The sequence below is a fragment of the Rhea pennata genome, chromosome 2 (assembly GCF_028389875.1).
Source record: "Rhea pennata isolate bPtePen1 chromosome 2, bPtePen1.pri, whole genome shotgun sequence".
NCBI lineage: Eukaryota > Metazoa > Chordata > Aves > Rheiformes > Rheidae > Rhea > Rhea pennata.
Genome location: NC_084664.1, coordinates 67164992 through 67286887, shown reverse-complemented (window position 1 = coordinate 67286887; position 121896 = coordinate 67164992). Strand labels below are relative to the sequence as shown.

Here is a 121896-nt window from a genome sequence, read left to right as displayed (position 1 = left end):
CAGCTCTACCTTTTAATTTTGTTCAGTGTTCTCAGAAGTAAATTCCAGTCAATATATCTGGATAAGCAACTTGTAACTACAGTGTTGTGTTCTGCATTCTTTATGCTGGTCTCAATTCTGTACACTCTACCTAGCGTCCGTTCAAATACATTGAGAATTTGGTTGAGTAGGAGAACAGAACTGGGGTTTCGTAATCCAGAAGTTATCATCAAACTTGTATTTATGCATTAGCCTTTTCAGAAAAATAACACTGAATGAATACATAATGAAGTCATTGTTACTTACAGTACTATTTTACAACCAATGCATGCCCTAAAATATCGCTTTTGTAACATCTGTTTTATACGAAATGTTGTTGATGTTCAAGTGAGCCTGGTTAGCTATTTGACAGTGACATACACTAATATTTATAAACCTGTTAAAATAAACACCTTTTTAGCCTAAGAAAATATGTCGTATGGCATTTATAAAAGGAAAAAAAATCAGTCTCTGGGAGGCTAAGGAAGTCTCTGCCGCTGTCTTATGTTGTGTTAATAATTCCTTCTTATGCCATGAGGTTGAACTTATTACTCTGAGTAATTCCATTTAAGTCAGTAAAATTGGTCACAATATCAAATTAAAATGCGTGGAGGTCTTTACAGATGTGTGGATCTACATTTTGTTTTCTTGTTTTCACCATGAGAATTACAGTGAAGATGTACATAAATAAAAATATCTGTATTTTTAACAATTAGTTAACTCATAACACGTATTAGAAGGTAGAGGTTCTGTGGTGACCTTTACATGATGGTTTTATAATATATTTGATACAGCTATGATCAGGATACCAAATTTCAAACTTATCTGTCCTTTATCTACCATCACCATTGCTTCATTGTTCAGCAAGGCAGAGCAGCTGCTGAAGCAGTGAGAATGGGCTTCTGCACAGATAAAAGGAAGATGAAATTAAGGATTCTCAGGTTTGAGCAGGACAGAGAAGGGGAAGTGGCACAAGGCACCATAAGATGTATTGCTTTACTTTGTGTCCTGGTTGTTATTTTTCAGTTATCACTAGCCTGCAGTTGCAGACTGCAGTGCAAGAGAGGGTGGGTCCCATGAATTTTCCTTTTTCTGTGCTATCCAAGTGATCATGATCAGTCCAGGGTCTTGCACTCTACTTGTGTTGTTCCATATAGTGCTTGGTGGATTGTCAAAACAAAACCTGCCAAGGCCAAAATATTCTGTTATTCAGATCCTTGTTTGTGCAACTTTCTCTTGCTCTGTGAACACAATTACCACGTGGGCCAACCCTGTCAGGTAGATACCAAGCGCTCTGGATTTGTCGTGTCCACTTGTCCATCCCAGAGCTTTATTGGTGCTGGGTTTTGCACACAGTTTCTCCGAATGAACATCTTTGTGTTGCTGCTACTGCCTGCTGTGTCTTATTACCATGCAATTCATATGCCTTGTTAGCTGAACAAGACTCATAGACTTCTCCATGAATCATTCAGGTACTACACTACCAATAATATCATCTAGTTTAACTGAGACCTCAAACAAGGTTGTTTTCTGGAGTGAGGCCAGTCGCATTGCTCTTGAGATCAGAATGGCACAGTCCGTATGGCTGGCTAGCTCATCTCGAACCAGTCATTGCTACAGTCGCTAAGTATAACGTCTCTGAGCCAGCATTCCTGAGGCCTGGATTTTGTTTTCTTTTTTCCCTACTATTCTGTAAATAATATTTCATTTGGACTCATCTCATCTTAAAAGTTGATCTGATTGATCTGCATTAAAAAAACCATACATTTCAGCCCAAAATATGAAGGTGTATACTGATGACAAAGATACAAAATTTATATTTTACTGATGAACTTAAGCTTCAATATTACAGCACAATTAACAGAAGAAAAAAAATAGTAGTTTACATTGAGTATTTTTTATTCATCCTAGGAGGATATTGCTTTTCCATTAAACTGAGGTGAATTAATGAAGTAGGATGTGGGAGAGGTGTAGTGGTTATTGCACCTGCTTTACACGCTCAAGGTCCGGGATTCAAGCCTTAGTAGAACCAGCACCAGGAAATCTTTGGGAGGTTGGACTAGATGACCTCCAGGGGTCCCTTCCAACCTTACTGATTCCATGATTCTGTTCACAAAAATTCAGTAATACATTTTTTTTTTTTTTTTAAAAAAAAGAAGTCTCTCAAACAGGTCAAAAGGTTTTCCAAACATGCAGGCCACTGCTGACACCTGGTGGCTTTACTACCAAGCTATTTCACAGTTTCATTTGGTTATGTTGGGGATAAACCATGATTAACTTGCTGTGATCAGAGTTGCTTGTGTACTCGGCTTTTTGGCTATCTTAACGGCTAGTATTTTGGTATCAAATTTAAGACAGCCTGGAATTTTCACCTGTGCTGACTGCACATCAAGTGAGTAGGAACTAGAGGTAGCATTTTGGAAAGCTACAAACTTCAGTTCAGCACACAAAATCATGGGTGCCAATGCAATGGCAGACAGGTACGAGCTCATCTCTGTTTTCTTAATATCTCGTTTATGTTTTATACCACACTCTATTTAAGAGGGCACCAAGGATTATCAATACTCATTTTCTCATTGCTATTTAATGCTATACATATATTATAATAAACGAAGACAGACTCTTGTTTTTTGGCATGCTTCCTCCAGTCTGAATGAACTGAAAATATCCAGACAGTAAAGCATGTTTTGTTACCTATTACAGCACCTTGCCAAGAGGCAGTTATATTTGATCAAAGAGCAGTGAGTGAGAGAGTATCATTTTACAGTGCAATACAGCCTCTGATGTGGACAACTGCTTGTAAAGACGCATCGCCGTTGGGGATCAAACAGTCCCTGTAGGTCTATAAATGCCTCTACTGCATGAAATTAAAGTACTTTGTCAAATGTGTGTATGAGCTGTTGAGCAAAGGAAGACAAGGCGCTGCGTGAGCCGAGAGGGGCCTCTCTAAGCATGAATTTTGCCCTAGCAAACCTTGCTCAGTGCAAGTGTACGGACGAAGGCTTTTAGCTCACCCGTCATCTCTGTGCATGGACACAGAGGTCTGACAGCAGACAGAGGAAAACCAGCTCTCCTAAATTATGTACAAAACCTTTTGATGCAACAAAACGTCGCAAGTGTCAAGTCCTAAAAAAAGAAAAACTTTTTCAGTGGGCCTAACTCACAGTAAAAGAAGTGCAGCTGCTTCCCTGTGAAATAATTCGATGCCAGAGCGAGTTCGGGCAAGACAGAATTCCTCTGCTGGTCTAACCAGTCTTGCCATGACAGCGCGACATTTCCGAGCACTTTCTGCCTCCAGAGACCAAAGCGGCGGCGGGAAGGGGCGGGGCCTCCGGGGGGCGGGGCCTCCAGGGGGCGGGGCCTCCGGGGGGCGGGGCGGGGCCTCCGGGGGGCGGGGCCTCCGGGGACGGGGCGAGGCGCGCGGCCGCGGGCTCTCTGCAGGAGAAACCACATTTCCCAGCACCCTCCGCGCCGGGCAGGAGCGCGCCCGCGCCGCGAGCCGCGCGGAGGCACTACAGCCCCCGGCCGCTCCGCCGCCTCTGCGCACCCTCGCCAGCTGTGGCGCCCGCCCCGCGCCTCGCCCCGAGCCGCGGCTGTGCCCGGCGCTGCGCGGGAGGGGGCGGACGCCATGGCTGACAGCGCGGAGCCCGCCGCCGCCCCGGCCCCAGCCCCTTCGAGCTCGCCGGCGCAGAGGCAGCGGCCGGGCGGCGCCCCCAGCACGGCGGAGGAGGGCGCGGCGGCGGCTGTGCCGCGGCTGGCGCTGGGCGGCCCGGCGGGGGTCTCGCTGCCGCGGCTGGAGAAGCCCATCAAGCAGGCCTTCTACAACACCGGGGCGCTGCTGTTCGCGGGGCTGTGCTGCGGCGCCGCCGTCCTGGTCTACTTCATCCTGGAGGCCTTCCTGCGGCCGCTGCTCTGGGCCGTGCTCTGCGGCACCTTCCTGCACCCCTTCAAGAGCTCGCTGACGGCGCTGGGCCGCCGCTGGCTCGGCCGCCTGCACCGCTCCCGCACGCCCGTCCTGCTGGCCGCCCTGCTGCTGCCCATCTGCTTCGCCAACTACGGCGTGGAGGCGCTGGGCGAGCAGGTGCTGCGGCGGCGGCGGCTGCTGCTGCTGCTGGGCGCCGGGGGGCCTCTGCTCTACGGGCTCTACTGCCTGGGCAGCTCCCTGGGCGTGCAGGTGCTGCTGGCCCAGGCCGCCCGCCTCATCTGCCAGGGGCTGGACTACTTCAGCAGCCAGTGGGTGAGTGCCCGCCGCGGGCGGCAAGGGGCGGCCGGCGGGGCCGCGGCACAGCGCGGCGGCGGCGCTGGGCGAGAGCTGCCCCCGCCCTGCTCGCTGGCCTCGGGTGGCGGCCCGGGGCGCCCTGCCTGGCGGGGAGCGGCCGTTACGGGCGGCCGTTACGGCCTGGGCGCCATCTCACTTGTTGCGGCGGGGTTCGCCCCGTCCTGCGGAGCTTTAAAACCGCAGCGCGCGTGTTTGAAATCGCCGTAGTTCCGTTTGTTTGGTTTTCTTTTTCTTTTCTTTTTTTCTTCTTTTTTTCCTTCTCCCTGCTGACGGGCCCGGTGACTGCGGTGAAAGCGTGTGCGTGGGGCGCCCGGTGCTGCTCGGGGAGGAGGCAGCGCCTCGGGGATGCCGGAGCAAAGTGCGTAGTTGCCCACGCTGCCGTGGGGTCGCGGCTGGGTGGAGGAAGCCCAGCTTGCCCCGCCTAAAGTAGCTTTAACAAACTCTTTGAGTTGTAACCGACAGTACAGGGAAGTGTCCTGTGATCAAAGTGCGTGCAGCAGACGCAGATACGTTTTCTTCTCTCTGCCTTTTCATGCCTGTGTTTTAGTCATGCTCAAGTTATGAGATGCTGTTAAGGGTAATTCAGGCGAAGTCTTGGGCAGACGCTGACTCGAGCTGAGAGGCGTGTGCAGTTCAGCTCAGCAAGTGACTTAGGGGAAAGGCATCTTAAGGCTTATTTCTCTGACTTTTTTAAAATAACTTTTTTTTTTTTTTTTTTTTTTAAGCTGGAAACCTTGCAAATTCGATTTCAACAGTTAAAAAGCTGTTTACTTAATTTCTCTATATTACTTCTAATAAAGATTCTGAGAGGTTGGTTCCCTTTGGTAGCTTGTCTAGTTTAAAATCCCTGGCAGAACTCAATACAGCACCTTTTTCGTTTTGTTACTTCTAAATGTTGAATCGTAAATAAGAACAATATTATGTATCTGAAGTAAATGGATACCTGAAAACACAGATCAGTGAAGTTGTACTTAAAAAAAAAATTGGCATGCTCAGATTCCTTAGTGTCAAAGACTTTTGGTTTTTTAGCCAGCTTTTTAAGCTAGGCTGCTCTGGCTTAAAAAAACCCTACTTGACTGAAAAATAATGTATGCAGTTGGGTTAATGGGAATATAAGTGCAGTTTAAAGTAAAGAGCTACTTTAAAAACATTATATGGGCAAACAAACTGTCAAGAAAAGATATACTCTTACAAGCTTATCTTGACTTTTGGTTTTGAAGTTACACATGCTCTTTGAATCCTAGTTTTATTCCTTTTGTGGAGCTAGGTTATACTGATATCTCAAATACTACTTTGAAATTTTGTACCAGAAATGAAAAGGTAATAGTTCTTCTAAAGGTATTGATGAACAATATTTTTAGATGTTTCTAGTATGTCTAGGATGGACTAGACAAACTTTCTACAGAAAGCCCTGAAGGTGAAAACTAGAAGAAATTTTCTTGGCTTTCTACTCTTAAGTCTTGGCATATACTAGAGAATGTCAGGGAAGATGTTTTTCTGGTCTGTTTTGTTCCCAGAAGTATAATCTGGGACCGAGTGACTGAGATGGTCACTTTCTCTCTCTTTTTTTAATGAAGAAGTATGGGGAAAGGTTCTTCCTTTTACCTCCAGCGAAGTGATGAAAGAACAGAAGCATGACTTACTACCCATTGTAAGTTTTGATTAGTTGCCATGCAATTTACCTGATAAGCTTAAGACTTTCCTTCGGATTGACCTAAGTTTTTGCCAGATCAACTGTATTACTACAAAAACCAGCTTGGCTAAGGCCTTTGTTCAAACTTTACTGGTTCAGTTATACTTGTACCTTGTAGATATAAAGGTATTAAAGGAAATTGCACTGTTTTAACCTCACAAATATGTCTGTAATATGCTACCTGATGTTTATGCATGCTTGGTGCAATTTTGTTTAGCAGGGCCCTGATACTTCATTTTGTAGTATTTCTGGTAAAGACTGGGTGTCTATTGGAGATGTTGAACTTGACAAAAGATAGTAAGTTTCCAGATCTCTTCTGACTTGAGTTCTTTGGAAAAAATAAAAAAGTGTTTTTATCAATATAGCTAATCGTAGATTTTGCTTAAGCAAGCTTGTTGCAGTAATCTTCTATCAGGCTGCCTACTGGGCACTATATGAGGAGGAAACTGTGGGGGCTTCTCCTTGTAAATAACCTCCCTCACCCTAGCAACATCTGTAAGTTTTGCAGTGTTTCCCTGTTCCAGGTTTTCTTGAACCTTGCTGTTACTTGATTTGTATTATTTTAGACCTGTTTTTAGGCTGCTTATCCTTAAAGTAGGGTAACTTAATTCTACCTATCCTACTGAGAACCTTTGAATTGTATCAGTTAATAGCATCTGCTTTAACTTCAGTTAAGCATTTTTAAGCCATTTAATTTCCATGTAATATTGCAGGGACTGTGCATGTGTACAGTTTGCTGTTATCATCTGCGCAAGAATTTTGGATGTTACAGATCTGTTTACGTCATTGTACTGTCCTTTCCTGGCATCTGAATTTTCCCCAGTTCCTTCTGAATATATCTTGCATGAAAATAAGAACTATTTTAGCATGTAAGTGCTTTATGTAATAGTGCAAGAAATGAAATTAATGTAACTTTTGCTTGTTTCTTTTAGTAGGCTGTAAGCCAGTCCTAGATTTCTAATTTTGAAATATTTTGATCTAGAATAAATTTACATAAACACAATAAGTAGGTACCTATTGTGTACGGGAAAAGAGTACTTCCTTGCCACAAGTGTGACATGTAAAACATTCATTAAAGACACAAGAAACAAGCGAAGTCTCTTGCAACATGCCTTGTAAAAAGTGTAAGGGCAGCATCTGACTAGCACAGAAGAGTTGTTTATAGTAATTTTGATCCTGTGAACTATGGATGTGAGTGCTTCAGCCACCCACGATTCTCTTAAACTTCAAAGGTTTAAGATGTGTTTGTTTTTACTGGGAACTTGTGAGTTGTTTGGTCTTTGTAATTGTGCCACCTCAATACCACTACTGCTTGCAGAATGAAGGATGGCACACATCTATCTTCTCCCTTTCTGATTACCTCTGCTGCATTAAGGAAGTCAGAGATGGCTAGCTGTTAGAATTTAACTAAGATCCACTACTGTTGCCAGTAGAGCTTTTCGGTACCAGTTTGGTGATGTCTGAAAATGTCTTGATATCATAGCTTCAGTAGATACCATATGAATAGTTCTCAACTTCGGTTCCAGTGTAAGTGTGAACAAAATGTTCTGCAAGTGCAGCAATGGCATATGATGCTGATTTAGAAAACTGCATGGGCATGCTGGTGTCATTGTCCTCGCATCTGGGAAAGCTGTTCGCAGTGCTGATGAGTAGAGGTTCAGACATTGCTACATTCCTCTCTGTGACTTTTAAGTCACACCTGGAATTTGAATTAGGAATCCTAGATACCTTGATGATAAGCCCATTTGAGAGAGAATTGCAAAATCCTACACTGGAAGAGCAAATCCATGTTTTTATGCTAGTCTACAAGCATCCTGTTCCCACCCTCTCCTTCCCTCTTCTCCCCCTCCTCTTCCTGCTTTGCAGTTCTTGCATCTTATTTGAGGAGGCTTGCTCAAGAATCATAGTAGACTGCTGGGCCTTAAAGATAGGAGCTCATTAAAAATTTCTTGCCCTGACTCCAACCTTCCTTATGGGTTGCTCCTCTTCTGTAGAGGAGATGTACTGTATAGGTACAGTAGGGAAGGGAGATGTTTATCTCCTCCTGAAAAAAGGGTATTTGTGCAATAGGAGACTAAAAATGCCCTTTCACATTTATATGCTATAACAATTTTAGTATAGTTACTCTTGCATACCTTCTAAAGACTAATCTATGGATTGCCTTGTCTTCCTAGGTGTTTGAAGTATGCTTATATCCATCTGTGCCTAACATAAAAGAAATTCTTCTGCTTTGCAGCAGCAGTTCAAAGTACTTTGGTCTGACATTTTACAGTTAAAGTAATATACAGGAAATGCCAGCTATTGGCGGTAATTCTTTTGTCAGCAGGGGTCACAGGTTTAGAATTATTTAGAACTTTTTTTTTGTAGATCCCAGCAGATGAAATGAATTAAACAGCTCTTTTATATTGTCTGAAGTTCATCTTATCAGTAAGTTAAATGTGATATGACCATAACTGATAGAACTCTCTACTGTCACCTTGATTATGAAACTGTCAAAACCTTTCTCCAATATAAGAGTATGTCAGAACTTATTGATCATGGTTAGAATTGTGTACGCGTGTGTGTGTGTGTGTCTGTGTAAAAATTCTTCCCCCCCCCCAACTTCTTCCCTCAATGTGGAATTATAGGGTTCTGTGAAACTGTATGCCTGACTGTATCTCTGACTCTACTAGGTGTGACTCATTCTGTTGTAATGGTTAACAAGCAACTAAAGGACTTAATTAATCCTTTCCTCACTAGAATGCCAGAAAAAATTGGGAATACTTTTTGCCATGAGCCTTACATCGAAATATTGTCAAAGCAGATGTTGGATGTCTTCGCAGTCCACTGTCTGCTCTCTTGTCAGGGAAGCTATTGAAGACCTTCAGCTTCTTCAAATACACCAGCAGCAAGAGGAGGACTAGGGAAAATGTGGGCCTCCTACTGAACAGGGCAGGGGCCCTGGTGACAGGGGATACAGAGAAGGCAGAATTACTGAATGCCTTCTTTGCTTCAGTCTTCACTGCTGAGAGCAGCCCTCAAGAATCCTGCAGCCTGGATGTGAGGGAGAAAGTCCAAAGAAGGGAAGACTTTCCTTTGGTTGAGGAGGATAGGAATAGAGATGTTCTGGGCAGGCTAGACATCCACAAATCCATGGGCCCGGATGGGATGCACCCACAGATACTGAGGGAGTTGGCGGATGTTGTTGCCAAGCCGCTCTCTGTCGTCTTGGAAAGGTCCTGGAGAACTGGAGAGGTGCCTGAGGACTGGAAGAAAGCCAATGTCACGCCAGTCTTCAAGAAGGGCAAGGAGAAGGACCCAGACAACTATAGGCCGGTCAGCCTCACCTCCCTTCCTGGAAAGGTGATGGAACAGCTCATTCTGGATGTCATCTCCAAGCATATGGAGGAAAAGAATGTGATCAGGAGTAGCCAGCATGGATTCACCCAGGGGAAATCCTGCTTAACCAATCTGATAGCCTTCTGTGTTGGAATGAGTGGCTGGGTAGATGAGGGGAGAGCAGTGAACGTTGGGTACCTTGACTTCAGCAAGGCCTTTGACACTGTCTCCCATAACATCCTCCTAGGCAAGCTCAGGAAGCGTGGGTTAGATGAGTGGATGGTGAGGTGGATTGAGAACTGGCTGAAAGGCCGAGCTCAGAGGGTCGTCACCAGTGGTGTGGAGTCTAGTTGGAGGCCTGTGGGTAGTGGCATCTCCCAGGGCTCAGTACTGGGTCCCATGGTCTTCAACTTCTTCATCGATGACCTGGACAAAGGGACAGAGTGCCTCCTCAGCAAGTTTGCTGATGATACCAAGCTGGGAGGAGTGGCTGACACACCTGAGGGCTGTGCTGCCTTTCAGAGAGACCTGGCCAGGCTGGAGAGCTGGGCGGAGAGGAACCTCCTGAGCTTCAACAAGGGCAAGTGCACGGTCCTGCACCTAGGGAGAAATAACCCCAGGCACCAGTACAAGCTGGGTGCTGACTTTCTGGAGAGCAGTTCTGCTGAGAAGGACCTGGGAGTGCTGGTGGATGACAGATTGACCATGAGCCAGCGATGTGCCCTTGTGGCCAGGAAGGCCAATGGTCTCCTGGGGTGCCTTAGGAAGAGTGTTGCCAGCAGGTGGAAGGAGGTGATCCTGCCCCTCTACTCTGCCCTGGGGAGGCCTCATCTCGAGGGCTGTGTCCAGTTCTGGTCTCCCCAGTACAAGAGAGACCTGGAGCCACTGGAGAAAGTCCATTTTAGGGGGCTACAAAGATGATCAGAGGGTTGGAGCATCTGCCGTATGAGGAACAGCTGTGAGAGCTGGGCCTGTTTAGCCTGGGGAAGAGAAGACTGAGGGGGGATCTTATCAATGTCTACAAGTATTTGAAGGGAAGGTGTCAGGGGGATGGGTACAAACTCTTTTCAGTTGTCCCGTGTGACAGTGCAAGAGGCAATGGGCAGAAATTGAAGCACAGGAAGTTCTGCCTGACCGTGAGGGGGAATTTCTTCCCTGTGAGAGTGGTGGAGCACTGGACCAGGTTGCCCAGAGAGGTTGTGGAGTCCCCTTCTCTGGAGATCTTCAAAGCCCACCTGGATGCAACCCTGTCTAACATGCTCTAGGTGACCCTGCTGAGTGGGGAGGTTGGACTAGATGATCTCCAGAGGTCCCTTCCAACCTTACTGATTCTATGAATCTATGATTCTGTGACCTTCATGAAGGAAAACTTTGTCCTAGCATTAGATCCAGCAGTTCCTAAAGTAACCCTTGCAGACTGAAAATCTCAGATACTCTTCTCTGAAAATGTATTTTGGATTTCGGGTATTCAGGAAAGCTTGGCTGTCATAGCACTATTGAACTTGTTACCTTTGGAGTCATAAAAAGCATCTACCTTTCGTCAATTCATGTAGAGGGACAAAAGCTGTCCTAGCAAAGGAAAGGATTTAAGTTTGACTATAATGTTAGAGTAACTGTAAAGGAAAAAAATGCAGTTCTGATTGAGTTACATATAATTTCTTTTTACTTTCCAGCATTTCAGATAGCTTTTTCTCCTTGCTCTGTTTTGTAGAGCAGATGTGCAGATTTCTAAGATCTGTCCAGTATAAAACAAAGAAAACTCTATCTCTGCCTTTGCTTTTTTTTTCTTTTTCATCTGACTTGCATCAAAACTCCCTTCTTGATTCTTTTAGCTAGTGTGCATGGACTGTTAGTAGTGCAAGCCTTATTTACCGAATACAGCAGCAATAATTCTCAGAGCAGGATACAGAAGAAGAGTGCACAGGGAGAATTTTAATTGAGGAAATAAGCATAAGAAGGGATTCCTCCCACCCTTCATTTTAACTTAGTCTTTCTGCTGCTTGTAATAATACTTTTAATATGGGTACTATGGCTTACACATCACAGGTACTGTTTACAAACACATCTTTTCAAAACAACAGTCTTTGTTTTATTGTCACAACTTGGTGGAGATCAACTTTATAGAGACTTCATGGAGTCTATTGAAAGAGAGAAAGGGGGATGGGCAGAAGATGACTGGGATATGATCCTGGTGTTTTCTTTCCACCTTTGTTTTTTCCCTTTCACACTTATCCTTGATTTAGAGTGAACCTGCTATTAGGTATGCTTTTTGAAAGGGCAGGTAGGCTTCTTTAGTTTTGAATGCATAAACTGCAGCCTCAGGCACTAAGCTGATGCTTGCCTTTAGCCTAGTGGTATTTACTACATGATGATACTTATTTATTGGCATTTACTTATATTATTTGAAAAAAAAGTTATTTATTTTATCACCACCTCTGAAAAGAATGATCAGTGTGGAACTGTCCGGCAGAATTTTAACTATGCTTCTACATGGAGCTGCTGATGTTAAAGGAGCCACCACTTGTGAAAGTGATATCGTGAAGCTTGTCATGATAGTGATGCTCTGCCTTCAGGGAGAAGATGTAGCAGGTTGATACTCTCTGAAAAATCTCTTTACACAAGTGAATCTTGAAAAGCTTGATTTTTTTTGAACAGTTTTTTATTAATGGAAATTCTCACAAGTAACTTGCATATTAAGGCAGCACAAGTGAACTACAAGAGAAGCATTTTCAATATCCATATCTGCAAGTATCAGGATAATTTACCTAATGGATTATCCTAAATTCACAGCATAGAAAATGTTGCAGTATACATTGAAAATGATTTTAACTGCTCTGTAATAGTGTTTGTTTTGATGGTCAGTTTCGTCACCCCAAGATTATAATCATAAGTTCGTAATTTGGAACTGAATACCAGACTGGATGCCAGGCTTCTATTTTATTTGGTTTAGTAGTTGTAGGTGAACCTGGAACATCTAATTATAAATACCTCTCAACTAGGAGATCTAGAAGGAACCAAACTTGTAGGCTGTTTTATTCCTTTGACAACAAACAGGCCAGTTAGTCAGATGTTCTCCTGCTTTTTGCACTCAGGAAAAAGTTCAGGATGTCATTTACCAGCTTCAGTAAATATCTTTTTAGTGCTGAGTAAGAGGGGTTGTTTAAATTTGCTCAGATATGGGGCACAGCACTATCTGTGTGTGTGTATGGTTTTTTTTTCTCCTTGCATCTGTTTGGTGAGGATTATTTCCATATTAAATGAAAGATAATTACACATTCTTCATTCTGCCTAACCCCACATGCTGTGAGATACTGCCTGTCATGTACTATGGAATATACAGTAAAGCCATATGGAATTAGTTTTGATTCTGGAAAATGAAGTCAAACTGGTGTTTTCATTATTCCTCACTTGCCTTATTATCTTCTTTCTTGTTTTGAAACCCATTTTCAGATGAGCAAGACAGATGAAAAAAATGCTGTGATATTTGTAATGGCAAATGCAGCGTGGCTTTTAGGGACAGATTTAGTATCTTGTGTAGCTTCAGTTTTTAAGTCAAGCACTGCTCTGCTCAGATTTTGCAGCAGGTTCGTTCTTTTGGTAGCCTCGGTTGGCACCGGGGAGGAAGATGCAGAAATAATGATCTACTCTCAGAAGATCTCTTGCAACTTTGATCACTGCAGCAGTGCTTCAAAAATCTGTGAAACAAGTGTGGAGTGAGTGTGGATGAGAGGACTGCTGTATGTGTGGAGTTACTGCCTGGGACTGTGGAATACTAAAATAGTAAAAATCCCTTTTTATAGGGATCTATATGGAGCCTAGGTATTTCTGTACGTGAGACAACGTGCTTGGAAGTGCGCGCATCCTCTGATCTGTAGTCTGATTCTTTTTTTTTTTTTTTGATGCACATTAATTGTTAATTAATTAGCTAGTTGTCCTGTTCTCATCTGTATTGTATGGCAAAGATATTTATTCTTTTTTTTTTAATAGTATTGTTAGTAGAAGAAATGAATTTCTGCAGTAGGAGGCCAAATAGGAGATCTGGGAAAGATGAAGGAACCTTTCCTTTACTTATCCTTTTCTGTTATCTAAAGCTGTTTGATGAAAGCAACAGAGAGGGAATCACAAGATAGGAAACCCAGTTATTAAAGTTCATGTGTCTGTTGTCAGAGTAAGGCCACACAGGAGCAGTGTTACATGAATGATACCTTTGAAAGGTTTTCCTATTAAAAAAAAAAAAATCTACATTTGCAAATGAAAACTTTATTTTAAAATGTTAAAGAGAAGTGGTGAGATAAGTAGGATTTTTTTTGTTTTTTCAGAGCCTTAAGCAAACTGGAAAGTATAAAACCTTTCAAATTGGATCCAGAGTCCAAGAGGACAAGTAACCTAGAAAAAAAGCAACACTAAAATGGCAAAGAGGGAGAGGGTAGAGCTACAACAAGAAAATAAAAGAGGAATTCAGTCATACTCTTTGGTAGGTCTTGGCTTGCTAAAAATTGGAAACTCCTGGACAGCTGGCAGAGTGTGTATTAAAATAAGTGTCTCTTTTTTTTTAATTCCAGTCAGTCTTCACTGCTGTGTTCACCATAAGGTGGTTTATATGCAAAAGAAAGAAATTTGCAAACTGTTGGATGCTGAATTTTGGGAGCGAGGTTTCAAAGATAGATGAGCTGATCTAGCAGCTTTGTTGCCAATGAAGGGGCTGTTCTTATCTTGCTTCTGGTGTATGCTTTGGTTGCCCTGAATTTGTTCAGCTTGAGTTTAAACACCCCCACCTTCCCTTAGGTTGACTTGCTGTTAGGAAAAGAGCGAAGTAGGTGAACTATGTGACTGGAAGAGTTTTAAGTTAAGAGTTCTTAATGTAGATCAATATAAATACTGTCAAGAGTTAGCAGCAAGAGAAAAATCCCTTCTCATTGAAAGGTGATGCCAAAGCTTAGTGTTTCTCAGATTTTAGAATGCTCCCAGATTTTAGTGGAATAGAAAATGATTTTTGAGTAACATCAGAAAAAACGATTATGCTGGCTAAATCCTAGACTTTTCAGCACATAGAACTAGTAATAAACGTGATATTCTAAAGTATAAAAAAAATTCAAAACCCTGAAGCAGGTGCTTGAACTGAATGGTATGATTTTGCCTTCAGTTGGCAAGAGGCAATTTAAAGAGAACTGAAGTCTGTTAAACTTGCATAGACGTCTCCAGATCTGATCTTTGGAATGATCACTGTAACCCAAAAGTGGATGATGAAATCCAGTAAGTTGCACTGCAATGTTACAGCTATTTATTCAGGGGAAAAAGACATTTTCTGTTACTACTTTTATATCTAAAGAAAAACATTTTGTTCGTTAGTGGAGGGGCTACAAAAGTGCAAAGCAGTTTTGAGAAATGAGGTCTTTGCCATTTGGTCAGACAATGAAGATAAGCAAGGAAGGGAAGATTTAAATCATCCAGTTAGGTACCTAAAATTCTGATGTGGGGGGGGTAGTGCATGCCCCTGAAGTTTAAATGAGATAGAGTTATTTAAAAGCCTTAGAGTAGATGGTAAAAATTACGTATATGCAGCTGAGAAATAAGCAGTTATGGTAGCAAATGTGTGTGCTGCAGTGTCTGAAGTATGTGTATTAGTCACCTAGTTAGCTGTATATTGTATATATCAAATTCATTGGCATCTTGCTTTAACATGGCATTTGCCTCCGTTGTAGGCTTAGTGCAGTAATTACAGTATTTTAATGCTAATAAAAGTAGGTAGTATCTTTTATTTCCATTATGTATGTTGCTGAGAAGGTCATGTAATTTCGAGTATAGTAGTATAGATTGTAATGGTTATGACTTGTTTATAGTAAATAGACCGTTCTCACTCACTTGTATCTGAAAGCTTTGGAAACCATTCAGCAAAATAGTGGGAAATGTCATATAGGACATGTTTAAAATAGAGTAGGCTGTTGCCAAGTTAGTATGGGATAAAATCCAAATCCATGTCAGTCTAAGTAATTTGCTTTGTTGGTTTTCAGCTGTGAATTGCTGGAAGCAGGCTACTTGAGTTAGAGAAGTAGTCTAGCTTAGTTCTCATATAGAGTATTTCTTGCAATATAAGGAAGTGCTACTCGAGATGTCATAAGTGCTTGACCATAGCATTAACTGATGATGAATTGACTAATCCACGGTATCATTGAAGTCAAACCTTTTACACCAGTTGATTGAATATGTAGCTTGCTTACAGGGCTTGAGTGTTGTTTTGGTTTGGTTTATGAAACAAGATGACTCACTTATTTTGAAATAAGCTATTTTCTCTCTCTAATCAATAGAAGTAAAGAATGCTTTTACTTCCTGTCCTTTGCTAAGCTTTTAGAAGGGAGAATTGTTGAATTATTGTAACTTGCAACAGAAATAATTATTGAATACTTAAGCCATAGCACTTCAGTACTTAGTTCAACTGAAAAAAACAGTGGAGCATAGTTTATTTTGGCTTTTAAACACAGGTTTATGTTCTATTAACCTCCTACTCTTGGCGTGTTTTTTATCAGGAAGTTTCATTTGCTGAACTCCAGACCTATTAACAGTTTGTTGTTTGTAATTTATCATTAAACTTAAAAGGTGAAGAGAAAAATTGACTTGATGGTGGAATAGGCGTCATACAAAGATGGTGATGGGGAGCAGTGTAGTACCTTTCTTGCTGCTGAATTATCTCTTGCAGTTAAAATTATGCGGTAGTGTGCATTGTGAAGTTGTGCCTGTGCTGCCATGCACTGCAGATCAAAATTATTTTATTTGAGTTTAATCTTGGATGTTAACACTTTAGGTTCAGATGTTTGCATTGAGTTTATATTTGTAAGCATTATGCTGTTGTGTTTATACATAATTAGGGAAGGATAACAGAGAGAAGTTGGATTGATCAGCTTTGATAGAAGAGAGTAGCATGAAAACGGAATAGATTTGTTCCCACCTAGGGGGGTTTTGATTGCCCTCTGTGTATTAGCATTATGATACGGGGTGAAATCCTGATCTCTGAAGTTAACAGGAGTCAGTCAGTGCTTATCTGTTGAATTCAGTACAATTTCCTGTAGAACATTTAGGTAAATGGCAGTAGTGACACAAACTGCTTTTCATTGAGATTCTGCCTCTTCAGTGTGAGTCATAGTACAAAAATAGAGGTGAATGTTCTCTCTGCATGTTCAGCTTTACTGCCTGTTCTTTGTCTCTTTCAGCCTATTCCTATTTTTTACACTGAAGTCTGATTCAGCAAATGCTGTTAATAAAAGTTCCATTTACAGTTCATTAGGATTTATGAATGTACAATAGAAGGTGCCCTAAACTGGTTATGGGTAGGGAATATTTCTTGGATTTGGGCCTGAAGCATCAGATTTTTTTAAAAAATGTAACACTGTCTGTCTGTCTGTCTCTCTCTCTCTCTATATATATATTTTTACGGGTTTTCGTGTCTATCTAATTTCACATCTTTGGCTTGGTAGTGGCTTTTCGCATACTCAAGCTCAAATCTGTTACCTAAAGCTTGCTAATTAGAATTCTTATTGTAAGCTCTCTGATGAGTAGACCTGAAGGAGGCAGTTATAAGTAGCAGTAACAAGATGACCACAGCAAAGCATCATTTACTGGCACAGCAAGTGGTTATCTTTCTACTTAAGTGTTTTCACTTAAGTATTTGGTAAAATCACACATCAGAAGTCACTTAGAACCTGACTTTGCCCCTGTATGGCATGGGGGTGTGTGGTTTTTGTAAGCATGTATGCTTATACATATATATGTATGCACATGCTTGTTTGTATGTGTATTTACCTGTGTGTCTTTTCTTAAAGATATGGACCTTGGTAGTTGGTTACCTGTTGATGGTTTCGTTCAAGTGGAATCTAAGCACCGAACGCTACTTAAAAGCAGTTTCAGTCCCTGTCTGGATTATGTTGCTTTTTCATTTAGGTGAGTAGCAGCCTTAAACGTTCATGAGTAGCAATGCTCATGTGTCTACTGCAATTCTGTCGTCTTGCAAGCAAAGCCATACTCTTGCTCCTTTTCTAAAATAATTTAATGGCATCTCAGTTGAGGTGCAAGCTCTTTTTTTCTGCTCAGTAATTCTGGCTGAATGTGGCCAGCAAGGATTTTTTTTTTTTTTCATTATGCAGAGTTATTTGTTGTTGGTATAGAGCTGGTAAGATGTGAGTGTTGGAGTACAGATTGGGCAGGGCAGCAAGGAGCTGAACAACATTGTCTGCTTTCTACTTCTGTTGCCTAGTTTGCACTTTCTGTAGACTAATTTTATTTGACTCTTGCAGTAACAGACCTCTCACCAGCTGGTTGGCAGGGAAGGGCTGAGGTCACGTGAGAGATTTTTAGGCTTGTGAATATTTTGAACTTTTTTGAGAACCTGCCGCTAACTAAGGCTGAAACTGTAAAATGTATTTCATAGTAGAAGTACAGAAAAAAAAATTATCAGCAGTCAACAAGCATGTCAATATGATGATATCAATAGTATCAAATAGGTTTGCTACTAATCTATATAATTTGTCAGTAGAAATGTAAGATTGTACTAACTTTTAGTATTAAGTTTATCTCACGTATTGGATTTAAGGATTATAGCATACTTAATGATTTATTTTTGCTTTAGCAGCAGGTTGCAAGAATTGTTCTAAACTTATATGGACACTTCTCTGAAGTTTTAGGCTGCCCATAGTGGCTTTACCTTTGCTCACATTTGCTTTAAGTACTAGCTGAAAAGCCAAAAATAAACAAGGCCGTGCTTGATGCCACTCTGTAGAGATCTAACCTTAAACCTAGATTTTTTTTTAAGTGGGTTGATATGCTTCTGATTTCTGATTTTTTTGTGTAGAACCTAATATAATTTTGCATGTTGTTTAAAAACTATCTCTAAGATATGCCAACGTAGTTTAAAGTCACTGAAGTAACAAGATAGTTTATTCATTGAGGAACTTATTTACCTGTTTTTCTGCTTCCTCCTTTCTGTTAATGTAGAAAACTTACTTGCTTTAGCAGTTGTTCCTTGTTAGTTTTTACCTACATGTTTCTTGACTGAAGTGGTGCCTTTCTTAAATTTTGCATCTAGCAAAACTATTAATGGCATAATTTTCATTTGAAAAAAAATGTGTATTTTCAGCTTCTGTGGCTGGTTCCTGGAGAATTCCTGTATTTCTGGTTATAGTTGTTCTGATGACTGTAGGCATGTTGCATGAACAGCAGAGTGGAAATGAGTCTTCTGGTAAGAAATGAGTCATTGTGTTGTTTTTTTTTTTTTTTTAATTATTATGGGAGGCTAAAGTTTCGTAAAGTAAGAAGAAGTCATCCAAACTATATTACTGTAAATTTACTATTATATAGATTGCAAGTATTTGCTATTAGAAGTCTTAGCATATTTATTCCAAAGTGGATTTTGCATGCTGAAATGAATCTTTGGCTTTTTATAGAAGAATCTTTGCAATAAACTGTTTGATCTCCATAGCAAAGTAGTTGGCTCTTGACTACAAAGTTTAGAATGTTTTGATTATATGTTTAAGAGTATGTTTAAGTTTTTAGAGAATCTTATATGTAGTTTCAAGCATGAAGAAAGTCCAAGAATTTAGAATTAGGGTCTGATTTTGAAAGAAATGAGCAGGTAGGCTCTTAAAATGTTGAGTATGAGAAAGAAACTTTGACTACTTCATCTACCCAGCAAGTTTCTTATATCCAATCATTTGTGATTAGAATGTAAGTTTCTTAACATTATGGTTTGTGTTTGGACTTTGAGGAAAAATAGCTTTCTCCTAATGCAAATGGATTTTTTTTTCCCTTTTTGTATAAGAAGAACTGCCAGGGGTTCCTTTCCATTAATAGTTTTATTGCTGCATTGTTTTTTCTGAAAGTTGTCACTGTCTTGGTTAGTAAAACTGATAATCTGTTACAGATATTTTAGATTAGTCAGACTGAGTAACAGAAACAACTTTGTCAGTGACAGTTCACTACTAGCAAGGAAGGTGCTGAGTCACTAACTGTTTTTATGTCCTGACTCTAGCTGTATCGTAATATTAAAATCAGTTGCACTACGGGCAGTTTGATCGTATTGACTAAATAGGATGCATATTAAAAGCTAACAATATCTGTGCCTGTATTTTGTATTGCTTGACAGCTTCAGTGAATATCAAGCAACAAATACAATATTTAAGACTTTAGCTGTTCTTCATATACACGTGCACGTGTTTGTTGTTTTTTTTTTTTTAACAGGGACAGAGCTTCCTGGTCAGATGATTTCCATTGCTGCTTCGACAATTGCCATGGCAATATCAATTACAGAAGATGAATCAAATAACAAACAATCCTCACAACCCTCAGGTGACTGAATACTCTGTAAGAAAACATTTGAAGTTGCTTTAAAGGCAGGAATAAGAGGGAATTAAGAACATATTTCAAAATATTCCGTCTCTTCATCCTTTTCCAAAATAACATTATATTTACATACCTGTTATATTTGCTTTAAAAAATGGCAAGAGAACAGTAATATAGAACCCCTTTCATACAAAAGGCCTGACTACAAGTTTGTGGGTGTATTTTCTTGTGTGTTTTTGTTGTTAGTTTTGGTAATGAGGGCATTTTTCCCTATCTTTATTTTCCCTTCGCTTCCCTTAATTTCTTAGCAGTAAGATATAACTGGGTTGCTTGATGAGGTACGGATGGACTGGTATAATCTTTGTGGATGTCGGTGACAGAAAACTTTACTCTCTGTTTAGCTGTGGCATGTTCATATTCTTTCCTGTAGTGAGTTTCATTGAGAAAGTAATAAAATAAGAAATCCTTAAGAAATGGTTTGAAAGGGCTGCAAGGAGAACATATAGGAGTCCATCTCTGCTCTTGAACCTTGCCATCTGTTGTCCAGGTAGCCCTTTGATGGAATGGGACACTAGTAAAATTAAATGTTGTGAAGATCTCTGGATCTGTTTTCATCCTTTTTCTTTAAGTAAACAAACAGGTTATAGAACTTGACAGGATGTGTGTGTCCAAAACGTGAGCTTCTTAGCATCTAAGAGTAGTCTACTACAAGGCAGTATGTTGTTAAAATTGTCTGTAATGTGTAAATTACCCTCTGTAGGGACTGTGCAAGAGAGAACGCTTTAAGTGCATAGTATTAATAACTTAAGTCTAAAGGCTAGCCTGTGTCGATCTAAAGTTATTCAGCTTTCAGGTGGAACAGTTGACATAGAACAATCTCTTCAACAATTTTTCTATGAATCAGAAAGATACAGAGTTACTCAAATACATATCCTAGTTTTAAGTATCAATGTAAACTATTCAAAAACATACTTGTTTTTAAAATACAGAAAAGGCAGCTTTATATGATATATTCTTTACTTAGTGTTGTGAAATGACGATGACCCCATCAGTCTGACTTGCTAAAGACAAGCATGTCCTGAAATTTGACAGTGGGACATCATGGTAAAAGTTTTTTTCTTGGGTTTTTTTGTTATCGTGCTTTGGAATTCATAATATGATGCACCTATTTTAAGATTTTTGGAAGCTCTCACATCTTCAGTCAGGTAGATAAACTTCAGGGTGAGGTCTTCCTTATACCAACTCTAAATATGTGTCAGTAACTGTCAAGGTTGGTTAATTGTCAATAGCAAGGAAAATGCTTATACTGTATTAAATCGAATACAGAACAATGCTTCATTTGTGTACTGTTCTCCTTGTACTTAAATTTGTTGATCAGGAAAATGGGAGGGGGGAAGCCATATTTATTTATATATATATGTGTGTGTGTGTGTATATATATGTATTAAAATATATATAAAAATTTTTTTGGAAGACTTATTTCCCTTATTTTGTATTCGCATAGTGGTTTTCAGTGTGTGCACTTTTTTATTGATTTCGGTGAAGATTGTCTAACTTGTGATTCTTTCTGGTGTCTCAAGAATTTCCAGAGTATGCAGCAAGTTATAAATGCTCCCATTAAAAAGTAGATACTACTGCAGTATTTTGTTAGCTGCTTCATGGGGAAGATTCAGTTGTCATATTGGGTTTGAGTATGATAGATACTGAAATCCTTAAGTATAGTTGTACTTCATTCCCTCCTCCCTCAATCCAAATTTCTTTATTCTAGGTAAAGAAAGTATACTAGCTTTCTTAGAAGACAAAAAAATCTTTTTCTCTTAGAATTACAAAAAGTTATGGTTTTTCACAAAAGGGGTACCCTTATCCTGGTGTTTTGAAAGACTTTCTTAGTAATATTAATTGCAATAATAAAATTATCCTTTCACGTAACTCTTCAGAGTTTGTTCTCACACCCTTGTCTGTATGCATACATATTGTTTACCTTCCTCTCTATGCTACTGTTTCTTTACTTTTCTCTTAAGGAAAGAGAAAAGAGTAATTCTGAACTCTGACAGCAAGAAATTGACTTGATAGAGAACAGATAGTATAAAGAAGAGAACATGTCTCAATATAGCTGGGAAAAATTGGCTTTTTTTTTATTATATTCAGATTGTTATTCTAGATTCTGATTTTGATATGTTATGAACAGCATCTTAAAAGTATCCCCAAATTCTTTGTCAGGTACTGGGTTAGCTATTCAGGGAAAACTGTCTTACTGTCTCATTTGTTGGAAGGCAAAATGTTTTTTCCAGCTTCATCTGAGACAATATTATGAAGCACACTGAATGGTTTCTTGCAGGACCTGAAGTTACTCTAAATCAAGATTCTGGTAGTCAGTCTTCCCCACGTGTATTGGTGAGGCATCCTGGTATACAGACCTCACCTTGTCAACAAAAAGTGTGTGTGGGAGGGTTTTCTGTATGTATTTAATTTTATTTCTTGAGTTAGTTTTTTGACTGTTGTCTGGTCATCTTAGTGTCAGGTGGTGATGCTAAGGAGTCCCTCTTTGGCATGGGGAGAATATTGGGTCATGGCAGTGCCAGTTTAGTTCGGCTTAAACTGCCGTGGAACAACGTTCTGAAAAACCTTTTCTATTCTTGAGATTCCCTAATACTTCAAGTCTTGGATTTTTTCTTTTTTAAAAAAACTTTTTATTTATTTTTTTCTGAGCTCTTTCCCATTTCTTTTTGTTTTCTGTGAACAGCCTGCTTATATAAATAGGGAAACTGTAAGAAAATAAGTCGGGTTTAATTGGTGCTATTCTTAATTAATTAGCAGTAATATTATTCTTAAGTTTTTCTTCATTGCAGAAATATATCGATCAGATTCTTCATCCTGAAAGGAAGGAATGTGCTTTTCCTTTTGTAATGACTTTGCCAAGACTTTGTGGGCAGAAAGGATCAGATAACTTGCATCATGTGGAATAGGCTTTATTGTGCCAAATTCTTTTTCTTTTTCTTTTTTGACTTTTAGCATTTCCTTTCTTTTGATAAACTTGACACAACCAGCAGAAACTAATATTTATTATCTTTATTTAGGGAAGAAAGTAACAAGAAAGGAGCTGAGTAAGTTGAACTGGGTAGGGGAAGAATTCTCAGCTTCCAGCATGCTGCTTTCAATCTTGTATTTCTTTAGCAAATCTTAAGCTGAATGCCTTTTCCTCTTCCTCCGTGTACTCCTCTGGCTAATTGAAGGCAGACTTTGTTTCTAATGGCAGAGGAAAGCTTTGGTCTATAGGTAACTCCATCTTCCCTCGTGAAAAATAACATGTATCTTTTTCTCCAAAGTACAGTTATGTATGATAGGGTTATCCTTCCCTGCTTTGAGATATGAACAATTTTGTCAAGCAGCACTCCACCTGAAACTTCTTCTGTGTTTAGCTGCTTGATGAGTTCCTTCTTTCAGGTTGCCTCCTGTAATTCTTTTGTAGACATTATGAAGTTCCACCAAAGATGTTACTAGCAGCCAGCTGGCTTAAGATGAGTCTAGTATTGTCCATACTAGTCTGATACTAGGCAGATTTCCAAACTAAAAAATAAATAAATAAAACTGCTCAATTGTCTAAACAGGAATTTTGTATTGAATATAATATTTTTTTGCTTGAAACCACCATTTGCTGAACCCATGATGCCTTTACTTTTAACCCGTAAATTCACAATTTTGAATTGAACTTCATCTTTTCTAAGCTATGAGAGAACAACAGCATTTGTCAACCACTAACTTAACACTTGTTGTTGTTACTGAATTAGGTTAGACAAGCAAGTAATTTAAGATCACAGCATGAATGTTGTGTTTGTAAAGTTGAGTGTTCAGGAAAAGAAAAGGTGCAATAAAAAATTTGTCGTATGAGAGCATCCTCTTTGAACTGTGTTTTGTTTCTTTGCTCACCTGACCTTTGAGCACGTTTAAGAACCCTTAAAGTGAAGAGAAATCAAAGATCTATTTTAACACTTCAGACTTATGTTCTTCCATTGAAGGTGAAATCTGCTCTGTGGTGTGCTGAGTATTATGATTGTTTGATAAAGTCTGTTTAGCTTTTCTAGTTTCCTGGCAGTGGGAGGAGGCCTCTAAGTGGCTGCAACATCTTTCCTTCTTTCCTCTTCCTCCTCCCCCATTAACACTGCCCTGGCATAGCATTGCATGATGTGGGAGAACTTGCGCAGGCCTGTTCTAGTTTTTTCAAAGTCCAAATTAGTGTCAAAGTTATCTCTATCTTTTAGAGAAATTACTATAAAAGTAGGTTAAATTGCCACTAAGGAGCATATTGTCTTCTGCACAAGACATTGATGTGATAATTCCCACTTGTTCCATTGCCATTTATTTTTTTTTTCTTTGTTTATTTTAGAAGCAACAGAAAGTAATCAACCTGCACTTGCTTCAACTTCTTTTTCCTCCTCTTCATCGTCCTCTGGGAGCAGGCAAAGGCCCGAGATTGGAGCTTTTCTTAGAAAAAAGAAAACAAGCGATGTTTACTTTGTTACACTTGTGTGGGCCATCGTCATTGTGCAGATATGGCTAAATTTCTGGATTGTGCAACTATTACCGGTGCCTTTTGCAGGTAATACAATTACTATGTACGTACATTAAATAATGACTTTAGATAGCCTGAGACTTTGTATTAAATAAGCCTACAGTAGAAGTAAGATTTTATGTGAGTTCTTTTAACTTTCTCAAGATTTCTTGTTTTGAAATGTGCAGAGTTAATTAACTTACTGTCACTAGTTAAGTCTTTCTGCATGGTTATAATGTTCTTGAATCTTCCTATTTGGAGATGTAATTGGTCAAGTGCAGCGTCCTGTATCGTGTGGGCCCAGGCCCGCTCGGTCATTTAAAACTGCTTTGTCTATTGACTGTAATTATTATGTGTGTTGCCTGGGCTAATTGAGAGCTGCACCTTCCACTCTGGAATACTTTTGGAGCACTTTGTTTTTCTTCCTCTTGGTGTCTTGTCTTCCATTTCTGGAGCTATAGCTAAGGCATATCTTAGCTGTTATTCAGTTTTGAAATACAGCTCATGCTATGTATTTTAATTTCCATTAAAAATGGGTTGCTAAATTCTGTGAACAATCACAAGATAAATTAGGTTCTAATTCTAGCTCTGAGGTTAATTGGCTTTGTTGCTTCACATGTACATGCATCTGTGTTCTTATCTGTAAAGCAATAATGACATATTTCTAATGGCAATTTGAAGTGGTTATTTTAAAACTGCATGCCACTTATTTCAATAGCTTTTTGCCAGAGGAGAGACAAGGGAAGATAAGAGCTCTGGAAATAGCATGAACTGCTAATGAATCTGAAGCCCTGCTTTATTTTTTCCTTGCTGTAAACAGAGAATGAGTTCCATGGTCTCATTAGACTTCAGCTTTTTTTAAAACTTATTGAACACTTAATGGCTTGGTAAAATGAATAGTAGTTATATTTGACTGTCCAGTTTTGTATTTTGAAAATTGAGAATGTAGGGCCATGCTTACAGGTTTGAGAAACTATTAACATTATTATGAACTCTGAGAAACATGATGGAAGAAACAGCTGCATATTTGGCTGTGGCACTGTAGTAGAGGCTAAAAGGTAATTTGATCATTAGACATATAACTAGCTGAATAATGAAGATGAGGAGAAAGAGGATTTTAATCTGCTTCCTACCAGTGCAGTTACTACTGCAATACTCTGCCTAGTTTTGGTAACTGGGCATCATCAGAGATGATGATGATGATGACAGGTTGGACAAAGCTCCTAAGAAAGCCATAAAAATGATCAAGAAGTTAAAATATGTTTTAGAATTACCAGAAGCAGAGTTTAAATGAATAAAATTATTCAAGGAATGACTGTTTAGAAATACTTTTGTAGGGCGGGAGGCAAAATGGGTGTAGTAGGTATTTCTGCAGTTTGGTAGACAGCAATAGTTTCAAGCTAGAGCCAGACACATCTTGACTGTAAAGCACACATCTGATACTGAAGTGACTTTCCAAAGGCTTCTGTGGATTGTCTGCTGCTGCCAATGCTTAGAAGTGCCTGAACTTAAAACTCAAGCCAAAACAGAAATTAATTTGAGAATATTTGTAACCTTTTACCTCAGTGGTGAGACTGGACTGTTAAGTGCTTGTTCTTGCTGTAAAGCTGATTAATATAAACAAATCACTGCAAAACCCTTATGAAGGGGCAGTATGATTATGAAAGGAGCCAAATTTAGAGCAATGGATCATACTGTATCAGAAAGCAAATGAGGATAACCTGGACTGTTAAAAATGAAATATTAGAAATAACTTAGTTGTGGGCAATAGCCTTATAAAGCAAAGGTTTCCTTGCTGCTTTTTAAGTCTAAGGAGACTGATAAATTTAAGGATGCTAAAGATCTTAATGCTTCTAGAACTAAAAAAAAAAAACAAAAAAACCCACCCTGTCTCCCTCCCCCCCCCCAAAAAAAACATGCTTTTAATTTAAGATTTTTTTTAAATGTTCCTTATGATGGTAAACATGACTATTACATGAAGTAGATAGCATTTAAATACTATCATAAAAATACTAGCATTAATACTTTTCCTTGAATTCATTTCCACTTCAGTAGAATGAAATGCTCTTTAAAAATGGCTAAATGTGGAGAGCAGAAAATAATAATTCCATAAAACAAAAAGGGGCAAAAGTGAACAACTTTTCAACTGTTACATGCTGCTTTTTACTTTAATTCTGTTTTGTCTTTAGTTCATTTTCTGCTTGTGGCAAATGTTTGAATTTTCTTACTACCGTCTTTTTGTTCATGTCTTTCTAACATCTCTCCTTTAGTTTTCACTCATCTATTCTAACCTAACCTAACCTAACTGCAGCTGTATGATTGGGCTTAAAACCTCTTGGTGTCACTTTTGCAGTGATGGTATGCTGAATTATTTCAGAGTAGGTATTTAAATAACTTAAGGTTAGAATGTCATTTCATGTGTATTGTTTGCTTCTTGTAAAATTAGTTTATGCTGTTTTGGTGAGCAGCAGTTTATGCATTTTACTATCAATCACATTCCATCATGCAGTCCTTCAACCTGCAAGTTAAATGCTGATGCTCGCATCATTTTCTTGTTTTCTGTATGCTTGTTAGACAATTGTAATTAGATTATTAGAATATTCTTATTTCTTTAAGAGAATAATTCACACACTTACCACGTGGTGGTGCCAAAGGTAAGTGAAACAAATCTCAGCAAACTGTTAAATGAGTGCTCAGCAGACAAGAACACGAGCTATTACAGAAAGGGTTTACAGATAATAGACTTCTGTTGAACTTTGATAAATGCACTGTGGATACTAAAAGTTGACCTTTTGGGCTATGTGTGACATTTTCTGTATCCCTAGATAGAAGCATGATGTGAATGATGGGGGAATGGAAGGGCTGTTGTGGTGGTACGTGGCAGTAAGTAATGCAACTGCCTTGGAGAATACTCTTATGTAATAAAAAAGCTGTATTAAAAGCATACTTGAGCTTAATAATTAGGCGTTCAGTTATACATACTGCCTTTCCACAAAATTATTTTAATGTGTAAGTAGAATTTTAACACAGTCTGTACTTGTTGATCCACATGTGACAATCACTGTTACAGAACCCTCGTTAAAAAATAACTGAGGGAAGAAATGATCTGAATGCGACTCTCTTGCTAATAGTTTCATTTTGATTTCTTTAGAGTAATTCAGTATCTGGGGATGAGAAGCATAGTGTTTTGTTTAGAGGTTTGTAGAACAGTTGTTCATGTCAGGACTGAGTTGTGAGACCTTCTGGATTTGTTACTGCTAAATATAAATATTAAGGAATATCAACTTAAAAGATCACATAATTATGTTTTCTTATGTGTTATGAAAACATAAAATCCCCATAAAATCAGCTGTAATACAAATCTTTGCTTATAGTGTGAATTATTTGACTTTTCTGTTTTGATGTAATGTTGTAGTCTTAGTGGCTTTGGAAGAGTAACTACTTTTTTTAAGTGCTGAAAGCTAGGTAATTTAAGTGATATAATGTGCTGTTAAAAAGGAATATGGCATACGTCTCATGGCTATTTAATAAAATCAATTAGCTTCAAAGGAAAGCTTTATAGGTTTCATATTGCTTTTTACATAATTTGATGCTTCACAAGTTTTGAATATATACTTAATATGGGAAAGAGTGCTTGCACTATGGAATTATAAACATAAGCCTTATCCAAAAGGCTTTAGACTATAATTCATTGCAGATAAACAGACTTGATCTCTTATTTCTCTAACTGTAATGCTAAACTGTTTGTGTTTTTAAGAGCTCTTTCATTAACTTACAGTGGATGTATTTTAAGAGTATTTAAGAAAAGCTGGTCTTGGTAGCAAAACCTTCCTTTCGGGGAAAAAAAAAAAAAAAAAAAAAAAGAATTTCTTACACTGTCTAGTTTTTCTGAAGCTTTCCCCTGATCATCTTCAAGCTAAGATATAGAGCTGGTGTCAATGCAATTATTTTAGATGCTTAAAACCAAAATAAATCACTACTTGTACTTAGCTGTGAGTTGAAATAAACATTTCTTTATTGTGAATATGATCTACTGTGAGTCCTTAAAAGGATACAGCTTTTGCAGTAGATAAGGTCTAAAACTTAAACTGTGACAGAAAAGCTTGAGTAAGACACTTTTAAGTTCTCCATACGGTATCTGTGTGTGGTCTTTTGGCATGTTATGTGCATAATCATGTAATAAGAGTGCAGTACTGAAATAATGGAATTGCACCTTCTTATCCCAGGCCTTGATGAAGTCAATTAGTTGCATGATCATGCACAGTACAGGCACTTTTCTTCTGGTGCCATTTAAATTTCAAGTGGATAAGCATGTCTCTAAAGTGAATGAGGCAATTAATACTAAAGCCCCTTCAAAATTCTGTAAGTGATTTCTGATGCAAAAGAATCTTTTTTTAATACATTTTCAGACCAGAATAAATATGTGCTATTATACTTCTCTGAAATCTCTAATACTTTCTTTTCTTTATAGCTTGGGCGCTTAAAAAACTTGTGGTCCACTTTGGAGTTTTGAGCTTCATGGCAAACCGTTGCAGCAGTTGGTGGCAACTTGTGGAAGATTTTGTGATGGAGCGTCAGGAAGCTCTTGCTCCACGGCCTATTAGAGGGCTTGGAAGAGTAATGCTAAAACTTGACAGCAAGGTACTTTCCCTTTTTTTCCTTAAGCAACCTGAAAGTTTATTTTTTGTTAACTGTGCACTGAGGTGCTTTTACTCTAAAGTAAGTGTCTATTGCTGATGGACATGTCCCTCATGCAAAAGTATATCTGTCTTACAGTGTATTTCACACCATGTCTCTTCTGTCACTGTTCACACTGAAGTACACATTTAAACTTTGTCACATAATTATATGCAAAGCTTGACAGAATTCACTTTTTAAATTGATTTAGCTTTAGAAGTTTTCTTATCTGTGTGGGCAACTTCCTATAGTTCAGCCTCCTTATCTGATTACAAATATATTGAAATTCGACTTAATCAGCTTGAATATGAAGGATGAAATGTTCCTACTTCTACTGTGTGCAAACTTTAATTTTAAAAAGCAGCTTGTTTCATTCTGTAAGTAGGGCTTAAACTAGTTCAACACATTTGTTTATGTTGCATGGAGGCAGTTGTTGAACATGGTGGCTTGGTGATACAGAAGGTATCTTCTAGCTTCCCTGCCTAAAAGTAGAAAAATGTGGAGTAAGGTATTTGAGAAGTGCTATAAAAAAAAGGCCTTGTTTGCTCTTCCCCTCCACTCCCAATGCTTGCAATGCAGTCGCGCGTATGAACTACAGAGCTGGAAAGTACCATAAAATTTATGAACCCTTGTCAGTTTTTGCTTAATCTGGTAGATTATTTTATTTGTAATAGTTTGCTAGTGTACAAAAGTGTACTATACTTCTGCCATCAAAGTACTCCTTAGTTTCAAAAAAACTGTTACTTCTGAGTTTCTGTAACTTAAAGGCTGAACCTGTAAGTGTGCTTTCAGAGCAGCAGCATTTGGTTAAACCTATTTGCAAGTTACAGTTCTGAATTCCTACAGGAAAGGTAAGAGCTTAAGAAAGATCTTCTAATGGGTAAATGGATGCCAAAAATGCAAACAAAAAAGCATTAAAATGGGAGTAGGAAATAAGTAACAGTTTCACAGAGTTCATCATGGAGGAATATGAAAAAGGAAAAGCTCTTGCGAATATAGCAATGAATAAGTTAAAGGGAGGATCCAAAGATAGTGGGGAAGATTAGCATAGTAGAGAAGTTTACAGCAGACAAAGCTTTTTATTAACAGTTTTTATATTGAGAGTAAGAAGAATCTCTAGATGTAATATTGTAAGAGTTCTTGAGTTGTCAAGTCTAGTCTTCATATCACAGGACTATGTGATATAACATCCTTCCTAAGTCCACTAAGTCTTTTTTCATTAAGGAAATCAGATGTTTTGTCTATTTGCGCACCATTCAGCATTAATGTCTTTGAGGTCATCTTATATTCATGTTCTTGTTCCAAACCTGTTCTTTTGCGTTTCTCCCTCTCTCCTCATTTTTAGATGATAATTATATTCCTTGTGAATCTGTGTTGTGTGCATTAAAACAATCCAACCTCTTCTAGCCTTTATAGAGAAGACACTTGGGGTTTTTTTTTGTGTGTGTGTATGTTTGTTTTTTCCATCATTCTGTTCTCTCTATTCTCAGGTCATATAGCTTTATTGTGGGTGACTGCAGCCTTCCCATCCTTGTCACACTAGTGCTTTTATATTTATGTTCAACTGGATATGCTTATTCTGGTATATTGTAGGGGCATGGATGTATCTTTGAGAAATTGGGAAGCAATGCCAACAGGATTATAGCAGTTGTAGTATATGTGGGGAAGGAGAAAAGGAGTAGTGAAAAATGACCTCCTTGCAAGCCTCTGGGAAGGGAAGGATTAGCTGTATTTGAGCTGGATTACCAAACGTTTGGTATTGGTAAATGCTGTTAAAGACATTAAATGCCTTTGTGGGAAGAGCAGACTAAATGGACACATGGAAATTCTTGAAATAAGTTGTTACAGCTTATCATTTAGGACTCGATCATAAGAAAAGAAATAATTTCTTGTGAAAAACAGAGATTAAGGAATCACTTCCAATGCAATTATGTTAAATTTTTATTAATTTATCTGCAGTTTTCATTCCTGAGAGCCAAAGCTGCTTAGTGATTTGTGTGTGTGTGTGTGTGTGTGTGTGTGTGTGTGTGTGTGTGTGTACTGAGCTGAAGAGGAGGCTGAATCTTTGCATTATGATATATCAGGGCTCTTGGCTAAGCACAGGCTGTTGACAAGGTCTGTTTCACGTGAACACCCAATGGTACTACTTGATCTCTGTGAAGTTGTATGCCTACAGATAAGAAGCAGTTACACTGCTGAAAGCAAGGGTGGTAAGGAAGAGGAAGACGTCTTGGAGTGGCATGTCTCTCCAGAAAGAAGAAGAAGAAGAAAAAATCTAGGACAATAGTGTAGGTAGTCAGGAAAATAAACCATTGAGAGAAACTATGGATTTGAAGCTATGAAACATGCACTTGCTCATGTGTGTAAGTCTTAAAGCTCAAAGGTGTGTGTGTTTGTTTTAATAAAAACAGTAAGAAAAAAGCTGCTATTTGTTTTTCCCCTACTCATCAACCTCTGATTACCTCCTTGGTAATGAGGACAAATATCAACTGTAGAGAAGCTCTGATAAAGAGGAATGATACCAGAGTGTTTCTTATTTTGTTTATAAAAACGATAGATCAGATTTGCCCATATGTGCAGGCCTGATTTAAATATGGACTATAGATATAGGGTGTTGTTACCATATTCTTTCATTCTTGGTTGCACTGTTCCCCCTTGGAGCTGACAGGCAGAACAATACGGAAATGTGAGGTTTCTTGCACAAAGGAGGTGGTTTTTTTTTTTTTTTTTTTTTTTTTTTTTTTTTTTTTTTTAAGGGGGGGGGTCTTTTTTCATCCAACTAGTCACAGTAAAACCTAGTATTGTGTGTATTCTTACCAGCACTCCAGAACTAATAACTTGTTTTACTCTGCATTTTTAAAGGTTTTGTTGTCTTTTAATATGGTGACTCTAGTTTGTCTTTGAGAGTGTACTCAGTAGTTCAACAGCATAGCTAGCAGTATGAATCCATGCACTAGGTTTTATTTAGATTTGTACTTGTTTTCTCAATTTTTGTATTGATAGATGCATGTTTTCTAGTAGATGTGAGTAAATTGTGTAGTTGTTATATGCTCCTAGATACAGCATTCTAGAATTTTATATAAGGAGGACTGGATAGAATCAAAATCCGGTTCTTCTGATGCCAAGTTTAGTGTATAGCTAAAGCATGCACAGAAAATGGGCAGAATCTGTACTGGTGCATGTCTTATCCTAGGAAGTGTTTCCATAGACATGTAAGTTCTTATGTAAGTACTTCCTCAATAAAATACTGGAAAAGTGGCTGTAGTCTTACTAATTTGGGGTGACTCGAACGTTTGAATTAAGCCATAGCCTTATGTAGTGTAGATTGATCATATTCGCAGAATCACCTTAAAAGCCAGCATTGGTAATATAAAAGGCATGTAAGGGTTCCCAGATTCTGTATTTAACATTAATGACTCACTGATTTTTATTTTTCACATACAGTGTTATTTCCTAGTTATTGTGTTCATCACTTAATTCTAAGACTGAAATTACATAACACCATCTTTCATATTCTTAGTAATAGCTCAGACTAGAATTTGAGCTCTAGCTTTTGTTGTGTTAGAGCTACTGGGTAGAAGAATATAGGCATGCGTGCTACTTCATTATTCAAAAGGAACCTAATGTAAAGTGGGTTTTAATACCAGTTTGTGCAAAAATAAGATGAAAGGCAAAGGTATGTTGTTGAATCTGTAAGCAACTTTTCTTTTTTGATGATAATTTATTTCTTAGGACAAGAGGTAAAATAGAAACAAATGCACAGTGTCATTTTGAGGCTTTTGAAACTTTGTAATTGCTTTCCGCTACTGTTCTTTTTTTTCTGTGGCCACACAAGCACACAGAAAAAACTGTGTGAGATGTGTTTTACTTTCAAACTTCCTGATGTTCATGTTTCTTTGTAAACCTGCTTCTTGCTTCTGATACTAACATTTTCGTTACTTTGTAAAATTCTTGGGTCTTGTTCAGTGTGAACTAAAGAGTTCTAGCTGTTGGTGAAAATCCTAGTTGTATTTAAGAGTCTGATGAACTTACCTTGGTTTAAGGAGGAACAAACTTCATTTATTTGATCTTAACCTCTAAAAACAGGTAACTATAACACTGAAAAGCTTTAATATTAATGCTGCTAACTGACTGGCATGACTGAAATTAGAGTATAGCCATACAAAAAAATGGACCTTAAAATGGGTGTAGTTGAGTGGCTTGGGTGAGAATTAGTAAAGGAAAAATAACTGTAGTTTAACAGGGGATATTTTTTTTATTGAGAAGTACACAGAACGAACTGGACAGCTGATACAATTCTGATATGCATAATTTGTGATCTACAATGTGCTGGTGCATATCAGGCCTAATTATATATTTGATACCTTTTCTCATATTGTGTCATTGAATGTGAATGTTCTCATATGAATAGGGTACAAAAAACATTTGTTTAACGATAACTAGTATAATGAGGGTTTGAAATACAAGTAAAGCTGACAGAATAGGAGCATTAGTGCAATAAACAAGTATCTCAAATCTGGGTGTTTCTGTAATGTTTCCTTCTCAAAGTACTTTTATAAATACTGCTCTGAAATGTGAACTATTGTATCTCAGGGCAATTAAACTAGAATTGCCTGAGCTGTGCTGGTATCTCTGTTAATGTTGTTAAGATTGTTGTTTATTATATCCTTCTGTTCCAAAAAGTGCGTGTTAATAGTGAAATTGAGATTCTTGCATTAGAACTTTTTATAATCTTTCCTTCCTAGCAATTTATCTTTGGGTCTGGAACAATTTCATTTTCATTCTGTGGATGACTTTACCTGTGTTTCATTGCTTTTTTTCCCCCTTCTATTACTGCATTCTTCAATAATTTTCCACTGTGTTCTTGTCTTTTTTTTTTTCCTCTTCCATCTTTCCCTGCCACTGACAAGCTGTGGCACTGGCTTAATAAGAAGGTAAATAAATGGATAAATTGTGATTCCAACTAATGGATTCTGTGGGGATTTTTTTGCAGCATGGACACTCCTTAACATGCTTTGCTTCTTAGTTTTCTCTCCCAAACGTCTCTTTTTCCAGCTCTTGTTATAAGCTACTGAAGGTCATATAATTATACCTGAACTGCTGCCTTTTACTAAAATAAATGCACAGAGATGAATGTTCTGTACGGCAGAATACTGCATTAACCTTTCAAGTGTTAGAATTTGTTTTAGTAGCACTTTCTATTTTTAAAAAGGTTGATCTTCACCTGCTCCCTACTTGTAGGCATAACAAAGCCAGTTTTCTGCCTGGCTAGAGAGCTCTTCTCTCCTCAGGGAAAGCCTTAGTTAACTGAATTAATAGAGGAGTGGCAAGGGTCAGGACCTGAAGTGCAGTTGTAAATCTAGGAACTAAGTGCTTCCAAAGAGTGCATTGACTGGTTTCAGTCAATGCTATTAATCTCTTACCTTTGAAGTGCCAAACTGGCTCTCAAACTGGTTTCAGTATAGCGAGAGTGAAGTATGAACACCTATAGTCTCAGAAATGCTGAACGTAAAGACAGTGAAAGGGAAGTAAGGGAAGTGAAGACTATTTAAAAAAAGAAAAAGGATTAAAGCAATTATACCATAAAGCAGGCAGAGTATACTACAAAGCAAATACTTTTAAAAACCACACAAAAGAAAAGTTATGTGATGTATTGTACATGGAGTGTACTCCTCAGTTAACCTGAACAGCTCTTCAGTGCAGTGGTATGTGCAGGACGTGGACAGTGTCGTTGCAGAGAAACGCAGAGCTGGAGAAGGATGCCTGTACAGTATGTACACATCTGCAGGACCTCAACTTTCATTCTCTGCATGCTAACTTCTGTTCACTTGATACACCTTATAAATTAAATGCTTACAGCATAACATGAGTCTTTTATAGCAAACCATTGAGATTGGTGGTTGTGGATTTAGAGTTTAAATATTGAAAATTTAATACATGATGAAGTATGTGGAAAAACAGGAAATTAAGAGGTATAGAACAAATTAAAAACCATATCTGGAAATGGGATATGCTTTCATCAGCAACTTCCATCCTCGCTTACCACTTCAGTACTAGTGGCAGAATTGGAATGGTTACTGCGGTTTTATAACTGACATTAATCTTGTGGTCAACCACCTAACCTTCCTATCCAGTAATAATTAAAACAGAAAATATAGTTCTGCTTTCCATGGTGTAGAAGGTAATCTGTAAGAACGTGGTTCTGAATGATGCTGAACACAGCGAACAGGGTAGTATATGCAGGCCGTGGAGGGCGCTGGCACAACTTTTCAAAAGGTTCTTTTAAGCAGTTAAACTAGGGTGTATAGGTGGTGTCTGCTGTGGATGATGGATGAAGAATAAAGTTGCAAGTGACGTGTAGGCTGAGCAGTTATAACTACTTTTGAAAGTTTGATCCTCACTATTTAATCAGTGAGCTCACAGTATATAGGCAAAAACTCTTTGAACAAGGGAGTGCAGTTGCTTGTTTTCTAATGCAGTTGTAATTGTTCAGTAAAGGGGCAAGTTTAGAAAGTTCTTTTGCCCTTGAATATAATTTGGTGGTTGTAAACTTTGTTTTGATTTCTTGACTTTGAAATGTTTGTGCAATAATATGTGAGTGATTATGATCAATAAATATATGCAACCATAACTCTTCATAAAAATTTTGCTCGTCTGTTAGGGCAGCTTAGGTGAATTGCAGTGTACTATGAGTTGTGTGAGAAAGTTTGGTCTCAGCTACATTTTTTTTTTTTTCTTGACTGAGTTTTTTGTTTGCATGTTTGAAAATTCACTTACGGGTCTTTTTCCTTAATATTGATGTGTTGTAAAAGTAATTGCCCCTTAATCATTTTGAACTCTAAGGTGACTCAGTTTATTTTAGGTTGGAGCTTTGCATTATTTGGCCAAAAGTTGTGAATATAACTTCTTAAAAGACTTTAGTGCCTAGGACCTATTTTTGAAACTATTATTTTACTTAATCTCACAGGAAGAGATCCTAAAAGTTCTATGAAATGTTGTGTGGAATGCAGACTCCTGTGCATGATGAATGAGTAGTAACAACATTACAATCAAGATCAAAAACTAAAGCAAAAAATTACTGTGTAGACTACATCAGGTTCTTGAGGAGGGGTGTGTGTGTGTGTGTATTTATATCAGTCATAATACAAAGGAAGGAGGATATTGTCGTTGAGAACACCAGATGCAATTAGAAGGCTGATGCCTTTTGGTACCTTCTCTTTTTTGCCTTTCTCTGAAGGCAAGTACTTGTGAGAAAACTAGCGTAACTTTGGGGCGATACACTGAGGACCTGAAAATGTATAACACCTAGAGATGATAGAGTTTGAAATGATGGTTGGTTATAGCTGCTACTGTGAGACTTCAGCTTTTATCTTCTTGTTTTAAGAGCTTCACTCAAGGAGCTGCTTTAAACTCTCTAACTTGCTTTAAAAAGAAATATAATCACATATTTAACATGGCTTATATAGGCCAGAGCTTGGAATAGTTCAGCTGGGCTAGCGTGATTTGTTCTTTATGACATTGCCCATGGCAGGAGTCTTTAGAAATAATTCCTAAATGCAGTTGCTGATGGAGGGACACTGGTGTGAGTGGGTCTCAGAGCTCTTAAAGGTAGTCGTCAACTTCTTCTGGTTTAGCTACTCATCTGACTCATTTCAATGTAACCCTAAGATGTGCCTTGATTACAGATTTCCCCTTTTTTGTCAGATGGTATCCTCAAATATTAACAGAAAATGTTAACAGATCTAATGCATTAAAAATAAATAGAAAAAAAAATAGATACTAAAACAGCATTAAAAGCAGTCTTTCATGTAGAATTAGAAATGAAATGGGTATTATGGTGTGTTTTGGGAGGGTAATACAGTAGATAAAACATGTTAGTGTCTGGCTATGCAATGTGAGGAGATGAAAATAGGTGCTCATAGATAACTTATGGTACTGCCTAATATGATGAATCTGTCTAGATTGGATATTTCTCAATAGTTAAGCCTGAGCTGTGGTTTTTATTACAGCTCGTGTTAATACAGTGTCAGAGTATCAACATCTGTAAGTTGAATACAGGAAGTTACTGAGAAGCATTTTAGCAGAGTTCAGCTGGGTTTAAAAATGCTTTCTACCTTAAGCTAAATTTAAGAAATTAAAAATTAGTTGATACCTTCCATTCAAAACCATGATAATAAGATTTTTTTTTTTTTTTTTGGACAATCTTATCACTAATTAGTACCATTTCCATTTGATTTTACAAGTGTGACCTTCTGTAGCTTAGGAGCCTGGCTTGCCTTTGCCATTGCATCATTTGGGATGTTGTGGCAGTGTCAGCTTCTTGCCATTGACTAACAGTTAGATTAGAAGCTTGGATCTGAATTTACAACTTTATGATCTCTGACTGATATGCAGTGTTTAGTTCAGTGTATGTTTGTATTTGTGTGCATGCCCATGATTTGTTAGAATGGTGTAAATGGAGGTCTGGCAGGGTTGGGGTGACAGGTCTGGACCTTATCCAGTGGTAAGTACAAGCGCACAGATTTTGCACTATGCATAGTGACTTAGCACCTGTGCCTTATTTAGCATGAATGTCCCAGAGTGAGTGATCACTAAGGAAGTATGGTGGGCAAATGTAGAGGAAACAATAGGAGTTTTATAGCAAACAAATTGGAGGAGAGGGAGTAAATGTAGCCCTAAATAAACGTTTTGCTTCTGCTTTTACTTCTGTATTACAGAATCCAGATCAGACCTCTTTTTTGTATGTACCAGTTGCATGACTTGGATCTCAGGGCAGCAGTGAGAGATGAGATTACACTCGCTACCTGTAGGCATATGAGAGTTGGCTCTAATCTAGGTTGCTTGGGCTAGCTGCCCAACTTGATAAACACAAGGTGGGCTTACGTGGCTGAGGCCACTGCCTGTGTTGGTGCAACATTACCGCTGCTGTTGCTTAACTAACTAGATGAAAGTTAATTCGGGTTTTACCTGTGCTGCAGCCCCACTTCAGTGGCAGTGTAGCCATACTTTGGCCTATAGTAAGTGTCAAAAGATCCCTGTAGATCACACTCCCGTTCAGTGGTCCTCACAGCAATTCAGAGCTGGTCTTCGTTCCTGACCTTTTGGAGCTTCATCTTTCAGTAATTAGGAGCGTGAATCACCTAGAGCAGTTCGCCTCAGCTGCGCTGAGATGCTGGCTGTTGGACACCCCTTGACACTTAGTGAAGGTAGCGTTTTGGGAAGTCTCTTTGGTAGTACTTAGTTTCTTGGGGTTCAGTGATGCTGTTTAAGGAGCTATATTTAAGACTAATTACCAAGTCTTTTCATCTCTAACATAGAAAGGAAATAGCAGTAGGTGTGGATTTCCTCTGATCTTCTTTAGTTTTCTCTGCACCTCAATCTATAAGGTGCAGCTTTTGTTAACTAAAAATAACTAGAGCAGCTTTATTTTTTTTATATAGCTTCTTTTTGAAGCAAATACCATAAATTTTTCTTTCTCTGTCCATCTACCATTTTTTCAGTGGTGTTTTTTTTTATTATTATTTTTGGCCTTTAAAACAAGGTCTTGTATTTCTTGTTTCTCTTGTTTAATCCTTAAATGTATGTAAAGTTTGGAAGGGCACAGCAAATTGTTTTCAGGGTTATTTTTTTCTTAGGAGGTAACAGCCCTAACTACAGGCTAGTCAGAATATTTCAGAAGGGTACTGCACTGTTAAGAGGTGAGTAATGTTCCTATAGCACTGGCAAGGTATCTCTGATGGCTGAAATATTTTAGCAATAGCAAAAAATGTTTTTTTAAAAAAGTCTAAGATACAAGATTTTGCAGGGTACTGCAGGTTCACTGAAATTCCTTTCTGCAGGTGCTATAGTGCAGATTTTGTTACAGAAACTTGCAGGCTCAGCACTTGCTTCTATTAAAAGATTTTGCTTTTTTCTTCTAGTTCTCTTCATGGTTCTGAATAATGGTCCTAAAATGAGGAATATAATCCTTGTGTTAATTTAAACAAAGACTTGGTTGTAGAATTCAAAATTGAAGGGTGAGAGAAGCTTAGTATGCATTAAATACTCAGATGCTATGGAGATTAGCGCCCCCCCCCCCCCCCCAAAAAAAAAAAATCCTTACTATTTGTTTCAAATAAGAGATGCAAGCTTGGCTTTAAGCAATTTGGTTATTACACAGTAGTTCACAGTATTGGTTCCATGGCTAGTTTCACTTGTAGGGGTAGGGCAAATAAGGAAGAACTAATGTATACCATCAGCAATCAATGCAGCAATTTGATAACACTAACTAAAAAGTTACCAACTGAATCCCTGAATATGTAACTTGCATTCACTTGGAAAAGCTTTATTCTCCTGTGCTTTGTCTTTGACCTTAGCTGTCCCTTAAAGCATAAATTTTACAGTTTTGTCTTTTACTGTTTTTTTTTTTTTTTTTTTCCTGCAGTAATGCTAGTTGGAATAAAAATAGCTTTGGCATTTGAACCATAGAAGCTAAAGTAATGTAGCTGCTCTCTTTGCAAGGGCTTTCACAACTTTTTATGTAAACAAACAATTTGTGTATGAGAAAGCTCAACTTCCTCTGTGCTAGGAGCGCTTTCTGCACAGTCATGTGGCCAAACAGTTTTAACATTTTGAATAGCATCAGCACAATTTCTCTAATCTTAAGCGGCACCACTGTTTGTTTGTGGACAAGTATAGAATGTGCCTTTCCATAAGCCAACAGAGCAGCATGTATGCCCGTTTCTTGTATCAGTAGGTTTAACCGATGCATGTGTAATAATGAGAAGCTTTTCAAGTTTGAAAGTAGATAGAAATATTCAGTGTTGAATAATTGACCTGATGTGTAGTAGTGTAGAAAACAGTCCCTCTTGAGTTGGTAGGTGATGAGCAGCTTTAAAACTGTTATTACTTGCAGAAATACATCATTGGTGATGTAGATGGCTACTCAAGTTTTAAAGTCGTGTTTGTACTTCACAGTACACCTTGATGGTTTCCAGTTCTATGCAGGTAGTATTTGCAAGTTTTAAAGCTGCTTAAGGAAAGGAAACAAATGTCTTGGTGTGTAGTTAAAATGAATGCTAGCCTCTTTAGCTCTTTGAAGTAAATGTTGAATTATTGCTTGCTTTACAGAGAGCTTGCTGTGTCTTGTGGTAGTGTGTAAATGTTGCTTGCAAAATCATATGTCATACCCTGACCTGAATCATGCTAACATCGCTTGTTAATTGTTCATCTCCAAGCTTGGGCATAAATGCTGTTTGATTAGAGTCTGATTTTTGCAGTCTGGTTGTAAATAAAGGTAATAGTACTGTCAAAGAGCACCTAGCATTGCTTTCATTAAAGGTTGATTTATATGCCATGACTACTTCTTTTTTTTTTCTTTTTTTCTGCACAGATGGTCGTATGGTTGGAGAAAATGCTAGATAAAATAATTAGCATTTTCATAATATTTTTGCTAGTCATAGGAACCCTTCTGCTAGCCCTGCTCCTTACTGCAAAGGTACAGTGCCCTAAGAAATGTAATTATAGAACTCATTTAAAAGCTAAATGAAATTTACTGACATTTGTGCAAAATTGTGTGGCTAAAGGGATTTTTGGAACTGGGTAGCAACTAAATGTTCTGTAGTTGAACTTCTTGCCATTCCAAGTGTTTGTTCTCCTTCTCTATATGTGCGTGTGTGTATCTATATGACAAAAAGTGTATAGACATTCAGAAATAGGAAATTTATTCTAGCAATATAGTTGCTAGCTTATATGTTACAGTAATGGATTTGGGGTTTGTGTTATGGTTTTCTTTTCAATGGCAGAACTACTTATTTTTTTTTTCATTTTTAATTTACTTTGCATCAGCAACATATTTGCCATATTTGCAAAATGCTTAAGGTGTTACATGTATGTGTGTTTTGTGTAATTGCCCAAAATAACCTAGTAGTGTCATGTTTTAAGTTTGAATGTTCTTAGATTCATGATCAGATTTTTTTGTTTGTTTGCTGTTGGTTTCTCTTGCTCACCAGAAGAGGTCACTCATGTCATGCTTATTTTATTATAACTGGCCATACTTGAAAGAGCTGATGATGATTGAATATTTTGCTTGAATACAATTACAGAACAAAAATCAGAGGGGTTCTGATATCAGTCTCTTTTCTCCAAATTCTAAGCTTAAAGAATGTTGAGTACTTAAAATTGAAAGCTTTAAAAGCTGTGTAAACATTCCTGCTTAAAGCTTCCCTGTATCTATGAAGGGAATGTTAAGATATTTATCAGTGGTCTTTTATCTCTCTCATTGAATTAATCTGGTAAGGTATTTTGTAGCTCGATCATGTTAGAGCTGAACAATCGTTAATTTTTGCATTTCTCTGATCTGTGGCTCAAAATATGTTTGAAACTGTGCGTAGTATTTTAGGACTTCTCCTGACAGCACAGCTGTGTTAGAATCTTTTCCACAGATGAGATAAGCTATAAATTACCTTTTGTTTTTGCTAGTCACCGTGACAAAAATTGTCAAGAGAGGCTGATGATTATTGTATCAACTGATTTTCTGAGTTGTAAGAGTTATTCTTTAAAGTTTCATAGCCTGCCCCCCACCCCAAAATGGAGTCCTTTCTGAATGTGGAGAATGTTAGAGTTTGCATTACATAACATTTCTCCTCTCTATATTTAATCTAGGTACATCAAGAGAGTGTTCACATGATTCAAGTCACTAGCAGCTTGATCAATGAGACAGTAGCCAGTCACCCAGAATGGGCAAAGTAAGAGTAATCAAACTAAGTGAATATTACAGAGTGAAAGAGCAAGCTTTGGGGGTGCTTTTATGCATAGTTTTTAATTTAAAAAGTCTTATAGGTGAACAGAAATGAGGGTGACTGCAGGCAGATGTAAAAGCTGAACTCTCAGCACCGATGTTTATGGATTACTGTAGAGGAGTGTTATGTGTCTCATCTGAGGACTGCTTGGAATTTCTTTGGGGATGGGGAGGAAGTAATAGGGACATGCCAGAAGATTGTGGGATGATAGAGCTGTTTTTAAAATGTAGAGAACTGGCTGCAGAATGTCTTGGAGGGAACAGAAGTATTTGAAGAAAACCTTGAAGTGGTCTGAAAAAGAGTTCAAGGGTAGAAAGAATGGGAGAGTTTTGTGTGAACCATTTGGGAAACACTGTTCATGTTAAGAGATGTGTTATCGTGTGTGCAATGGGAAGATTGTAGTTACCATGTATATAATGATAAAAGCAAAGAGCAAGGCAAATATTAAGGGATGGAGAAAATCGTGAGAGAAATAAATGAACGTAGAGAACTATTGAAGGCTTACTGGTGGGCAAAGGACTGACTGTGAATAGCAAAGGGGTAATAGGCTGAAGAGTGGTTTTGAAGGAGGGATGTTCAGGTTTGCTTTTCTTCTGCCTCAGCTAAATAGACAGTGAGGTGGGGTGTGTGCACTTACCTGGAAAAAAGATTTAGTCTCTTGGGCGAGAATGGCTGATTGTCAAGGGCACTTTCTAAACAAAAGCAATAATAGTTTAATAGGATTGAAAGAAAGTACGTGTTTTAATATAAGAACAGGGGAAATTTTAAAAAATAGGGCTAAAATGGTATCACTCATAAATGATAAAACAACATACTTTAGCAATACTTAAGTAATCTCAATCAAGAGAAGAGAAAACAATGCATTTGTTTATTCTTTCATGGCATCTCTTCTGTGGTTCAGGCTTTCTATTTTACTGTAAGTTGGAAATAAGTAGAACTAACGGAAATGAAAATTTGACTGTCAGAGAAGCTTATGTGCATAATAAAAATATTGGAATACTATTCAAGTAATTAGCAGAATGTTAGCTAAAGCATTTCCCTTCAAATTAGCAGAATTTTATCTAAGTATTTGCCTTTATATATGAAATGTCCAAAATACTATCTTTTAATTCATTAGAAATAAGTATACCTCTTGTTGAATCCATCAAGCTTTGGCTTAAGCTGCATTTGGAGGCAAGTGACTTGAAATTCTGATGTAAAACACTTTAAGAGTTAAATGATAGAAAAGTGTCCCTTTTAATGTTCAGTCAGGTAAATGATGGCAGCAGTTTTGGTTCCCAGATGCTTTCTTGTTTATGAAGGGCTGCATTGTTCCAGCATGTGTCATTGAAAAAAGATGTAGCAAGTGGAAGCAGAGAACATACACCCTGTATTCACAGGTGCTGAAATGCTGGCAACTCAGTAGGTGTCACTTTCAAGTGACATGAAGGTTCATTCTTCCTTAGCTCTGCAGAAATTTGAGAGCAGATAATTTAGTGGGGACTTCAAAATAAATAGTGCCCAAACTTGCTACTTCATCCTGTTGTTTGTTCAGGGAAATCACATAGAGTTTTGTATTTTGGTTTGTAATTCAGAAGATTGCCTTTGCAACTAAAAAAGTGCTTTGTATAGTATTTAAAAAAAAAAAACTAGAACAGTAGGAAAAGTTTTAATGTGAATAATGCATGTAAACAGATAGATGAGCAAGATCTCTCTTTGGAAAAAGTTGAGTTTAAGATAGTTAAAGATAATTTAAAATGTCAGAAATTTTAGTGAGTTGTTAATGTAACAAAATATCCTAGATTGCATTGTACTCTGATTGTTAAAAAATCTACTCTTTCGCAAGCAGAAGGAAATAATCTAGTTGTAGTATGTTTATATGCACTTAACTGTAACTGCATGTTTGTTTCAAAATTTGGAATGTGTTTCAGGAGTGAAATGGGTAAAAAGTGTTGTAGATAACTTGATTTTCCTTTTCTAAAAAAATTAGCTGGCTTCCGGAAGCCCAGGTTATTCAGAAGGCACTCAATTCAGCGGCTAATAACGTATATCAATATGGCCGAGAATGGATTACACATAAGGTAAGAGCGAAGAAAAAAAATCACATTTTTTTTTTTTTTTTGTTTTAGTGTTTATAGTTTCTCTATTTTATAAAAATAAATAAAATGCAATGTTTTTTGTGGGTAAATGTTTTACTAGAAGATCTGTTCTTTCCAGTCTCTAGTCTATGACAGAAGGAAGGGAAGATTTGGGAATTATTTCAGTAGTCTTTCTGCTGGGATGACTATTGATTTTTAAGAGCCAAAAAATCTGTCGTCATTAAAATGGAGACAACCATGAAAAATAGAGCAAATTAAGATGAGTAGTTAGTTTGTTCATTTTTTTGTTTGTTTGTTTTCACCTGGCTTTAGTTGTTCAATTTTAGGAAATTCAGCATTTTTCCTTCTAACAGTATTCTGTTTTTTTGCTGTGGACCGTATATAGTAGGTTGATCTTGGTTAATATTTTTAGGAGGCTTTCCCAGGATCCTTATTTAAACATTTTGGCATCTAGCACATCTCAAATTAGAAGTGTGTGTTGCATATTGATATGTGGGGTTGTTTTTAATTATTTGATTTTGAACCAGATCTTTAAGGACAATCTTACTCAAAGCCGGATGATTCACGTTCATCTTTGGATACTAGCTTCATTTTGTTCTATATAATAAAAGATTTCTGTGTGTTGTAGCTCCATAAGATTTTGGGAGAAAAAGTGAACAACACTGCTGTGATTGAAAAACAAGTTCTAGAGCTCTGGGACAGGCTTTATCATTCTTGGTTTGTAAAGGTGAGTAACTTAATAGCTATATTAAGTATCATTTTCTAATTTGAGATATTTATGATAAATATACATTTCTGAGAAATGGATTAGCAAAAAGCTTGGAATACATCTTTTTATGTATGCCACTTAATTTATACTTTGTTCACTTTATATTTAATATTATATAACTTAGAGCTTTCTATTGAATTTCTGTGCTCTTGAAATGATAAGAAAAGGAAGCTAGTATTCTGCATGATTTGTGCAACTTTGATACATTAATTTGTAACTGGGCAAAAGAAGTTATCCTTTCACTTTAACAGCTCTTTTGCAAGTAGTACTACCTTTGTTATAATGGATTTAAGACAGTAAAAGTTCATAGGAGTTGAATTGTTTTCACACAGTCAGTGCTGTTTGCCTTTTAAAGAGAAAAGCAAGCAATTCACTAGCTGTGGTGTAGCAACAATATCAAAAGTCAAAATTCATACTCTTGAACTATTTCTCTATACCTAATACACTGTCATTTTGATTTTTTAAAACTTATTTATATGGTCACTTGTAAAGTACTCCTAATGTTCCAAGAAGTTCTTCATGTTAGAAGAAGTAAGTGTTTCAATATAGTGGTCAAAGTAATAGAGGAAAAGAATCAGTTAATTTTTTCTGGCAAGCTAATGTTCGGAAAGAGCATGTGATTTGGAGAGTGCAGTGGCCTCAAGTTGCAAGTTACAGAAACATTGATTCTACTGAATTTTTGTTTTCAACAGTCAAAAAGGTCCTTTCATAAATAAAAGGTGGCAGTGGACTTTGTTACTGAATAAAAGGACAGTGAAAAAGGCAAGTAAATTGTTACAGATAAATGGCAAGACTTTGGGAAGTCAAGGGATACTAAAACAGAAAGCTCAGCCTTGAAATTTGACTCTAATTAAGCCAATATATTGTTTGTATATGGCAGCAAGCAAGCATGAGGAGAGAAAGAGCTAAAGCGATTTTTTTTGAATCACTTCAAAGCTTTGTCATTCTTCAGTAACAAAAAAAAAAAAAAAAAAAAAAAAAAGGAGAAAGGGGAAATCCAAGAGAAGAGTTATTTTACACCATGGGTTGCCAGAGATTAGAGAACTATTAAGGAATATGAGAGTGCTGAGGAGAAATTAAAGTTGGATCTACAGCATGCTTTTCTGGTCTTGAGTACTCAAGACTATTTATTAATGCTTGGTCAAGAAAAGCCCCTACTTTTTGGTAGGTTATACTAATAAACCTGTATTAACATAGTCTGTCTATCAGATATACCATGGCACTGCATTGTGTTAGTAGGACTTTGTGTTGCTCCATATGTGCAAGAATGTTGCTGATGCAGCATATAGCACAGATTATGCTAGTAGCAGTATGGGATTTTGTTTTCCCCTCCCCGCCCCCTTGCAGTTAACATCTGAGGGAATGCTCCAAGGCTTCTGTTCTGTAGGTGCCCTTTTGTTAGAGTAACAGCTTTCCTAGCAATCAAAATGGCAGAGAGAACTGTAGGTACAAACTGATGCTTGTTGTCTCTGGTCTTGCACTCTGTTCCTGGGGCTACTGTTTGCACACTGGGGACCTTGACTTACCATTGACATGCTAGGGTGCAGCTACTCATCTGCTGACTGCAGGTAACTGCTCTAGAGTCCATTTCTAATCTCGTCCCTTCCATCTTCCATACATCTGTTCTGAAATGTCATATGTGAGTACTGGCCACCTGGCTATCTCCTTCTATAGTATTGCCATAACTTTTTGTGGTCTTTCAACGTGTCTGAAAACTAGTAAGGTAGATGTTACTGCAGTGTACAGAACATCTCTACCATGTCTAACTGTGTCTCAGTATGGTTTTCAAGCTTCTATTTTGGTTGTATGAGCATAATAATTAAACTTCATTTTTGAGGCCTGTATAGCGTTGCTGTAGTCTGTGGGTGACTGAAAGCCCCAAGCTCAGTTCATACTCTTCAATGAGAGCTGTAGAACTGAAGCATGAATTGGAGGAATTGCCAACAAAGGATGGATTGTTCCATTAACTGCAGCTGATCTGCAACAGCAGATTGGTAGATAACAAATACGTATTTTGAGAAGTCCTAGAGTTGATGCAAGAGATTAATCACCACTGAGCCTGGTTACGTGTATCCAATGGACTGATTAGAGTAATAACAGAATAATAAATCACATGGAAGATAGTGGCATAACTGTATTCAATACATCTTCTTCATGGAGAAGAATCTTGGAGAACCCTCATTAAGGGTTTTTTGGTTGATTGAGGTTTTTTTAAGATCTGTTGAATTTGCTAAAGGAAAAGCAGTTGACAATTTCCTTGCTTTTCTCATTTAGTTATACTTGATCAACACCTGAAGCCCTAGGTGCTGCAGCAGTGCAGTTGATGAAGGACAAAATTCAAAATAGGAATGAGCAGGGATGTACTAAACATTGTAAATGTCACATTTTCTGGTTATTGGCCGAGGAGCTCTTTGAAGATAAGACAGCTTGAGAAGAATAGAAAATAGGTGCCTGATAAAGTTGACAAATAGAAGGGACCTATGGGAGGAAAATTCCTCACAACTTGCATGTTTCTGATCTAAATAAACTGTTAGCTCAAAAGTACCATATCTGTGCTGCTATGGATTATTAAAGTACTTGTACATCATAAGGTGTAATGATGCATGAGGGGCGAGAATTGGTAATAAGTCTGATAGTCCCATCCTAAACTAGATGGTGATCAGGTATAACCCAGTGGCAATTTTGAACAACAGGCAACTTCATAGTTAGATTAAAGATACTTGAAATAGCTGTTGTGTTTATGGCCATTTCCTCTTACCTTGCTGTAGCTGAGGTTATAAGGCTGTGTTGGCTGTATTGCCTGAAGTAGTCCTTTGTCTCCAGTTTAGCTTTTAGCTTTTGCATGACTGAACTTTGCCAATGGAGAAGTAGACATTAGCTGAGAGAAAACTAGTTGTTTTGACTTACCGCTTGTGTTTTCTGTTGTGGGTAAGAAAAAAGTTAGATGTTGCTAACGGTAGATTATGTAGGCAGTAGCCAAAATGATTTCTTGTGCGTCTTCATAACAAGCAAGATTACTACAGCCGTCTCAGTCAAGCTATAATGTTAATGTTTACCTGAGAGGTATTGGTACAATATGCAAAACTGTATGGAATAACTTTATAATTTTCTGTCAGCTTTTAATTTTTCAAGTGTACAGAAATACTTTCTTACTTCCAGGTATTCTTAAAAATGTGAATAAAAGGAGCTCTAAGTTTTTAAATGAGTGTTGTATATCTTCATTGTTAAGAAAACCTTAGTTTTTGCTTTTCTTGTTTCTGTATATTGCTCAGAAGTTTGGTATCTTTTAAATCTTTGTCTCTTTTTAAGAACATAACGCATTCTGGAAGGCATAAAGGACACAAATGGCATATAAACCGTCAGAACAGTTGGCTTGGTGATATTTTGGACTGGCAAGATGTTGCATCATTTGTTCATGATAACATTGAGACGTTTCTTTCGGTATGTATTGTACATCCTTACTAAGAAAATAGTCTCATTTTAACTGATGCTGATTCTTCCTTTGACTACTAAGCCTATCTTTAAATAATGCTCAAATACATGGAAAATTATGGAAACAGGTACTTAAATTACCTAAGCAATTATTGTAGAATAAATTATTGTAGAATAATCAATTATTTAGAATATCATCGTGCAAGCAAGCGTAATCAATTGTGATGAGGAAGCCCTTCTGATTTCAGCATCTGCATTAATAATAGTTTACCCAACTTCTTCTTCCCTACTGAGACTGTTACAGTAGGATTTTTGTGTGGTCTGCAAGGTGGTTTTAAATATTTCACTTTCTGTAATCCCACTCTTTTATTTCTTGGAGGTTGTTAGTAGGAATTTCTGTTGCTTCACCTATCTTTCTAGAAATTGTGATATTTGCTAAACTTTCTTCAGCCTTGTTTTTGGTAAATTGTCCAGTGCAGTGTTGATGGCATTTATCTAAATAAAAATTAAAAAAATCTACTTGCTGAAGTTATAATTGAAAAAAAAATATTGATCATTAGGAAGAACAATATATATCTCTTTTGTAGTCTTTTTTCCCCTCAAATTATTATTCATTGGGTTGAAAGCAGCTTATTTCTTTTCTTATGAAAGTTCTGTGGAGAATGAAATTAATATTTTATACTGTATGAATCCCTGAATTAATGCTCTGGACCTTTCACCTCATGGGGAGGAGAAACAGATTGAGATCAGTCCAAACTGAAGCAACTGAAGTTATTTAAAAAATGAATGTTAAGTCTAGAATTCTTAACCTACAGTATCTATAATACAGTTTCTCTTTGACTTGAGCTACTGTTGTAAAACGAAGATATCTTCAGGTTAATATTAATCTGTTTTGGAAGAATAATATTTATACCTAACCTGCAACATGATATCGCTGTGGGTGCAATTTAAGCTAGTATTTACCTCAGGGTTGTTAGATATTTTTTTCTTTTTTTTTTTTTTGACTAATGAGCATGTGCTCTCCCTGCAGTGCTGCTTAAATAGTTTTGTATTCTGTCATAAAAGAAATATAGGTCAAGAAGCTGAGACACTAACTCCAGTGAACCTTTTTTCAGTTAATAGTGAAAATCCTGCTTAATCCTTTCTCAAAGTTGACTATCCAAGTGTGAGGCATAGTTATAAAAATATTTAACACATCATTTAAAATCGATATGCAGTTTCCTTCTAGGCAAGAGGGATAGAAGAGAAACTACACGTTAGGTCCTAACTGCGTCACTTACAGCATTGCCACAGGGTGCTCAGAAACCGTGACAGTAAGTGTGCTGTTGTAATCTAAATAGACTAGAATAATGGAGGAAATAATGAAAAAACAATAAATATTTAAGACCTGAAATACAATAATATTAAAACTTTAATCCAGCCAACATACTTCTCAAAAATCTACTTTAGAAGTACAAGAGAAATGCCAGTGATTGACTCACTGATGAACTCATAATTACTCATCAGCTGTGGGAAAACAGATGTCTTCTGCATACACTCATGTCAGATTGGAAACTGTTCAGTATAGTGTAAAACTTAACTCCTGATTTCTTGTGTTTGCTGGGCAGCGTTCACTTTGCTGGCTTGCGTGTACGCAATCCATTGCATAAATATCACTCACACTGATATTTCAGATTAAAATTGATGAAAACTTGATTTGTGTGCGTATCTGAGTTGATAAAACTTGGATGTAATAAGATCAGAATAATTCTAACTGAAATCTAGTGTTTCTAAGCAAGTTGTTTCAACTATCCTGGGATACACTGGAAACCTTCTGGATTTATGTTTTTATCAGAAAATAAAAATCTTACTTGGCATTTTGAAGAGCAGCAGTAAATTATTAGAATTGGTGATACTATGATGGCACTTTAAACTGAGAAGGATCAAAATGGTATTTCAAATGTATGGAGTGTTTTTTTTTTTTTTTTTTTTTTTTTTTAAATGACGTAGTTCAAATTGTATTTTTTTTCCTACATTGGAACACTTAGAATCAATGCTAGCTGTAATATTCTTAAGTATATAGTAATACAAGGTAAATTTACCAGAATTGCGTTAGTATGTTGTTTAAATATAAACCATTAAAGCAAATGGGATATAAAGAAGTGGGATATGAATATGCAGCTACAGTGAGACTTTGTCCACCTCTGGAAAAGAATAAGGTTACATGACTTGTATGGAATGGCTGTGTACAAACAAATAATAGCTAGAGTTTGCCATAGAGAGACTTTTGCTAGCCTCTTGGCTTTCTGGAATATTTCAAAGAAATACAGTGATCTGTATTCTCTGGAAATGCAAATATTTGATGGTGTTATATAGTGATCATTAGCAGATGTGCTATGATTTTCATGAATGAAGAACAGCTTGTGTTCATCCTCTTTAGTAAGAGAAGGAGCATTTGCTGAAAAGAAAACAATAAGAATATGCATTTCACTTTGGGTTTTTCTCATAGTGGAAGAGACTTCCATATTAGAGTTGAAATCATATAATTAAATAATAACTGGTATAGTTATGCAGAGGAATTACTGGCATTAGTTTCATTTGCAACATTATAATCAATAGTTTAACTATGAATATCAGATAAAGCAGACTTCAGAAGACTTCTATACTGTGCTTAAAATGTGCTGTTCGTTAAAGCAGTTGTACTTAGCTCTAGTTTGATGTAGTTAGACCTTAATTATTTTAAAGTAATTCGCTGTATAAACATGTAAATTGCCCAAAGATTTTGTATAAAGATAAGCTTTAGAAAATCATGTTTTCTTTTCCTGAAAGCTTTGTTAGCAGCCTTGCAGCCTTTCAAAATTTTTTCCCTACCACTCAGTAAAAGCAGTAGTATCATAACTTGTGTTTCTTCTTCTTCTTCTTCTTTTTTTTTTTTTTTTTTTTTTTTTTTCTTTTCCCTGGTGACATGTTTCTGAAGTGGGGTTTGTTCCATCCTGTTCAGGATTTGGAGAGGGAGCTAGATGGGATCCTCACTTCTGCCTAAAATTTTGCACCTCATTTTATATCCTAAGGTATTTTTTTTTGGGTGAATGGAATATGTATAAGGTGGACTAAGATTCAATTTCTGAGAAATGAAAAAGCTTCTTCCCTGTTCATCTGCTTTTCAACTCCCTTTTCTTCCACTTCTTGAAGACTTAAAACCTTGAAAAACTGTTGCTGAACACATCTGTGAGTGATCACTCAAAGCTCCCTTGATAGTATGTGAGACATTGCTCATGTCTCCTGAAATTGATCATCCTGCTTCTTTCCCAAGACTATATTTCATTCTACCAGCAGCAAGCATCTCATTCAGAGATTTCCCAGACAGGAAGACAGAAGACCTTCCTTTAAAAGATATGCTGTGAGCTTCAATTCAATTAGGTTTCTCTATCTGTGTCTTTAGCATGACTGATGTGTATGTTTCAAATCAGGTCTGATTTCAGTTTCTCAAATGTTTTGTTGAGTTACCACATATCCAAATGTTTACTCTGGCCCTGAGAATGTTTTCAAGTAATCGCCTAACTTCATAACAAATACATTCTGTTTTTTCAGTAATAACTCAAGTCCTAGGCATCTTTTTCTAATAAGGAAAATACGCAGATTGAATTTAACTTGCCACTGTAAAACTGGTATGCATGATGAAGAGAACATCCAAACTGATACATGTTGTTGGTGTAAAGTTTCTTTTACCTTCAGAAAGCCAGAGGCATGATGCAGGAGCATAGTCCTGTCTTTATTTCTTTTTTTGCCTCTCTCATGTGCAGGTCAAACAAAGTTTGTTTGTTTGTTTTTAGGTTTTATTTCTTCTCCCTCTTGCCACAAATAGGCTTTTGAGCCCCAAAAGTCAGATTAGACGTTTCTTTGTAGACGCTTATTCTGAAGTCAGCTTTTATTTGAAGTAGGAAGCCTTTAATTTTATCCATAATGTATTATTCTTCACACAGTCAGTTACTTGTCCCTTTCTTCAAGGGTTTATTGACTTTTTCTGTTGTTGTTGTCACTTTTGAGTTGTTAGGGTAGTATTTCATCGTTTTTATAAGAAGAAAAGAAAAAATTTACAAAGGACAAGCAAGGATACGTTACTCTTCCTAATACCTTTTTTTGTGTACATTTTCATTCCCTTTAAATCTATTATTTACATAAAGCTTATTGTTGAACAAGGTACATGAACTTACTAGGCTTACAGAAGTTTGCTGACTTGAAGCTCTCAAAAAGTAACCCTTTGGGGGTGGGGGGAGGCCATGCCAAGTGTCTTTTAAACCATTGCTTTTAGATACTGATCACTTTATTTAGTATTTCTTATGTTGTAGTAATAGGACACCTTAGATGCTGAAGAGCACTAAGTGCGGTTTTGGTGGCTTGACTGTTATGATTTGGAAAGATGCAACAAACTGAGACAGACTGTGACACATCAGTGTTCACACAGCCCTGTCCCTGCTTGTTCCACAAGGGAGTCTTAAATTCTATGTAGTCTCATACTGTTTTTACAATACAGGTCTGTTAAGGCTATTTATAAAGCAGTGTTTTGGAGAAGGAGGCATGTTCAGTTATATAAATACTTTAAGACTATTACTGTTGCATAAATATTCACATCAAGTTGTCTTCTGTTGAGCTGGTCTCGGCTGGAGAGATGTGGAAGTCATGTGTACATCATAACTAGCTTTATAGAGTTGGTTGCAGTATGCTTTGGGAATCAAACACTATTGTAAATTCTTAAATGCAGGTGTATTATTTTGATTTTGTGCCTGTTACTGGAGTATTTGAGCTATTTCTGACAATGTATTCAGTAACAGGATTAATGTCTGTTATGTCTACCTTCTTATACTAGTGATGAGAAGTATGTGTCTTAAAATATTAGTCATATGCATAGTGGAAAATCACTCTCCAGTTGGAGACTGGTCCCAAAGGTACACTTGCTTCCATAAGAAAAAGCAGCTGACTAAAAGGCACCAACTGCACTTACTCCACAGTGAATGCTGGTAATAGCTAGCTAGCTCAACACCTCTGATGGATGATTTTCCCTATCAAGGATGTTCATCTAGTAGAACCATTCCCAGTTTGAATGGGCCACCTGAGTGCCAAATTCAGACTACCTGCAGTTTTATGCTCCTGATTGTCAGCTCCTTAGCATAAAACCCATGGGAAATTGTTAAACAAATGTAACTTAGGCTGGAGGAACATACTATCCTGCTTAAGGTGTTTTTCTTTTGTGGGTGAACAGGCCTCTGCTTTAGCTGCAGATTGTCCCCTCAGAAAGTCACTGGCTTCAGTGTTTACAGTTCCAGAGTGTAAGGCATGTCACCTAAGTTACCTGGTGACTGCATGGAGTTAGACCATTGCTGCACCCTTAAAATGAAGCCTCAACCTGTAGAGGAAAGAAGTAAATGGGTACCAGTTAGAGGATGTTTTTCAACGGAATGTCCTCTTCACTTCTAGGCTTGCTTCAGTTCTCAAGGGAGACTAATAAACACGGTTTAAAAGATAAGCCTTAAATAAAATTTGTAATTACTGTTTAATAGGAAGAAGTGCAGACTAAGTAGAGCCTCTTGTTGTACATTACATGTTGTAATTACATGTTGTAATTCTCTGTCAAATTCCTTAGGGGCTATTCCCTCCCAAATTTATAGTTAATAAATTACCTTGTACGTGTCTTGCTCTGTCCAAAGGAGAGGTGATATTGTAACTTTCCTTCATCTACTCTGCAAATACTAACTGCTTTTTTTTTTCCCTCTCAAGTCTAATTGATCAAGATATCTGTTAAACCAAGAGCAACTGCTTTTAGTTTTCAAGCCTTCACTTTCTACTTTGAGCCTGAAAAGGGGCTTTTGTGTCAAAAGCTTTTACATTTTTTTCCCTGTTATACCAGTTAGTCTAATAGAAGGTATGACTTTTTCCTTCTAACCTCCCTCCTTTTAGATTTTGGGATTGTTTTGGCTGATACATTCTGACTGTATCCTTCTGAATGAAATCTATTATGAAACGATTGCATGTTGCTTTTAGGGTGCTTCCTGTGCTCTTCAAGGTGCTGACCTGTTCAGACTGTTGCTTCTGCATCAGTACATAAACTAATTTGGCGATACTGAGTATTCAGTGTTTAAGAGCGTGTCTTAAAACCACCCTAATTAATAAGCAATCAGTGCCCCAAAACACGGCAGAATTTAATAGGTTTTCTAACATTGTTTAATTTATTTTCTGTAACTGCTTGATGTGCTGTTGTATCCCTATGCAAAATCACAACTTGTGTAGTTGTCTGTAGACATTATGAAATTAATCCCATTAACATAAACATATTTTTCAAGCAAGTTTATTAAAAGAATATATTACTTGATTTGAAGCTATCTTCAGATTTATTTCTGCCTTGCGTTGTTACTTCTCGTTATGTGTGACTTAGCATTTCCTTTTTGCAAAAGATGAACTTTCCTCTCCCAAGACAAGATCTGTTTACAATTGATGGTGATCCTAATCACAATAAACAAACATCATTACATCTATAGTTTTTAGAAATTTTACATAATGAAATAATTCTCAGCTTTGGGGGAGAGAACCCCTAACCTTGCAACCATGTAGCTAGAAAATTCTCTTTGGTAAAGCAGATATTTTCGCTTAATATTGCATGCCCTAATTTTGGGATAAGGGAGGGAGACAGTATTTTAAATCTCTTCTTTGTAAGGCTCGACAGGAATTGTTTTGCAAGCAGTTTTCTGTTTTACCTAGTACCTTGCAGCACTTGACTTTTGTCTTCCCTTTCCCTCCCCCTAGATCCTGGAGTCTCTGTGGATAGTGATGAGTCGCAATGTGAGCCTCTTGTTTACCACAGTAACAACATTAGTGACAATTCTCTTCCATAGCGGGACAGCTCTTCTCAATTTTGTGCTCTCAGTGGTAAGTAGCATGGCATGGGTTTACAAACTCCGTTTTACTGATGGAACCTAATTGGGTATGTTCTTAACAGTGAAAGTCAAACCTGATTGAAAACACCCTCTAGTGTGATCTAATATCTAAATTCATTAAGACTGCATAACTTCCAAGTCTGTTGTTTGGAGGCATTATAGGCAAAGGAACAAGATTTGTGCAACTTCCTACATCCAGAGCAGGCAGTCTTTCATCTTTCTACTTGTGGAAAACTCTTGCTCCTGGCCTTGAAGATGTTTAAATCCTGAGCTATAACCATCTTGATGAAGAAAAAGATAATATCATATGTGCGTATTTCACTTCTTCCTTAAGAAGAAAATTTCTTCCTTAATCTAATACTCCACCCATTTGAAATAGTACCTGAGGAGTTAATATACTTAAACATCACTAGTTCACATGCCAATTGCAGATCATCTCAATCTACTAGATCCTCTTTATAATTGATATGTACATACTGCTCAGACACAAGCTTTAAATGCCTAATGCCGTATACAGACTTAATTAGTCCCCCTGCTGCTGAGGGGGACAGTACAGCCTTTTTGTTTGTCAGCAGGACTCTGCCACTTTCTGAGGCACTATGCAGTCAACTTGATTAGTGGAGCTTATTGGGATACTGGTGTCTAGGAATTCTCTTAAAGGTTAGCTGCCCTAAAGGCTGCTCTGTTCTTTCTGTATCTACTGGAGTTAAAACGTGTTACTTTGAAGTGGTCACATAGAGCTTTCCCCACCAGAATACATCAGTCCTATAGTCTTAGTTTCTTGAATTTGTCCATAAGCTTCTATTTTGCACTAATAGTGATCTTATGTACGTAGGGAAAATTTGGTTTAATAGTGGTATTCTGCCAGTATAGATTCTTTTGATAGGTTCCTGATAATGGCAGACTTTGAAAACACAGCAGCAAAGCTGGTAAGTTAGAAATACTTCAGCTTTTAAGAAATAAAACAAAATCATAGAGCAACTCAACATCCTGTTACTGTACTGTAAATTTGTCAGCATAAAAGGTTGTGCTTGCCTCTGTTTATATAGAAAATATCATATATAACAGTAGTGTTTTGAGTTGCCTCTTTTGAAGATACTTGAAGTTTGTGCATCTACCTGAGTAGTATTTATTACAGTGTATGGGAGGATGCTATAAAAGAATTGCTTGCATTACATATTTTCTAGGACTCTTGTCTAGTCAGTGTTGCTGTTTCTCTTATTTATGGAAGTCTTTCACAAGAGATTCTTGTTACAAAAAGAAACATTTTTGTAAAGCACAGAGTTAAATTTATGAAACTTGCTTTAATTGGTGTGTTGTGAAGATTTGTTAATGGCTTATGACAGAAAAAACAAGTTTATGATATACAGTAAATAAGCTGACTAAATAAGGATTAATACAGTCTCTTATTTGGGGCAATAGATAAATGAAATTGTTAGCTGTTGTGAGAATTCAGGAGAGCTAATTAGTCTGACTTTAAAGTACTTTTTACCGTAACTTTAATTGAATCCTGGATATTTTTTTTCTCTGTAACACTGAGTTCCTGCAGAAATAAAATAACTGCTTTCAAGGTTTTGCTTATACTTTTTTTTCCCCTGCTGCAACAGCTTGATATAATAAGAGAAAAACCTAGATGTGATTCTAAGGTAGATCACTGTGGTTTTCTTAACATTTTCAATATGCATCATTAGCAAATCCCACATGGGATTATAAATTTACCTTCTATTCATTTGACTCTAGAAATAAAGGAAAAAGGTCATAAGACATACCTCAATCTTTTGTTGTAGTAAGATTTTTTTTCAGTAACTCGTTTCAAGAGCAGATAATTGTTAACAATTTACTTTTTCTTTAAGATGAGATTTCATCTTAAGCTGTTTCCTACACTCTTCTGTAAAGTTTTGAACAGTTCCCTGTTTCCCAGAAAAAAACATACTAGGCTCTAATGAGGGAAGAAAAAGCTTTTATACAGACTTCATTTTAATGTGAACGTAAATAGTTTCAAAGTTTACAATTGCTGCATCTTTGATTGCTACCTGGCCCAGTATCCTCCCTCTGTTCTACCTTATTTTAATGCAGTTTTGGAACAGAGTTCTTATTTTGAATGGAATGAACTTTAAAGTTAGCTAGGCAGCATTTGGGCATGCTTTTTTTTTTTTTTTCCTTTTTTTTGGTTGTTCTGGTCCAGCAGTGCTAGTTGGAAAAGCTGACTTGCTTGAAAATGCCATGCGTGTGTTTTAACAAAGAAGACTATTACGAGTTGCTGAAGGAATAAAAGGACTATCAAACCAAAGGAATTCTTTTAACTTATCTCAAGTTAGAGTTGGGTTGAAAACAAAACACTACTAGAGCTGTAACTATACTTTTTATTTTTTTGTTTTGCAGAATTCTTAGTTGCTGCAGAAGAGTTATTCTTAGATTGAAGTGGTGCAAAAGAATTCAAATATTTCAACAGAGTAATTGCACAAGTGGTTAGCTTTTGGGTTGATGAAATTTCAATCCAGGTTTTGTCTTTTTGCATAAAAATGAAAACAGTGAATTTTACTTTGACAAGTGGTTTAAAAAATTACATTTTAAAACATGGAATGTAGGATATTTTGTTCAGAACCTTGATTTTTAAAAATGTCTTCTATCAAAATATTTCCGTAGAAAATCATGTGTAGCCCACCTCTTCCACAATCCAGTAAGACTTTTGAAAAAAAGATCCTTAACAGACTCTTGAACACTGATGATTAGTTAAGAGTGCCACTTCTATTTTATTTCTGTTTTGAGTATATGTTTGTATCTGCATCTATGTATATTCAATTTCCAGTGTTTTCCAGTCATCCTTTTCTATGGTAAAAGGAAACTTGAAACTAGAAAGGACTCCTACCCTAAACAGACACACAGTTCTAAACTCAAATACATCTGTTGTTTCCCTGCTTATATAAGGTGAAAGTGAAGGTAGTTGTGCGTTGGTGAACAAGTGTTCTTTGGCCTTGTCATCAGCAGTGCAGGTTCATCCTACTTTGTAACAGAGTATACAAGGTTTATTTGCACAGCTTTTATAGAGGGCAGAACTGAACAAAAATGTGTTCAGCTTGTACTCTGTTAAAGATCAAAAGAGAGAAGCTGCATTTAGCAGAAGGTCATCTCTAGTCCTAAGGAAAAAATTAAAAATATTTTTAAAAAAACTTAAAATAAACAAACCAAAAAAATCCCCAAACCCACGTATACACTACTTGTCAAAAGTGAAGCCTGTAGGTAGAGAACACCTGAGTGTGGAGAGCAGATATAGAAACATTTCCCAAGTCTACTGAACCGAGACACAAGCAATTAAGCTATGTGTTTCTTGATATGTGTATGGAAATGCTGAATTACAATTTTAACGTGGTGTTAGATCTTTCCTTGAATTCAGTCTCTCTTCCCCCTCAAAGCAGAGCATTGAATGTTTCAGGTTTTGGGAGTATAACTTAAATTCTGCAGCAAGAAATAGTAATCCATCAAGTGTTTTAAAAATGCAAAGAGCTTATTTTATAATTTTTGACTCCTCAGAGTCATCCTTGCGATCTTGAATTGCTAGTTAAGAAACAATTTAATGCCTAATATGACTAATGCTAATACGACTTGACTGTATTTTCTGTTAGACTCTGTGAAACAATGCAGCTGTTGTGACTTCTGATGAAACTGATTTTCCTACTTGTGCGAGGAGTATTCAGTCAGGAATGGCAGCTTAAAAATATTGTAAACTTTGTGATGTAGGTGGGGATTTTAGTTTTTGTCATATTCTATTTCTAGTTATATAATGAGTCTTGACAGCTCAGATTTGTTTTTTGGACTTTTTAAAAAATAGTTGCTACTATCTAATAAAGTTTTGATCTGCTAAATATGATGAAAAAATAAAAACAAGCTTACTTGATCTAGACGCAACTTTGTGAAGAACAGGAAAGGTCTGAAACTGTAATGATGTTTAGATATAACTTAAGTCATTTGGGGAGCAGGGTGAAAACTTACTCTTACGGCTGTGTGTTATGGGTGTGTGTGTGTCTAAGTCCAGGCTTGTGGATTAGTGCCTTGTGCTTTTTCTAAAGAAGTTTAATGATCTGGAGGATATCTGCACACTGTAGTTCTGAGGACTATTTAATGCCTCTTAGTTTAAAGCTCTAATTTTTTTTTCAGGTGATTTTCCTGACCACATTATTCTACTTACTGAGTTCCAGTGATGAATACTACAAGCCAGTAAAATGGGTGATTAGCCTGACACCTTTGTCTCAGCCAGGTCCCTGCTCAAACATAGTTGGCCAGTCGGTGGAAGAGGCAATAAGGTATGTTGTTGATTTACTTGCACTTTCTGGAAAATACTGTTTTAAATCTTACGCGTGTATCAGTTCAACTATAAATATACTTTTCAATTGCAATGGCTAATGTTTCAAAGACATGGGTTGCAAATGTGAAAGATTTCTAAGATACTAGGATTTTCTCTCTCCCTTCTCTTCCCTCTTCCCCCCCCTCCCCCCCGCCCCTTTGGCTATTAAAGAGCGATTTCATTGGACTTGGGCACCTAAAGATTCAGAGATCTATCCTGTAGTATATACTAATATTTTAAAGAAACAAACCAGCCTACCCATAATATAGCAAACCTCTGAGCAAACAATGTGTCTGCAGCTATGTTGGCATTAACAGCTAGTGCAGCTCAGCAGGAGTAGATTGATTCAAAACGGTTGACACTGAGTATCTGACATCTATGCTGCTCAGGTCTGAGTTATTTACTTTGGGCTAGTTGTAGTGCAATCTTGTGGACTGAGTACCTGTTTGCCACTGGAATGTATTAGATATGCTTCTGTAGTGCATTTTCCAGTTTAGCTTCATCTGAGAGAAATCTAGTTCATGATCTCTGACCTCTCCACTATATGAACCAAATGATGCCAAAAGGGAAAAACAGGGGAGTGCTCTCCTTATCCAACTTAAAACATTACTGTAAATGTGCCTCCAGAATGCATGCTTCGTGTTTTTTGCTTGGTAACCACTCTTATCTTTTGCCTCTAAACTACTGCAATAAGAGGAGAAGGATTTTTTTTTGTGTGTACATATTCTCTTAAATATGCTTCTCTGAGATTCCTCAATAAAATTATTTTTGGGGTAGTGCAGTAATGTATTTGTGATGAGTGAAGCTTTCACTGGCTAACAGCTTGAAATGCTATTATGTTGATAATGTATAAAATAGATATTAAATCAAGTGCTGAAATCATATTCCTTTTTAAAAAGCAGATGGATGGGGTGAAGTCAATGAGTCACCAGTCCGGATGTTATACAGCCACTATCTCATACACTGCCTTTTTTGTGTCATCTTGCACACATGTATACAGTATGAATGGACTTTTAACCTGCAGTATATTAAACTGCCCCATAACCAGATGTTTGTCATTGTTCCTATGTCTGCCTTATATGAGCATTACTTATTAATGGAATTCAGACATTTCTGGGTAAGTTGTGGCAGTTAGCAAGTTGTATTGTGCTGAGAACTTGAACAGTAAATGGTACTACTGTAGCCATTTGAAATGAAGGGGTGGCGATGAGGAAGGCTAAGACCTGTTTGGAATTAAGTCTGTCAAAGGATGTTAAGGACTACAGAAAGCAGCAAGAGGAGGACTGGGGAAAATGTGGGCCCCTTACTGAATGGGGCAGGGGCCCCAGTGACAAAGGCTACAGAGAAGGCAGAATTACTGAATGCTTTCTTTGCTTCAGTCTTCACTGCTAAGAGCAGCCCTCAAGAATCCTGCAGCCTGGACGTGAGGGAGAAAGTCTGGAGAAAGGCAGACTTTCCTGTGGTTGGGGAGGCTGGGAGTAGAGACCTGGGCAAGCTTGATGCTGACAAATCCATGGGCCCAGATGGGGTGCACCCACGGGTACTGAGGGAGCTGGCAGATGTTGTTGCCAGGCAACATCATCTGTGAAAGGTCCTGGAGAACTGGAGAGGTGCCTGAGGACTGGAAGAAAGCCAATGTCACACCAGTCTTCAAGAAGGGCAAGAAGGAGGACCCAGACAACTATAGGCTGGACAGCCTCACCTCCAATCCCTGGAAGGGTGATGGAACAGCTCATTCTGGATGTCATCTCCAAGCATATGGAGGAAAAGAATGTGATCAGGAGTAGCCAGCATGGATTCACCCAGGGGAAATCCTGCTTAACCAATCTGATAGCCTTCTCTGATGGAATGAGTGGCTGGGTAGAGGAGGGGAGAGCAATGGACGTTGGGTACCTTGACTTCAGCAAGGCCTTTGACACTGTCTCCTGTAACATCCTCCTAGATAAGCTCAGGAAGTGTAGGTTAGATGAGTGGATGGTGAGGTGGATTGAGAACCGGCTGAAAGGCAGAGCTCACAGGGTCGTCACCAGTGGTGCGGAGTCTGGTTGGAGGCCTGTGGGTAGTGGCATCTCCCAGGGCTCAGTGCTGGGTCCCATCCTGTTGAACAGGAGAAGGTCCTTCTCCATCTCCATGATGGTCCTTCTCCATCAATGACCTGGGTGAGGGGATGGAGTGCCTCCTCAGCATGTTTGCCAATGATACCAACCTGGGAGGAGTGGCTGATACACCTTGAGGGCTGTGCTGCCATACAGAGAGACCTGGCCAGGCTGGAGAGCTGGGAGGAGAGGAACCTCCTGAGGTTCAACAAGGGCAAGTGCATGGTACTGCACCTAGGGAGAAATAACCCCAGGCACCAGTACAAGCTGGGTGCTGACCTTCTGGAGAGCAGCTCTGCTGAGAAGGACCTGGGAGAGCTGGTGGATGACAGATTGACCATGAGCCAGCAATGTGCCCTTGTGGCCAGGAAGGCCAGTGGTCTCCTGGGGTGCCTTAGGAAGAGTGTTGCCAGCAGGTGGAAGGAGGTGATCCTGCCCCTCTACTCTGCCCTGGGGAGGCCTCATCTCGAGGGCTGTGTCCAGTTCTGGTCTCCCCAGTACAAGGGAGACCTGGAGCTACTGGAGAGAGTCCAGCGTAGGGCTATGAAGATGATCAGAGGGCTGGAGCATCTGCCGTATGAGGAACAGCTGTGAGAGCTGGGCCTGTTTAGCCTGGGGAAGAGAAGACTGAGGGGGGATCTTATCAATGTGTATAAGCACCTGAAGGGAGGGAGTCAGGGGGACGGGGCTGAACTCTTTTCAGTTGTCCCATGCGACAGGACAGGAGGAAATGGGCAAGAACTGAACGACAGGAAGTTCGCGTGAATGTGGGGAGGAATTTCTTCCCTGTGAGAGTGACAAAGCCCTGGAAGAGGTTGCCCAGAGAGGTTGTGGAGTCTCCTTCTCTGGAGATCTTCAAAGCCCACCTGGATGCAACCCTGTCTAACTTGCTGTAGGTGACCGTGCTTGAGCAGGGGGGTTGGACTAGATGATCTCCAGAGGTCCCTTCCAACCTTACTGATTCTAGGTAGACAGTAGCTAATCTGGAATTTTGCCAGAAAGTTAATAGCCATTCTTTTGAGAAAACTGCTGTTGCCTTTTCATTGATCATAAGTAGTTAATGCCTCCATTATTTCTTCTGAAAGATGTGAGTGGATTTATAAACTGATACTATTAATCTACCAAATTGTACTCATTAGCCCCTGGAACATAAGTGTTGCACTTAAGATATGGCTTCCCTGTTTGTGGATAGTCAGGAAAATAGGTTATATCAAAGAAAATGTTAGTTTATACATCTGTGACACGGATGAATCAAGAAAGAAAAACGTAATGGCAGAGAGAGCAGGAAGCCAGCATACATCAGCAGTGTATAATGCAGTGAGAAAAGCTTGTTTCTGGAGAACGCAGGATGTGAAGCTGCCTGTCATATATAACTGCTATAATATAAGAAGAGCTCACTGTTTTCATTCAAGTAGTCTGAATCCATCTTTAGCGTTCCCTAACTTGCAGTAACTTTATTTAGTATTCTATTTGGATTCTTTGCAATGTTTATTCTCAGTTACTCTGTTTATGACTCTTCCTCAGCTGTATGCAGGGATTGATCATAAGGCATCTAGAGCAGCTTACATATTGCTTAATGCTTAATGTGGTCTTTAATAGTCTTTAATAGGTAAATATGAATAGACGAGTATAGTAACAAGTGGTCTTGTTCATACATGCCAGTCTTGTGCCATTTGAAGAGCAATTGCCACTTCTAGCACAATGTAAATTCTCCCTTTTTCCTTTGGAAAATTGGCCAAGTCAAGTCCCAACTAATTCTGATCCCAAGACGGAGTCTCTGTCTGTCTCTGCTACCTGAAGTCAGCTATGATGTGTTGTGCCCTTGGGAAGGGGGAGCGGGTAAGCTGCAGCAAGTGCAGTGGCACAGTGCTGCTGCAACATTGCTGCAGGTTGGAAGAAGCTGGAGAGCTGCAGGAAGTTGGCTACGGTTGCCCGTGAGGCAAACTGCTGCGTTGCCCTTGGAAAGGCAACATGCTGTTGTTTGGGGTGGGAAGGGAGGTGGAATGTCAGCAGCGGAGAGGAGGTGGTGGGTGGTGGCCGGGGGGGGTTGTTCAAGGACACACGTTGCGGGGCCGCAGCTGGCAGCTGCATGGCCCTGTGGGCCAAGGGGAGAGTCGTGCATGTTGTTGGCAAGGTTAGCAAGGCCCGTGACGGAGTCTCCCGCCACCTCGCAGTAGCCGCTGGGAGAGGTGTGGAGGGGAGAAGCGGGCTGCGAGGCGTGTGGGCCAGTGTCTAGCGAAAGGCAGGAGGAAATGCCCCCGAGGAGCGGGTGCTGAGGGTGTTGCTTGGGGTGAGTGGTGGGGCTATTGCTGATGGCCTGGAGTGGAGGACGTCTACAGGCTGTGGAAGCGTGCTGGCAGAAACCTCGCAGAGTGCAATGGGAGGACATGCATGACCTGGTGCGTGCTGTGGACCAGCGCCTCGCCTCCAAGGGTGCTGGGGCAGGGCTTGCGGAGGAGCAGGTCTGCAGAAAGGGCCCTTGGGAGTCTGGAGTGGCGGCAGCGGGGGTAAGAGGAGTGGCAAGCGCAGCTGGAGATTGCTGGAGGAACAGGCGAGGCTGGGTGGTGTTGGAGGGCAATGTTGGTGGGCAGGTGTGGGGAAATAATAGTTGCCCTTTGGGCGGCCCTTGTTGAGGGGGCAGGTGGAGGGCTGTGTGTGCTTTGGGCTGCCTGGAGAGCGCGAGGCAGGCAGTGCTACGGGGCGGCGAGGGGCAGGCCCGCAGGCTTTGGAGGGGGCTGGAGCCCGGGATGCAGGGAGGAGGCCGGCGGCAGTGCACGTGCCACAGGGGCAGCCTTTGTGTGTGTGCAGCAAGGTGGCGGGCGGGAGGGATGCGAAGGAAAGGGCCCCTCAGCCACCGTCCCAGGAAACGCCCCGGTTCTTGGTGGGGAGGGCATCTTTCAGGCCATAGGGACCTCCCCTCCCCCGCGCTTCCCCTGGCTGTGCTCAGAGCCCTCCTTGGCCGGTGCTTGGGCCCGCCATCACAGTGGCCTGCTGCTGTCACCGGCGACCTCGCCGCCCATTGTCCCCGGCGGCATAAGAACGGTTGCCCGGTAGTGGGGCCCGGCTCCCCAAGCTTCGGGCTCCGGCAGCGCCAAGGAGACTCGGAGCAGGCAGTGTGCAAGGAGGCCAAAGGGAGCTGCTGCCCCTCTTTGGGAGGTGCATAGAAGAAGGGTGGTGTGCGAAAGGAACAGCTCGGTGGGCCTCGGCGGCAAGAGGGCGTCCCGGCAGCGGAAGAAGGCGTGGCACAGACTGAGGCCCGTGGGATTCTCTGCCGGGCCACGGGTGCCATGGAGCCGAGGAAGGTGGACCGTGCGCAAGAAGCTGGGGTGGAGCCCATGGAGGTGGACCCTCCGCAAGAGGCTGAGGAACCCATGGAGGTGGACCCTCCTGAAGACCGTGAGGAGCCCATGGAGGTGGACCCACCGCCAGCAAAGCGGTCACGGCCCAGCAAGGCCCTGTGTGGGATGACCAGGCCAGCGAGGCGTCGCCGTCATCCCAGGAGGGCTAGGGCCTCTCAAGACCCTCCGCCTGGGCCCCGGGGCCCGCGAGTGGTTCCCCCGTGGCCAGCATGCGGCCGCCAGCGGACGAGGAAGGGGGCTGTGCCCAGGTGGGAAAGGAGGCGTTAGCCCAGCCCACCAGCACAGGGTCGCATGACCACAAATAAAAGAGCTGTTGACTTTGCAGTCTTGTGTGAGCCCTCCTTCCGTGCCCCGCAGTGCGTGCATCCCCAGTGGCTGGTGTGTGCAGAGGTGGGATCTGCTGCGGCCTGAGCTGCTTGGGAGAGGGGAGCCGAGGGCCTGTCTTCCTTGGGGCTGTTGTGGCAGGGTGACGGAAGGAGTGCGTGGCGGGTGCTCCTCAGGTCCTAGGGCGTCTTGAGGGTGTTTCTTTTGTTCTGGGGAAGAGGAGGAGAAGGTGAGTGGGGGCTTGCTGCCTCGAGCTTCTTGTCCCTGCGACTGGCTAATGGGTGGCTGAAGATGGAGGGCGAGCCTTCCCGGCCGGGGGGTGCCCAGAGCGTGAAGAAGAGAGGCTCCAAGTAGCAGCAGAGACCTTGGAGAAGCCAGAGCCTTTGCTTGTGGCCGTAATCTCGTCAGGGAGGTGCGTTCTGCTTGCCTCCTTGGGAGCTGTTTTCAGGATGGGGCTGATCTGTGACGAGCGTCCCAAGGCTTTGCTCTGTGCCTGCCACGTGGGAGGCTGCCAGTGGAGCTCCGTGCCCTGTCTGTGCTGCCCAGCTCTGGGTAGCACCTGGGAGAAGAGGCAGCTGCTTCTGCCCGTGCCCGGGACTGGTGCACTCCAGAGCTGCTGTCACTGTGGCCTCTGGGGCGCTCTCCTGCTTTGAAGGTGTGCTGGGCACTGGGGGTTGTGTTTCAGGATGCTGCGCACTGGTGAGGGTGGTCTTGCGGTTGCTGTCCAGCTGGCGTCACCAGCCTCTCTCTCTCTCTCTCTCCCCCGCACCGCCCACCCCAATGGCTCGGGAGAAGTCACCTGTGCAGTCCTGAGCCTTGTTCTTGCTCGTCCATAGGAATGCGGTGAGGTCTCGTGAAAGGGGGGGCGCGTTTCCTGTGTGTGCACAGGTCCTCTAAGGGGAACAGGCTCCTCGGAAGAGGCCTTTTTATTATGTTCTTTTGATCTTTTCTTGTTTTGTTTTGTTTTGCCATACTGCTTCCAGCACAGCCCTCTTTGGTCTTGGGGAGGTTGCGGACCAGTTTCTTCCTGCCGGGGAGCGCTAAAGGGATTGCTGCTAGTTGGCGTTTGCTGTTTGGAGGTGCGAGGAGTGTGTGTTTCTCCTCTGGGAACTGTGCTCAAGGGGGCCAGCCTGGTACAGAGGGCTTGAAACTAGGCAGGAAGGGGGAAGGGGAGAGTCACAGAGAGGGTAGTCAGTAGAACACAACTTGAGTTGGGAGCCTCCAACGGGTCCATGCCGCTGGGGAGGTGCGTGTGGGACATAGCCATGGGGACCCCCTCCCTCCCCCAGCCCTTCCTGGGAAACCTGCAGGCATGACTACCTCTCTGAAATGCCTGTACACCGAAGCACACAGCATGGGGAACAAACAGGAGGAAGTGGAGATTTGAGTGCAGTCGTAGGGCCACGATCTCGTTGCAGTCAGAGAGACATGGTGGGAGAGCTCACGTGACTGGAATGCTCTCATGGATGGCTACGTGCTTTTTAGGAAAGACAGGCCGGGAAGGCGAGGTGGTGGGGTTGGTCTTTATGTGAGAGAGCAGCTGGAATGCATGGAGCTCTGCCTGGTGGGGGGAGGAGGAGGCAGTCGAGAGCTTATGGGTGAAGATCAAAGGGCAGGCTAACATGGGGGACACTGCTGTGGGTGTCTGCTGCAGGCCCCCTCACCAGGAAGAGGAAGTCGATGAGGCCTTCTACCGGCAGCTGGAAGTAGCCTCACGACCACAGGCCCTGGTTCTCATGGGAGACTTCAGCCACCCTGACATCTGCTGGAGGGACTACACAGCAAGGCACAAACAGTCCAGGAGGCTCCTGCAGTGCATCGATGATAACTTCCTGTCACAGGTGGTGGAGGAGCCCACGAGGAAGGGGGTGTCCTGCTGGACCTTGTCCTAACCAACAAAGAGGGACTGGTTGGAGATGTGAAGGTTGCGGGCAGCCTTGGCTGCAGTGACCATGAGATGGGGGAGTTCAGGATCCTGCATGGAGGAAGCAAGGCAGTCAGCAGGATTGCAACCCTGGACTTCAGGAGAGCGGACTTTGTGCTCTTCAGAGACCTGCTTGGAGGAATCTCACGGGTTAAGGCCCCAGAAGGAAGGGGGATCCAGGAGAGCTGGCTAGTATTCAAGCATCACGTCCTACATTGCTCTAGAGCTTGGATCCCGAGGAGGGATATCCCGAGGTTGCTGGAGGAACAGGTGAGGCTGGGTGGTGTTGGAGGGCAATGTTGGTGGGCAGGTGTGGGGAAATGGTAGTTGCCCTTTGGGCGGCCCTTGTTGAGGGGGCAGGTGGAGGGCTGTGTGTGCTTTGGGCTGCCTGGAGAGCGCGAGGCAGGCAGTGCTACGGGGCGGCGAGGGGCAGGCCCGCAGGCTTTGGAGGGGGCTGGAGCCCAGGATGCAGGGAGGAGGCCGGCGGCAGTGCACGTGCCACAGGGGCAGCCTTTGTGTGTGTGCAGCAAGGTGGCGGGCGGGAGGGATGCGAAGGAAAGGGCCCCTCAGCCACCGTCCCAGGAAACGCCCCGGTTCTTGGTGGGGAGGGCATCTTTCAGGCCATAGGGACCTCCCCTCCCCCGCGCTTCCCCTGGCTGTGCTCAGAGCCCTCCTTGGCCGGTGCTTGGGCCCGCCATCACAGTGGCCTGCTGCTGTCACCGGCGACCTCGCCGCCCATTGTCCCCGGCGGCATAAGAACGGTTGCCCGGTAGTGGGGCCCGGCTCCCCAAGCTTCGGGCTCCGGCAGCGCCAAGGAGACTTGGAGCGGGCAGTGTGCAAGGAGGCCAAAGGGAGCTGCTGCCCCTCTTTGGGAGGTGCATAGAAGAAGGGTGGTGTGCGAAAGGAACAGCTCGGTGGGCCTCGGCGGCAAGAGGGCGTCCCGGCAGCGGAAGAAGGCGTGGCACAGACTGAGGTCCGTGGGATTCTCTGCCGGGCCACGGGTGCCATGGAGCCGAGGAAGGTGGACCGTGCGCAAGAAGCTGGGGTGGAGCCCATGGAGGTGGACCCTCCGCAAGAGGCTGAGGAACCCATGGAGGTGGACCCTCCTGAAGACCGTGAGGAGCCCATGGAGGTGGACCCACCGCCAGCAAAGCGGTCACGGCCCAGCAAGGCCCTGTGTGGGATGACCAGGCCAGCGAGGCGTCGCCGTCATCCCAGGAGGGCTAGGGCCTCTCAAGACCCTCCGCCTGGGCCCCGGGCCCCGCGAGTGGTTCCCCCGTGGCCAGCATGCGGCCGCCAGCGGACGAGGAAGGGGGCTGTGCCCAGGTGGGAAAGGAGGCGTTAGCCCAGCCCACCAGCACAGGGTCGCATGACCACAAATAAAAGAGCTGTTGACTTTGCAGTCTTGTGTGAGCCCTCCTCCCGTGCCCCGCAGTGCGTGCATCCCCAGTGGCTGGTGTGTGCAGAGGTGGGATCTGCTGCGGCCTGAGCTGCTTGGGAGAGGGGAGCCGAGGGCTTGTCTTCCTTGGGGCTGTTGTGGCAGGGTGACGGAAGGAGTGCGTGGCGGGTGCTCCTCAGGTCCTAGGGCGTCTTGAGGGTGTTTCTTTTGTTCTGAGGAAGAGGAGGAGAAGGTGAGTGGGGGCTTGCTGCCTCGAGCTTCTTGTCCCTGCGACTGGCTAATGGGTGGCTGAAGATGGAGGGCGAGCCTTCCGGGGTGGGGGATGCCCAGAGCGTGAAGAGGAGAGGCTCCAAGTAGCAGCAGAGACTTTGGAGAAGCCAGAGCCTTTGCTTGTGGCTGTAATCTCGTCAGGGAGGTGCGTTCTGCTTGCCTCCTTGGGAGCTGTTTTCAGGATGGGGCTGATCTGTGACGAGCATCCCAAAGCTTTGCTCTGTGCCTGCCACGTGGGAGGCTGCCAGTGGAGCTCCGCGCCCTGTCTGTGCTGCCCAGCTCTGGGTAGCACCTGGGAGAAGAGGCAGCTGCTTCTGCCCGTGCCCGGGACTGGTGTTCTCCAGAGCTGCTGTCACTTTTGTTTCTGACTTGGGTGCCTGTGTGTTTGTGTGTTTATGTGTGTATGTGTACATGTCTCCACAGGTGGTGCATGGGAGAGTATACGGTTAGCAGGAGTTCTTTTTAGGGTTAGCCTGACTTGTGAAAAGAGTCCCAAGAGCTTGTGTTGGTACTTTTGATGACGAAGCTGGAGTTCAGTCTCTGGTTTGGGCTCACGTATTTAAGGAATATTCTGACATACTGAAGAGGATCCACATGGGTGGTTTCAGAGATGATCTAGTGCTGGTGAACATGGCCTGTGAGGGGTGGCTGTGGAACCTGGTTTTGGTCAATATTAAGAAGGGAAGGCTCCTCTTCAGAAATTTTTTAGTAGCCTTTTATCTCTGTGTTTTTTACTGTGCTACAGATAGAACAAAAAGTTGTAGAAATTGTTTTTATCGATAGTGTGGTTATTTGAAAGCACTGGTTGCTTGGTTGTTGTTTTGTGTGAAGAATCTTAAGTAGCACCAGAACTGCAGCATCCAGAAAGATTTCTAGGTAAAAACTTTTTCCTTCCAGAATTTTCAGTATACAATGTGGAGGGACTAACATAGAAAACATCTTTTTCTGTTTTCTCAGTGGTCCCTCAGTATGGAGTTTTCCAGCCTGGAAGTGTGATTCAGGATTTTTAGATTTCCAGGGCAAAGAGGCAAAGGGAAGCAGTGAACTACCTTCTCGTAGTCCTATCCTAGTATATATTGCTTAGGTTTTGTGTTTGGATGCTTGAAATGACCACGGGCATTTGGCTTTGAGGTGTCACAGAATTCATATGCAAGTTCCTCTAGACGTGAAGGTATTCTTCAGCAGCAGCTGAGAGTGATTTAGTTGTAGAATAAATGTGGTTTTGCATATGGTTCTTAAATTGATCTTCTGTTTACCGTTGCTTTCAGAATAATGTGTTAATATTTGTATGTAGTAAGAGCCTGTGTGTTCTTTGTTTTGTTTCCATTGTTCCCCTTAATAGGTTACTTTTTAAGGAAGACAGTTTTAAATCTGTGAAGAGCGAGAGAGGCAAATACTTGTATAATGATTCCACTAAAAACATAGCACAAAATTTGGAGGAAGAACACTAGCAAAGGCATGTGTTACTACAGGGCCTACTGACTGATGTGTGAAGTACTGGTGCTGTTTTAAATAACACGTCTCATGCCACATGCATTGTTAGAGTGGCATTTGACATTCTCTGCAAATGAAGTATGAAGAATGGAAATATGAGGTAATTGTGAATAATTGTGAATGCTATTAATTCCTCAATAGAAGAATGTCTTTTGTCCTCTGATAGTTTTGATCCTTCACACTATTTATTTTTTTTTAATCTTTTTCTCTTTGACTTTAAAGCAAACTCTGGTCTGTCTTGCTCTCACTTTAAATTTGTTGCTGTGGTCACTTTACTACTACTACTACCATTTCTTGGTAAATGCTCCATTTACCTTTTACCTAGTGGTTTCTTTTTTTGTCCTTTGTTCTGTGTTATTTAATTATGTATTGAAGCAAAAACCTGATGTAAGGTGCATACTATAACTGGTAGCGTGTTTAGCAGTCCATGAATGTAGTAAACACCACTTTATTTTATCAAAGCTCTTCTTACAACTCAACCAGAGGAAACTGGAGGAGGAGGAGTAAGGGGCAAGTAGCTGTGGGAGAAAGGTTGTGCTGGAGTAGGATGAGTTGAAAGATTTTATTTTTTTTTTTTTTAATCAGCACTCTTGCTCAGAATTGAGAAGATGATAGCTTGCCTGATAAAATCTAAGAAACCAGTAAGATTAGTTTACTGGATTTAGATACTTCAGTTCTCAGTACAAGTTAATGTAAATTTATGGTAAAATCTTCTAATAATGTAGCGTTTTGAGAGTTAGGGCAGATAGTTATTTTATCTGGGGCAAGTCAGGGCATGTGTTTTACTTTAATGAGCAAAGTTCTATAAAATAAAATTAGTTCATACTTCACCCAACTCAGTGTGTATATTAGGAAAATTAGGACCTGGAGACTTGCACCCCTGAAACAGGGGAAGTGGTGCTTTTAACTTTTTTCCTGAATCGATGAAGCAGTAGTTCTCAAATTGACAGGTTTCCAAAGTAGCAGCATGCACACCTTTGCCTGAACCATTTTCCTTTCCCTGAGCAGCATGTTGTTCTCTTCCTGAATGCACCATACCCTTCCCTGAAGCTCTCATTCTGCTTGCTCTGGTGGAGATATTGCACATTACTAAGTTGCATGTTGTCACGGCCTCAGTGCAATTTAGTGTGTGCGATACTTTCACATGAGTGCATGCACACGGGTATGGCTGTGGCTTAAAGTTACTACAGCTTTCGATTTTGGTGGGGCTTTATTACTTTGTTAAAAGGTCTTACATCGAGATCATTTTGAGTGAAGTCTTGAAATGTTTGTTAGTGAAAGTTTGTTTCGTAGTACCAGGAAGATGAGTACTGTTTGTTTTCCATTTTAGAAGGGTTATCGTTATTTCCTTCATTTTCTTCATCTGACACGTACACTTCAAATTTGGTCAGCTTCTGGATTGGCTATAGCAAATTGACGTATTGGGTGCTTCAAAAAGGAAAAATTTAAGTGGAAAAGTATGGATATCCTTAACTGCAATTTGCTTCAGATCAAAGAGATTTTATATGAAGAGAACCTATAATACCTTGGTGACTGAAATAGGTTCTTACTGGTTTTCTAACTTTTATTTATTAACGTTTAAAGAGATCTGAAATTACTTTTGCATGATGGCTCATCTCAGCTGTTTAAGTGTCTTGTTTGTTTGCTTTGGCATCCAGGCAGTAATGATGGAGAAAATGAGATGGTGATACAATCCCCACAGAAAACAATTATCTTCCAGCATGTTAAGCTAATGCTCAGAAAAGCCAAAACATGTGATCTTGTTTATTTTATTGCAATGTTAATAATGTTTCTTGGAGTAATTTTTTGAAGCCAACTGTTAACAAGCTCTGTTTTGACTGAATTTTTGCATGCAGTGTATGTTATTTAGTACCAGAACTATCTCTTGCAGAAGTTGTTTTGTTACAAGACTGCACTTAACAGGAACTCTACTGAATTTCTATAAGCTCTATTTGCTGTTTATGTGGGGTATTCATTTGCTTCGGTTTGAGTAGAATGAACATTGAGACAGGAGTAGAACTGAAGATGGTGTTTGCATCTTAATGAAATCATTTCCCAATCTAAAACAGCGAATAACAGCATTAAAATTGTATGGTAGAAAAGCTTCAATTCAGTTACTGAAAATGTGGAGTGTAGTCTATACATCCAAAAGAGATGCAGCAATGGTCCAGACTTTTTCCAGAACCAAACAGACAGTAACTGTAACCTGATTATGCCAGGAGGGTAAATAACAGTATTTAACTGCTTGTAGTTTTAGCAGTAATAACTGCATGACTTGCTCATGCTACAGCTTTAACTAGTCTTGAATATTGTCCTGTGTGCTAGAAAACAAATTTTTGGTCTTTGCCTATGTTTCCCTTCTACATCCAAAATTTATTTTTATTAAATAAAGTTGTCTATGTACTCTCTGAAAGTTTTACCTAATATGATTAAAAAAAAAAAAAAACAGGAAAAATAGACTTGCTCATGCTTAATCTGTAAGTACCCTTTATTCCTCAAATTTATCTAAAACGACAAGAATGTGTTCAGTATTGTACACACACGGTTTGTGTCAAGCAGGTCACAAAGGGTGTGGGAATTTAATGGTGTACTATTCTTAATTCATGAGAGGATATAAGTGCATAATCTATTGGAAAAAGCATTTCTCTTAAACCATGCGGACTGGTATAATGTATTTGCAAACATATTGACTGGTCATGGAAGGGCTTTGTTGTTTCACATCAAGCAGTGCCAATATTCTAACAGTTGCTTCTTTCACATTCCAGGCAATCTATTTAGAATGTTCCTAATAGCAATTTGTTTTTGTGTATTTTTGCACTTTTTAATTCTATGACTGTCCAGTTCAAGTCTGAAGGCACCTTGAAATACAGTGTTATTGTATGTGTGCATGTTTAAGCACATGTGCATGTTTGCACACAATCTTCAAAGAATAATGTAACTGCATAACAAAGGATACTAATTCTTTAATTAACTACATGCGTTAAGTAATACTATTTTTATTATGTAATTAGGTGTATACACAGCTATTGCTACAACAGTAACAATTTTTTTACACTGTTATTTGTATGCTAGAACTTAAAACGTTTTCTGTATGAAAATTTAATTGGTATGTGGCAGAAATTATATCACTAACAATAGTGTAACTTGCTGGAATTTAGTAATCCATCTATGTTACCAGCTCACCTAACAATGTAGTTGTCTTTCTCCTTTCTTCCAAGGCCCCTGCAGCTAATTTGGAGGGACGGAAAGAGAACAGGTGCTGAAAGAATTATTAAATACATAGGGAAAGGGTCTTTATCAGGCATTTCTAAGAATAAAGTGTTACTGCAAGAATTACTTTTTAGTACAGTATACTTCAGGATCCATGCCTACATATCTAATAATTCTTTATATATGTATTTAAGATTGTAGGATATATTGTTATAATGTCTGTTAGGTTTCTGTTGTTTTAAATATAGAGTCGTTATACTGTAAGAAGACAATATCAAGGCTAGTGCAGAACTTCTGCATCTCCTGCCATTTGAAAGATTTAATGTCATATTTTTAATTTTTTTGTTTTGTCATCATCTAAGGTTCAGTTATTCTGTCCACCAGCATGAGAAATCAAAATACACTGTTCCCTCTACTTACAGTTTGTTGTTTTGTAATAGTAATCTGAACAGACTGGGGGAACTTCAGTGTGAGACTGGAAGGAATTTGGGGGTTTAGTGAGTCTAGCCAGCTGCTGGTCTTATTCATGAACTGTTCAAGTTACAGGGAAGATCTAAAAGAATTCAATCCATACAAGTGATGTGGAGAATAATAAAGGATACCTTGTTTAAAGCACTGTGTCAGTGCATGCTGTTTAAAAAAAAAAAAAAAAAAGGCCTTGAGTAATGCTGCAAGAAAACCTGTATAAGCTAGACAGCACAGCAATAGAAGTGACTGACTAAAAATGAGAAGATGCCCTTCTAAAAAACCCTGAAGTTGTAGCTGAATGAAGAAAATGTAAGGGTTAAACTCTGTCAGGTAAAAATAGACAAAAGGTTGAAGAGTTTCATCTACTTGCCCACAAACACCATTAAACATGGTGAAATACCGTGCCAAAAAAAAAAAAAAAAAAAAAAAAAAAAAAAAAAAAAAAAAAAGTCGGGGTTGCAGCAGATTTACAGGGATTTGGTGGAGGGGCTGGGACTGGACAGTACTTGGAAGACACATTGATGGAGGATTATTAAATAGGCAAGCTATATAGGACACAAGAAATCCTGTGAGATGGAAATAGAGATGGAAAAAAATTTGTAGGATAACTGTCAAATGTGCTTGTCCTATTGCTGTTGTTCCCCTGGTGTTTCCTTCTGGCCTCTGCTGGAGATGGGGATATTAACTAGACAGACCCTTGGTCTGGACGAGTATTACTTTACATCCTAGCTGCATTTCAGAATAGCTGCTTTTTGCACTCTGTTTGTATCGTGGTCTTCTCATGATAAAAATTTGGAAATGTTAGAAACAGTTGATTCAGAAATAACTAATACTTTCAAATATGCTTCTTGGAGTTTCAGTGTAAGTTCATGTAGTATGTGTGGGTAAAATAGGCCTGAACAGTCCTTCAGAAACGTTGTCTTTTTTCCTTTAGTATTAAGTACTAAAGAGCTGTGTAGAAATAGATGTAGAATTTATTACGAGTTGGACTACGTGTCAGTATCATTTTGGAGAACGTAGATGTGTTACCCTGTTAGTGAAGAAAGCCTGTTTGCTGCTGTTTCCTTCCTATCAGTTTCAACTGTTTAAGAAGTCTGAAGCTTCGACAGTTCACTGGAGCCCTGCTATACCTTTAGAGTTGTAGTATTTGCATCCATTTTTCTATCTGAGGGACCTATATTTTGTTCAAGACCAAATCCTTTTATCCAGTTAGTGTGAATGCTAGGCTTCATATGCTGAAATTGTTACTACTTTGTTCAGTTATATCATTGCGAAGGAGAAATTTATTTCAACAGCAGACTACTGAAGTCAACTCAGTCATGTCTGCAAATCATTTTCAGATTTATATTGCTCCAGAGATGATCTTACTCTGTCATGAAACACTACCACTCCTGCTTCATTCACGACTAGAGTGTATGTTACTGCCCTATTCTCATGTGTAATTTAGGACTAAAAATATTACTCAATATTATTACTAAAATGTTACTTTAAAAAACCCCTTTAGAAGAGTCAAAGAATAGCTTAAGAGTTAATCACCAAAAAAACCTAAAGCACTTCCTCCAGTCCTGTCATTTGGAATTTATTTTCTGGTCTACAAGACCTTGCTGTCTGTGATCGTTGGACGTTTTGGGGATCATTGTAGAAGAATAATGCTTCAGTCCTTTTTAAGGTAATAGCTGTACTTTGACTGTAGCTATACTGGTAGCTTGGTGGTGTCCAGGGTAAGGGGAGGGCTTATTTCCCTTGGTAACGAAGCTATGGTGAGAGCTGCTACCAGTCTCAGCAAGATGATCATTATTGTTGCACAACGCAGAGCTCCTGCCCTCTTACGCTGCGAGTGTCAGCAGACTTGTTGCCTGATGCGAACACAGCTATTTATGCCAGAGCAGTCTGAGTTGGATGGGGAGTGGAAATCAATTAAAATTAACTGTGAGGAAAAAACAATTTTCAACGTTCCTTGTAAAAACAGATCTGTTTCTTGGTCTTGTTCACATTATAGTGGCAAATAAGTGACTGCAGGCAGATGGGCAGTCTAGGGCAGAAGTGAACTACTGGGGACAGGGGAGTGAGAGGCATCTTTTTTGTGGCAGCCTCATTTGAAACAAGCTGCGAAGCTGTGCTGTAAAGAGTGGAATAAAATGCATTTTCATTTATACCTTATACTTCTGAGCTGTGAACAGACCTTAACAGGCCAGGCTCTGTGGAGAGAATCCAAATTCCTCTATTTGTTTTACTAGATGGATGTACATTTAGTGTAAACTCCCAATAGAAACAAAGGGAAGCTGTAGGCTTCTTAAAGCAAATCAGTTAAAAAACCAACCGACCAACCAACCAAAACCCCTAAGGAATAACCCCCCTCCCCCCCCCCCCAAAAAAAAAAAAAAAAAAAAAAATCCTCAAAACATAAAATGAGAAGGTGGTACTTGGCCTAATAGAATCTATAAGAAAATTTCCTAACTTTTAGAAGAAAAATAGTTTATGCTAGTTATGCACGTATGGCGATTTGTCAGGAGCTTTTTAGTTTTAGGCTACTATTTCACATTATTCAGTTATAACTGAATAATGTGAAATAGTTTTTATGTGCTCTGATTTCCTTTTTTTATTTTTTTTTTTTGAGTTTGTGTGCTTTTTTGAAGCTCGGTAAAATGGAATATGTTTGTCTATGTATACTTTACACCAAATTGCCATGAAGTGCTTAAGAATTACCACATCTGCAGATGTCAGCTCTTGCAGGTGAAATGGCTTACCCGCATGCAGAACCTAAGTGAGAAATGTCTAGCAATTGGAGTTTCTAATTTTTGAAATATGGAATTCCTTTTATGTATAAAAGGAAGCTGTGTGTATGCAAATAGGATATGGAATTTATTTACTGTCATAATCTCACCATATGCCTTTATCAAGGACACAAAGAAGGTAAAGGAGAGAGAGAGAGAGAAAAAAAAAATTAGGTGTATTTAGCCCCATGTCACTTCTGACTTCACCACTATCATCTCACAGGTTCTCAGCACCAGATGATGCTTGCTTTCAGCTTATGGATATTTTTATGCCACATGTGAGATGCTGGAGAGGCAGCGTGATGTTGTGCAGCTGTTGAGAGATGTGCTTCTTGCCAGCTGTCATACTGCACTGCAGGCCAGCCTTGCCATGTGGTGTGGTGAGAAGTGGCTTTCTGCCTCAAGCACAGCAGGCTGCAGCTGCATCTGTTACCTGCTCGTAAAAGCTCAGTGATAGACAACTGACTGATTGTCAGATTTCTATCCTGGGCCACATAGGAAACTCTTTAACTAATGTCTAACCTAAACTCAGCTCACTATAGTTCAGGTGTATTCCTTCTTGTCCAACTCACAGTGAGGAAAGTAATGCTAACTTTGGCTTTACAGCGGTCTTCTGTATCTTCTCCTCAAATTTTCTTCCCTTTCAGAATCTTTTCTGGTGAAATCTTTGGTTCATAGATCATATTTTCTAGACTACTTACCAGTCTTACCACTTTCCACTGCTGATTGCATCTATTTGACCTGCATTTTTCCTAAAGCTTCAGAATGTCAGTCTGGACACAGCCCTGCAGCTAATGTCTTGGCATTGCTAGGAAAAGCTGATTGTTTTTTACTTCTCGTGTCTTGAGACAGTAGTATTGTATATAGAGCATGTGTGATGTTTCCTTTTGATTTTTCTCCTAAACTTGCGTAATATTGACTGACTTGTGATCCGCTGTAACCACCAGCTCTTTATGCAGAGCTACTTGTCATTCCATGTATTCTAGTTGTGCAATTGATTTTTTTTTTTTCCCCTCCCTTCCCCTATTGAAATGCATTACATCTTGTCCATTGTTCAGTTGTGTTTTAGAGGCAACTGCAATAGTTTGTCAGGGTCATATTGATTTGTGATCTGTTCCCTAAAACTATCGCAGCTTTTCCCAACTTTGTAATATCATCCACAGACTTTAAATGTACTGTGTTTCAGCAACTGGTGGATCAGCATCAGACCAGAATGTACGTGTTGACCCATGATTACCTTTTCTGTTATTTTACTAGTAAATCTGTAATGAGCAATGATCTTGCAGCATAAAATTTTCTTACAGGCTGCTTGGCTACATTAGTAAAAGACATGTTTGAACTTGAATGTAAATCTGAATCAAATGCAGCTGAAGATACAATGATGCTTGTCTGAACTGAAATGCAAAAACTGCCTAGATTTGAACCTCTGTTTTGGATGTTTTCTTGTGAATGAAAACCAGATTTGCTGTTATTCCCTAAGAAGGTTAATGCAGCAATTATTTCTGCCCCTTAGAATTATTTTTCTGTTTATTTATACACTTACTGTATGACTGGTTTTCTTTTTATAGTTTCTGTGAGAAAATTTAGAATGATTTCTTACTGAAGAAAGTTAGTCTTTCTAATAGCTGTAGATGAAATATTTTAATTGCAAGTGAAATTGATGCCTCAGACATCTGCCTTAGGCCTGCCTCCTATACACTGAAATGTAGTCTTGAGGCATACTCTTAGAAGTTAAGTCCATGCTACTACTACAGTACAACAAACACATCTATGGATAAAATAAGGAGATACTGTAAGGATATTTCTAAAACATTTTTGATAGCTGAAAATTATTTGTTTCACAGTTTCTGTCCATTTAAAAGGAAAGGGATTTACTTAAAAGCTTAAATTACAAGATGCTGAAACTTGAGTTATCATAAATACTGTTAAATATTTAGACTTTATACCTTCTCCTAACAAATTGTTTTCGGCCTTTTGGAAGGACCTGACAAACTATATTTAAGTTGAAAGCTTTGCCTTACCAGGGAGGGGTTTAATTAGTGGTGAGATGCCCCTGCCTTAATACAAAAGGAAATACTTGAGCGAGTTCTAAGAGGCTGAGGAAATTGGCTTCATAAAAACCGAAGGGTTTGGTAGAAAGAAACGTATCTTTATTGCAACCAGAAGTGGTTTCTTGCTGCACCTTCAAGATCACTACAGCATAGATAACACTTTATCTTGCCAGCTGCCTGGAGGGCTCCCTTGCCAAAACTCCTGTTGTAGTTGTTCATGTTCTGAATTCCTAAATATGAAAATCCAGCCACAGATAACTTGTGATTAAACTGGTATTTAGCACTCTGTTTTTGTAAATATTTTTTTAAAATGTTAATAGGTTGCTTTTTTCTCTTTAATATTAAGCTTATACTTGATGGTTAATGTTCTTTTGGTATCTTCAGAAAGAATTGACAGGAATTAAATGTCATAAAGTACAGAAAAATGTGACTGAGCAGCTGAAATACAAAACCATCTCAAGCTTTTAATTTAAACTTGCATTTAGATTATTGCTTTGACTATGGATTTTGGAGTCTTCTCTCCTCCTTGTTAAATTTGTTCTGGTATAACTAAAATGCAGGTGAGTGTTTCACACTTCTAAAATGCTGTGGATTCTAAGTATCTTGATCTGTGATTTCCTATTATAATATTATGGAAGCTTATAAAAACTGTGAGGCTTTCAGGCGCTTTCCAGTGAGGCTTCTTCAAATTGGAAAATGTTTCTTCTCTTCCTCAAGCACCACATATTTTTTGCCTGTCAAATGCTGAATTTGTTACCTCAGGTCATTCTTTAAAGCTTGTGGGGTTTTGTTTTGTTTTATTTTTTAATTTTTTCCACCTTTTTTCCCTCCATTTTTTCTGAGAAAATGGCTCACAATGCTCCTAGTTAGTTTTTACAAGAATCTCTTACTTTGAAGAATGGTGTTAATGTGTAACATTTGCTATGCACTCATAACTTCTAGTGGATGAGTTTTAAGTAAGATGATGTTGGTACATCAGTCATTTGGGAATCTATGCATGCCTTTAGATGGGAGAGGAGGACAAAAACATGCATACTGTCTTTAGAAATAATGAGAATAGAGCCCAATGAGGCTAAAATTGGGAGCATTTAAATTCTTGCTGATAGCTGAGATGACAAGATTCTGTCTAGTAGTTTAGTAGCAGGGAGGGTTCCCTTTCTTGGTTTTATTAACTCTACACAGGAGAGAAATTGCATTCTTGGAGGCCTTAGTTCCAGAAAGGGTTGTTTTCTGTGCAGACTCCTGTTCATCTTTGAAGTGCCTGAAATCCTCGCAGCGGATCATCTGGCTTCACAACCTCAGTTGTGTGTCTTCTGTCCACTCTGCTCTCTTGCCAGAGTTTCCAATCCATGAAGAGGCAGGCAGTGGAACTAAAGGCATGAAATTATAATGGGTGGTTAACATCAGCAAACTTTGCATTTATCTTTACTAAGAGGGCCAGTGTGCCACTACTTGTGCAATGCTGTAACTGTTCAGATCCTTCTGAGGAGAAGAACTTGTAGTTGCTAAGGATAGTTTGATTACCGACATCCACCGAAATAGTTTTGGGATTCTTGGTGCTTTTCTCAAAGAAGAGTGAACAACTGGCATAATGTGATGGTGAGATATGTCAGTTTTAGAGTGTCAACTGTGTGATTGGTGTCCTAAGGTACAGGTTTTCAGATCTATTTTTAGGATGTCCCGCATGTGTGAGTATGCTAGGGTTATAAAAATGATGGAGAGTCTTTAACTGCTTGTTTACTATCTTCATGAACCTGTGGTCATGCTTAACAGAAAAAAACTTGTTTTGTGACCAGCAAGTTGAAGGTAGATTCAGCAGAACTGCATTAGGTTACTGGATTTTCTATGTGCCTTCTAATAATGTAACCTAGTAAGCAACCTAAAAACTTCAAATAAAAGGTTCTGAGGCTAAAATCCAGTAACAAATGTGAGATACTCAACTATTTTCATCCTGAAAACCATACAAGTATATAGGCAGGTAAGATTTAAAGCAGACTATTTCACGTCATGGACAAGTTGATTAATCTGGTGAAAATGAGCAGGTGTAGAAGTGTAGGTGGATAAAGAAAATGAATGAGCAGTTGAAAACAGAAAAGGGTAAAGAGAAAGTATTTTGTACAGAGAATATAAATCTCATAGATAAAAGATTCATTTTGAGAGAGGATGTGGTGTGATGCCCAAGCAGTTTTATTCAAGGGCTTTATCCCTCGAATGCATTGTACAGTAAAGAACAGTCTGTTTTTAATCTATAAATGCTTTCAATAAACATGATGGATGCCTATCACTTTTCTAGGGAACAAATGCATAAAGGATTCAGTATTACATTTTGAATTGTATGACCCACAGTACTAATAGCTTTGCTGTTTTTTCAAAGCACCTTGTATGTATCTTTACAGTTTCCAGATTCCTATCTCCAATAAAATTAACAGAGTTTCCTTGGTCATTTTAGAGGTGTATTCGATGCTTCTCTCAAAATGGCTGGGTTCTATGGACTCTACACTTGGCTGACTCACACAGTATTTGGGATTAACATAGTCTTCATACCATCTGGTAAGAATTTGAACAATTATCTATTTGTAGATAATACTATGTAATTATTGTACAATGTCAATAGGATTAAATGCTATTGATAGGGTTAGTCTCAATTTTATTTTTAAAGAACATTAAATCAGAAGTTGACAACTCTTAGAGTTGTGAGTGCAACCTTCAGTTGGTTGTCTTGAGCAAGTGTCTTAAGACAGTTCCTAATTACAGAATTAGTTAGTGTTTTTCATCGTGATGCTTGATTCAGTGTGTGGTACAAACTTACTGAGTAGCTGTTCAGAATCTTTTTATTTGCTGTTCGATATGCAGCCTCGTTTTCTATTTACTCCTTATTGTTCAAACCTCACTATGAAAATACTATGACAAGAGCAATACTTTGATGATAAACATAGTGATTCCAAAGAATTTCCTAGCATTAATTGATTTTCTCCAAGTTTATTGTAAGCTACTGTAGCGCTAAGTAGATCTAATTATCCTATGAAGACTTTACAGCTTTTCATAGCTCTTATTTTCAAAATGTTTAGTTCCAGCTGTGAATGTAGGTAGCATTGCTGAAAACCTCCCCCAGGGATGTTTCAAGATATCCTTGGGCAGGGTGGAGAAAAGTCCCTGGTTGCTATCTCTTACCCTTATCTTTTTGTGTTTTCAGAATACATCCCTAGCCAACTAACTGTTTCACTTGCCTGTCTGTTTCTTTTGCTGGTTATTGTTCTCTCGTTCTTGTTTGTCTTGTATTCCATCCAGGTCTTTCCGGGTTTTAACCTCATTCTGCCTGCCTTATCTTTTGTTTCTTCTGCTATTGACAGGTAGTTAGTTTTGCAGGATGCCTAAAGGCAGGAAGATGTGGTATCATGCAAGCACCCAATAGAGACATGCTTCCTATTCTCAGTGCTGTTCCCTGGCTACGTTACCAGTCTCTGATTTTTCTGTTATTATAAATCTGAATTTTGGAAATGGCTTAACATTTTTTTTAACAGAAAAATCTTCTGCTGTCTTTTTCTTTTCTCCCTTTTTCCCTAAAAACAGGGAAAAAAGTGTTGTATGTACTGGGGAATATCATGGGAAGCAGTAAAGCAACAGAGAACAGTATCATATAAAATGACATGGTAGTTCTATAAAGTACAATTTTGTTAAATGTGTTGTTTGTCGTTAGACCTACTTAGAATACAATTGCTCTTTTTTCTTTCATCTACATGGAAAAAATGTTGACATTTTTGCCTTCTGGTTAATGAGGCTAAAAAAGAGCAAAAATGTTTTTATATTGTGCCCATTCATACTGTATGAAATTAGAATGACACAAGTACTGTATCACTTTAAATTACCATGAGTATTTTTATAAGCAGAAGGATATATATGTATGTAGAGACACATGTATGCATACACACAGAAGTATATGAAGTTGAGCTCTATATTTTCCTGATTTCTCATAGTACTGCCTATATTATTATAATTTTTATAATTGTTATAACAATTGACTGTGAGAGATTAGGTAATTTATAATGCTTCATTGAGACTTCTTTTTGCATAGTTTCTTGCATTCATTTTGCTAATTTATAGTTATGGGAAATGAAAACTGGAAATACACATGACTAATATAATTTTTTAATTTTTCCAAAATGTAGCTTGTTTTGGAGGTAGCTTCTTTGTGGCTAGCAGTTGGTGAAACTTTTCCATATGGGGAATATTAATAATATGGAGTCATTTTCTTGGAGATTAGTTATTTTCCTACACCTCAACGATAAAACCTCAAAAGCCTTATCTGTAGTTACTTCAGGTCTCATTTATAACAGTTTATGTAGGTGGAACTACCAGTGTGGCAAAAGTGTCGGAATTTAAATATCTTTGTAATATATATTTCTCTTGTCTTTTTCTGATCCCTGGTTCTTTGTGCTGTAGCATTAGCAGCAATCCTTGGAGCAGTTCCATTTCTGGGGACATATTGGGCAGCTATTCCTGCGGTCCTAGATTTGTGGCTTGTGCAAGGACAAGGATGTAAAGCCATTTTACTCTTGGTTTTTCACCTGTTGCCAACCTATTTTGTAGATACAGCAATTTATTCGGATATATCGGGGTAAGTACACTGAAGACTTTTTAATGTTATTTATTGTAATAAGAATTAATGATCACCAATGAAACATACTTTTCTGAAGCATGCAGAACAGTATCTTCAAGCACAGGAATAGAAGTAGTGATATCATCTGATAGTCAGAAGTCTTATTGGCTCAAGTATCATTATTTTCCCAGGCCTCTCTTCTAGGATGTTTGTCACTTCAGAGGTCTTGAACTGAAGTTATGAAATTGGAGAAATTTATTGCGTTTCTAGTAATACAGTTGAAATTGGAGGTGGGGGCCTACTGAGACTGTTGCTGGTGCTGTTCTGTTGTGAGAGACAGAGGACTTCTGGAAAAATTTTGCTAGGTGTCTGGATGCTTCTGTTGACTTGAACTGCCTCCTGAGTTTAACTTTGACTGTAAACCCAAAGAGAAGCTAACTCCAAATTGAGTTGGGAATTCAACATCTGCAGTTATATCTGGAGAATTAAAAATACTACTGAAATATTAATTGGCACTTCATGCTTCTGAAATGTGTAGTTGAATCCTTTCATGTAATTGCAACTGGAGAATATAGTTGTATAGTTACATACAGAGCTGACAAAGAATTGAACTTCCAAGGTCCATGCATGCAGGAGATGTTGACAGCTATGTACAATATGAATACACAGCCGAACTCTTCTGGTTACTGTATCAGTGTTGGTCCTGAAACAATCCTAGAAAACTGTTTGGATTGAGAACTTGTAATGACTAGGTGTGCCTGCTCTATCAATCTTCATTTTAATTCATGTTGCATACTTAGCTGCATGCTAGAATTGATTTGTGTTATTATAATACAGGTAATGTAGAGTAAAGATAGTAAGTTTTTCTGTTTTGTGGTGTTAGAAGTTTTGATTTTGACCACCAAACGCAATTACATTGAGTAGAGTACACCTGTTGTTAAACAGTCCACATAACGTATTCTGTAACACAATCCACTTTATGATAAAATGTACGATATTAAAGCAGGGTCACAGTCCAGGACTTAAGGAGAGCAGGCTTCTGTGTCTTCAGACACTCTTGGAAAAATCCAATGGGACATGGACCTGGAGGGAAGAAGGGTCCCTGATTGGCTGATAAAGAATACTGGCTGATATTCAAGGATCACTTCTTCCATGTTCAAGAATGGTTTGTTGCACCACGTAGGAAATCAAACATAGGTGGCATAAGGCTGGCATGGATGAACAAGGAGCTCTGACTAAACTCGAACCTAAGAACTAAGTACAGAAGAGGTGAAAGCAGGGACAGGTGTCCAGGAGGAATATAGAGACCCTGTCTAAGCATACAGGGGTGGGGTTAGGAGAGCCAAAGATCATCTGGATTTGAAAGAAAGGCAGCAAAAGGAAGGCTAGGGGAAAATGTGGGCTTAGAACTAAATGGGACAGAGGTGCTGGTGACAAAGGACATGAAAAAGGCTGAGATACTGAATGCCATCTTCACCTCAGTCTTTACTGGTAAGGCTGAACATCAGGAACCCCAGGCCGTTGAGATGAGAGGGTCAGGTTAGAGAACACTTAAGCAAACTGAATATGCTCACATTTCTGGGCCTTGATGGGATATGGCCACGAGTGCTGAGGAAGCTGGCTGTCATTGCAAAGCAACTCTCTACTATCTTTGAAAGGTCATGGTGATCAGGAGAGGTTCCTGAGGCCTAGAAGAGAGCAAATGCCACCCCTATCTTTAAGAAGGACAAGAAGGAGAATACAGGGGACTACCGGCTGGTCACTCACCCCTCCATCCCTTGAAGGTGATGAAGCAACTGATCCTGGATGCTATTTCCAGACATGATAAGGGAGTAGTCAGCACGGATTTATGAAGGGGAAATCATGCTTAGCCAACCTGATACCCTTCTATGATGAGATGACTGGCTTGTTGGAAGAGGAGAGAGCAGTGAATATTGGGTACTCAGTAAGGCTTTTTGGCACCGACTTCCATAACATCCTTATAGACAAGCTGATGAAGTACAGGCTAGGTAAGTGGTCAGTGAGGTGGATTAAAAGCTGCCTGAACTGCTGCTGGGCACAGAGCTGAGCCACAGCTGTGAACAGCATCTCAAGGTCCAGCTGAAGGCCAGTCCCTCGTGGCATCCCCCAGGGGCCAATACTGGAGCCAGTACTGTTTAATATCTTCATTAATGACCTCCTCAATGGGACCAGATGCACTCTTAGCAAGTTTTCTGGTGAACCCATACTGGGAGGAGTGGCTGATACGCCTGAGGGCTGTGCTGCCATTGAGAAGGACCTTGACAGGCTGGAGAGATGGTCAGAGGGGAACCACATGAAGGTGCAGGCAATTGCAGGGTCGTGCACCTAGGGAAAAATAACCCCAGACACCAGTACAGGCTGGGGGCTGACCTTCTCAGGAAGAACTTTGCCAGCAGATGGAGGGAGGTGATTCTGCCCCTCTACTCAGCCCTGGTGAGGTTGTAGCTGGAGTACTGTGCCCAATTCTGGGCTCCCCAGTACAAGAGAGACATGGAGCTACTGGTATGAGTTCTGTGGAGGGCCACAGAAGATGCTGAAGGGACTGAAGCATGTCTCATATGAGGAAAGGCTGTGAGAGCTGGGACTGTTCAGCCTGGAGAAGAGAAGGCTCGGGGGATTTTATCAATACTTAGGAAGGGAGGGTGTCAGGAGGATGGGCCAGATTCTTCTTGGTGGTGCCTAGTGACAGGATGAGAGGCAGCGGGCACAAACTGAAACACAGAAAATACTATCTGAACATCAGAAACTCCCCTCCTACCCACATCTTTTGACTGTGAGGGTGAAGGAACACAGGAACATGTGGCCCAGAGAGGCTGTAGAATGTCCATCCTTTGAGATACTCAAAACCTGACTGGCAGGGTTCTGGGCAACGCGCTCTAGGTGACCCTGCTCAAGCAAGGAGATTGCATCAGTTGATCTCCCAAGGTTCCTTCTGACCTCCACTGTTCTGTAATTCTGTGATTAATAATCTTTCTCATATGCTGTGGCACTAGTTATTTTCCATGAATTAAACTAAACAGATGAAGTATAAGCAAATTAAAATGTCTTTCCTGCAATAAATCGTTGATGAATTTCAGGCCAGTAGCTATGGAACCAGCCAATAATTTTTCCACTTACTAGAATATTTTTTTCAACTGTAGTGGATGAAGGTTCTGTTTATTGTCCAGAAAATATATGTTGCAGGAATAAATTTTCTAAATGTAGAGCAGAATTGTATTCTTTCCATTAAATAGAACAGTAAGCATCTAGCTCTCTTGCAGATTAGATTAAGTCCATCTGAAATTGCTATAATTAGATTATGCAGGGTTTTCCAAATGTATTGAATTGATATTATAGTCCTATCTCATCAGGGGGTCTGTGGTGTGATTTAACAAACTGATCAGAAGAACCTTCAAACTGTTGCAAGTGTTGGAAAAAAAATTAACAGATTTCACAAAGGCTAGGAGTGAATCACATGTCTACTGTTGGAAAAATATAAAACTTTGAAGTCAAGTCTGTCCCCCCCCCCCCCCCCGTTTTTTTTTTTTTTTTTTTTAACAAATCTATCTGGCACTACCAGGGTATTCTGTTCAACTTCTTCATCAGTGACCTGGAGGAGGGGACAGAGTGCCTCCTCAGCATGTTTGCCAATGATACCAAGATGGGAGGAGTGGCTGACACACCTTGAGGGCTGTGCTGCCATACAGAGAGACCTGGCCAGGCTGGAGAGTTGGGTGGAGAGGAACCTCCTGAGGTTCAACAAGGGCAAGTGCACGGTCCTGCACCTAGGGAGGAATAACCCTAGGCACCAGTACAAGCTGGGTGCTGACCTTCTGGAGAGCAGCTCTGCCAAGAAGGACCTGGGAGAGCTGGTAGATGACAGATTGACCATGAGCCAGCAATGTGCCCTTGTGGCCAGGAAGGCCAATGGTCTGCTGGGGTGTCTTAGGAAGAGTGCTGCCAGCAGGTGGAGGGAGGTGATCCTGCCCCTCTACTCTGCCCTGGGGAGGCCTCATCTCGAGGGCTGTGTCCAGTTCTGGTCTCCCCAGTACAAGGGAGACCTGGAGTTACTGCAGAGAGTCCAGCGTAGGGCTATGGAGATGATCAGAGGGCTGGAGCATCTGCCGTATGAGGAACAGCTGTGAGAGCTGGGCCTGTTTAGCCTGGGGAAGAGAAGACTGAGGGGGATCTTATCAATGTCTGTAAGTACCTGAAGGGAGGGTGTCAAGGGGACAGGGACAAACTCTTTTCAGTTGTCCCATGTGACAGGACAGGAGGAAATGGGCAAAAACTGAACGACAGGAAGTTCCGCGTGAATGTGGGGAGGAATTTCTTCCCTGTGAGAGTGGCAGAGCACTGGACCAGGTTGCCCAGAGAGGTTGTGGAGTCTCCTTCTCTGGAGATCTTCAAGGCCCACCTGGATGCAACCCTGTCTAACGTGCTCTAGGTGACCCTGCTGAGCGGGGAGGTTGGACTAGATGATCTCCAGAGGTCCCTTCCAACTTTACTGATTCTATGATTCTTTGATTAAATCTGATCTTGGTAAGAGATGATAATAAGATGCGTAAGACGAAATAGGCCAATATTTCATGATTTTGTTTTGCACACAGTTATGATAAAGGCAAGGGCTGCAAGCCTGAGAGTTGGATAGAAGTCAGGGCAATGGTAGAGAAACAGCTCTAAACTGACTGGCTGGGATTTTCATTCCATTGTGTTCACAGTTTAGAGCAACTTTGCAAAGGTGTCCCCACTTCCTGGGGTGCTAATTTTAAACTGCAAGCTTTTTCATATAATTCCATATTTACCATTATTATGTTGGCTTACAAACTGTAAGCATGAGGAACTTGTTTTGTTTTGTGTAAGCTGTTACAGGATTTGTGTTGTATGTTAGAACTGACACACAAAAAAGGAAAACAGAAGGGCTGACTTGCTGCCATAATAGCCCTTATCAAAAGCCGCATTGGTTCAAATTCATAGCAAATTTTAATAGGTTTATATAAATCTGTTTTTGCTTTATGAGAACATTAAAAGCTAATGGAAACAAACACTCTAGCCAAGAGGTTGTTTTATGACAAAGTGAGAAGGCACGGCTCTTTATTTAAAAGATGAATGCTAACTATTCTTTGGGAGATTTAATATAAGTTGGTATCATTGTGTAAGTTAATGTCTTTGCTCAGGAGCACTCATAATAAATGCTGCTAGCTGTCTTACAATTTAAAAATTTTCTGACTGTAAAGCATGAAGTCTCTGTAGTCAATCATCTTTTCATTGTAAGAATGTTTCAAAATGAACTCCTTCAGAGTTTAATAGTTGCATAGGAAATAGCTAATGAGATGTGGATATTACCAGCATTATATGCTATAAAATAGTTTGAACTATGTGCAAATGTAGTACAGAATACAGCTTATGATATTTGTACAATCACTCAAACAGCAGTTTATGCATATAAGTATCTATAGCTAATTACATAAATTTAGGTACTAAATAAAATGTTATGATTGATCCATATTTGATAATCCATAGTATTCTTGATTGTTTTAATTTTTTCCTACTTGTGACATTATTCCAGAGGTGGTCACCCTTACCTGACTGGTCTTGCAGTAGCTGGTGGGGCATATTACCTGGGACTGGAAGGAGCCATCATAGGGCCAATCCTACTTTGTATACTTGTGGTTGCCTCCAACATATATAGTGCCATGTTGGTGAGTCCAACAAATTCACTGCCCACTCCGTCACAAGCAGCATGGCCATTACAGATTTACCGGTAAGTTATAAATATCTTGTGCGTTGTAAGTGAATCAGTGTATATGCACATATACGCTGTGTATACAGAGTGTATATATGTGTGTGTTTGTATTCATGTGAGTACATGCACACATAAAGGTGTATGGGAGGTTCGGAGAGGATTCATCTATTTTATATTTTAGAAATAAAAATTACTATAAAGTAAACTATTCACTGAGATTTATGAACTTGAAATGTGTGTTTAGTGTCCATCAACTTCTTAAAGCCTTTTATATAAAGGCTATAAGAATAACCTTCTTGAGGGTTACTTTAGCAGACGCACTAGTAATGCCTTTGTATCCTGTAATTCGTATGTTACTCTTATGTTTGGAGATGACTGAACAGCCTTTTATCTGTGCATAAAACTATTATTTATGGAGGTCTAATAATTAATATTCATTGGCCTCTATAACTGACATATCTTGTTGACATAACTGCAAGTATTGTGCCTTATGCTACTATATAGCTGTAGTATTGCTACCTGAAAAATTGGAAAAAAGACTTGAATTTAAAACATGAGATCACTTTAAATACCATTATTCCTTAAAAGTATGGTCTGTCTTAATTTCTTTACTGAAGTTAGAGAATATGGAATTCAGAAATGTGTATTTAAACTGTACAGCTAAACAATGGGATGAGTAAACCTCTAATTGAATACTTAGAGTTGGAAGTCCTATTGTGACACTGTTAATGACAGTAGCCATTGTAATGTCTCTATTGCCTTGTTTAATTACATAAATTAGATCATTACACATATATCTTAGAGAGGATTCTGTGCTTCTAAGAAAGCATCTTGTGCATCATCTTCATCACATGAATAATGTTATCTTCCCTGTGAGTAGCTTACAAGAAAAAACACTGATCAGACCTGTCTGTTGTCCCTGACTTGTGGTTTAAGTCATGTTCAAAGACTTTCCATATACAGTGTACACAGAGCCTCCCACATTACCCACACAAAATCACATGTGTGCTTTTTCCTTCTTCATTTGTGGGAAACTAGACATCTGCAGCTGCTCAACAAATGAATCTTTTCTTTTTTCAGGTCATCGAGGGAGAGTCCTGAAGAGATGAAAACAGCTGCAGAATGATGTAGGTGCTGTGCTGCACCTATTCAACATGAACGAATCACACTGCTGTCCTGAGTCTACTACAGCCATGGCCTTCTGTCCCTGTGCCTAGGGGCAGCTCACAGGGAAGCACAGTTTGGTTTTTAGAAGCCACCACTTGAACATTTGCTGGCCTTACATTATTGTGCACTTTGCCCCTTCAAGGGAGACTGTCTACTTCCCATGGCTTTGCATATTAACACACAGTTCAATTGCCTTTTTGTAGACCTTTTGTCTCCTTAAAAAGGATGATGAAGAGGACAGGTATATCCACTGGAGTCGTCATTGCTATCTGCTGAAATGACTAAGTTGGCTTTTATTTATTTGTTTATTTGTTTTATTAAATTGTAGTAGCTTTAAAGAAATCTTACTCCAAAATATTTATTCTCAGTTAATCTGATGGCTAAAAGATGTAAACCACTAACTGTTAAACAAAAATAGAATACAATTATTTGCTGCTCCTCAGTATTTCTTTAGAGGCTTTGACCATCACATCAATCCATAACACTTAAATATTATTCTCTTAAAAGCACTGAAGTTTAATGTTGTTGGAGACTGGTGTTTCTAATATCTTCCTGAAATTAACAGATTTGCCAATTGTTAAATGTGAGTTTTTTTCATACTGAAATGGGAGGACTCGCGTAAATTCTTTTACACAAAGACAACTAATGGAGTTGTCTTCTCAACTAAATTTAATCAAAGGCCTTAAATGTTTTCAGGCAGTGATAACAAGTTTGTCGCATCTACTTCCAAAAACAGGAAGAAGCTGTTGAAGGGAGCTTTAATATTGTTTTGTAAATGCAGTGGCTGATTTAAGGTTACTTTTCAAAATGATTTAGGCTTGTTACCAAAGGGGGAGGATCCACCCCCCACTCCCATAAGTCTCTGGACAAATAGCTTGAGAGAGAGAAATCTTAAATTCCTGAAATGGGGTGTTGCCTAGGTTGCAGAATCAAAGTACTTCAGTGCTTTTCTTCTATGTGTCATTTTGCTTAAATTTCATTTTTGGTGGTATTCAAGACTTTTTGTATTGGCTGCTGAAATATTTTGACATAACAGACCTTTATACCTTTGAAAATAGGACGGGTTATTTTTTGATGGAAATTTCAGACTTGAACAGCTTTTCCACAAATACAATGAGGCCCTAGGTACAGAGTAGCAGTTGCAAATGCTTTAACCAAAGAAACACCTTTCAGTTTTTAGTAATATATCTTGAATTTATTTCGGATTTTGATTGATACACATTTATACAAAGTACAGACATCTTTTGCATTTATTGCTTGCCATAATGTAACTGTTGATACACGAATCTATTTTAACCTAGAGATAAGGTGATCTAAATAAGGATGGAATTGTATGCAAACACTTCTCAGTAATTTAGATGTATTTATTCAAGATGCAGGGATGTTGATAGATATGGAAGGGTCTCATTGTCATGAGAATACATATATTTTTAGTTGATTTCTAAAAATACATTGCCATACAAAGTGGCCTGTGAAGTAATCTGATATTAACTAAGCAAGAAAGTCCTATTACAGTTTTGCAATACATCTCAAAATAACACAGTCATTTTAACACATCATTATAATTCTTCGGGGTTTTGCTTTCTTAAAGTTTTTCTCTTCCTCCCTTTCACCGACCTATCAGTATCAATCATAGAATCACAGAATCAGTAAGGTTGGAAGGGACCTCTGGAGATCATCTAGTCCAACCTCCCCGCTCAGCAGGGTCACCTAGAGCATGTTAGACAGGGTTGCATCCAGGCGGGCCTTGAATATCAAAGAAGGGCCTGTGCTGTGAAGATGAGTGGTTTTTTCTTTTTTTTCTTTTTTTTTTCAGACACAGGTATGTTCAATAATAGCAAAGCAGTAAATGAGCTTGAGAAGACATGTTTCTGTTTTGAAGTATTTTCTCAATGTGAAGAGAAATCATTCTGTATGGAGAATTCATATTTGATGTAATCTTTGCTTTGAAATGAGTCTTCATATTTGATGCTTCTTGTTTCAAATCCAATTAAGACTTGCCATGAAGAATCTCCTGTAATACAGTGTTTCTCAGTAATGTAGGTTAAGGTTAAGTCTGATTGAAGGATAAACTGTATGATGTGGTGGTGGTACAGCATTGGTATATGGCCAAAAAGGAAAAAGATAAAAAAAAAAAAAGAAATAAAAGAAAATAACCAAAACTTCAGTAACACCTTACAATAGGAAGCAGTCACTAAGTTTTGCTACATTGAAAAAACAAAACAAAACAACTTGTGGAAAAGCATACCTTGATTATTTAGGGTTTGTTTTTAGTAAGTGTTTAATTAGCAGTAGGAATGGAAGAACTTGCTCTTTCATATTTAACAGCTCCACATTCTTTCCTGAAAAGACCCAGCCTCTTTAAGAAACAGGTTAGTCTAAATCAGTCTCATGTAAACTTAAAAATGACAAAACTGGTTGTTGTGACTTCTTGTCATCTTAACATACAGTTCCTGGTTTTACTGCCTTGTCTGCAACAGCAACCAGCAACCACATGAGATTAAGCTTTCAGATAGCTTGTGGGAGTTTCTCTCTGTCTTCCCCCCCCCCCCCCAAAAAAAAAAAAAAAAGTAGGGGGAGGAAGGAATCTCATGCACCCCTTTTTGCAGTTGCATTTAACTGTATAGTTTCCTTAGTAGATGCGATATTTTACAGCATTCTTACAGGAACTAGCACAAGAAACTGATGGTCTTTAGCTTTGTCATTCCAAGAGTAGGTATTTAATTGCATTTGGTACATTTAGTATTCAATTTATAACAAAACAATTTAAAATTCAGAAAGGAATGCTTATAGTAGTAAGGCCAAACAATGTGATCTCATGATATTGCAAAATACAATTATGTTCTATTTTATCATTCTCTTCTAGCAAGTCAGGTTTGTTGCAAGTAAGTTTAATGCCGAAGGGCTAGAGAGAACTGAGTAAAAGTTAGCTTTTTCTGCTTAAATAAGTTGCCTCTGGGCAGGATTTACGACCTAATTTTGGGGCCGTTCAAAGGTGAGCTAATCTGGCTTTACTTTCTTTAGTTTAGCTGAACGTTATTGTACTATAGCAGAGTTAGTAGAAGTAAGTATGTGCAGTTTACAGCTCAGCAAGTTAACTTCAGGCCACTAAGTATTGGTTTAGTTGAATACAAACTGCAGTGGGTGAGAACAACCTTCAGCATAGACACAGCACAACCAGTTGCTTACTGCCAGGGGGCAGTAATGCCTTAATTTGCAACACTGCTTTTTAAAACAGCGTCTTTAATACTACAGTTGTTCATACTGCATTCATTTTTCAGAAACTAAGTTGATACCCATAGCATCAAATTTTGGAGAGAGCAGTCTGTTTTTTCCATGCACAATGGTATGCATTTTCAGCTCATCTAAAAGTACCTTTTAGTATGTCTCATTTCCAAAATACCTGGATTTTAAGACTTTGGGAGGAAGTTGTACTTGTGCATCTTATGTTAGTGATTATTGTATTAGGAAATCCATAACCTGGTTAACCTAACAAGTAGGAAAAAAGAAAAAGCTTTACGTTTGGAAAATTGGACTGATCTCTCTAGCATTAGATATTGTGGTTATCAACATAAGTTCTGGAAAATGTGTGTGGTATGTATGCCTGTTATGTTGAATACTAGCTTTTTAAAAGCCTGAAAATACAAAAATGAGTAAAATTGCACAGCAGTAAAAGGGACAGCAAAATTGCTGTTTTGCTTAATGCCTAGCCCTGGAGGTGAAGTACTTCATAGAATGCTGTCTCTCCTGCACACCTGATGGGAAGGATCTAAGATAGGAAGTGAGGATGGGAAAATAACTTTATTCTACTGGATTGTATAGCTTTACATCAGTGGTAGGAGATGCTCCTACAACTGCCTTTATTCAAGCATTATGTTCATGTTACTGGCTTAATCTATCATTGTAGAGTTCGGTCTCTATAGAAGCTATCTGTAGAAACAGCTACACTTTTCTTCAGAAAATGCTGAAAGCTGTTAGGACTGGAGTTGGTATTGATTGCATTTAATAATGGAGGTGGCATTGTTCTTCCAGAGATGTTGTTTTCCTTGAAGTTTGCAATTGTAAAATTGCAATTCCTAACTGAATAATCATTACTTGAGTCACAGTTGGCATCCGTTAAACACATGGATATATAATCTTTATAAATTTTATATTGGCTTGTATTTCAAAGGTGTTTTTCTTACTATTTCATACTTTTTTTTCAGGAAACATACTTTGGCAAATAATTTCATTCTTATTTCTAGTTCTACAGAATTAGAATTGCCTAGCATCTCTTAACAAAGGTTATAGCAGTTTGATCTTTAACATGTTATTGTTTTTCTCTCCTTTTTAGTAAAATACCTTAATGCTTTATAATTAAGAAAAAAAAAAACTCCAAAAACATTTTATAGTGAAAAAAATTGGAAACTAAAAACACTGCAATTTGGAAAATGAGCCTGGTATTGTGAAACCAGAAATGCCAGAAGTGATGAGCATATTCAAGGATTCTACATTGGGATTGCAAATGTATAGCACTGCATATCATTATATATGTAGAGATGAACAATGTCTGTCTTGTATTCAGATCTTAACTGAAATTGTCTTCTGTTTTTAAGATATCTGAGAACAAAATAGTGCCTATGTATTGGGGGGGGGGGGGGAAGCATTACTTTCTGGAATTGATGTTTACTTGATAAAGGTGGGAGGGGGGGAGAGACAAGCAAATATTGCTAGGGTGACCAGAACTGTTTTGCTGTAGTTGATATAAATTTGGGAAAGGCTCGTCTTCCCTCTAGTAAGTCATGGCTAAGAACTTGCTGTTCTTGGAAGTATTTACACACATCTACCAAAGAGCTGCCAAAATTAAGAGGTCATGTCTTCAGATCCCCGGAGTCTCTTTATTTCTTCCACACCTTGTGTGGTACCTTGTTTTTAATCTGATTGAAGAAGAGATAATAGTTCTTTATGCTGTCTTGAGTTAGATGCCAAGATCTTTCAGGTGTGCTTCAAATGTCTGTACTGAAACAGTATGTCCAGTTCAAGAAAGAACTGCTATTTGGCAAATTCTATTGAAATTAGTATTAAAGGTAAATATATTCTTAGTATGCTCTGCATATGGATGGACTTGGGCAAGTGTAACTCATGTTGTATTGAATTGCATATTATTTTGTGCTCAGTATAGCACTATGTTGGGATACTGAAGCTAGATTTAAGTTAGAAGCAGGGCATGTTTGCTTGCACCAGGATGTATTTATATGCTAATAGAGGCAGCATGAATGTTCTAGCAGTCATGTATATGTCTGAAGGATTTTTCAGCATGAACTTTTAAAACAACTTTGTTTTCCCCACCTCACTTTTTGTCACTTGACTGTTGTATGCAGTTATCCAATGAGGATGTAGAGTGAAAGAAATTTTTCCTGGGTTTGATGTAGTTTAAATGTAAGAGACATCACAAAGCTAAAACACAGCCATGGAGCAGAAGTTCATTAAGCTTAAGAATCCAGGCCATAGGGTTGGAAAATTAAAAGCTGAATTTTTGGCCTCCTTTTTTTTCAGTTTCAGTCCAAAACTGATTTTTTTTCCAAGAAGTATCAGAAGAAGTACTTTCTTGTTTGTAATTTACTGGCTGTGTAGATGGATATCTTCATTTTCCAGTGTTATCACTGATATATTCTGCAAGCATTCAATTTGTTTAGATTGTTACCTGTAAAAACAAACTATGTATTATTCAGTGATTGTTGAAAAGAAATGTTTTTGTACTAATAGGTGATTATATAGGGGTATATGTGTTAACTAACGTTTGAAGCTTTGGTAGGAAGACTAACAAAGCTTCCCCTCTTCCCCCCTCCCACCCAATAAGTGAAGCTTAACCAAATCCAAAGAAACCTCTGACATTGGGTCCTAAGAGTGGCTAGACTCTACAGTTGTTCTAAAGTTTGTATTCCTACAAAGAACATTTGGGGATTTGGAGCAATAACTACTGTTGTCTGTTGACACAAATTTGTCTGTAAATTTACATGTCATACATTCTCAGAATGGAGCTATGTTCAAAACTAATGTTACCATGATTGGTTTTGGTACAGTACCTGTTTCTGCATGTATAATACTGAAAATATAACCTCTGTGTCCATTTTGTGGCAGAATAACATGTGAGTTAAGATTGAGGAGTGTTCTTCTAGACTGCAGAGTTATTTAAACTAATTAATTTTTATTGTATGCACCAGTCCTCTTCCTAATAAAAAGGATTTTTGTAGCAGGTATAAAAAGCTTTTAATCTAATGCTGTATTCACACTGTAGTCCTTTGTAAACACAGAATGTTTAATATATTTTGAAATAAAATGCTGTTAATGTAAAGAAGAACAGAAATTGAATTGAATGATGGAATCTTTGAAACAAGCCACGAAGGCAGCAATTAATCTTATGAAATACTGTTGCGTTTTTTTTTGAGACAAAATGCAAACATATGGCAGTTGATCTGCAATAAATGAGCATAACTTTCACTGAGACTATATTCAGTTTTCACATTTACCATTGGATGAGGACATGCCCATCAACAGTAACGAATGCTCAGCTGACATTTAGGAATTTACTACTCTTGTAGTTATGCAACCATGTGCCTGGACCCTAACACTTACATTCAGCAGCTATAGGTAACTGAAATTAACTGAAATTACCTTCTGTGTAGCTTACTCTGTAAAATAGAAAGGGTTATTTCATTTCTAAGCATAATTTTAGATAATTCTGTGAACCCTAAAAGAAAAGTGATCCAATCTTTTTGCATGACTGCTCTCCTTGCAAAAGAGGTTTGGCTGATGTTCCACTTTTTTAGCCCTAGCACAGTCAGTTTTAGCTAATACTTATTTAGAGAGATATGAATGGTATTTAGTTCTCTGAACAGATCAAGCTTTGTTTCATTTGGTGCTTATGGGCTTTCTTTGGCAATTGATGCTAGTAACATAAAAAATGATTTTCTGAAAATTGGAGCAAGTCTTCCAAGATGCTCAGAATTCCTTTAAAGTTGGAACCAAGATAAACACCTGTGTAATCCAGCAGCCCAAACCATATGTACTTCTGTGAGAACTTCTGCTCTCATTTGTCTCTTTATAGTTTTAATGTACAGATATAGTGTTTGTTTTCGTTAAGAGAAAATAGATAATTCTGTTCAACACCTGTAACAGATAAAGCTTTGTAATGATTTAACACTGGTGAAGCAGCATATTTGTTCAATCTCAACTGTTCCCTCAGTCCTTCAAGAGTTAGATATCCGATATAGTTCATTAATATTTTGGGAGTGGGAGGATAGAAGATATGAAAAGGTTATCAGACAGATCTTTAAGCATATTTTATGCCTATGTAAATAAGTTATCAATCTGTTTGAAGCTTGGCCGGAGAAAATGTAAAATGTAATTGTTTCATTGTGAGTAATCACTACACATTTATGTTTGGAATGTGCATTGGATTGTTAATCTAAGCAAAGAATTTCTGATGAAGTAATTTATATTGAAGTAGATTTTCTTGCAGGTGAATTCAGCTCATATGGATTTTTTTTATGGTCTTTCACTCTCAGAACACAGATTGAACTTTGCCTACTCGTGCTTTCAGTGTTCATAGAAATTACCCTTTCAATTTTTAGGAGGACATGCACTGAATGTATGCTGAGCCTCTGAAGGAAGGCTTCTCCATTGCCTTCTCACTTCTTATTGTTGCAGTTTGGCATTAAAAATCAGTGGGGAGTGAGGGGGAATAAACCACTCTATCAAATGATTTCATTTAGTAGTATTTAACTGAAACAGGTGAGAAAGATCTGTGACAAGTAACTGATTGCTGCACTTTTTTTTTTTGAGAACTAATTTCACTGTTTTGTATACCATTTGCATCTAAGTCTATTTGAGAATCTTAAAAATCTGTAACTATGAGTCAGTAAGCTATGAACCTATGACTGCAAGCATGCAATTGCTTTATTAAACAGCATACAGAATTACTTCCCTTAAAATTGTTATAAATGTCATACATACCAGATTAAAGCTGGACATTTATTGTGCAGTTAAGTACTTAGAACAAATCACAGGTTATAATTGGCTGTAGTTTCATTTTTCCAAGAAAAAAATAACAGATTTTCAAGATTAATCTGTGTTTCTTTGGGATTGGTGAGAATTAAAACTGAAAGAATAGCTTTTACCCTACTTTTTTTTTCCCCACTGCTCTGAAATAAATATATTATTGCATATGTTACAAATTGGAGTAAAATTTTGTTGGAGGTTGGCTACTAATCCATTCTTTTTAAATGTTTTTCAAGACTTTTTAATTAAAACAACATTAAATATAATTGAGGGTGGCTTTTTTTTTTTTTTTTTTTTTTTTTTTTGAGAACATTGAAGTCCCCTGTTCATAAGTTAGTCTTTTGGCTTACAGTGTGTAAAATTACTGATTAGCGGTTTTAAGCAAAAAAAAAAAAAAAAAAAAGGATAATGAAGAAAATAGTATAAAGAATGAAAGCCACTCGGGAAACGGATCAAATTTGATACTGCCATTTAAAATTTTATGTTGCAACTGAAATATGTAATCCTAATAAATGAAAAAAGAATCAAACGTTTTTATCTGTCCCTCCTCCTAAATCAGGAACTACTCTATGTTAATTGCTTTTCCATGTAATTTCATAAAGTTCAAGTTTCATATTTATAGCAAGCAATTCTTATTTCTTTTTCTAATGAGGTAAAATTCTTTGAAATTCTACTAAGGTTGCTATTATTTGTGTTGTGATGGAGTCTGAAGGCTTCCATCAGGTTCCTATTCCGCTTTACTGAAAGTCTCTGAATGTGCATGCTGACAAGCATTTTGATCAAGTTGCTGGACATAAATTGTTTAGAAACACACAAGAAATGCATTTCGCATAGGAGCAGTGGTAAGAAAACACCTACTTCATGGCTCTACTCAGTAAGGAAGGGTACGTGCGTGAAAGCTGCAACCTGTTGCAAACATTGATGTGGTAGCTGCCCATACGGTCCTGGGTGATAGGGGGGTGCCCTGACACATGGGGCTGAAAATGTCTTAAGCAAACAAAACCTGAGCTGTTCAAGGTGCTTCAGCACCCTGCTTTGCTTGTCCTGAGATGTTTCATGGGCTTCTGCCACCCTGGCAGAAAAGCAAAGAGAAGGGATGGAAGCTATGGCACTAAGGATTATAGGTTTATCATACTTGTTTTCTAAAATCAGTCACTGCTTTCTTAGACTGCTTCTTCTGTGGTCTCAGTTTTGCCAAGTGCAAAATTGGACCTGAGCAGAGGTATATAGCTTCTGTATATAACCTTTAATATAGCTAGATTTTAAACACTTTCTCACTTGCAATGCATTCAGGTGAAAGATGTGCTGTCATAGAACAGTGCAAATACTTAACTTGGCTCCCTGGTGGAATCAAAATCCTCTTCACACCTTAAATAAATGAAGCAGCCTATCTGTTTTGATTTTGTCTGTCCTATCAGAATCTAATCTCTTCCATTAATAAAAAATAAAACAGCATTATTTTTGGCAAGTGCCTACTGCTACTTAAGACAACAAAGGAAAAGGCCATTGTGATAAAACATAAAAAACCTTCGGTGCTTTAAAATTTTGCTTATAAGTATCTTCTAGCTGAAGCAAGCTGACAAGTTTGACCCAACTTCAGGCCTTTCAAGATTTTTTTTTTTTTTTAATCCAGGCAAAAACGTTGAATCAAACCTTTGCATGATCCTGTTAGCACATACTTCTTATAGCACTGCTGTTACTGCTGTGATTGATGACTGTTCTAAGAACTGAAGAGGTTAGATTGCAAGTTTTGCATCTTGGTCTCTGTTTCTTAGTTTTCAGAAGTGTGTGTTATTCTCTTGTCAGAGATCAGAATGTAACTGGGCTGCTTCTGGAAAGGCATACTGCAGTAATGTTGGCTTGTCTGAACTTCAGCAGTGTCTTAGGTTTTTCAGCATTATAGTGGTGAGTGAGCATGCTGCTTCCAGTCTCGAATTACGGATTGAAAGATTAAGAGCATTTGATATGGAGACTTGGAAAGTAATGAGTAGCTAATGGTACAAGCAGGTTAATGATCACTATATTAATGAAAAACATTGTGGCAAAGAAGTTCTATATATTGTCCTCCTTCCCCTGCTTTATCAACAGGCAAACTGACATTTTGTATGTTTTAAATAATTTGGTTTTGTAAGATGTCACAGTCACAGAATTGTAATGATATGTTTACTTATAATTATTACTTAAGGAAGACCTTACCCAGATGGATTTGTCTAACTGGGCAGGGGGAGAGATGTCAGTAAACAATCTAGCCTTAAACTAATGCCGGCAAAGTTAACAGATGGCAACTCTGCCAGCCAGAAACCCTAAAATATGGGGAGTTGGACTGATGCAATGAAGTTTTCATAGGCTGAATGTCAAGGTAACATGCAGTGGATGTTGAGATGTAGCAATTTCCTAATGGCATTCACATACAAGTTGTTCTTCTGAAGGTCTCCAAAAGCAGACAAGTAAATGAATATTTTTGATTGATAATCAGATTGTAACTTTATTATTGTACGCTTGACATTTGGGAGTTTGCTGCAGTAACAATGGAGATACTAGTTTTCCAGTCAGAAGAGTATGATGTTCCAAGAAGACTATGTACACATACTTCTGTTACGAGATTTTGCTTAAATGTTATGATTTTGAAAAAGAAATCCTTTCTGTAAAATTCAGAAAGGAAATTTAGATCTCTTTTTACAAAAGAAGTAATTGCTGAGATGCTGGTTCAAGAAAGGTCCTCTAAAAAAATAAGCAACTTGCCCTACAGTATTCTGCAAGTTTCTGTTACTGAAGAAAGTTCAGTTCAACTCATTTAAACTCAGCTAGGTAAAAATCATAGCTGCCTGTTCAGATCCAGAGTAAAAGGTTTTAACAAATATATAGCTCCATCAGGAGGTGGCAATATCAAATTTTCTTTAGATATATTTTTTTCTTGAGGTAATAGTCTACAGAATTTGGGGATATTGTTTCAAAGATAGTCTGTTTCCATGAAGAGCAAGACTGCTGGCTTTCATCAAATGCTATTTGTGCTGTGGACTTTCAAGAACTGAGAAACTGGCAGGAAAATTCAGAAGCTTACAAACTGGTAATGTCATATTTTCTTCTATGCTTCTCACTGGAGTGTAACTGACATAATAAGTTACTACTTTGCTTTATAAAATACAATTGGTAGATAGTTGTAGCTAGACTGTCATTGCTGCACTATTGCAGTAACTCTTAACTGTGATTAGAGTCTATTCCCATTTTTCCAAACATCCTGACAAACTATAAATTTCCCATACACAGTAAAACAAAGTCCTTTGTGAAGATTTAAATTAGAGAAACTTTTGTCCCACAGGTGAAATAACTTTAATTGTCTTTTGGGAGTTTTGTCAGCTGAAGAAGTCCAGTATGTTTTCTCAGCCGTATTTATCTGAGATAAGCTACAGAGATGGCAGTGAATTTGAACTCTCTGCCATCACTACTGGTTTACAGGCATTAAAAAAGCTTGGCTTCAGAGCAGGTCTGCTCTTTTATGAGAGCAAATTCATGTCCTGTGATCACAAAAATCTTCCAATATGTTTATTTTCATGGTCACAATGAACCACGTTGCACTAGTAGTTATTAAGTAGCTGAACGGGAATCTCCCAGAATCTTTACAAGAATGTCATGTTTGCCTACGCACATTCAGATGTCATTATTCTGTTTATCTCTCAGGAATAAATATTTGAAGACAAAAGATTACAAGCAGAAGTTCTCTCAGATGGGAGAAGTCCAGGTTATCCATGCCTACCCACCAAAGATACTTTTCCTATCTTTCTAAGTACTGTGGCATCTTTCCTTTTGTTAGCTATGAAGAATTTTGTTAACCTGGTGGACTCTTGTGAGAGGTGACAAACATCATGTCAGAGTAAGATCAAGATTAAAATTACAAATTAGTTTGTAATACAAATGAAAAATAGATGGATTAAACACTAGTCAAATAATTGTAGAAAGCATAAATGAGAATCCTCATCCTCTAAAAGTATTGCAATAGTTTCCTGTGAAGAACTGTTCTTGGTCTGTCACAATGCTGCTGATATATATCAAGATAGAAAAACATTAATTTTTTGCAGGTTAAATCTGGTAATGCACCATTTGCGATGATAAGTAGAAGTTAGATCTGAGAAATCTTGATTACTTGGCAAACTGGTGTCATTTGAATAATGTATATGTTAATAGAGCCAAATGCAAAGTAATACATTCAGGACTATACACTTGCTGTAAGAATTATATTTCAGAAAGGCAATGCCTCTTTAAGGGGTTTATGGTTCACCTTGGATATCTGACAGGATGAAAATTGCTGGTGTTGGATGATGGTTAAAACAAAGATGACCTTTGGATGTATAAAGAGGGTAGTACCAGGTATATATCTGAGAGATTAATATGAGAATTGAGGGAATCATTGAGCTAGTCCTGAGGTTTATGACTATTGAAAAATATATTGTTAAAGTAGAAAAGATTTTGAAACAACAGAAAAGAGTGAGTCAAGATTAAAAAATTTTCCTTATAATAAAAAACTAAAGGAAATCCATCTTCGGAGTTCATCTAAGAATGAAGTTAATAGTTGATTGGTCACAGTTAAAAGAAAATAAATTTTAAAAAGGAGGGTTTTGCATTCAAGTAGAAAAAAAATTAGCACTATCAGATGGCTAGAAGTTGAAGCAAAACAAATTTGGACTAGTCATAAGGCACATATTTTTAACAATAAGTAACCAGTGGAAAAAAATCTAACTAATGAAGTTAAAACATGAATTATCCTTCAGGATTTTAAATCAGTCCTGGATACTTTTCACTAGACTATGTTCAAGACAACTGAATCTCTGAATTAAAAAAAAATCTGATGGCCTGTGTGACACAGGACAGAAATTAGGTGCTAGAACAGTCCCTTGGTGATACAGTTCTCTGAATTAATCTAGGCAATGTTTGCCATAAATGATGGTTTTATTCAGCTAAACCTTCTCATGTACTAGGAGCATCTGAGTTATCCACAAAGACAAATAAAGCCTGCTATCTCAGCAGTTGCGAGATTAGGACCTTAGTTTTCATGCTATTTTCTTGCATCCTACCAGTCTTTGGCCTTTAATCCATCTTTTTATTATAACCTAAAAATAGCATTTGGAAAAGGTATTTTACTGGTGCTATAGGAGTGGAATTAGGTTCATGAGTTATGCTGAAAAATGGTAAATTTTTCAACTTTGTATAGCTTTATTTTGATATTAGCTAGTTGACCTTTATGTTTTCCAAGCATGTATCACGTTAAGAAGAAAAAGAAACATTCTGCTTTTTTTTTTTTTTTTTTTTTTTTTTTTTTTTTTTTTTTAACCTTGCCTTTATATCTCTTTAGCTGCTTGTGATGCTAAGTAATGCTGTCCAGTTTTCTGGCTTGCTTAAGTACTTGTGCATTTTCTTTCAGGGTCAGTATATTTTCAGGAATGATTTGTAGTGTCCACCAGTTCTCTAAGAATTAATTGCTCATTAGTGAAGGAACCATCTAATCTGTTATGCTCTAGGGTGCACAAGAATGACCTTGTAGCTTTTGCTGAGTTGATAGAAGTACAGGAGAGTTACACTGAACTTGATTTTTTTTTGTCATTTGGGTTTTCTCTCCCTACAAAATCCAATTCTGAAGTAGAACTGGGAAAGCTGTTCGTTGGCGGCAGTCTCTTCATTACAGTTATGTGATACTGTGATGTTGGGACTATTTTTGTGAGGAGAAGGAATCTTTTCCTATACTGTTGTGTACAGTTGGACCAGGAGTCATGGTTTTAATTGTTGGCTTTAAAATCAGTTCTTCTTTTGTAATGCAAGCAGTTTATCAAAAAATGGAAATTTTTGATGCTATATGTGGTCCTTTCTGGAAAAAACGCCAGGCAATCATTTTTCAGTCTTTTACATCTTTTAATATAAGGATGTTTGAGTAACTTGTTAACAACACCTCAATCTCAATGATATGAAGTGGGAGAATGTTTATAATTGCTTTTTATTTACAGATAAAATGAAGCAGTGGAAGGTCCTGGGTGGGATAAATGGTGTTGATCTGTGTTTTCACTACAGCCAGAGGGAGTTTGATCAGGTAGATCAGAGTCAAGCCAATGCACTAACTGCATTTGAGGACTCCTGTCCTGCGTGGTTTGCTTGAAGGCGCACGAAGCCAGCCACACAGCGGTGGAAGGTATCAGGGATTTTGGCCCTCTGTGTATTGTACCAGTATACAGCACACATCATGTATCCACTATATGTTTGTGTACCTATTATTACCAAAACGGCTTTATCTGAAACAGACTTTGGGACATCACCTCTTTAGCAGATATTCTGGATTTCAACAAAGACTGAATTGAGGGATTGGGGTGGGGGAAGGAGAGGAAAACCCTGAGGTGTAATTCGATGAAGCCTCCTGAAACCTTCTACCTTTAATCTGAAAACCCTTCTTTCCACACCCAGCCATCTCAAAGTCCCTTAAAGTTGTCTGCCGGCTCCCTGGGATGTGAGGAGAAACGCTTCAGCCCTGTACCCTACAGGGTACAGGTACAGGTTTGTGTAAAGCCCTTCCCCCCCCACCCCCATTTCTTTTTTCCCGCCGCCGCCGTTACCGGAGCAGGAAGAACGCCCTGGGCAGAACCCCCTCCGCGCGGCCGTTAACGGCGCCGGCCGCTGGAGGGCAGCACGTGCGCCCAGCCCCGCTCCTCCCCCTGCAGGCGCGCGGCGGCCGTTGGCAGCCGCCCGGGGCGGCGGGGTGGGGGGCAGGCGTGGAGCCGGGCCTCCTGTTGCGGAGTTGCGTGTGGGGCTGAGGGAAAGGGGAGGCGATGCCGCGTGGGCAGCGAGGGTGCGGGGCTGCCTCGTTTCCTCCAGCAGCCGTTTTTCAGCTTGCGTGTGATGGTGAGCTTTCTGAAAAGCGAGGAGCTTCTGAGGGGTGGACATGCATGTCCTGCATCTGGTCTGGCACCATCATTTGGCATGAGGGGTGCCCCGGGAACTACTTTGGGCTTATTTAATGTTTATTGCCCGTTTTCGTCTGTATTTACAACTGTCTGATTCACAATTACAGTGATCTATTGAGTTCATGTTTAATCCAAGGAGCAGCTAAACTCTGTGGGACTTTGTTTTTATTACCTCAGTGTTCCCCTAATTCTACTTTAGGACAAGCATAGAAGCATTTCAGGCTTGGCAGATTCGAGCAGCACGGTGACTGATACGCACCTGCGCCCTTCTGGAACCTGTAAATAGGTGCTGGTCCTTTGCCCCCTTCTGGCAAGGGATTAATTAAGCATAGGTACTCTCAATGGACCTACTCTATATGTTTGAATTTGGGTAGCTGGCGGAACACAAGTGACTGCCATTTTATCCTAAATCACAGCCATATCAGTCTTTTTCTTTCCGTCTTTTTCTTTCCGTCCTGCTGCTCACTCTAATTTATTGGCTATTTAAATATCCAGTGTGTAGCAGCACAGCTTCAGTAGAAAAAAGAGACAGTCTTCCCAAGTGTGGATGGAGGAAAGAGACTAATGTCACAGTTTCTTTAGACTGAAAAGAGTATTGGACCCTCTCAGGTCCAGGTGGGTGTTCAAAGACTTAACAATTGAAAAAAAAGTGTTGGGAATGACTGTCTTTATTCTCTGTTTTCTAAGAAAGGAGTTATTCCCTGCTGGTTTCCATCCTGACTGCACTAGGAGAAAGTTCCAAGTTTATAGTCCTAAACAAAAGGATATTCCTCCTAGTAGTGCCAAACAAGGTGCAGAAGCACCAGGAGAAATGCATGTAGAGCACGTTTCTCTCCATAGATTTCTGTAGGTAGTGGCAAAAATTTTGTATTTCTCTGCTGGAGAAGAATGGAATAAAAAAAAATAAGTGAAGGTAAGATTTTGAATTGTGTAGGTGTTGGCAACTTAACTTGCTCTGCAATATTTGAAACATTCTGTGTAGTGGGTTCTTGAACAGGCTAAAACATCGTTAAATGCAGGTGATGCTTTTTAGATAATAGCCATTTATCTGTAAAGCACTGGCATGATAGTGTTGGCTGTATAGTATAGCTCATTTTCAGCAGTAAATCTTCTTTCATGGCAGAGTAAACTGTCTTAGTGTGGGGTGAGACTGCACAGTTAAATTTGTAATGTAGATCCACGTGACAGCTTACATAACAGAAGGTTGTCAAGACCATTGTCTTTGGTAGGTTTTGACATTGCTGTTTACGGCTGTGCTGATAATCATGTTCTTTCTAGGAGCCATAGTTCTTTAGCAAACAAAATCTCACAAAAAAATTCAGCATTTCAAAAAGTCAAAATGAAAACAAAGTTAAGCCATAAGGAAACAGCACAGAGTGAAAATGGAAAAAATTCTCACCAGAAATGTGGAACTAAAAAGATGAGTGTTCAAGAAAATTAAATTTAGGTTTGCTTACAGTTGTCATTCACCAAGTTTCAGTATTTTTTTTATTTTTTATTTTTTTTTTTGGTACCAGATATTGAAGCGGTATTTGTATCAATCAAGCCAGAAATTACCATTTAATTATTTCTCACCAGAAATCTGAAATGTTTGCTAAGAATTGTCACCTTCCTGTGAAAAAGTTAAATGCTTCTGTCAGAAAAATTACGTATGAAAAATTTTCGATTGATTTTTCTTGGGAAGGTAGAATTTATAAGCCCCCTTTTCAGAGGAAATGGGAGAATAACCAAAGCAATCCAGCAGGCAAAAATGTCTTGCTTGCATGTTGTTGGGCACTCCAAATTAAAAGACAAATTTGGGCTTAGCTTCACCAATGAGCAAAAGAGCTGGAAATATACTCCTTAGTAGCTTTCCCGTTTCATGAAGCATAAAGTGAAAACTCAGTAGTTTTACTCTGAAAAATCCCTTCTGATAGGGAAGATCCTAGGGGTTACTCCAGCTCTGTTGATCTTGAACTTATTCATGCATCTTTATGATGGCTTCATTTGAAGATCCTTTCTGTAAAGGCAGGGAACAGTATGAATTTCAGCCCCGGCCGTTTGACTGTACGCTACTGTAGTGGCTGTTGATTATGAGAGAGATGCTCTGCATACAATTTCCTATTTAAATGACAATCTAAAGCAAACTGTGAAGCAAGAAGGAAATTTCAAGACTCATAAGCCTCCTTTACTCTACTCTGCTGTTAAAGTTGCTGATTTTGACCTGGCCTAATAGTATGAGCTCAAATATACCGGTATGATGCAATGTGGTGAACAGTAAGGAAATACACATGGTTATTAAGAACTAGCAAGTTCATTCAGGAGTGCTTTCCTTTTCAGACTGATCTAGAAGAGTAGCGTAACTCAGCATTCAGGCAAACTGTAAATAAATTAAAAACTTATTTACATTTAATTTCTAGGAATTACTTATAAGTAAAGGTTGTAGGCTCACCTGCATGATCAGTGGTATTGGTAAATAGTCATGTAAGAGTGTAATGAGACTAGTTATAGAAATGCTTATTTGAGAAATATGCATAGATTTCTCTAAATGAAAACGAGCATGAGGGATGTCATCAGAATTCTCTTAAGACTTGTATTTAACATGTGCAGGCCCTGCTGCCTGTCAACATAATCACTTGCTAATAATATTAATCAAAGGATATCGTACGTTTCCTTAGCAGAACGGTACTGCCAGAAGAACCAATAGCTCCCTTGGAAGCAAAAAGATACTAAAACAGCAAAGGAACAAGTAGTCTTTGAATGTTTTGTAAACTAAATTATTTTTGTTAGAAGACACTGCTACAAATTCTATGCTTAGCTTACAGATAGATGATTTGGAAAATGGACTTGAATGTGTTGTTTTGTATAGTAGTTGACCAAGGAAGGAGCTGCCGAGTGTGCTATGTTCTCAATCTACTTCAATCCAAAAGCTTTTATTAAATAGTGACTTTAGAAAGTAAAGGTACTTCTTTTTGCTCAGGAGAAGCATGTTTTGCAAAACTGGTGTCTCTGCATCCTTAAAACAAATGGTGACTCATAAAAAAAAGGCCCTGATTTGAAGTGAGTTTATTTAATTACTTGCGGCAGTGTGATGAACTGTATTATCTTTATAAAGTGCACTGCAGATACCTTGGGACAGTATACAGTTGTATTTCCATATATTACAGTTTTTATCTCATTAGCACTTGATAAATAATTTTAATAATCTGATCTTCAGCGTCAGCAAATAGTTTCATCCTGGGAACAGCTGAGTATCTTGTACTCATCAGGTGCAATTATTGGTTAGTTCTTAAGCTAACAATATCGGACAAACTATTTCTTCCAGTGGATTATTTCAGTATTTAATATGCAGTGAGCAGCAGCCTTGCACTGTTGTAAATAAGGCTGTTATCTCTTGGAGAATGTATCTGTACTGATTCGCTCTGTCTTAGCAGGAATTTAGGATTTGGAAGACTGCATTCACTGATGCATAGTTAACATCTGCAAATAAAAGTTCTTGTCACTTGGGATTTTTATTTTGATTCTTAACAGATAATGCTAGCATGTACTTGAATCATTTTTTTTATTTCTTAACAAAGATGTATATTTTAAAAATCTCAACTGCAGCTTTCATGTATTTGCGAGAGCTGACAGCTGTTCAGTCTACCCTATACAGCTTTTATACAGATACATTTATTCCTAGGCAGCGGAACATTCCTAACCCAAATTAATGTATACTTTTCATAGAAAGCATGACATTGCTGCCCATTTCATTCTTAAGCCTGTCAGAGAAAGGGTACTTAACATTGTCTTTTCGGGTGTTCCTATAACTTTGTACTGCTGTGTTTTATACTGTCTGTCTTATTTTTGGCCAAAAGAGAGGAAGAGAAACAAAGTAGAGAAGACATGAAGTGTTTGGTAGCTGTTTCTGAAGCTGTATAGGAAGGTTTCATTCTGAGCTATCTACCAGCTGCTTATCTTTGGAGAACTGAGCTGTGTCCTGAGGGAGAAAAGTTTGGAGTGCAGGCTAGAGGTAGCCCTGTGAGAAAAGAAGTCAGAGAAAGATTCTACTTTTCTGAACGTGATTTAGTTTGGTTTATAACAAGGACATATAAAAAGGTAACATTGAGTGGCTATTTTTAAGTATTCTGGAAGAAGGATCTACTTGGAGCAAAAAAGAATGTTCTTGTTCCATTAGTGTCTCCAACTCTGAGCAAAGCCCTATCCTCTGCTTGAGCTTAGCGTTAGGGAAGAGGGTCTTGTGAAGTGTGCTGCTTCTGCACTTTGAGGGCAGGCTATGAATTTCTTTAAGAATTAATTTAATCACTAGATTAATACTGTAGCTACATGGACCCCAGGTTGTTTGAGGATAGGGTTGTAGGTGGAGTGGAAAGGATAGAGATAGTTGCCTTTTTCTTCAATCTTGGATGTCACCAGTTAACATGCAGTCATCTCATAGTCACCCTGTCAAGGCTAAGGATTCAAGCACAGAACTGAGGACATTTTTGCATGTCTCAGTGAATATTTTTAGCCCAGGGCAAATGCAAGAGAATTTGATTTAATAAAGGCTGCCTCACCTTGCATTTTCCCTGATATTCGAGCATGCCTGCAGGCTATTGTTGGTGCTCAGCTGATCTATGATAACATGATTGTATGGCTGAGCCCTGAGGTGTCGCTTCTGAAAAAGCCAGAGGAAAAGCCAAAAAAGTGTGTATAGTAAAACACAGACATATAAATGATACCATGTAACTTTCCAATGTAATTTAAATTTCTAACAGCAGAAAAGGGGAAAAGTTAAGAAACCACTGAATTTATTTTCTAATCATGAAATTTTCAGTCATTCTGACTACTGCAATACTACTTGCAGTGTTCCCTGTGAAGTCTAAATGCCATGTTACTTAGATACTGTGTGGTATGCCCTGTGAGAGCTGGCTTGGGAGCAGCTAAGATATCCCCTTATGTATGATAATCTTAAGGTCTTAACAGAGTTTTCAGAAAATATAGAATTCAGCTTGTGCTTCACCAAAGGGATGTCTGAGGTGCAGGAGGAAGAGAAACAATTGAATTCCACATTACATTTTTTGTTTCTTCTTGCCTTTTACACTACTGCCAAAGACTTAAGGACATCAAAGATGGTTCTTGCTTGCTTTTAGGTGAAAGAAGTAAGAATATTTTTTATTATTGAGTATGTTTATGCAAAATAATAATAATCGTTTTTGTGTTAGATGAGCAAACAGAGCAATTTTCAAGGAATATCATAGGTATTGTGCATTTGTGCATGCACTGCAGAGAGTAAAAATTTCTTCTGTAGCTAAAAAAAAAAGGTGATAATGACATCTGCATACATTTCCGGTTTAATGAATGCAACTATTTATTTGTAATCTTTTCTCTGAATCAGGGTAACAAAGAGCTTAGATACTTGGAATATTAGAATTCAGGTTGCTGTTGTGGAACTAAACAAGTTGCATACTGCCTTATAAACTGTTGATGAGAAAGGACCTCAATCCTACTGTTTCCCACTGTGGGGAATCATTACACAGTCGCTCCAAATCTTTTCTCTTGCATTGGGAGCTTAATGCTGCCTGTAAGAAACCCTGTTTTTACACTCTTTAAGAAGTCTTCCTTATTTTGTATCTTACCCTATTTAGTAGATAGCCTGTCTCCTGATCTGGAACAAATTTTGAAGTGAAGAAGTGGATAAATGCATTTGAAGAAAAATGATTTAGTACCAAACTTTAAGTTACTGAAGTTGCATCTGGTTGGTGAAATTTGTGTTGGGTTGAGAATTTCAAAGTTAAAATTTTAGTTTGGGGCAAAATTTTCTGGGTGAGTTACGAATATCCATTCACTGGAGATACAATAGAACTGTTGAAGAATGCTAGAAATTTCCTGAATTTGTATTCTTTTTAGTTTTTTTCCCACTCTATTGTGATTTTCAAAACTGTTTTGTATGCCTCTCAAATGGTTTTCCTCTTCCCTCAGCTGATCTCCATTAGCATGAGCTGTTGCGTTCAAAGCTGCTTGTCATCTAACTGTGATTTAAGTGATCCTTTCGTAGCAACTTACCAGCATTATGTCGGAACAGAACTTAACTCCCTTTCCTTCTAAAATGAGTCAGCAACTTTCAGTTTGAGGAGGGAAGAGAGAAGGATCCAAGATGCAGTCAATGAATTAAGTGAGCTTCTGGTATGTGATGAAAATACCAATTACTGCATAATGCCAAAAGGTTCTCTGTTGGTTTGCTGCTGCGTAAACACTTGCCTGCAGCCTAGTCGAAGGCTTGCAGAGCATTGAAGGATGAATCTGATACAGATTTCTTCAGATGGACTATAGTCACAAGGAAAATAATGCCAGCAAACTGTGGTTCTGGGTCCATGAAGTGGAGTAAATGATCAGGCACACAAATGGATTTTTCTCAGTTTCCCTCTTACTCTGTGGGCCACTATTTGAAGAATTATGCAAAATCAGTAATATAGCAAAAAATTAAATGTATCCTAAAACATTTCATAGTACATATTTATAGGTGAGTGGATTTTTTACAAAGTACACTGTAAGAAAACTGAATCACTGTTCAGTACATCTTTCATGAAGAGTTAAACTTCCTTCAGAGATTTCATTTTTATAAAAGTGCAAAATATAGTAAATGCTTTTTAAATAGTTCAAATCTATTTTCTTATTTAAATAATTTTTTCTCTTAATATCAAAAAGTCAATGATGTACCTGATTAGGTACAATGCACTTTTGTTTAAACTGTTCAGTAAAATTTAAAGTAGGTAAAAAGAATTTGGAAGCTGTAAGTAACTTAAAGAACTAGTAATACGAAAAAAAAACTTTAAGGAAGAAAAATCTACAAATTTTAGCTGAGTTCTGTTAGGGCAGCTTCCATGAAATACAGGGAACACATTCCAAAGTTAGAATGTTTCATATGGGAAGGATTATCAGATTCATTAGCTTTAGAACTATAGTTTCTTCTATATGAATACCTCTTCTATATGAATACCTGGTGGACAGGAATGTGTGTAAAGATAGAAATAATTAATCTATCGTTTCTGAACAACTTAAGTTTTAAAGAAGCGGCAACAAATAGAGTCCAGTACCATCAGACTCCAAAAGTCTTAGCTGTACCTGATGTTAAAAACAAAAAAAACCATACTCCGAGTCATTAACACTGACATTTACTTTTGAAACAAATGGGAGAAATGCAGTTAAACTTAGTTTGTGCTTTTATAACACATCAGTACTAACAGTGGTCGCATTTTTTTTTCCTGTTTTATGATACTTGATTTCTTTAAGTCCCAGTTCCTGGAGTCATGTGAATCTGAACTGTTAGAGAAGGAGGACTCCCCTTTCCCAAACAGATTTCTAACTCAGAGCTTTATCTATAACTATTTGAACTTGTGACCCATAGGTATTAATATGGAAATGAGTAAAAATATCATCTGTTTATCATCTTCAGACTTTTTTTGAATACTTGACTCAAATGCTACTGAAAAGCAGTAACTTATGTCCTCCTTTTATCATTTACCGTATGGAAGATGAATAAATCTAGGCATCGGTCTTACTTTGTCTAATGCATAGAAAAATAGCTGTGTTTTGGCAGAGTTCCTCATAAGCCTTTGATGGGCCTGTGCATAAAATTAGCAGTATGTGTTGTCCAGTTGTGGAGTTGGAGCCAGTTACCTTTATCTTAATGGGTTCCTTTAGCTACAGTTCTGGTCGTAGACTATTTGGATCACTTTGGATTTAGTAGGTTCATATACAGACACATACAATCTATTCTAATTTACTGAAAACTTTTCCTGCATACTTTATGATATAGTGGTACAAGATGGAGTTCTTGATTAGTTAAATATGAATTCTTTATGGCCTAATGAATGACCAGATTTTTCATGTAAGTAGTTTTCAAAAACTCCATTAGCTTTTATTTTTGCTGTATTCTGCACTCAGTGTTAAATTTAAGGAGGCAGAAAGACATATTTTTCTATTCTTGAATCTTAAGCTGAAGTTGTGATATTGTGGAACTTTAGGGTGCCAAATGGGTATTGGTATTCTGAACTTCCATATGTATTATCCTTTACTTTAGGAAGATAGAAAACATATGCTATTGAAACCCAATGCTCCATACTTTTTTTTTTAATGAGTTGTTATATATTTTTCAGTGTTAATGTCTAACAGATTCTGAAGAAAGTGAAAATAACTTGTATCCAGCAAGGGAGAAGGTTGTGGGAAAGTCAGATTGTCACTGAGGTTTCCCTATTACTTTTGCTGGTCTTCACTTCAACATTGGATATTCAGTACTACCAGTCCAGCTGCATTTCCTGGTTTTTTTGGTTGCTTAGTGACTCTAGGTTTTCTTAGACTGTTTTAGCCAAGACAGAGTATCTGTGTTAGATGCCAACAGTATTAAAGCAAGTGTATGAAAAAGGCAGACAGCATACCAGTGATAGAATGACAGTGTTTTTTTATTTAAATGGTATTTTCCAAAATTTTAACTGCAGAATTTTTATGGAGTACAAAAAAGGTCCCAGTGAAAAATGGCCTGATCGTGATTGAGAATTTTTAAATCTTTTTTTTATCTAGAACAGGATATTTTTTATTTAAAGGTCAAATCAAACATCCAAAAGAAAGTTTTAGCCTGTTCACATATCATGGAGTTAAAATGCCTTTACTAAGTGGTGCTGTGTTGTAAGAGTTGAAGAGAATTACTTGTTTCAAAATAATTGAAATTTAAATGTGTTCCCAGTCTGATAGACTTCAGTTTCCCAGAGCAGATGAAATGAAGTTAATTGCATTTATCCTTCCTTTAAGCCTTGTATCTCTGTAGATGCAGCCCCCCTATGGTTGGGGGGCGGAGCGGATAAGATTTGTTTCTGATTCAAATTTTTGTTGGTATCAGTTATATCTCATGGATTTAAGAAATATACAGAGAAATATACAGAGGAACACTTCTGAGAGTGAGTGAAGTCCTTTGTGTGTATTTTGAGGATCAGGGCATTAATTGTTTGGCATGAGGGAAAAGCTTTGCATTTTTTGCATAACTACACATCTTTTCTCAGACTCTTATATATGTAAGTAATAGCTGAGATAGGCTTCCCTGATGAAAACTTTTTTTAATACTGGTTCTTGAGGCTCATTTGGGAGAGATCTTAACTCCGGTGGCCACCTGTTTGACCATTCTTGAATTAGGCTGGGTTGTGCTATGATTCAGTCATGAGCCGCTTTCTGAAGAAACGCCTGTGCCTTGAATATATGCCAAAGATAGCTGCAAACAGAATTCAGCATGGTGACCTGTGTGTAACCAACGGCCTTTTTCCTGCCCTGCAATGCAGCCTACTTTTTTGCCCTTGTAGTTATCATAAAATAAGGGGTGCACTAGGGTTGCAAGAAATGGAAGAAATCTTAGTGTACACTTTCAGTTATAGTAGTGATATAGTAGTGAATATGTATTTCTGTGTTAATTTTACAACAGTTTTCCCAGACTTGTAGTTATCTTAGTGTATGCTTGTATATAGTTAATCTCTGATGCTTTGCTGCACATGCGTTTGTTCTGTTACATGAAAATCCTTTATACAGCTGTAGATCCAAGTCCTGGGAAATGCTGTACACCTGCTTGCAACTCTGGGAATTCAGTAGCAGCCAGGAGTGTTTAGTGTTTAGGTGCTCAAGCCCTCTGTGGTTATTTTTTTCCACTGATGAAGAAGAATGTACAAGTATAAATACACAGGGTGCATATGATGTGAAACTATCAAGTATTAGACAGATTGTGTATTATTAGTGTAAATATAAATGATTAACACTAGTTTTGGGAGTGCACTGTTACCTCTTACATAAAACTTTATGTAGTTTTTGAGAAAATGTAGATACTAATCCAGTTTGATAGGAGGCAGAAACCTACGAACAAAAAGGTGTACTTTTTCATAAGCCTCTCATAAGATAGTTCTTCATTTGAAATGGGAAAAATTGTGATAATTAAAGTTTATGAAGTATTTTTGATTTTCTACTGTATTTGTTTTTCATGCCTGAATCATTGGTGATAGTGTAATAAGCAGTTATGGTTGATTTTTTTTCTCAGGCTAACATCTCAAAAGTCGCCTCGGGGTGACAATATAGGGTAGCTGGAGAAAGCTTAATGCTTTTAGGCAGATAGTGTAGTTACTAATAAAACGGTTCTCTATCACAAAAAGCATCAGTCTGGTGACACTTTCTAGGAAGTTGGTACAGAACATTCTTACAGAAAAATAAATTTGCTAGCAAGAGCATACAGACTTGTGCAAAAAAATTGACATTGAAATCACATGATTTAACAGAGTAGAGTGCCATGCTAGCTGATATTAAAAACAAGCACTGAGGCCTTTAAAATTTTTAAGTCCACTTCAGCGGATATTGATTTGGATAATAAAGAAACTTTTCCCTGGGGGAACAGCGATAAAAGCTTAAGGCAAGAGGAAGTGGTTTTGCACTGCTGTGCATGTGAAGAAAGAGACTATTTAACCAAACAGCAACTTATGCGATCAATTGTGTTTCTCATTTGTTTTGCTCCAGTGTCTGTAGTGTTTGAGTAAGAGCTAGAATGAGCTTCTGCTGGAGCCTGAAAATACTGCTATCATCAGGGTCACTTTGCTGTAGACAGACAGAAGGACTGGCTGCTGACCCTATGGGATTGTAAATTCAACTTCATAAGCTCAGCTGACGGAAATGGACTGGGCATGTGAGCCCTTTTACAAGCACAAGGCTGTAATGCCTGCTTTTCAAAAGGGTCTGCTTCTGTGAGCGATGGCTGGATTTCCAGGAGAGGTCAGCTGTCCCAGCAAGGTCCCTGAGTCCCTGTGCAGTTTTGCAAAAGAGTAGCAAGAACAATAGCAAGAGCTGTGTGGCAGGCTCTTCTGACACCTCCCAGCCCTTCAAGTATAAAAAAATGCAGCTGGGCTGAAAAAGTGTGGCAAAAAGTGGTAATCATTATAGATACACCTAGCCTGGAGTTCAGACTGCCCTTTTCATTTATTTCTGAAGAGCTTATTAGCAGTCTAACTGACCTTGCAGAAGCCATCAGGATTAGGTTCTTTGCATGCTGAATTTGTGCCAGGATGCTGTGATGACAAGCATGTTTGAAAGACAAGAGAAATAGAGAGATATTAGCAAATATAGGGAAAAACAAATGATCAGTGACAAATTTTCTCATAAAGAATATCTTTTCAGTGTAATATTCACATGTATTTGCACTTGTGGGTTAATTTATTGCTAAGATAGTTAAGTTATAAATAAATAAAAATACATATTTTTCCGTGATGTCAGTAACATTAGCTTTTATAACAGTTCAGATCTGCTTGATGTTTTTCAGATACAAGATGAAGCACTGCCCCTGAGGCAGCTTTGGTCTGTTTTGTGCAGCTGCAACAAGGCAGTGATGTGCTAGAGGGAGGGCAAGGAAGGCAGTGTCACTGAAAGCAATAATAGGGATAAACTCAGGAGGAAGCATTCCTTTAATTCATAGTCTTTCTGTTTTATTGATTGCTATTTTGTGGCCTGAATTTATATGTGCTTTTTATTTGTTTTTAGCTTTATTTTGCATTGTAAACCTGTTATGCTGTCAGGTGTTTTGATACTGTGTGTTCAGATCAAGATGGCTTATGCAAGTCAAGATACACGGGATCCGAGGGAAAGTGGATTGAAGCTTTCCAGGGCGTGCTGAGCAAGGGTGCAGCAGGGGAGATGTCATGGAGTTATAACTGAAAGGAGACGGTAAAATACAAATGCAGTGGAGTGTTAAGAGGATTTCTGGAAGATGAGTTTTGATACAGTTTTTATGTAACTGCAGAGCCTTGAAGGGGAATATATGAAGACTGAACATATTGCAAAAGCATTTTTATAAAGGAATTCAAGAGATGAAGGGATGTGGCAGCAGTGGCACATCTGGCTGTTTTCAGCATGTCAGGCAGATGAGAGGAGGAGAACAGGTGTGGAGATCAGAAAGAAGTAGGCAGATATAGGGCCAGAGACCAGAGACAAAAGATTTAGAGGTGGAGAAATGAGAAATAAAGGGGTAAGTTTTGTAATACCAGAGCATTTTTTGAGTTGTTACCATCAGAACTGAATAACAGATGAAGATGAAAGGCAGTATTTGTAGATTGTTTTGTTTCTTTCAGAATAAGCCTGGATTTTTATAAGGTGTATGTGACATGCAGATGTTTTTCAAGCAAAGTAAATATAGATTTTGTTACAGCAAGCTTCAGCATGATGAATCTCTAAACTTCCAGGTTCCTGAAATTTTTCTGGGGAAAGGTTGAGAAAATGGGTTCAAAATCAGTCAAAAACTTTGATATATTTGATATATTTTTACAAAAGGGAGTGAATGTGTGTGTGTATGAGAGAGAGAGAGAGAAAGAGAAGAAGTGCTAGTAAGCTTCACATAAAAGTAGAATTGAGCATGAACAGTTTACGTGTGAGTCTGATAAGGTGTTCACATATGCCAGTCTTATTAGGGGAGCAGTTGCCTCATATCTGAGGGAATTACCATGACCTTGAAAACACCTTGGGAAAAAAAAAAAAAAAAAAAAACCCTACCTTTTGTAATACACTGTTTTATGAGGCAGGGGATAAGTTTTTCCCTGTTACAGGCTAGAAATGCTTGGCCTGGTGGAGGTCTCTGAATCAGTTGCTCTAACCATTGCTGAGCCACAAGCAAAAATTGTCTTAAATTATGGTATCTGTTAGTGATGTAGTACCAAATACAACATTTAAGTGCATTTCAGCCAGGATAGAGAGCTGCATGTAGCTATGTTGTTGCTGAGTACAGGAAGGGAGACAAAGTACTGTGCATATGTGTAACAACTACTGTATTGTATGACTTGGAGCACATGTGAGGTGTTAATGGGAGGAGAGAGAAGAGAAGAGCTTTGAGTTTTTAGTCCCCTGGGTTGATCCTTACTGTAGAGACAGAGACCTATCCATCTGCAACAGTGCTCGAGTGTTCTGCACAAAAGGAGGACTTTGATGCCTCAAGCAATGAGATGACATTTGATACACTTTTCCAAAGGCAACAGAGCCTTGGGATAGGTGAGGCCTTTGACGGTTTGTGAAACTGCTCTTTGAGGTCACAGAAGCAGATTGAGTTTGTGACCTTATAATAAAAAATCTGGTGTGTACAGAATCTCTATAATAGAGTTGACAGAAATACAGATATAGAATTGTGGAACAGCAGAGTTTGAGTTCCAAGGTAAAAATCAGTCAATAAGGAAAGAACCAACCTAGCAACTGCATTCCTTCCGTTATTAAGACAGGCATTGTTACCCATTCTCGTACTTGTTATCTTGCAGTGGTTCGTTTTCCGAAAACATCAGCAACTAAAGAAGGGGGAAGAAAAAAAAAAAGCTTTGACAGTATGTTTGAAAGGAACCTAGAGAACTCAGATAATGGCAGGTGTAAATGGAATCTAGCTTTGTGGGGAAGGAATAGAAAACTATTCTGCGTATTTTAACGATGTTTTAAAGCACGTGCAGTTTGCAGTGGCATGCATCTTTGTGGCCATTGTGTTAGTGAACTAAGATTCTTATAACATGCATTTAATTTCCAGTTCTTCCGTTGCCTTGCTAGGTAATTCTGGTAAAATAATTTCATGTACAGAGTTTGCTTTTTTTCATTTGCTAAAAGGGAAAGATGCACATTTCCCTTGGGAATACTTTGTGGCTTACTGAGGAAAAAGAGTCTAGATGTGAGTCTGGTAGTGACCTGAGTATTCATTGTGTTTTTTCTCTAAGTGTAGGAGTAGCTGAATTGCATCTGTCTTGGTATATAGTATATTGTATAAACAGTGGTTATCTTTGTAATAGTGACTCAAAGGAGCTGGAGAACTTGGGTGACTGTGTTAGGCAATGAGCTTCCTCTTTGTGTTTTTAAACCTATGCCATGCCATCTTGCCTTCATGTTTGGTCTGTATTCACGAGGAATACGTACAACATAATGACTCCTTCTAGCTGACTAGAAAGAGCATCTTCAAGCATGGCTCTCTTTCCTTTCCCAGGCAAACAGTGTTGTTAATGATGAGAATTTACAAGCAACGTAGCAATTAATAAAATACAGGAATTATAATGATCATCAAATTATCATTATAGTTCAGTTTGTACGTGTTTCATGTGCTTTTCTGTGGATAACCTAGTGAAACCTGGGACAGCAACGTTACTGTTTGCTCTCAAGTTCACAAGATCTGGCTGTTGCTTGTTTGAGATCATTTTGAGTCTTAGGGCCCTTTATCTTTCTGCTTAAGTTGTCACCTATTTCTTCAGGCATATATTCCTTTTTGATGACAATTTTACAGGTACTCTAGTTGTCTTGCTATTTGTAACTACAATTTTCCTCTTCAAGTTATGCTTGGGTTCACTTGCCTTACTTGGTGGCGGTTCAAGGGACTCCAAATTGTAGTAATCTGCTTTTGCCTTCCTTGTCTGTCTTGAACATCTGTAAAGGCCCTGCCATATTTCTCACAGCACCGAAGTTCTTATTTATTGCTGAATAAAATGTCAGCAGCTGACAACGCAAACTTCATTGCTGCTACTCAGATCTGTCCTGTGCTCTGTCAGAGGCTTCTCTTTCTGCTGACACCTTCTTGGACGTTTAGCCTTCAGTTCCTTATTGCATCTCCAATGTGCATAGCTTCTTGATAAGAGCATGTTCTAATGCAGTAAGCCTGAAACTGTTAAAAGCAGTATGTGTTTGCTTTTGCTATTTATTTGTATGTTTTAGCTCACTCTTCTAGTAAGAGTTAGTTCACTAAACACTTTCTGTGGCCTTTCTTTCATTGCTCATGTCACTATTTTTGGCACTACATTGCTTGTGTACTTGTCCAGCTTAAAATAAATGTCTTGCCTGCTTCCAGGCTAAAGCTCTATTCATGTGCTGCTGCGAAATTGTCCACAGCTCCCACTGAAGTCTCCTTACAGACCTCTCAGTGCTAACAGTCTTGTCATGAAGATAGTCAGAAAATTCCAAGTGCGTTAACGTGTGAGAAGAGTGCTCATTCTTTGCTGATGTTCTAATTACTATAAATGTATGTAAAACAAATTTCCTGCTGTTTTTCTGCTCTGTTCCCTAATGCATCTGTGTTTTTTCTCAGAGCTTCCCAGTTTTTTTAAACAACTAGAAAACTTTGTTATCTGAAAACTTGATTAATCTGATGTTCCTTGTGATTCACTAACAAATACATGAACTATCTCTTGTCTCTGCAGCCATCCTGGTGTACCTTGCTATTAACTTTGCTCAGTTTTGAAGGAGTTCTCTGTTTGATTTTGGTTTCTGTCCTGTTTTGTCCATTACTGTGAGTGAGAAGAGGCTTGACTAACTGACTTTTCCAAATAAGACTACTTTGAGGATCATTATCAAAAGTTTTCAGAAACCTCAAATAAATTTTCCTCTCTATCTTCACCAAATTTGCACTTACATATTTTGGTACGGAGTGGATAACTCACGTTTATTCTTCAGTAATTTCTTCACACTTTATTTGGGTCACTGGAATAGGGAAGAATTCTATTTAGATACTTGTTTTGGCATGATCAGATTTTGTTTTGATTTTCTCTGAGAATGTTCAGTTAGTTTCGATTAAAAAAAAGAAAAGAAAAGAAAAAGGAACCTCCCCCCCACACACACACCAAATTTGCTCACTAAGAAAGTTGCTTAGACATTTTTTAAGCCATAAATTGAATTGCCATAAAAGTAATGCTATGTGACATTGCTGTTCTCCTCCCAAGGTCAGAATGAGATGGATTGATTGTTGTCTTACATATTTAAAAAGGCATGTAAAAGCATTTGGTTTTGATACTCAGCAAATTTGACAAGTTGAGGCATCAATTTTCAAATGTTTTGTAGATATTTCTGTACCATTTCTAAAGGTATTTGTGACACTTGTCTTCTGTGGAAGACTGACAAGTTGACTAGTCAAGTAAATGCCTTTTAAAAACCACATGCAGGGTTCTAGATCTAGTTGTGAAGAAAATACTGGTATTGTATGACCATCTCTTGCTATAATACATGTTGGATTCACAGCCTTATTGTCCCAGTGTCATGGTATGATCATGATGGCAAAGAGAGATTCCAAGGCTAATTACAATAAATTGATTCAATCAGAAAATTTCAAGACTCGCTTCTTACTATCCTTGATAGAAAGAAGATACGGAGCTAAAGTCAGTATTATTTACTTTCTGAATTATCATGCACAAATTTAAGTTTGAGCTTTTGCAATTTAACTACAGGAACCCTTAGTGAACCATTCACCAACCAGACATTGAGATGCTGTATTTTTTCTCACGTACTTTTAATTGAGGAAGAGAGGTGGAAGGATGAGCTCCATGTCGTTTCAAAATCATGTCTACCTTAGAGCACGTTTATGGACATACTTGAGATGCTGCAATATCTTTAAGCAATTTGTATGTCTAAGTAGAAGCTTAACTTCTCTGTTTTGACTGCCAACTTACAGCTTAAATGATAGATTAAAAAAAAAGAAATACAAACCAACACCTTTCCTGGAGGTTCAGGAGTGTTTCAGGCTGAATAAAGATCACAGGTGGGTTGACAGATAATCCCAATTTACGGTTAGGGACCATAGAAATCTGGAAATCAGGTGGTACTTGGAAATTTTCTTCACAATCTACTACTACTCCCCTGCCCCCCCCCCAATTACACCTGACTTTTCAGAGGGAAGGATAAACATATTTAGAGTTCTGTTTCCTGTCTTATTTTGGTCCTTATAGAAAGAACAAAAATTTGGTTCATACCTTTTGTGAGGCAGACTTCCCCTATTTTTTAAGAGCTGTCTGCGCTGATTTTACAGGTAAGATGAAGTTGGAACAGCTGTGCATATTTCTACTAGACAATGCATTTTCTGACTGTTGTGTCCTCTTCTGACCTCTGTTTTGGTTCTGGCT

The 121896-nt window shown here is 38.8% G+C and overlaps 1 protein-coding gene across 1 annotated transcript; it reads left to right on the top strand.

Moving 5' to 3' along the window:
- Nucleotides 1-3646: 3646 nt before the first annotated feature.
- TMEM245 (transmembrane protein 245) lies at nt 3647-94665 on the top strand. Its single transcript, XM_062568497.1, has 17 exons — nt 3647-4255; nt 17123-17240; nt 18433-18534; nt 19533-19640; nt 24019-24231; nt 28655-28824; nt 40232-40336; nt 41503-41585; nt 43609-43699; nt 44346-44444; nt 47796-47927; nt 54696-54818; nt 58982-59127; nt 80987-81087; nt 82978-83152; nt 88704-88898; nt 89961-94665. The coding sequence occupies exons 1-17, from the start codon at nt 3647-3649 to the stop codon at nt 90004-90006; spliced, it is 2616 nt and encodes an 871-aa protein (XP_062424481.1). The 3' UTR covers nt 90007-94665.
- Nucleotides 94666-121896: the final 27231 nt, after the last annotated feature.

Coding starts and splice junctions, on each gene's coding strand:
- TMEM245 (XM_062568497.1), top strand. CDS start 3,647: ATGGCTGACAGCGCGGAGCCCGCCGCCGCCCCGGCCCCAGCCCCTTCG. Junction 24,232..28,654: donor ATTACCGGTGCCTTTTGCAG/GTAATACAATTA, acceptor TTTTCTTTATAG/CTTGGGCGCTTAAAAAACTT. Junction 88,899..89,960: donor TGGCCATTACAGATTTACCG/GTAAGTTATAAA, acceptor TTCTTTTTTCAG/GTCATCGAGGGAGAGTCCTG.